We start from the raw sequence: 144,179 nt of genomic DNA, 5'->3' as shown, positions 1-144,179 counted from the left end.
CCAGGATATTGGCATGTGTAAGGCGAACCTGATCTGCATGGTCTCTTGCTGCCCCCAAGACTCTCTCCCTTTCATCTCACGTTAGGGTTGAAGAATCAATGACATGAATGTCATGCCAGGTGAGGTCATAGGACTGAGAGAGGTATCAGAATTCCTTGATGAACAAGGTGGGGTTGGTGGAAAAGGACCCCCGCCGCTTCTCAATCTGGGAGAGATCCAACAGAGAGAAGGGAACCTGGACTTGGACTACTCGCTCAGATGCCGCAACCTCCCAGAGGGGACAGAGGAGAGAAGGGGCCTGTGAATGCGTGTGTTTGCTGATGGGGAAGCAGGCGGGGGTAGCAGAGGGGGAGTCGCCTGGTGACTTGAGCTCCCGGCTCCTGCAGCAGCGGCCACAGCAGTGTCCTGGGAGTGGGGTGGAGGAGGAAAGGTCAGCAGGTAGGGGAGAAGGCATTGCTGGAGGGAGGTTGGGTAGGGAAGGGGAGGAGAGGGTGCGGATGGTGAGGGGGAAGGAGCTTTGGGGAAAGGGCCTGGGTAGGGAGGCGGATGAGTCGGAGGGGAGGAAAGATTTTCGGAGGGGCGGGGTTCAGATAAGGCAGAAAGTGGAGGAGTATCAGTAGGCAGAGTAGGTTTCTCACGAGCCAGGAGAGCCTGGGCCATGGAGCAGGAAGAGCAGAGGGAGGGACGGAAACGCAGATAAAGGTTTGGGCATGTGGGACCTTGAGCCACTTCCCGGTTTGTCAGCAGAAATTACTGAGGTCAGTAAGGATGTTAAAATCAAAGGTCCCATTTTCAGGCCATCTTGACCCGTTGTCCAAGTCATACTGAGGCCATGCTATGTTACAGAAATAAATGAGGCATTTAGGGCGCAGATCCTGAGACAGACCCAGTTTAGCCAGGTTGGCAAGCAGGCACCCTAGAAGTGTGCTTATATCAGGTTTAGAATTTTGATTATCCATGCTCGATACCTCTGGTCAGTAGCCCGGGCCAAAGGGCCAGCGTCCCAGTCGTTTAGCTGAGGCTACGGATGGACAGAGGAACCGGGGGGAAGATAGGGACGTCTCCACTACCTCCTGAGGTCTGGAGGAGCCCTTCCTGGAAAGGTCCGGAAGGAAATCTCTGACGCGGCCACGTTTTCCGGACAGAGATGCCGGCAGGCGACCACCAGGAACCGGCACAGGGCAGGACTTTCAGCTGATGCTGACAAAGCAGGAAAGCTGCTGAGCCGGGAAAAAGCCAGGGGATCCTGAGCCACGAGAGGGGAAAGGAGGGTACCCCGGACAGCTGGATGGAGTGCTCGCTCCTCCCGGGTTTCACGGCACCAAATGTAAGGTTCGCGGCATAGGAAACAAAGTCAGAGAGTCAAGCAAGTCAGAAAGGAGGAAAAGAGAAGCTTTCATCCCCGGGCTTCTCCGGGCGAGTATCACGAGTCCCAAAGGCAGGGCTAGTGAAGGTGCGCCAACAGGTAGCGGAGGCACTATATTTATACAGCTGTTCAGTGAGGGGCGGGGGGCATGAGCTGTGGGAGTTCCCTCTGCGAGCAGGTCTGTCCTGGCTTCTAGGAAGGAGTCTGTGTCGCCACCTGTCTGGTATGCTGACCTGCTAGGAATTCCAGGAAGGGCCCAGTATCTGAGTCACCATCTGCCTTGCAGTGGCCTGCATTGGCTCCTGGGCTTCTCTCCGACCTAACAATACCAACAGTTAGTGATTCATGCCATTCTCCACGACTCTCACACAGAAAGTTCTGGTCTTATTCGGACTAATTTGGTACCTGGGTCCATATTCCCAAGCAAAATCACCACAGGCCTTGGACCTTTAAAAAGATTCCTTGCATGCTGGGTTTCCAAGTCTCTGTCAGTGTTTAAAACGGCCCTGCAATGGCTCTGGGAGACCTATGTATGTGGCTTCGCATGGGATACAGGCAGGATTTTCAGTGTTGCTTACTGCATTTTAAAGCACGGGTAGCAGAAATTCAGCATTCTTTTGGGGTGACCAACCTGCACCAATCCTGCACCCAGCCCCCCTCTTTGTCCTGAGCACGCTTACCAACCCTACCATGCTAATAACAAAATGGCACATATTGCTCCTATAAAGTGACATCCCTCAGATGCTTGGTGGTTTTGGATATGCATGCCCTTGATGACCTGTGTAGTTTCACGAGTGTCCTTAAAGTGAACACAAAAATTTAAATCTCTTGACTTTCATGATTTTGTGGGGTTTTCTGACACAAGTGAATAATGAGCCATTTTCAGAGGTCGCCTCGGGCCACTTAGAGGAAGAGGAAGTTCCTCTCCTTATAAAATTCTACTTAAAATTCACCAGACCCATATTTCCCTTGAGCTGCCTCTTTTATGTACCTTCCTCTGACAAATCTATTTTGGAAGAAAACATGATTATTCATCACAATGACCACTCTCTCTAAAGCTTTATTCCTTCTCTTTTAAGTGAGATGGTAACTTTTTTGAGGACAGAAACTCTGCCTAGTCCTTTGACTCTTCCATAGTCCTAACTTAGGACCTTGCATGCAGCTGGCAATGCATTTTATTGGCTGTTTCAGATAACATTCAGCAGATAATTCCTGATAAAAACTCTAAGAAGTAGAAAAGAAATCCAAGTGCCTACCAGAATCCTAAACAGCAGGTTTGTTTTAGGTCAAGAACAAAAGTAGGATGCCCATTATTACTGTTACTATTTATCATTGTAAAGGAGGTCCTAATCAATGTAATAGGAAAAATGAAGTACTGGGAAGAAAGAGACAAAACGTATTTGCACATGAGATGATGCACAACCTAAAAAGCCCAAGAACATAAATTAAAATTTTATTGGCAGTACTATGACAATTCAGTAAGATGGCTAAATCAAGACATGCAAATCTCAATACCACAAATAACTAATTAAAAAATGAAAAAAGAGTCCATTTACAATATCAATAAAATGTATAAAAGGAATAAGCTTGACAAAAAATGTGTAAGACCCATTAAAACTCTTCTGAAGGACTTTAGAAAGAGTACACATAGTGAGATACCATGTTCCTAGAAGGTCGTAAAGATGCCAATTCTCCCTAAATTAATCTACAAATGCAAAGTAATCCTATTCAAAGTCCAAGATAATTTTTAAACAAAAACTGTCCAACTGACATTTGGTAGAGAAAATATGCAATGAAATGTATGAAAAAGATCAAAAAGGAGGAGTTTAACTGCCAAAAAGGAGTTTAAAAAGGAACTGGAATTATATAGCGACACAGGCCCTAGCCAGATTGTCTCAGTGGATAGAGTGTTGGCCTGCAAACTGAAGGTTCCTGGGTTCCATTCTGGTCAAGGGCACATACCCGGGTTGCAGGCTCCATCCCTAGCAGGGAGCATGTAAGAGGCAGCTGATCAATGATTCTCTCATCATTCATGTTTCTATCATTCTCTCCTGTTCCCCTTTTCTCTATAATATATATATATATATATATATATATAGTGATACTGCCACTGGTACAAAAAAAGATAACTGGGTCACAGAAAGGTAGATCTCAGATCAGTGAAGAAAGAATGAGATATTCAATAAAACATTTTAAGACAATTGGATTTTCATGTAGGACCAGCGGTTCTCAACCTGTGGTCACAACCCCCTTGGGGGTCAAATGACCCTTTCACAGGGGTCGCCTGAGACCATCGAAAAACACATATATAATTACATATTGTTTTTGTGATTAATCACCATGCTTTAATTATGTTCAATTTGTAACAATGAAAATACATCCTGCATATCAGATATTTACATTAAGATTCATAACAGTAGCAAAATTACAGTTATGAAGTAGCAACGAAAATAATTTTATTGTTGGGGGTCACCACAACATGAGGAACTGCATTAAAGGGTTCCGGCATTAGGAAAGTTGAGAACCACTGGTGTAAAGGATTGTAAAACTGAAAATGTATAGGAGATATTAAATGCTAGGGATGAGCTATGCAGACTTAGGGAATTGTAGAATTTTATTGCTGGGAGAAATTGTAGAGAATATTTCATTTGAACACCTTATTTATTTTATAGATATTATAACTAAAAAAGTCATAAGCAAATACAATTAACTTACAAATACTGGAGGGAAAGCAGCCCCTCAAATGAATTTTTATGTAATTCTCTCAAATTATTTCCACTGAGATTTCTGAAAAATGAAAAGGTTATTTCTGGATCAAAATGCAAAATAAGTACAACTATTTACTGTACAGAAATATATATGGGGAAACCTGAGTAATGGTGCCATCGAAATACCCTAATTTTTATTTAATTGAAGGAAAATAATCTAATTTTTTTATTTAAACCTTTCTTCTCACGTCCTCTTTGTGCAAAAAAATGGACCATTCTAGAATTGATTCACTTTCCCTTCCTCCTTTCTTTCTCTCCAAAGAACTTACCAATACTTGAAATTACATAATACATATATATGTGTGTTTATATATACATATATTTTTTACAAATTATTTTGGCACTAGCTGGTTTGTCTCAGTGGATAGAGTGTCCGCCTATAGACCAAAGGGCCCCGGGGTCAATCCGGTCAAGGGCACGTACTGGTTGCAGGCTCTTCTGCCCAAGCCCTGGTCGGGACTCATGCAGGAAGCAACCAATCGATGTGTCTCTCTCACATCGATATTTCTGTCTTTACCTCTCTCTTACACTCTCACTAAAGATCAGTGGGAAAATATCCTCGGGTGAGGATTAAAAAGGAATAATAATAGAAAAATAAAATATTTTGAAATCTTCATTTTATAATAGATTTCTTTTATTTTCATATATATTTTAACATATAAATCTTTTAAAAACATAGTACTCAAGAAAATAAGCTTCTGCCCTGGCTGGTTTGACTCAGTGGATAGAGCGTCGGCCTGTGGACTGAAGGGTTCATGTTCGATTCCGGCCAAGGGTACTTGCCCAGGTTGTGGGCTCGATCCTCAGTAGGGGTGTGCAAGAGGCAGCCGGTCAGTGATTCTCTCTCATCATTGATGTTTCTCTCTCGCCCACTCCTTTCCTCTCCATGTCCAGGTTGCAGGTTCAATCCCCAGTGTGGAGTGTGCAGGAGGCAGCCGATTCTCTCTCAGCATTCTATTTCTCTCTCTCCTTCTTCCTTTCTGAAGTCAATTAAAAAATATTTTAGATAAATAAATGTTCTATAAATATATAAAGGTATCTGAATTCACAAGTAATGAGATAAACTCAAACTTAGGTGGGACCACCTTTATTCACCCATTAGATCAGCCAAAAAAATGGAGACTATCTAGTGGTGGAAGGATAGAAGAAAACAAATACTGCAGTTGCCCACTGATTGGAGTGTAATTTGGCATAATTTCTTAAAGGTCAATTAAATGTTGTATCAATATAGTTTCACCCCAACAATTCCATTACTAAGTATCTATTCTACATAAATACCTGCCCATGATCCCAAAGATGCATGTACAAGAATATATGTTGTGCCCTAGCTGGTTTGGCTCAGTGGATAGAGCATCAGCCTGCAGACTGAAAGGTCCCAGGTTTGATTCCAGTTGGGGCACATGCCCGGGTTGCTGGCTCGCTCCCCAGTAGGGGGTGTGCAGGAGGCAGCCAATCAATGATTCTCTCTCATCATTAATGTTTCTCTCTCTCTCTCCTCTCCCTTCCTCTCTGAAATGAATATATAATATGGAAAAATAAATTTTAAAAAAAGAATTTATGTTGCATCAAGTACATGTAACAAGAAAACTGGACATAATCTAAACAGCTATTAATAGGGGGATTATTAAACTATGGAATATTATGGAATAATTTAAATGAATTGGGTAACCCTCTCTGTATCAAGAAGGAAACACATGTAAGATATGTTATGAGGTGAAAGAATCAAGTAGTAGCATGTTACCATTTATGTAAAAAGGAAAGATATGAAAATCACATAACATACCTATTTTGCTATCTGTAAATATGTATGTCGGCAAATGTGTGGAAAAGGTCTGTAAAGATATATAGTAAACAGAGTAGCAGTAACGTTAGGGTGGGGATGAGGGCACAAGCAGGGTTTTCAATATACATGCTATTTCATTTTTATATATTGAAAAATAATCATGTATTACTTGTTATAATGGAAAATAAATTTAAATTGACTCTGATTATAAAGAGGGCCTACCAAACTTAATTTTTCAAAGAAACAAAACTGCAATCAATAGACATTGATTTGGGATACAAAGAGGGAAATACCTTTTCTCACAGCTATTGACCTCAAAATTCTGGACCAAGAAGGATCTTACAATGCAGTTAGTTTTCAAATTCATTTTTGGAGAGAATATACTCACAGTTTCTCAACCAAATGGTATGACTTCCATGTATCTTTACCAATGTAAGAAATAGCGTTTCTGCCTAACCGGTTTGGCTCAGTGGATAGAGCATCGGCCTGTGGACTCAAAGGTCCCAGGTTCGATTCCGGTCAACGTCATGTACCTTGGTTGTGGGCACATCCCCAGTAGGGAGTGTGCTGGAGGCAGCTGATCGATGTTTCTCTCTCATCGATGTTTCTAACTCTCTATCCCTCTTCCTTCCTCTCTGTAAAAAATCAATAAAATATATGAAAAGAAAAAAGACAAGCATAACCAATTGATTTTAAAAAAGAAAGAAAAAGAAAAAGAAATAGTGTTTCCTTACAAGTTTCTGTGAAGAAACACAGTTAATATCATTGAATAGGTAAGAAATGAACAGAATAGGTAAAACAATCATGGTAACCTTGATATTCAAATGCAGAAAACACAAGCTTTCTAATTTCCACAACTATCTGCTTCCCAGTTTGCACAATTAATAAAGATATTACGTGAGCTCCAGTTGGTTTGGCTCATTGGATAGAGCTTCCACCTGCAGACTGAAGGGTCCCAGGTTCAATTCTGGTCAAAGGCACATGCCTGGGTTGTGGCTCCATCCCCAGTAAGGGGGAGTGCAGTAAGCAGCAGATCAATGATTCTTGTCATTGATCTCATCATTCTCTCTCTCCCTCTCCCTTCCTCTCTGAAATCAATAAAAATGTATTTTTTTTAAAAATCCACAAATAGTGAGAATGTGTCCATGAATTACAAGTGTTTAAAAGAAGCTGTTAAATTCCTGAGGTTCAGTTTCAAACACGAATTCTGTGATGACTCTGAATCTTTAGCTTTGTCCTCTTCCCTCATCAACAACATACCTATTCAGTTTACATACTTTTCAGGAAGGTCAGAAAAAGTTATGTCTGCCCCTCTGCCTAGTGGACATCTCCACTCAAGCAGAAGCCTTCTTGTTGCTTTATGCTCACCAATGAAAGATGCCAAAACTGAGCTCACCTCCTCAAACTGCCTCTCTTTCCCAATTGCTGTATGTCCACCTATCATACCACCATCATTCTCATCATCATCCAGGACAAAATTTTCCTGTGTCATACTTGATCTTTCTTTTTCCTGTACATCCCATCCCTCACTCCAGTCAGTTACTAAAGCTCATCAGTTCTTCATTTATAGTGTTCTGAGGATTTTCTTTCTACTCCTATCACAACCACTCTGATTGAGCGCCTTCTCACTGGACTCATAGAGTATTCTACTTGGTCTCCCTAAGTCCAAATTTCTTCTCTAGATTGCTCTACTTATGGAATCTAAAATAATCCTCTTATTTTACTCATGTGTCTCTTTCATTTGAAAACTTCCAGTGGGTCTCCTTATCTCAGTATAACTTCCAAACCTCTAGGGCTCATAGTCAAGGTTTCTCATAATCATATTTTTCACTGCTTCCTAAACCAATTCTTTATAACCAGACTGGTCTATTAAATCCTGATCATTCCTGTAGCCATGCCTTTGCCCTAGGTCAGTGGTCGGCAAACTGCTGCTCGCAAGCCACATGCAGCTCTTTGGCCCCTTGAGTGTGGCTCTTCTGAAGCCTTTATTAAGTTAATAACAATGTACCTACCCTAATTAAGTTAATAACAATATACCTACCTATATAGTTTAAGTTTAAAAAATTTGGCTCTCAAAAGAGCTTCCTGCTGCTGTGTTGGTGAGGTGGGGGAGCCGAGCTAGCTCGAATAAAGACTCTTATGCTTTTGCATCGGAACTGGCTGGCTCCTTGGTGTGGTTTCTTGGGGATCCTGAAATCTGGGCATAACAAGATAAGTTCTAGATATGACTGAGGAAGCAAATAATAATAGCCAACACAGACATATGTTAGGAACTTGTATAAGTACTATATATATACTAGTAGACCAGTGCATGAAATTCGTGCACATTAAAAGGGAATTAATTGCCCTAACCGGTTTGGCTCAGTGGATAGAGCATCTGCCTGCGGACTCAAGGGTCCCGGGTTGGATTCCGGTCAAGGGCTGGTACCTTGGTTGCAGGTACATCCCCAGTGAGGAGTGTGCAGGAGGCAGCTGATTGATGTTTCTCTCTCATCGATGTTTCTACCTATCTAACCCTCTCCCTTCCTCTCTGTAAAAAATGAATACAATATGTTTTTTTAAAAAGGGAATTAATTAGCAGAGATACTTTGACATTGCTATTTGCCCTTTCTCTATAATAGAAGTGTGAGAGATGAAAGGAAATTAGTTACATGTATACGAATATAATATAGAAATTTATTAATAAATAAACAGTAACAAAAGGATATAACAACGGAGGCATGATATAAAAATGACAAAAACATGATATGAAAACAACAGTGATATAAACAATGACTGATAGTGATTAAACTTATTCTAATATCTCCCTGTACACCACATTAAGAGAGAAAACACTTTCAGAGTGCATGACTAATTTCCCTTGTGATGAAGTACTTAGAACTTTAACTGTAACATCACATGCTCTACAAACTCGAGAGAAAGCTACCTATAACTGACCATGTGCAAAAGAAGGTTCAGGTAGGAACATGCCAACTCTGTATAGAGTTTGTCGTTGTGATTTATTAATAGTCATCAAAAATGCTGGCATCACGGGAAAAAGTCGTCAAATCAATTTAAATGGGAGGCCAGTGTCAGATGGGGACAAATTTATTCTTGGAATCAGAACAGCCTCTCCCTCTGCAGATCCTGTTAATACTTCAGCTTTGATAATGTTAGGTTGTAATCTTTTGATAATAAATCTGGTACCGTTACAAAGACCCCAGTTACTATTGAGATTAGTCAATAGTATGATGATTGCATCCACTTTCAATTTTAATTTATGACACGGCATTCCCGAAGGAGTAATACTATTCAGAAATTCGATGGGGAAATTTTCCTTTGTTTGTTATGGGGTAGGGCCCCAACATTAGTAACAAAGAAACAGAATTAAAACTTTATTCTGGGGAGCCGCCACAGTGTTTTGGACAGGTTCAAGCTTAGGACTGATGAGAGGGCACAGTCCTCTTACTGCCACATGCAAGTCCCACCTTGAAGGGCAGGGCCCTCCCAGCACAATTATAGCCAACAGCTGTAGTTGTAAGCTTGAACTTATGGTCCGAACATATGGCCCCATGTGCCTGAGTGATGTGGGCTTGATAGAGTTCAGGTGCATGAAGTTGAGTAGGATTGAAACCCAGAAGAATGTTTGTAAACATTCTGGTCACAACCTTACTTTGCCTCCTAGCATCTGCTATAAAATAAAGGAATGGCTGTGGGAGTGGTCGCTGTCTCTCAGAGAAGCAGTGTCCCACCGAGACCCGGCTTTCATTCTCTTGTCTGTCTTTTCTAAGCCTTTCAGTCGCACCACTCAGGTTCACCCCATGCTGATGCTGCACACTTCAGAAACATCTGCCTCCATGCTCCCAGGGTGGGTTCCTGCCTCAAACTCCATCCTTAGGAAACAGATCCAGGAAACAGCTTGGGGGAGGGCACAGCCTTTGCCAAGACAACCCCTGTAGGACTGACTTCGTTCTGCTCCGTCGATGTTTGTCTGTATGTGACGGACACCACCCATCATTTTATATAAATACTAGAGGCCCGGTGCACAAAAATTTGTGCTCTCGGGGTGGAGGGGGGTCCGTCAGCTCGTTCTGTGCTCTCCCGCAGTCTGGGACCCCTCGGGAGATAATGACCTGCTGGCTTAGGCCTGCTCCTGGGTGGCAGAGGGCAGGTCCAATCCCTAGGTGCAGCCCCTGGTTGGGCTCAGAGCAGGGCCGATTGGGGAGTTGGGGCGCCGCCCCTTGTCATGCACAGAGCAGGGCCCATCAGGGGGGTTGGAGCTCCATACCCTGTCACACACAGAGCAGGGCCGATCAGGGGGTTGAGGAGCTCCCTTCTGTCACGCACAGAGTTGGGCCAATAGGGGAGTTGGGGCACTGCCCCCTGTCACACACAGAGCAGTGCCGATCAGGGGGTTGGGGCACCACCACTGTCACACTCAGGGCAGGGCCGATGGGGAGGTTATGACTCTACCTCATCACACACAGAGCAGAGCCCGTGGGGGGGGGGGGGGGGGGTTGGGGCGCTGCACCCTGTCACACGCAGAGCAGGGCCGATCAGGGGGTTGGGGCGCTGCCCCGTCATGAACAGAGCAGGGCCCATCAGGGGGGTTGGGGCTCCATACCTCTCACACACAGAGCAGGGCCGATCAGGGGATTGAGGAGCTCCCCCCTGTCACTCACAGAGTAGGGCCAATAGGGGAGTTGGGGCACCACCCCCTGTCACACACAGAGCAGGGCAAATCAGGGGGTTGGGGCGCTGCCCTCTATCACCCACTGAGCAGGGCCGATCAGGGGGTTGGGGCGCCGCCACTGTCACACTCAGGGCAGGGCCGATGGGGAGGTTATGGCTCTACCCTGTCACACACACAGCAGGGCCCGTGGAGTGGGGAGGGGTTGGGGTGCCGCACCGATCATACACAGAGCAGGGCCGATCAGGGGGTTGGGGCGCCGCACCCTGTCACACACAGAGCCGCAGGGCGATCAGGGGGATGGGGAGCTCCCCCCTATCAGGTACAGAGCAGGGCTGATCAGGGGGTTGGTGCACCTTCCCCTGTCACGAACAGAGCAGGGTGGATAGGTAGGTTGTGGCCCCGCCTCCTGTCACACATAGAGCCACAGGATGATCAGGAGGTTTGGTTGCTGTCCCCTGTCACGCTGATCCCGGTGCCCGGAGGTCTCATGGCTCCGCTGATCCCGGTGCTGGGAGGCATATTACCCTTTTACTATATAGGATAGAGGCGTGGTGTTCAGGTGGGGGGTGGCTGGTTTGCCCTGAAGGGGTCCTGGATCTGGGTGGGGGTCCCCGCTGGGGTGCCTATCCAACCTGGGTGAGGGGATGATGGCTGTTTGCATCTGGTCACACCCCCTTCTGGGTGGGGGTCCCCACTGGGGTGCCTGGCCACTCTGGGTGAGGGGCTGAGGGCTGTTTTCAGGCTGGCGGGTGACTGAAGCTCCCAACCACTCCTTTTTTTCTTTTTTTTTAAATTCTGGGCCAGCTTTAGCTCTGAGGCTCAGCTCCAGGCCTGAGGCCTCAGCTGCTGAAAGCAGGTTTCTGGCCTTTGTTTACCTTCTGTATTTGAAACAATGTTGCAGTCCTGATGGCTGAAGCCTGGCTGACTAAAGCAGGTTTCTGGGGTTTGGTTTAGCTTCTATATTTGTTACAATGTTTCTTAGAGTTGCAGCTCAGAGGCCGGCAAGGCAGGCGGGGAAACTTGGCTTCCTCCGTCACTGAAGCAAGCAAGCCTCCCTGTTCGCATCAGCTCCCTGGCTGCTGGCCTCCACCTTGGTCGGCAGTTAATTTGCATATCTCACTGATTAGCCAATGGGAAGGATAGCAGAGGTACGGCTAATTACCATGTTTCTCTTTTATTAGGATATATATATACATATATACATATACATATATATATGTATATATACATATACATATACATATATATAATCTTCTAAAACAACAAATCTATGTAATGGTAACTAATCTTCATTTTACAGGTATGGAAATTGAGTCTCAACACTAATAAATAGCATACTAGGTTCAAACCCAGTAACTCTGGCAGTAGAATCTCTACTCCTAACCACTCTGTTGTATCACCACCAATAAGACTGGGAGAGGGCCATGTTGCTGTAAAGAGCAAAAGTGGGAGGACAGTAGAGGTTAAGGAATGAAATGCTAGGGCTAAAAATTTGGAAAAATAACATGGGCAATTTGCAGGCAAAAGACGGTTAAGGGGGAACAATAGTATTAAGGAGAATACAGATGAGGAATAGTTGTCAAACAAAGATAAAAACAAAGTCATTCAACATGGTTTGGGGGAGATGAGGAAGGCCCAGGAAGACCTCAAGGAAAGGGCTGCCATGTCAGCCTGGATGCAGAGAGCAAATGAGGAAAGGCAATTCTTACAAGATGGTGAAGGTGCCATTATAGGTGCTGGGCTCTGGTACTGGCACTCTCTTGAGCCTTTGCTTTGAGCGAAAACCAATACATGACAGTGTCAAATTATCGCAGGAACAGATCTCACAGATGTTCATGGTGGCACTCTGTTCAGTCATTGGAGGAACTGTCTCTGATGACTCTTGTGGCTGAGTTATTGTAACTTCTAGGTCAAATAATAGACCTGAGGCTGTGACTTCAGAAAAAGAAGGGCTGAACCTGAACAAGTTCTGGATGTTGAAGTGTCACCTCAGGGTGCTTTGCAGGAGCTGCAGTCTGTTGCAGGGGTGTAGTACCAGTCACCAGGGTAGACTCTGGAGTGATGGTGAGCTCCAGGTCCACAGTTGGAAAGATTGGCTGAACCTGAACAGTCTCCGGCGGTGGAAGTGTCACCTCAGGGTGCGTTTCAGGAGCTGCAGTCTGTTGCAGGGGTGTAGTACCAGTCACCAGGGTAGACTCTGGAGTGATGGTGAGCTCCAGGTCCACAGTTGGAAAGGTTGGCTGAACCTGAACAGTCTCCGGCGGTGGAAGTGTCACCTCAGTGTGCTTTGCAGGAGCTGCAGTCTGTTGCAGGGGTGTAGTACCAGTCACCAGGGTAGACTCTGGAGTGATGGTGAGCTCCAGGTCCACAGGTGGAAAGGTTGGCTGAAGCGCCTGAACAGTCTCCGGTGGTGGAACTGTCATAACAGGTTTTAGTGGAGGAGCTGCAGTCTGCTGCAGGGCTGTAGCAGAAGCCCCCAAAGTGAGTTCAGGAGTGATCGTTAGTCCCAGGTCCACAGGTGGAATGGTTGGCCCCTCAGCCTGAATAGGCTCTTGCTGTGGAAACGTCACCTCAGAGTGCTTTGGAGGAGATGCAGTCTGCCACAAGGCTGTAGCAGCAGCCTCTGAAGCAGACAGAGTTGGGGACTCCTGCTGGGATGTAGGTTTTTCTTCGTTGGTAGCCTTTGCATGATGAGCTGAGACCTTGCTTGTAGCAGATGTTGCAACCTTCTTAGGGGGTTCTGAAGTTATTGTTTTGCATAGATTTCAAGATCCCCAAAGACCACCAGGGAGCCGAGTCTGATGCAAATGCAAAGAGCTTTCATTCAAGCTCAAGCTCGGTCTCTCCGCCTCTACCTACGCAGCAGCAGGATGCAAAAGAGCCCCCAGTCCCAGAAGTACAGCAAGTTTATAGGGCTTATGGTCGGGTGGTGGGGTGATGCTCTTACCACTGAGTTGACTGATTCTGCTTGGTTGGGTGAGGGCTAGGGTCCAGTTACACAAAGACAGGATGTGGTTAGCATACCTTTGGCTTTAGGTTATTCCCCTTGCATTCCCATTGGCTGATTTAAGGGTGGGCTGGGTAACTGACACATTCTGTGGGTTTTTTCAGAAAGAGGTCATGTCGGGGACATAGTTTCACAAGATGGAGGATGCAGTACAAAATGGGGTCAGTCCTGCTCTGCCTTTTCATTCCCCCCTTGTCTGAAACTAACAGGTCCAATCATGGGACGGATCGCATTTCTACCTCGCTGCCCGCTACTGGAGGCCTGTACTGGGCGTGCAGAACCATCAACTGAACCGCCCCTATGTGCTCTTTGACAAATTGGACTAGTCTGTTGATAATGCAAGGGCCGAAGGTCAACAGCATTAGTAGGATTACAAGGGGTCCAGCGAAGGCGGAAATAAGAGTGGTTAAACACGGGGACCAGTTAAATAAAGATTCATTCCAAGACTGAGACTGCTCCTTCTCTAACTTTCGTTTCTGCAGTCCCTCTCTCATGAGGGCCATGGATTCTTTAACAACTCCCAAATGGTCAACATAAAAGCAACACTCCTCCCCTAGGGCTGCACATAGGCCTCCTTGCTGCATGAACAGTAAGTCCAATCCTCTTCTGTTCTGGAGTACTACTTCAGATAAGGAAGTAAGGGATTCTTGTAGATTGGTAATGGATTTCTCAATTTTTTCTATGTCTAGGTCAATGGCTGCTCTTAGGGCTCTATATTTCTTGTCTTGTACGACTAGCGAGGATATCCCGGTTCCTGCCCCTGCTAGTCCCAGCCCTAAGAGCGTGGCCAGAGTTAGGGCTGTAACAGGTTCTCTTCTACTTGGGGGGTTAGCAGAACCTATCCTGTTAAGCATTTCCTCCCCCGAATGGTATACTAGCTTGGGGATTAGCTGGACGAGTATGCAAAAGTCTTCTCTTGACGAGTTGAGGATTTGGGAGTGGACACGGGGAGCGAGGCCGCTGGAACAGGCCCACCATGCATTTTTTGGGGGGGGGAGCAGGTAAGCTGTCCCACTAGGGACTGATAGAGTCTTATTACAAAGATGTGATTGTTCAGGGGGCACTCGGCCTATGCAAGTACCTTGCCCTATTACTGCCTGGAGGGTTAGTCTCTCAGTGGCCTGCTGCCACCTGCAGGAGCAGGAATTGGAGGCCGTTGTATAATTGCCCCTAATAGCGATACCTTCGTAATATGGTGGCCGGACATCTAGACAGAGTCAATAGGACTAGGTCAGGTTGGGTCGCGAAGTGTTCAAAACATGATATGCTCTTAAGATCATGCTCCATAGGGGGTCTGTGTCAGATGTTGAGGTGCGGATGGGGGCGGGGAAGGCAGAGGGCTGTGAGGTCGGGGCCCGGGTGCTCTTGGGCAGGGATGCCCGGGTGGGGGTACTTCGAGGTGCTAATACCCGTTTAGGCCCCACCCCTGCTGGGACCTGCTGGGCTACCTGCACCCAGAGGGTGAATAGTGTTCCCCGGTCTTGGGCTGCAAGCCTTACTTTGTCATATAGTCTAATTCCCCAGGTTTTTCCAGCTTCCCATCCCGTTGCTTTCTTTCCCTGTTCTGTGAAGGATATACTTACGGGGTTACAGAGACTCTCTCGGCTGCAAGTTGGGGCAACCGGCCGCCTTATGGTGATTAGATCACCGGTTTTCGGGGGAGTCCGCCAGATGTGTCCAGTCGAGACACACGACCAGGAGGCGCAAAAGTAGTCTGCCGCGTCCCCACATGGGTTGCGAGCGCGACCCCGTTTTTGGGTCCACAAGTGGCAGGGGTAAACATAAAAATAAAGGTTTTGCTTGCAGATGAATGGTTCGTATTCCCTGGGCAGTCTACCAGGAAAGAGGCTCCGAAGGTCTACCCGGAGCTCCAGGAACCATGTGTCCTTGGGATGGATCTGGGAAGTCTGATTAAGTATAGTTCCTGAGCTGGTGTCTATGATCTGCCAGGTAAGATTGAAAAGGGCGTGGGGACTCCTGGCAGTGTAGGTGATAGCGAAGAGAGTCAACAGAGTTACCAACAACAGGCGGGTCGAATACGCTGTAGCTTGAGCTTGAGTGGGTTGTGCTGATTGTGATTGAGGCTCCATTGTGTGATGAGGTCCTTCCGGACTGCAGAGGGATCAGCTGGGTGGACGTGTGTGTGATGGATCCAGGTCGCGACGCCGTCTACCTTGAGAGCAGTGGGTGTAATCAGCACTACGACGTATGGACCCTTCCAACGCGGCTCCAGGGTCTCCCGGCGGTGTCTCTTAATGTACACCCAGTCTCCCGGTCTGTACTGATGAAGCGTCGGGGTCCGGCCTGCCTCGTGGATGGCACCAAGGCACGGCCAAATGTCCTCGTGTGCCCTCTGGAGTTCTCTTAAGAGAAAAGGTAGTTTGGGAAACAGCTACTTGACACTACGATCTTGGCCTCAGCACCACCCAGTCTGATCTCAGATGCATACCAGGACCCTGCAGCCACTGGGGACAGAGACCTGTGACCACAGCATCAGACCTGCGGACACCAAAAGTTCAGAAATCCCCGCAGCAGATCCGTGAGTAACAGAGCCTATCCCCGCTTCCCGCAGGCTCGCAGGCAGCAGCATAGTAACTGATAGACCCACCCTTTGCTGGGGTCTCAGTGCTGCCACAGGAACTTTAGCCTGGAAGTGCGCGAGCACCTTGGAACTGGTCCCGCTTAGGGCTGGGTTCAGGAGTCTTTGGCTGGGAGCAAACGCACGAACACCAGGAACTGATACTAAGCGCACTGCTGGCTGTGGAGCCCTGGGCTGGGAGCAATCCTATGAACACCGGGAATTTATCCTGCGAGGCACAGGCTCAGAGACCCCAATTCTCTGGGCAGGAGGCAGCACCAAGCACCAGTGACTTGACTGTGTTTGATATCACCTGCGCCTGAGATCCCTGATTCCCTGTGCATTCATACTAAGAGCCAGTGGCTCCAATTCCTGGTGCAAGGACACACAGGGACCCTGATTATCGAGGCAAGGTCGCGCGAAGCAACACAGACCTGATACTGCATTCGTGGGGAACTCTGACTCCTGGCGCACGCTAGGGGGCGCTGATATTCAACACACTCCAGGGTGGTCTCTGTTTCAGCATGGTGCAGGCAGGGTCCCTGATTCTAAGGGCACGCACGAGGCCACACTGAAAGCTGGCAACACTGACTCTGAGCGAGCCTGGTTCCCACCAACCCACAACAACAACACATCTTAGTGTCAGAGCTCTTCAGTGACACTAGGGTGGTGGGAGGCTCCCACTGCACATGGCCCAGGCCCACGCAACTCAACGTTTGAACCATTGGAAGATAATCAGAATGAAGAGACGACACAACACCCAGAGGAAAGACAATGAGGAGTCGCCAAGAAAGGAAATAAATGAAGTTCAAGCATGTAACATGACCGAAAAAGAATTCAGAATAATGGTTATACAATTCATTCACCGGATGGATGAGAAAATCAACAACCTATGCAAGAATCAGGAAGAAATGAAAAGTGATATAGCTACAATCAAAAACACCATGGAATGTTTCAACAGCAGGCTAGAAGAAGCAGAAGACCGAATTAGTGAGTTAGAAGACAAGGCAGAGAAACAAGCTCAATCTGAACAGCAACTGGAGAAAAAAATTAAAAGCAGGAGGAGAGCCTAAGGGAGCTTTGGGACAACATGAAACGAAGTAACATACGCATAATAGGGCTGCAAGAAGGACAAGAAGAGCAGCAAGGATTAGAAAATCTATTTGAAGAAATAATGACAGAAAACTTCCTAGATATGGGGAAGAAAAAAGTTACACAAGTACAGAGAGTCCCAAGCAAGATGAAGGTCAAAAGATCCACACCAAGACACGTCATAATAACGATGGTAAATGTACAAGACAAAGAGAGAATCTTAAAGGCTGCAAGAGAGAAACAGAGAATTACCTACAAAGGATCCCCCATCAGATTATCAAATGATTTCTCAACAGAAACACATCAGGCCAGAAAAGAATGGACAGAAATTTACAAAGTAATGCAAAGCAAAGGACTGAATCCAAGAATACTCTATCCAGCGAGACTATCATTCAAAATTGAAGGGGAAATAAGAAGCTTCACAGACAAAAAAAAGGCTAAGGGAGTTTATCACCACCAAGCCAGCAATGCAAGAAATGCTAAAGGGACTGTTGTAAAAAGAAGGAATAAAAAGCTCAGTAAGAAAACAGCCACAAAAAAATAGAAATGGCTACAAACAAGTACCTTTAAATAATAACTTTAAACGTAAATGGACTAAATGCTCCAATCAAAAGACATCGAGTGGCTGGATGGATAAAAATCCATGACCCATATATTTGCTGTCTACAAGAGACCCGCCTCAGAAGAAGGGACTCAAACAGACTGAAAGTGAAGGGATGGAAAAATATATTTCAGGCAAATGGTAATAAAAAAAAAGCTGGGGTAGCGATACTTATATTGGACAAAATAGACCTCAAAGTGAAGGCCATAACAAGAGATAAGGAAGGCCACTTCATAAAACTAAAGGGATCAATACAACAAGAGGATATAAACCTGATAAACATATATGCACCCAATGAAGGAGCACCCAAATACATAAAAAAAAAACGCCTGGAAGATATCAAGGGAGAGATCGACAACAATAGAATCATAGTAGGGGACTTTAATACACCACTGACACCACTGGGGAAATCCTCTAGACAAACAATCAGCAAAGAAACAGCAATCCTAAATGACTCACTAGATCAGATGGACTTAATAGACATCTTCAGAACACTTTACCCCAAGCCGTGGAATATACATTCTACTCAAGTGCTCATGGGACAGATTCAAAAATAGACCACATATTGGGTCATAAGTAAAGTCTCCCCAAATTCAAGAAGATTGAAATCATAAAAAGCATCTTCTCAGATGACGATGGCATAATATTAGAAATAAACTACAATAAAAACAACTCAAAATACTCACACTTGGAAGCTGAATAGCATGTTATTAAATATTGACTGGGTTACCAATGAGATCAAAGAAGAAATTAAAAACATCCTGGAAACTAATGACAATGAAAACACAACAATCCAAAACCTTTTGGGACACAATGAAAGCAGTCCTGAGAGGGAAGTTTATAGCTCTACAGGCCTATCTTTTTTTAAAAAATATTTTATTGATTTTTTACATAGAGGAAGGGAGAGAGATAGAAAGTTAGAAACATCGATCAGAGACAAACATCGATCAGCTGCTTCCTGCACACTCCCTACCAGGGATGTGCCCACAACCAAGGTACATGCCCTTGACCAGAATCGAACCTGGGACCCTTCAGTCCGCAGGCTGACGCTCTATCCACTGAGCCAAACCGGTTTTGGCTACAGGCCTATCTTAACAAACAAGACAAAATGGTAGTAAATCATCTAAATCTACATCTCAAAGAATTAGAAAGAGAGCAACAAGAAAACCCCAGAATGAGCAGAAGGAAGGAGATAATAAAGATTAGAGCAGAAATAAATGACATAGAGACCAAAAAAAACAATACAGAAAATCAATGAAACCAAGAGCTGGTTCTTTGAAAGGATAAACAAGATTGATGAACCTCTAGCTAGGCTCACCAAGAAGCAAAGAGAGAGGACCCAAATAAACAAAATCAGAAATGATAAAAACGAAATAACAACAGACCCCACAGAAATACAAATGATAGTTAAAAAATACTATGGACAACTCTACTCCAACAAACTACACAACCTGGAGGAAATGGACATATTCCTAGAAAAATACAACATTCCAAAACTCAATCAGGAAGAATCTAAAAACCTCAATAGGCCAATAACTATGGAAGAAACTGAAGCAGTCATCAGAAAGCTTCCAGCAAACAAAAGCCCAGGACCAGATGGCTTCACAGGGGAGTATTACCAAACATTCAAGGAAGAACTAAAACCTATCCTTCTCAGACTACTACAAAAAAATACAAGAGGATGTAACGCTCCCAAGCTCATTTTATGAAGTCAGCATCGCCCTAATACCAACACCAGGTAAAGACAACACAATGAAAGAGAATTACAGGCCAATATCCCTCATGAAAATAGATGCCAAAATCCTCAACAATATCTTAGCAAATCGGACCCAGCAGTACATGAGACAGATCATACACCATGACCAAGTAGGATTTATCCCAGGGATGCAAGGATGGTACAATATCCGAAAATCAACAAACGTGATACATCACATAAACAAATTGAAAGAAAAAACCACATAGTCATATCAATGGATTCAGAAAAAGCATTTGACAAAATTCAACACCCATTTTTGATAAAAACTCTCAGCAAGGTGGGAATAGAAGGATCATACCTCAACATAATAAAAGCCATATATGACAAACCCACAGCCAACATCATACTCAATGGACATAAACTAACACCATTTCCCCTAAGAACAGGAACAAGACAGGGATGCCCACTCTCACCACTCCCGTTCGACATAGTACTGGAAGTATTAGCCATTGCAATTAGACAAGAAGAAGAAATAAAAGGCATCCAAATTGGAAAAGAAGAAGTAAAACTGTCCTTTTTTGCAGATGACATGATATTATACATAGAAAACCCTAAAGACTCCATCAAAAAACTTTTAGACTTAATAAAAGAATTCAGCAATGTAGCAGGATACAAAATTAATGCCAAGAAATCTATGGCATTTCTATACACCAATAGTGAACTTGCAGAAAGAGAGACTTAATAAACAATTCCATTTACCGTCGCACCAAAAAAATTAAGCTACATAGGAATAAACTTAACTAAAGAGGTAAAAGACCTCTACTCAGAAAACTAAAGGACATTGAAAAAAGAGATAGAGGAAGACATAAACAGATGGGAGAACATACCATGTTCTTGGATTGGTAGAATCAACATCATTAAAATGTCCATACTACCCAAAGCAATCTATAAATTCAACGCACTTCCCATTAAAATACCAACGGCATATTTCACAGACCTAGAATGAACTCTCCAAAAATTCATCTGGAATAAAAAAAGACCCCGAATAGCTGCAGTGATCCTGAGAAAGAACAAAGTAGGTGGGATCTCAATACCAGATATCAAGCTGTGTTACAAAGCCACTGTTCTCAAAACTGCCTGGTACTGGCACAAGAACAGAAATATAGATCAATGGAATAGAATAGAGAGCCCAGAAATCGGCCCGAACCAATACGCTCAATTAATATTTGACAAAGGAGGCAAGAACATACAATGGAGTCAAGATAGTCTCTTCAATAAATGGTGTTGGGAAAATTGGACAGATACATGCAAGAAAATGAAACTAGACCACCAACTTACACCATACACAAAAATAAACTCAAAATGGATAAAGGACTTAAATATACGACAGGAAACCATAAAAATACTAGAAGAATCCAAAGGCAACAAAATCTCAGACATATGTCGAAGCAAGTTCTTCACCGATACAGATCCTAGGGCATTGGAAACTAAAGAGAAAATAAACAAATGGGACTACATCAAAATAAAAAGCTTCTGCACAGCAAAAGAAACCATCAACAAAACAACAAGAAAGCCCACTACATGGGAGAACATATTTGCCAATGTTATCACTAATAAGGGTTTAATCTCCAACATTTATAGGGAACTCATACAACTCAACGAAAGGAAGATAATCCAATCTAAAAATGGGCAAAGGACCTAAATAGACACCTTTCAAAAGAGGACATTCAGAAAGCCAAGAGACATATGAAAACATGCTCAAAGTCACTAATCATCCGAGAGATGCAAATCAAAACAACAATGAGTTACCATCTCACACCTGTCAGACTGGCTATCATCAACAAATCAACAAACGACAAGTGCTGGAGGGGATGTGGAGAAAAAGGAACACTCATGCACTGCTGGTGGGAATGCAGACTGGTGCAGCCACTATGGAAGACACTATGGAGTTTCCTCAAAAAACTAAGAATGGAACTCCCATTTGACCCAGTGATCCCACTTCTAGGAATATATCCCAAGAAACCAGAAAAACCAATCAGAAAGGTTCTATGCACCCCTATGTTCATAGCAGCACAATTCACCATAGCTAAGATCTGGAAACAGCCTAAGTGCCCATCAGTAGATGAATGGATTAGAAAACTGTGGTACATCTACACGATGGAATACTATGCTGCTGTAAAAAAGAAGGAACTCTTACCATTTGCAACAGCATGGATGGAACTGGAGAGCATTATGCTAAGTGAAATATGCCAGTCAATGAAGGAAAAATACCACATGATCTCACTCATTTCTGGATAATAAAGACTATTATAAACTTATGAACAAAAATAGATACAGGGGCAGAGCTGCCTCAAATAGACTGTCAAACTACAGCAAAAAGGCCAGGGAGGGTTGAGGGGCAGGACGCGAGGGCGGCGGGGGACGGGGGTGTGGGGGGAGAGATCAACCGAATTACTTGTAGGCATGCATATAAGCATAACCAATGGACATAAGACACTGGGGGGTAGGGGAGGCCAGGGGATTGTCAAGGGCGGGGGGGAAAAAAAAGGAGACATATGTAATACTGTTTGTAATACTTTAAGCAATAAAAAAAAAAGAAAAAAAAGAGAAAAGATATTTCTTGATTTTCAAATTCAGGGAGAAGCTCAGCTTTAAGGTTAGGAATGATAGGGCGTGGCCTGCCAAACAAGATTTCATAGGGAGTAAAGCCCAGGGTGTAAGGGGAGTTCCTCACTTGGTAAAGGGCATATGGTAGGAGAGCCACCCAGTCCCCGCCAGTCTCCATGGTTAATTTAGTAAGGGCCTCTTTTAGGATTCTATTCATCCTTTCTACCTGCCCTGAACTTTGGGGTCTATAGGCACAATGCAATTTCCAATCTGCCCTTATAGCCTTGGCTACTGCCTGTGTTACCTGTGAAATAAAAGCTGGCCCGTTGTCTGATCCTATCATAGCAGGAAATCCATACCTGGGTAGGATGTCTTCTAGCAGTTTCTTGGCTATCGTCTGAGCTGTTTCATGCTTGGTTGGGTATGCCTCTACCCATCCAGAAAAGGTGTCTGTAAATACTAAAAGATATTTATAACCATACTTCCCTGGCTTGACTTTGGTGAAGTTGATCTCCCATTGAGCTCCCGGCTTGGTTCCTCTGAGCCTGGTTCCTTTTTGACTCGACCTGGCCCTCACGTTTGTGAGTTGGCAGGTCTTACAGGTGGATACAACTTGATTTATTTTGGAGTTTTGCTGGTGAATCTTGATTGCGGCATGCTGGATTAAGTTCTTTAATTTCCGGGCCCCCAGGTGGGTGGACTGGTGCATGCTTTCTAACACTGGGACTCCGAGCTGATCTGGCAGTATGAGCTCCTTGTCCAGTGTATACCACCATCCCTTTATCTCCTGGGCTAGGGGAAGTTTCCTGATCCACTGCAACTCCTCCTGGGAGTATCTGGGTTGGTCTGGTATAACTGGGTCCCCTGGGTCCGGTAGTTGTAGAGCCATGGTGGGGACCAAAGTAAGGGCCACTGCCTTGGCTGCCTGGTCAGCCTTTTGGTTACTTCTTGCTACCGGGTCATCAGTCTTCTGGTGCCCTTGGCAGTGGATTATGGCTAACTTGGCAGGAAGCCATAAGGCTGTAAGCAGGTTGAGAATCTCCTGCTTATTTTTTATAGTCCGTCCCTCTGCCGTCAGTAACCCCCTCTCCTGATAGATTGCCCCATGAAAATGAGCTGTGGCAAACGCATAACGGCTATCCGTGTAGATGTTGAGCCGTTTTCCAACTCCCAGTGTCAGCGCCTTAGTGAGGGCGGTGAGCTCTGCTCGCTGGGCTGACGTTCTGGAGGGTAGAGCTTCTGCCCATACAGTGTCCGTTTCAGTGACCACCGCTGCCCCCGCACACCTGTGCCTGTCCTGTATAAAGCTGCTCCCATCCGTGAACCAAGTGGCCTCAGCATCTGGGAGAGGCCGGTCGATCAAGTCCTTCAGAAATCCATGTACTTGCTCTAGGATTCCCCCACAGTCATGCAGTGGGGCATCTAGGTCAGGGTCGGGCAGCAAAGTGGCAGGGTTAAGGGCCGCACTGGGGTGGAACCGCACTCTAGGGGGGTTGAGCAGAAGGCTCTGATAATGGGTCATAAGTGCGTTGCTCATCCATCTATCAGAAAGCTGTTTCAGGAATCCCTCAATGGCATGCGGGGTTGTGATCCAGATTTCCTGCCCCAGGGTCAGTTTGTCGGTGTCCTTGACTAAAAGCGCTGTTGCCGCAATAATTCTTAGGCACGGCAGCCAGCCGGCAGCTACTGGATCTAGCTTCTTAGACAGGTAAGCTACTGGGCGGGTCCTGGGGCCCAAGGCTTGAGTTAAAACCCCCTTCGCTATTCCTCTGTGTTCATCTACAAAGAGGTGAAAGGGCTTTGTAATGTCTGGCAGGCCCAGGGCTGGAGCAGCTAGGAGGGCTTTCTTTAACTGGTTAAAGGCAGCCTCTTCTTTCTCAGTCCATTCAAATGCCCTCCCCTCTTTGGTAGCTTCATATAGGGGCCTGGCGATCTCAGCAAAACTCAGTATCCAGAGGCGGCAGTAGCCGGCCGATCCTAGGAATTCCCTTACTTCCCTTCGGGAGGTGGGAGTAGGGATTTTCAGGACAGTTTCTTTTCTGGCATCTGATAACCACCACTGTCCGCCCTCTAGGATGTATCCCAGGTAACTTACCCTCTCTCTGCATATCTGAGCCTACTTCGCAGATGCCCGGTACCCTAACGCCCCCAAGGTGGCCAGCAGATCCTGGGTACCCCGCTCACAGTCCTCGGCCATGTCGGCATTAATCAGGATGTCATCTATGAACTGAAGGAGGGAGAGGCTGGGGTGCTCCCTCCTGTACTCACCCAGGTCCTCGTGTAGTGCGCCTCGTTAAAGATGGTGGGCGAATTCTTGAACCCCTGAGGCAACCGTGTCCAGGTTAATTGTCCACTGTAGCCCTCCTCCGGGTCGTGCCATTCGAGGGCAAATAAGGGTTGGCTTCGGGGTGCCAGCAGCAGGCTGAAGAAGGCATCCTTTAAATCTAATACGGTATACCAGACTCTAGAGCAGCCGTGGGCAAACTATGGCCTGCGGGCGGGATCCGGCCCATTTGAAATGAATAAACCTAAAAAAAAAAAAAAAAAAAGACCGTACCCTTTTATGTAATGATGTTTACTTTAATTTATATTAGTTCACACATACACTCCATCCATGCTTCTGGTCCGGCCCTCCGGTCCTGTTTAAGAACCCATTGTGGCCCTCGAGTCAAAAAGTTTGCCCACCCCTGCTCTAGAGGGTGCCAAGGAGCTCAAGAGAGTATATGGGTTGGGAACTGTTCGGTGTATATCCATGACTCTTTTACTTACTTCCCGGAGGTCCTGTTCTGGTCGGTAGTCATTCATGCGAGGCTTCCTGACTGGCAGGAGGGGGGTATTCCTGGCAGACTGGCAGGGAACTAGTACCCCTAGGCTTTGCAGTCTCCGGATGTGAGGCTGGATTCCCTTCCAGGCCTCCTGAGACATAGGATACTGCTTGATTCTTACTGGGCCTTCTCCTGGTTTTAGCTCTACTAGGATTGGGGTCCTGTGAGCGGCTAGTCCTACCCCGCCCCTTCTCTGCCCAAGCTGTGGGGAATTCTTGTAGCCATCTGTCCATGTTGTTCTCTATTGGGGACACTTTCTGGTGGAGGCGGTACTCATCCTCCAGTCTCAGAGTCACGACCTGGATGGGGTGGCCTTTGCCATCGGTGACCTGAGGCCCCCCTTGACTGAAAATTATCTGAGCTCCAATCTTGGTCAGTAAGTCCCATCCTAATAGTGGGTAGGGGCATTCTGGTATCACCATAAAAGAGTGGGATACCCGGCCGGTTCCTAGATCTACCGTTCTTCGGGTAGTCCATGAATATTGGCTCATACCTGTTGCCCCTTGTACCCAGGACTTCTAGCTTGCTAGCTTCCCCTGAGGTGTGCGGAGGACCAGATATTGCGCTCCTGTGTCGACGAGGAAGTCAATAGGGGTCCCCTCCACGATAAGAGTTACCCTGGGCTCGGGGAGGGGGTCCAAACCCCGACTCCCCTAATTGCTCAGTTCATGCAGCTCTAAGATTTTCACTCGATCAGTCTTGCTTCACTTCCCGCCGGCCTTCTTTGGACATTCTCAGGCCCAATGCCCTATCTCCTTGCAGTAAGCACACTGATCCTTCTGCAGCCTCCGCCTCCCTTCCCTGGCAGTCTCCTTACCTCTTTTCCGGTCACTTGCAAGCTGTCGGAGGTGACGGTCCTGTTCCTCAGGAAAGTCTGCGGTTGTAGCCAGCAGTATCCTGGCCAGGTCTCGGGTTTGCTTACTGCTGGCAGCCACCACAGCGCGAACCTGTTTATCTTCAGGAGCCTCCTTGTTGTTGTACACCTTTTCGGCTATTACCAGCAAGTCCTGAAGACTTTTCTCCCCTAGTCTATCTTCTGCAGTTTTCTCCTAATGTCTGCAGCAGATTGGTTTACAAAGGCCATGATAACAGCCGCCTTATTTTCAGGAGCCTCTGGGTCCATGGGGTTATAGGTACGGAACGCCTCCATGACCTGCTCTAGGAAGGCCGCTGGAGATTCATCCTTTTCCTGCTGAATATTTCCTACCTTAGCCAAATTAGTCAGCTTCCTAGCAGCCATCCGAAGACCAACCCCCCCCCCCCCCCCCATTAGAGTCTGCAGTAGACCCGGAGCCTCTCCTTACCTTCTGCCGCTTTGAAATTCCATTCAGTCCTAGTTAGAGGAAAGGAGGTATCTATCTGAGCCTGGTTGGTGGTAGGATTCCCGTCCACACCCAGGACTAGCTTTCGGGTCACTGAGGATCCTCTCCCTCTCCTCGGTGGTGAATAGGACCTGCAAAAGCTGCTGACAGTCGTCCCAGGTAGGCTGATTGGTGAAAAGAACAGAGTCTAGTAAATCAATGAGCCCTGCCAGCTTTTCAGAGAACTTAGGATTCTGAGCTTTCCAATTATAGAGGTCACTAGTGTCAAAAGGCGAGTAATGATGGGGCTGATGGCCCCCCTCATCGGGGGACTGGTGGCTCGCAGGGGTAGGGTCTTAATAGTGGAGTCGGTGATGGAGGAAGACTGCTCTCTCTGAGCCCTTTGTCTGGTATAGGGTGGGCTTCCCACTGGAACTCTTCAGCGCTCTGCTTTCGGAGCAGCGTCTGCTTCCCCAGATGGGGGCTGGCTGGATCCCTCCAGCACTGTAGGGGACTGATATGGGGGAGGAAAAATTAGTTCTTCTTCAGTTCCCCCTGCAAGACAGGGTAAAGGGGAGCTGATGGCTGAGTGACCTTCTTCTCCTCCTCCATCTCTGTCCCCTGCAAAGCAAGAATAGGTCTCGGCTCTGGAGGATGTGGAGCCCGGAAGGGCTTAAGCAAAGAGGGTGGGTCCTCCACAAGGTCCTGCCAAGTAATAATGTAAGGGAGTTGATCAGGATGACCCTTCTTGGGCTGGGAGACGACGTCTCTGACCCGACGGATGGTAGGGAGGTCGAAAGTTCCCTCTGCGGCCATCTGACATTGAAAGTGGGCCACTGACCCTTCCGTACCTCCACACTGAGGTCGTTGGCTCTTCCCCTAATCTCTTTGAGATGATCAATCATAATACTTAAAGGAGTAGTCTGAGTCTGTCCCATAATGTTCGTCCAGTAAGTCCACAGAATAAAATAGAGAGACACAAACACAGACAAACAAAGGGTACCAAAAAACAGTCTTCCAACTCTGTGGAAGCAAAACCGAAAGCTAGACGATGGCCTCACGCCGACCGGCGGATCCATGTCCCTCCAGAAAGGAGGATCGGAACGTCTTCTGAGTCCTCCTGCCTGTGGTCCTCCAGTGCGTCCACTTAGAACACGTCGGGCACAACCAGAATACCAGAGATGAGCTCACACCAGAGGGACAGAAACACACAAAGAGATGAGCTCACACCAGAGGGACAGAAACACACAAACACACAGACACCTATCACAGTCAGTCAGGCTCTCCAGGTCGGGGTCCCTCGTGGGTCTTGGGGATCCCGGACGAGCCTCCAAATATTATGCCCAGATTTCAAGATCCCCAAAGACCACCAGGGAGCCGGGTCCGATGCAAAACCAAAGAGCCTTTATTCAAGCTCGAGCTCGGTCTCTCCGCCTCTACCAACGCAGTGGCAGGATGCAAAAGAGCCCCCAGTCCCAGAAGTACAGCAAGTTTATAGGGCTTGGGGTCAGGTGGTGGGGTGATGCTCGGACCACTGAATTGGCTGATTCCGATTGGTTGGGTGAGGGCTAGGGTCCAGTTACACAAAGACAGGATGTGGTTAGCATACCTTTGGCTTTAGGTTATTCCCCTTGCATTCCCATTGGCTGATTTAAGGGTGGGCTGAGTAACTGACACATTCTGTGGATTTTTTCAGAAAGAGGTCATGTCGGGGACATAGTTTCACAAGATGGAGGATGCAGTACAAAATGGAGTCAGTCCTGCTCTGCCCTTTCATTATCAAATTACCCAGGTCCACACCTTTAACACCAATAGGCAAGAGTTGATGCTGAACTTCACAACAATCTGGAATTGAGTTTGCTGCCTCATGATGTATTAAAGGTTGAGCTTTAACATCCATAGAGGATTTTGGAGGTTGACATAGACTCTTCAGAATGATTTGAGAAGTTTGTATATCATCAAGAGCAAAGGTCCTCAAACTTTTAAAACCGGGGGCCAGTTCACTGTCCCTCAGACTGTTGGAGGGCCGGACTATAGTTTAAAAAAAACTATGAACAAATTCCTATGCACACTGCACATATCTTATTTTGAAGTAAAATAACAAAACGGGAATAAATACAATATTTGTATTTGCATGTGGCCCGTGGGCCATAGTTTGAGGACCCCTGGACTACAGGATCTTCTGTCCCACTGATACTTATCTCTCCTCTCCCCTCTCACATGCAGGAACACCAACTTCTGTTCCTCGAAAATCCTGACATGTCCCTGACCCAGTCCCCAGCTCTAAAGCCAGCCACTCTCCTTCCTGCTGCCTCCACCCTAACTGCGGCAATGCATTCTTGCCCCAAGGTCATCGAGGCTCTCACTCAGCCTTGGGCAGGACTCTCAGATTCTCCTCTCTCCAATCCTGACTTAACTCTGTTTGTGGATGGAAGCTCCTCCCTGGACCAACAGGGAGGTCGGAAAGCCTTCTATGCGGTAGTGATACCCGAGTGGACCCTGGAGGCGGCCCGACTCCCAGAGGGTACCACCTCTCAAAAGGCCGAGCTCATCGCACTGACCCGCTCCCACACCTGGCCAAAGGGAAGAGAGTAAACATATATACAGACTCCAAGTATTCCTTTCTGATAGCCCATTGCCATGTGGTTATCTGAAAGGAAAGGGGCTTCCTCTCTAATAAAGGCTCACCTATTATCAATGCTAGACTCACAACACGCTTACTTGATGCCTTACAGCTTCCCTCCCAGGTAGCCATCATGCACTGCTGAGGCCATCAGACAGACTCCTTGCTGGTTACTCCTCGCAGGGAAATGCTCAAGCAGACGCGGTAGCCACAGGCTTAACTCAGGGTGAAGGGTCCGCAGCCCTGGTCCTGTTCCTTTCCCTTCCATCCATTACGCCTCAATACACAGAAGAAAAAAACAAATTCCTGCAGGTGGAGGCTCTCTGGTCCTGAGGGACGGATCTTTATAAACAACAAAATCGCCCTTCCTCAGGCCCAGACAGGGGCCATTGCCCAACAAATCAACTGGTCTTTGCATATTGGACCACTGGCACTTTGGAGGTTCCTCGAACCCCTCTTCACCTTGCCCAAACAGCGGGAGGTGATCACAAGTACCTGCTCCTCCTGCCCCACGTGTGCGGCTGTCTCACCCCAGGGAGGGTTGCGCCCCAACTTTCCCACCCATCAAATGAGGGGACACCTTCCAGGGCAGGACTGGCAGGTAGACTTCACCCATATGCCTCCCCACAAAAAGACCAGGTATCTGCTTACCATGGTAGACACCATGACAGAGTGGGTGGAGGCCGTTCCCACCAGCAAGGAATCTGCTGAAGTGGTGGTGAGACCCTAATAACACACATAATCCCAAGGTTTGGCCTCCCCACCTGCATCCAATCAGACAACGGCCCAGCTTTGATATCAAGGGTGGTCCAGCAGCTTAGCAATTCTCTTGGCATCTTCTGGAAACTACACATACCCTATCGACCACAATCATCAGGTAAGATTGAGAGAATTAATGGACTCCTTAAAGACCATCTAACTAAACTCTCTCTAGAAATTTGCAGCTCCTGGCCAGACCTCCTGCCCATGGCTCTGACCAGAATCCGGGCTACACCAAGGAGCCCCACCTTCTTAAGTCCTTTTGAGCTTCTATATGGGAGATCCTTCTTGCTCAACAACTGTCTCCCTATTGATCCTCCTCCCTTGGGTCCTTATCTTCCATATTTCTCCCTACTCAGGCAGCTGCTCTGAGAACACACAGAGAGGTTTCTGCCCAAGCCAGAACCAACCGACCAAGGATCTCTAGGACTAGCCCTTCACCCTGGTGACTTGGCCCTCTTTAAGAATCTACATCCAAAAGCCTTGGAGCCTAGGTGGACAGGACCTCACACTGTAATCCTAACAACCCTCACCATGGCCAAACTGCTTGGTGATCCATCGTGGCACCACCTCTCCAGGCTCAAGAGGACCCCGGAGCAGCATGACTTTTAGAATGTGAGGTGCTGGGCTCCACAAAGGTCCGCCTTAGTCGCCCTCCCCCTCCTCCTTCTCCTCCCGGCCCTGAGCAGCCTACACCCACCCCACCCGCTTATGTATGGAGGTTCAAGGTCTGTGAAACCTACTATCAGGATGACAAACAAGTCACCCGGCAGGTAGGATCTCAGGACTGCCCTCTGGTCAGATGCCAGATGGAGATCCTGATGGCTGTCGACCTCCAGTCAGTGTCCAACCGGGGGCAATCCTATGTCTGTTTTGCTTATGACCAGCAGGACCCAGAGACTTGAAATCAAGATGTCGACACCTATGGGCGTTGCCACTGGAGAGGCTGGGTCACTCATGATGCCTAAGACGAGGTCTGGACTAGGCCCTTTTTCTGGAAGGATGGGACCTTCAACATCAGGGTCAGGGATCTCTGTGACCAGAGATGGGTTACGGGTGTTATGGGAATGCTATACTGGAATGATTGGAGCTCTACCCCTTCAGGGACCATTTATATCTCCTGGGAATATGTCTTGGACCAGGAGGCTCAAATCCAGGTTTCCAACAGCATCCTTAAAGGGAAGCTGCCTGACTCCCCCGGGTAGAAGTCCTATCCTCTTGACTCTGACTTATTCAACATACTCTACTATTCCTCAATGAGACCCACACCCTGCCCAATGTCTCCCGCTGCTTTCTATGCGACTCTCTCCAAAGGCTTTTGCTGGCTGCCGTCCCACTCATAACTCCTCCAGGAGCCCAGGGGCAAGGTGAATGTCAGCCTCCCTTGGCTGTCATTCCCTTTTGGAACCCAAAACTTCAGAACCCATGCTTCCCCCACAGATATGGTACCAAACCAGTAATCCGGTAACTGGGGGACGAGAAACTTGGAACTGTACCCAAAACTACACCGCAGCCAGTCTCACCAAGGCCAGCCCGGGTACCTTCTTTTGGTGCAATGGCACCTTAAGCAACTGCATAAACTCCTCTGACCCCGGTCCTTGCTTCGTGGTCACAGTAGTTCCCCAACTAACGTTGTATGGAGAGTTGGAGCTCACCTGGCTGCTCCCTTCATCCTGCTCCTGGGCCTGCTGGGCCGCCTTCCTCCCTGTCATGTTAGGGGTAGGTATCGCTGCCTCGGTAGCCCTTGTGGGGGAGGGAGGGAGCTCAGGAACAGTCCGGTCACTGCTCAGGAATTCACTGACATGCTCCAGTTAGCCCTGGAGTCTACAACCACCTTTTTAGCCTCCCTACAATAACAAGTAACATCAATACCCCAGGTAGCCCTACAGAACTGGCGTACCTTAGATCTCTTGACAGCAGAAACAGGAGGGACCTGCATATTCCTTCAGGAAGAATGCTGCTACTACATCAACGAGTCTGGAGTAGTGGAACAAAAAGTGCAGATCCTGACTAAGCTGAGTGAAGAACTATGTGCAAGACACTCCCAGAACAACTCTCCTTTCGGCTGGTTCCAAAGCCCCTTAGCTATCTGAATCCTACCCATGATAGGACCCCTAATTCTCATCTGTGTCTTTTTTCTCCTAGCCCCCTGCCTCCTTAAGTGCATCCGCTCCTGCACTGCGGAGATATCACGGGTGACTGGTAATCAGCTTCTGCTCCATCCCTACACTCGGCTACCCTCCGACCTGCTTCTGCCTGACCCTGGCCTTTAACCTCCCCCCCGCCCTTCGTCCCTGGTCAGCTGGGAGTAGTCAGAACGAACCTGCGCCCCCTATCACCAAAACACCGGGATGTTAGGTCGAAAGGGGGTCCAGGAGCTGATGCATGCCTCCACCAGGCAGATGGTACCATAAATACTGAGCCCTTCCTAGAATCTGTAACAGGACAGTTCACCAGGTCAATAGTGACGCAGATACTGGTCCCGCCCTGGAATTCCTAACAGATCAGCTACCAGACAGATGATGACACCTGGAAACCATGTCAACCCCCGAGGCGGGAACACTCACAACTCATGCTCCCCCACCCTCACTGAACAGCTGTATAAAAAAAGCGCCCCACTCCCTATTGGTGCGGATCCACATGCCCTGTCTTTGGGGTTCATGGGTCGCCCAGGGACGCAGAATAAAACCTCTCATTCCTTCCTTTTCTGATCAACTCTCTTTATTTCCTATGCCGCCTCCTGAGCCACCTAACCTAACAACTACCTGGTGCACATGAATTTTGATTATTGAAAAAATATCTACTTACTATTTTTATGTCTCCAAAATCATCTTTAAAAGAGCGAGTTAGCCCAACTGGCACCCAGACAAAATTAAGTATTAAGAATCTCAACAGAATTTTTTTCAAATTATTAAAAGTACTACCACATATACTATGATAGAAAATAAACAAGAATTACAAAAATGTGGTAACATTAAATTTAAAACAAGTTCCCAGTATTATCATGTGTAATAGTACAATGAATTGTGAGTCAAAGCTTAAAAGATTTTAAAAAAAACCACACACACTCACACATACAAACAAACACCCAGGACTAGTGGCTGCCTAAATTTCAGAAATATTTATCAGATCCACCTGGTTTCTTGCCCTCTTTGTTTTAGCAGTCTCCTCTCATCAGTGAACCAAGCAGAACACTGTAGTCATTCACTAAGTAGGTAGGTGGCTTTCTGACCTACTCCAGGAATCTCCCTGGGGAAATTCCCAAATCTCTTCAGACAAATCCAAATTACTGATTTCTTATCTGACCAGGAATGATACTTACGATAAACCTGTAAATGCATCCAGGTTTATTCTGAGTCTGGTTTACTAGTCTGATGATGGCATCTGCTTTGTAAAGGAGTGCTTCAGAGACAGTGTTTTGGTGTGAGAGAAACAGCTATCCCTCTAGGAGAGAGAGTGCTTTTGTGGGCATCCCACTTTCTGAGTTACACTCGAGCCCCACTCTGGAGCCAGAAAGCCTACAGTGACCATCCCACTTAGTACTTGTATTATCTTGGGTGGTTTACATAACTTTTCCGTACTTCAGTGTCCTCATCTGTAAAATGAAAATAATAATTTTAACACTTACCTCAATAAGTTCCAGTGAAGATTTTGTGAATTAATGACTATAAAGTGATTAGGGAAGTGCTACGTGTTAGATAGTAATGACTTAGAGCATGGACTACAGTGCTGTTTCCTGCCTTTGAATTCCAGCCCCATTAGGTAGGTGATCTTGGGTAGGTGACTGTACCTTTCTGTGTCTCCATTTCCTCTTCTGTAAAATTGAGACAGTATTGAGCTCAAGGGGTTGTGTATTGAATGACTTAATATAGGTTAAGCGCCTAGGACAGTGACTGTAATGTGGGACGTACTATAAAATGAAATTACTATCATTATTATTTATTTTTTATTTTTTAAATATATTTTATTGATTTTTTACAGAGAGGAAGGGAGAGAGATAGAGAGTCAGAAACATCGATGAGAGAGAAACATCCATCAGCTGCCTCCTGCACATCTCCTCCCGGGGATGTGCCCGCAACCCAGGTACATGCCCTTGACCGGAATCGAACCCGGGACCCCTCAGTCCGCAGGCCGACGCTCTATCCACTGAGCCAAACCGGTTTCGGCTACTATCATTATTATTGCTATTATCATCATCCTAGGTTACAATTCAGTGCAAGATTTTTGAGACGTTGATGTCTTCCAGGTCTCCTGCTTCTTTAATCACTATTTCTCAGGCTCCTTTGTTGCTTCCTTTCCTTTGCTGGATTTCTAAAAGAATAGTCATTCCCTAAGGATATGTTCCCAGCCTTCTGATCTCATCCTATTCCTTCTCCCCTTGGCAATATCATTGCTTTAAGATGTCCATTATTACGTCTTAGGAAGATATTTTCTAAAGCTGAACTAATAGCCCAGGTCCCTCTGGGAGCTCCACATCTTATCTGAACATGGATGTTCCTCAGCATTTCAGACTGTCTCTGTGCAGAACAAAGCTTATCTCTGTTTCTTCAAAATGTTTTCTTGTGTTCTTGTCACATTAGCTTTCACTCCTCCCACCTTATCCTTCATATACAGTCACCAAATTCTACTGATGCTAATTCATGAGAAATTTTGAATGCGTGCTCTCCTCTCCATTTTTCCTGCCATTTCTCCAATTCAGAATGACATTAGCCTTTTAATGAGTCCTGGCATCTCCTGAAATTACCCTCTAAAATTAATACTACACATTATTTAGCATAAAGAGTCATGGAATGAATATATATATATAATTACAATGTAGATTTTGAAAACATGGAGTGTATATATATATATATTACAATGTAGATTTTGACATTATACTACAATGTAGACATATATGATATACTGGGGTTGACCAGTATCCCCACAAAACATTTGTTCACTCAGAACCTGTGAATGTAACCTTGTTTGGAAACAGGGGTTTTGCAGATGTAATCAAATTTAGATGAAGTCATACTGAATTAGGGTGAGCCCTAAAAAGAGAGGCAGAGATTAAAATGATGTATATATGAGGTAAGAAATGCCAAGGGTTGTCAGATACCACCAAAAGGAAAGAAAGTATCCTCCTGTAGAATTTTCAGAGGGTACATGGTGCTGTTTACTAGGACATTGTGATTTCAGACTCCAGAATGGTGAGAGAATATATTTCTATGGTTGAAAGCCATCCGGCTTGTAGTAATTTCTTATGGTAGTCCTAGGAAACTAATATAAATGGTATGGATATGCCACCTTTTGTTTATCCATTCATCAGCTGATGGACTTTTGGGTTGTTTCTACTTTTTGGCTAATAGAAATAATGCTGCTGGGAACATTGTGTACACCTATGATACATTTTGAGTTAATTTTTGAAAAGAATGGAAGGTTAGATAGATTCTTTTTTAAATCTATGAATATTGAGTTGGTCTAGCATCATTTGTTGACGATTATCCTTCCTTCAATGAATTGCTCTTTCATCTTTGTCAAAATCATTTGGTCTTACTTCTAGGCTCTCTATTCTGTTCCATTAATCTATGTATCTATCCCTTCTCTAACACAATCCAGTCTGATTACTACAGTTACACAGTAGGTTTTTAGATCAAGTAGAGGAATTTCTCCTAATTGATTCTTCTTTCTCAAAATTCTTTTAGCTATCTAGGTTCTTTGCCTTTCCACATATATTTTAGAATAATCTTATCTATTACCATAGTCTGCTTGGGCTGCTATAAGAGAATAAAAACACTGGGTGTTTTATAAGTAACAAAATTTTTTAAAATGTATTTTATTGATTTTTTATAGAGAGAAAGGGAGAGAGATAGAGAGTAAGAAACATCGATGAGAGAGAAACACCAATCAGCTGCCTCCTGCACATCCCCTACTGGGGATGTGCCCGCAACAAAGGTTCATGCCCTTGACCTGGGACCTTTCAGTCTACAGGGCGACGCTCTATCCACTGAGCCAAACCAGTTTCAGCGAGTAACAAAAATTTATTTCTCACAGTTCTGGAGGCTGGGAAGCCCAAGATCAAGGTGCTGGCAAATTTGGTGTCCGGTGAGAGTTTGCTTCCTGATTCATACAGCATCTTCTTGTTGTGTCCTTACATGGTGGGAGGAGAAGGGAGCTCTCTGGAGTTTCTGTCATGAGGGCACTAATCCCATTCATGAGGGTTATGCCCTTCCCCATGACCTACCCAGCTTCCAAAGTTTCCTCCTCCACAAACCATCATTTTGGGGATTAGGTTTCAGCATATAAAATTTTTTTTGGCGGGGGGGGCGGGGGGGAGATTAGAAACATTTAGTCTAGAGCATCTGTACTTACAAATATTTTTTTCTGGGAGGAGAAAATGGCGGAGGCTTAGACGGACGTGTTGGTGCTTTGTCCCGGACCAGATAGGGGCGAGCAGCTGAAACGGGTAACAATCAGCCCGATCAAGCTGGGGAGGTTCAGCTGAGAGACAGTCTGCAGCCAGGAAAGACAGAAAACTCCTAAAAAATGCGGATGGTTAGAGATTGAGGCTGAAACCTCCCTCTGGGCGCCAGCGCAGTGGCGAGACCGCGCCATCTCAGGCAGCGGTTACCGGCATCCAGAGATCGGCTACTAACCCGGCGGCTACTAACCTGGAGGCAACATTTCGCAAACAGCGCGACTGCAAGAGCCAAGGGGAGACCTGCACCCCTCCACGGAAAGATTCAAGCAACAGCGGCCTCCTGATCACCACACGCTCTGCCTGGGGAACAGTTGCTGCGTCTGAAGCCTCCCTCCACCAGCCAGAAGAGCCATCACAACTGTGAACAGCACCCATCAGAGGCTCTGCTATCAACAGAGGAGCCGCTGCTACCACAACCGCCCAAGGAGCAACCACAGACCGAGGAGCCACTGCCACCCAGGGAGCAGCCACTGCCTCCCAGGGTCCAGCCACTGAACGATTCAACAACTAGTAATGTCAGTGAGATCAAACATGGGTAGACAAAGAAACCCCCAAAGGAAAGAAAAGGAGGACTCGCCAGAAAAGCAGCTAAGTGAGACAGAGATATGCAACATGACGGAAAAAGAATTCAGAATAAGGTTCCTAGAGTACATGCACCGGATGTTCAAGAAGCAAGAAGAAACAGATGAAAAACTCAACTACGTATGCAGGAGCAAGAAGAAACAGATGAAAAAATCAACAACTTAAGTAAGTCCCAAGAAGAAATGAAGAGCGACATAGCTGCAATAAAAAACACCATTGAAAGTATCAACAGTAGACTGGGAGAAGCGGAGGACCGAATCAGTGAATTAGAAGACAAGGAAGCAAAACACACTCAAACTGTACTGCAAATGGAGAAAAAAATTAAAAGACAGGAGGAGAGCCTAAGGGAACTTTGGGACAACATGAAACGAAGCAACATACGAATAATAGGGGTGCCAGAACAACAGAAAGATGAACATGGATTAGAAAACCTATTCGAAGAAATAATATCAGAAAACTTCCCTGAGGTGGGGAAGAAAAAAGTCACACAAGCCCAGAGAGTCCCAAACAAGGTGAACCCAAAAAGACCCACACCAAGACACATCATAATTACCATGGCAAATGTTCAGGATAAAGAGAGAATCTTACAGGCTGCAAGAGAGAGGCGGAAAGTAACATACAAGGGATCTCCCATTAGATTATCAAATGATTTCTCAACAGAAACACATCAGGCCAGAAAAGAATGGACGGAAATCTACAAAGTGATGCAAAGCAAAGGACTGAATCCAAGAATACTCTATCCAGTAAGGCTATCATTCAAAATTGAAGGGGAAATAAGAAGCTTCACAGACAAAAAAGGGCTAAGGGAGTTTATCACCACCAAGCCAGCCATGCAAGAAATGCTAAAGGGACTGGTGTAAAAGAAGAAATATCAAGCTCAGAAAGAAAACAGCCACACACACACAAAAAAAAGAAATGGCTACAAACAAGTACCTTTCAATAATAACTTTAAATGTAAATGGACTAAATGCTCCAACTAAAAGACATCGAGTGGCTGAATGGATAAAAAAACATGACCCATACATCTGCTGTCTACAAGAGACCCACCTCATTGGAAAGGACTCACACAGACTGAAAGTGAAGGGATGGAAAAATATCTTTCACGCAAATGGAAAGGAAAAGAAAGCTGGGGTAGCAATACTTATATCTGACAAAATACATCTCAAAGTGAAGGCCATAACCAGAGATAAGGAAGGCCACTTCATAATACTAAAGGGATCAATACAACAAGAAGATATAACCCTGGTAAACATATATGCACCCAATGCAGGAGCACCCACATACATAAGAAAACTTCTGGAAGATATCAGGGGAGATATCAACAATAACACAATCATAGTAGGGGACTTTAATACACCACTGACATCACTGGATAAATCGGCTAGACAAACAATCAGCAAAGAAACAGCAATCCTAAATGACTCACTAGATCAGATGGACTTAATTGACATCTTCAGAACACTACACCCCACAGCTGCGGAATATACATTCCTCTCAGGTGCTCATGGGACATATTCAAAAATAGACCACATATTGGGTCACAAGCAAAGTCTCCACAAATTCAAGAAGATTGAGATCATAAAAAGCATCTTCTCAGACCACGATGGCATAATGTTAGAAATAAACTACAATAAAAACAACCCAAAATACTCAAACACTTGGAAGCTGAATAGCATGTTATTAAATATTGATTGGGTTACCGATGACATCAAAGAAGAAATTAAAAACATCCTGGACACTAATGACAATGAAAACACAACAATCCAAAACCTCTGGGACACAATGAAAGCAGTCCTGAGAGGGAAGTTTATAGCTCTACAGGCCTATCTCAAAAAACAAGAAAAAATGGTAGTTAATCATCTAACTCTACAACTCAAAGAATTAGAAAGAGAGCAACAAGAAAACCCCAGAGTGAGCAGAAGGAAGGAGATAATAAAGATTAGAGCAGAAATCAATGACATAGAGACCAAAAAAACAATACAGAAAATCAATGAAACCAAGAGCTGGTTCTTTGAAAGGATAAACAAAATTGACAAACCCCTCGCCAGGCTCACCAAGAAGCAAAGAGAAAGGTCCCAAATAAACCAAATCAGAAATGATAGAGGCGAAATAACAACAGAACCCACAGAAATACAAATGATTGTTAAACAATACTACGGGCAACTCTACTCCAACAAACTTGACAACCTGGAGGAAATGGACAAATTCCTAGAAAAATACAACATTCCAAAACTCAATCAGGAAGAATCTAAAAACCTCAATAGGCCAATAACTATGGAAGAAACTGAAGCAGTCATCAGAAAGCTTCCAGCAAACAAAAGCCCAGGGCCAGACGGCTTCACAGGGGAGTTCTACCAAACATTCAAGGAAGAACTAAAGCCTACCCTCCTCAGACTACTACAAAAAATTCAAGAGGAAGGAACACTTCCAAGCTCATTCTATGAAGCCAGCATCACCCTAATACCAAAACCAGGTAAAGACATCACAATGAAAGAGAATTACAGGCCAATATCCCTCATGAACATAGATGCCAAAATCCTCAACAAAATCTTAGCAAATCGGATCCAGCAGTACATCAGAAGGATCATACACCATGACCAAGTAGGATTTATCCCAGAGATGCAAGGATGGTACAACATCCGTAAATCAATAAATGTGATACATCACATAAACAAATTGAAAGAAAAAAACCACATGGTCATATCAATTGATGCAGAAAAAGCATTCGACAAAATCCAACACCCATTTTTGATAAAAACTCTCAGAAAGGTGGGAATAGAAGGATCATACCTCAACATAATAAAAGCCATATATGACAAGCCCACAGCCAACATCATACTCAATGGTCAAAAACTAACACCATTTCCCCTAAGAACAGGAACAAGACAGGGATGCCCACTCTCACCACTCCTGTTCAACATAGTACTGGAAGTATTAGCCATTGCAATTAGGCAAGAAGAAGAAAGAAAAGGCATCCAAATTGGAAAAGAGGAAGTAAAACTGTCCTTATTTGCAGATGACATGATATTATACATACAAAACCCTAGAGACTCCATCAAAAAGCTACTAGACTTAATACATGAATTTGGCAATGTAGCAGGATACAAAATTAACCCCAAGAAATCTGAGGCATTTCTATACACCAATAGTGAACTTTCAGAAAGAGAGATTAGAAAAACAATCCCATTTACCATCGCACCAAAAAAATTAAGATACCTAGGAATAAACTTAACTAAAGAGGTTAAAGACCTCTACTCAGAAAAGTACAGGACGTTGAAAAAAGAGATAGAGGAAGACATAAACAGATGGAAGAACATACCATGTTCTTGAATTGGTAGAATCAACATCATTAAAATGTCCATACTACCCAAAGCAATCTATAAATTCAACGCACTTCCCATTAAAATACCAATGGCCTTCTTCAAAGATCTAGAACGAACTCTCCAAAAATTCATCTGGAATAAAAAAAGACCCCGAATAGCTGCAGCGATCCTGAGAAAGAACAAAGTAGGTGGGATCTCAATGCCAGATATCAAACTGTATTACAAAGCCACTGTTCTCAAAACTGCCTGGTACTGGCACAAGAACAGACATATAGACCAGTGGAATAGAATAGAGAGCCCAGAAATCGGCCCGAACCAATATGCTCAATTAATTTTTGACAAAGGAGGCATGAACATACAATGGAGCCAAGATAGTCTCTTCAATAAATGGTGTTGGGAAAATTGGACAGATATATGCAAGAAAATGAAACTAGACCACCAACTTACACCATACACAAGAATAAACTCAAAATGGATAAAGGACTTAAATGTACGACAGGAAACCATAAAAATTCTAGAAGAATACAAAGGCAACAAAATCTCAGACTTATGCCAAAACAATTTCTTCACTGATACAGCTCCTAGGGCAGTTGAAACTAAAGAGAAACTGAACAAATGGGACTACATCAAAATAAAAAGCTTCTGCACAGCAAAAGAAACCATCAACAAAACAACAAGAAAACCCACCTCTTGGGAAAACATATTTGCCAACGTCATATCTGATAAGGGCTTAATCTCCAAAATTTATAGGGAACTCATACAACTTAACAAAAAGAAGATAAACAATCCAATCAAAAAATGGGCAAAGGATCTAAATAGACACCTTTCAAAAGAGGACATTCAGAAAGCCAAGAGACATATGAAAACATGCTCAAAGTCACTAATCATCCGAGAGATGCAAATCAAAACAACAATGAGGTACCATCTCACACCTGTCAGAATGGCCATCATCAACAAATCAACAAACGACAAGTGCTGGAGAGGATGTGGAGAAAAAGGAACACTTGTGCACTGCTGGTGGGAATGCAGACTGGTGCAGCCACTATGGAAGGCAGTATGGAGGTTCCTCAAAAAATTGGAAATGGAACTCCCATTTGACCCTGTGATCCCACTACTAGGAATATATCCCAAGAAACCAGAAACACCAATCAGAAAGGATATATGCACCCCTATGTTCATAGCAGCACAATTCACCATAGCTAAGATCTGGAAACAGCCTAAGTGCCCATCAGTAGATGAATGGATTAGAAAACTGTGGTACATCTACACGATGGAATACTATGCTGCTGTTAAAAAGAAGGAACTCCTACCATTTGCAACATCATGGATGGAACTGGAGAGCATTATGCTAAGTGAAACAAGCCAGTCAATGAAGGAAAAATACCACATGATCTCACTCATTCATGGATAATAAAGACCATTATAAACTTTTGAACAATAATAGATACAGAGGCAGAGCTGCCTCAAACTGATTGTCAAACTGCAGTGGGAAGGCCAGAGAGAGTTGGGGGGAAGGAGGGAGGGGAGTAAGAGATCAACCGAAGGACTTGTATGCATGCATATAAGCATAACTAATGGACATAAGACACTGGGGGGTAAGGGAGGGTAGGGGTTTGTCAAGGGTGGGGGGGAAAAAAGGACACTTATGTAATACCCTTTGTAATACTTTAAGCGAAAAAAAAAAATATTTTTTTCTGAGTAAATCCCAAGTTTGAAAAATCAATTACATATTCAATTAAATGAATAAGTCACATATTTCTATCTCTTAACTCCAGCCTTTCTCCTGAGATGCATATTTGAATATCCAACTAACCACTTGACAGCTACACTTCAGTATTTTGTTTTGAATATGTTAATTTTGAGATGCTCCTTTTATCTTCAAGTTTATCCTCTAGTCTTCTCCCTTTTAGAAAATGGCACCACTACTTAGCCAGATGCTCAAAACAAAACAAAATACAACCTTCTTGTACTGGCTGGATGGCTCATTTGGTTAAAGTATCGTCCTCCTCTACACCAGAAGCTTGTTTGTTCAATTGCAAGTGAGAGTACCTACCTAGGTTGAGGGTGTGATCCATGCTCAGGGTGTCTGCATGTGTGTGTGTGTGTGTGTGTGTGTGTGTGTGTGTATGTGTGGCAAATGATCAATGTTTCTATCTCCCTTCCTTTCTCTCTAAGATCAATAAAAAACAGCATATTCTTGGGCAAGGATAATAAAACAATAACAAAAAACAAACAGAAGAGTTTTAGTGTCTTTAAATACACACACACACACACAAGCACAGCAGAACATGTCTTTGTTAGTTTCAAAACATTTCAGGTTCTGGTGAAGTTGGCAGAATAGGTAAATGCAGTGCTCACAGTCTCCTACAACCACATCAGAAGCACCTGAAATATAGACGAACAGAAGTCCTAAAACTAAGGATACGCAGAAGAAGGCACATAAAGACTAGCAGGAGGGGCACAGAAGCAAAAGTTGCTGGTCCCACATCCATGTGTGGCAGGAAACAATTGGGAGGGATATTTCATCATTGGAGATTCCTCCTGAGGAGCTGAGGAGCAAGGAGTCCCAGTCCCACACCAGGCCCCCCAGGCCAGGGTTCCGGTGCCATGAAGAGAAGTGACCATAATTTCTGGTTTTGAAAACCAGCAAGAATTGTGACTGATTGAAATGGAGGGCTTCAGGAGTCCCAGGTTTTCCTCTTAAATGGCCCATGCCCAGTGTTACTTGAACTCACTTGTTCTGAGCTCCAGTGTGTGTGGAGTAATAGCTCTAAAGGCTTTAGGGGAAGGGTTGGCGGGGCAGCTTTCTGCAAGACAGAAGTGCTGGCAGAGACCATTGTTCCTTTGCTGAGCCTTCACCCCACAGAGAAGGTGCCTTGTCTGAGACTCCATTCATCTAGCTAACACTGTTTGCCCCACTCTGGAGATTCCCTCAGACCCTGCCCCAACCAACTTTTGGACCCACCGAACTTTCCAGTGGCTCCTCCATACAAATGGCCTGTCTTGGCTCATGCAGCAAACTTTCCTAGAATTTCTCAAAGGTTCACAAACCCCCAACAAGTAACATCTGTCCTCAGCATGCTCCATACCTCTTGCTAAGTGGCCCCAGGCCCAGCACCAATAGCAGCTGGTCATGGTTTGCAGCTTGGCGTTTCCCAGGCATCTCCAAACCCAGCACAGGTAACAGCCATCTGTAGATCTCTCTGTAGCTCCTGCGGAACAGGGCACTCGTGGCAAATGATCCCGGTCTGCACCTACTGAAAGGTCCCAGAGCCAGCGCATCCCGTAGACAGCTTCAGATCACACCAGAGCACCACCCAAGCACCCCCACAAATGACACACTTAAGGGGTGAACTCAGTGGGCAGTGGAACCCCTCTGAAGTGGAGTTGGCCCCTGCACAGCAGCTCCTCTGCTGCCATCTTGGGCAGTCCTCAAGCCAACTGACCTGAGGGTAAGTCCCTCCCAGTGATGTGCCAACAGAAATCAAGGCTCAGCTACAGCCGGAGGGTGCGCAAAGTCTCACAGGGTGAACCCCTGAAGCACCTCGTTTAGGTGACTGAGAAGTCTGAGTGGGCCACTGGGCCCTACAGGACACTTACTACATTAGGCCACTCAACCAGCAACTCTACCCAATACATAGAAACATCCACAGGCAGCCAAAATTAGGAGATAAAGGAACAGTATGTCTCAAATGAGAAACAAAACAAACACACACACACACACACACACACACACACACACGCAAGCCCCAGGACAAGATTGCAGAAAAAGAATTAAATAAAATCGAAGCAAGCAACAGATCAATGTTTCTCTTACATCAATGTGTGTTTCTCTCTCTCAAATCAATAAAAACATATCCTCAGATGAGGATTAACAAACAAAAACACTTGTGAGCTCCAAGAGACAGCTTGTTTTGTCTGTGATGTTGTCTCCCCAAAGCTAGCCGTGTTCAGTTATCCATAACGCTTATTGAATGGGTGCATTAGAAAGAGAGGCATGACCCTCAAAGTACCAAACTACCTAAAAACAGTTATCTCTGAAAATCTCTAAAGTAAATAACTCCAAACTCTTACATCAAAGATTCCTTAAGGAAAAAAAAAATTATTGCAAAACTTTCAAAGAATAGCACATGGTTACCTTCCTTTTCAATCAGCCTCGGGTGATAGTACGTGCTATTCCTCGGTGGATCTACATTTCTGTGGCATTTCTCGTGGAGGTCAGCTGCGGAAACGTGGGTCTGGGCTGCCTTCACCTAGAGCTGTTTGCATTATTGACTTGCTCTCTGAACATTTAAATAATTTCTTCTTCCCAGCTCTTGGTCCACTCTCTCCCCTTCCTTCCTTGACTGAATTTTTCCTTTAGTGGGTTTACACTCTCTAGGTGGGAAAGCGTGGGGGGTTTTTTTGTTTTAACTATATTTTTATTGATTTCAGAGAGGAATGGAAAGGGAGAGAGAGAGAGATAGAAACATCAATGATGAGAATCATTGATAGGCTGCCTCCTGCATGCCCCCTGCTGGGGATTGAGCCCGCAAGCTGGGCATGTGTCCTTGGCTGGAATCGAACTTTGACCCTTCAGTCCGCAGGCTGACACTCCATCCACTGAGCCAAACCAGGTAGGGCTGGGAAGCGTTTTGATGCTCTTATATTTCTGAATCTACAACGACATCTGATCCCATGAAGTTTATTTTTTTAAATATATTTTATTGATTTTTTACAGAGAGAAAGGGAGAGGGATAAAGAGTTAGAAACATCGACGAGAGAGAAACATCGATCAGCTGCCTCTTGCACATCCCACACTGGAGATGTACCTGCAACCCAGGTACATGCCCCTGACCGGAACTGAACCCGGGACCCTTCAGTCCCAGGCCGACGCTCTATTCACTGAGTTAACCGGTTAGGGCAAACCCCATGACATTTAAAGGGAAGGATTCTCCTGGCTCATTCCCAGCGCCCATGTGTCTCGCGGCTTCTTGCCTGCATGGATGGTGCTCCTTAGGGATAATATGCTCCCCTCTCCAAGGGTAGCATGTCCGGCGGTGGGTTTGGAGGCCGGTGGGAGACGGGGGCGGCTGAAGGGGAGAAAGCATAGGCATACCTTGGCGTACAAATCCGTTCCGCTCCAATGACAAGTGGGGCAATCCTGAAAGCCCAAGGACTTCTTCAAACGCTGCCAGCCCCACCTGCTCCATGAGACATGCAGGTCCCATCTCATAGCCACGGGCCGCCCAGAGGGATGAGGGCGGCTGCGCGAGGACACGCGCCTGCGCACCTGTGCCCAGGAGCCCCAGGCCCTGGCTGGAGCACGCAGGTCCCGCCTTCCCGGGTAAACCAGCACTGCGCAGGCTCAGGCGCAGGCGCGAGCCAGTGGAGGGGGAGGGTCGCACGCGGGCCGGGCGGAAGGGAGGGGCCGGCGGTCATGGCGGCGGACAAGGCCTCCAGAGTGTTCCGTGGCCTGGCGGTGGCTGGTGGAGGCGAGAGTAGCGAGAGCGAGGATGACGGCTGGGAGATTGGGTATCTCGACCGGGCCTCTCAGGTAGCAGGGGAGGGTGTTTCTTCTCCGCCGAGGTCTGCCTCCCCGGCCCTGGAAGCCCGGGCCTCCTCGGGAACCCTCTTCCTTCCTCCCCTGTTTGCCCTTCCTCCTTCGTTTCTCCAGTGGGAGTACAGGCGCTGGGGTTGGAGAGAAACCCGCAGCGTGTTGGTCTGGTTTCCTTACTGTGCTTTCCATCGCGGGCGCCTCGCTAGGTTGTCCACGTGGTAGCTCGTCCCGAGGGCTCGGACCCGCCATTACCCGGGCCCCTTTCGAGGTCATTTGAGACAGGAATTCTTTGCAAACTTCGGGTGTCGCCCACCACCACCGTCCCGTCCTCCCTCCTCCCTCTTCCAAAACGATTTACCGGTTACGGTGGAAATGAAAACATGTATAATTGTTTTTTTTAAACTGTCTGCTTTTTTAGAAATTAAAAGAACCGTTACCCACTGAAGACAAGAATGAAACGTTTAAGAAAGCGTTGACCACAGGCGATATTTCCTTGGTCCAGGAGCTCCTCAGTTCTGGTGAGAAATACGGGGTAGTTTCAGCCCAACACCATTGTCTAAGTTCACAGCTGTTTCTGATTTTAAAAGGTGTGAGTTGCTTTTCTCAGGGGGTCACAGCGAATGTTAGTGGATCGAGTGTCCTGCAAATCTTTCTGACTCTGAGTTCTCTCTGCCTTTTCTTCCTCTAGTTTGAATGCCACCCTGTTACCTTCCATTAGTTCTTCCACCTCAAGACGCTTATTCTGACCAGTCCTACCCAACTAATACTGTTTTTTGGTTTTTTTGTTTGTTTTTTACTTTTTTCAGCATTTTCTTAATCTATTAATATGTTTCCTAAGAGTTGATTCTAGTTAGGTACATCTCAGTTACGGTTTTCTCCTGTGCCTGGTGTGTGTGCGTGTGCGTGTGTGTATGTGTGTGTATGAGAGTGTGTGTGTGTGTAACATGAGGCCTGGGGTAGGAATCAGAATATCTGGGTATCTGTCCCAGCTGTATTGACTGGTCAGTGTGGTTCCCTGGAAACGTCATTTAAACTTCCAGAGCATCAATTTCTTTGTGTCAGGCATCATAATGCTGGCCCTGGGTCCCATGATATTTTATTTCCCGTGGATCAAATACTATTTTTAGGAATTGCCTTGACGTAGAAATGTGAGTCGTTGATCATAATGATTGAAATTATCCAAACGAACACCAGGCATTTACCATTGGAGTGGAGGTGTGGGGGTGGGTGGAGGATTGAGCAAAAAAGAAAGAGAGAGAGAACTCATGGACATAGACAGCAGTGTGGTGATGGAGGGGGCAGGGATAGAGAAGGTGGAAAATGCATGGAGGGGATAAATGGTGATGGAAAATAGAAAATAAAAACATTCATACACAAAATAGTTAAATAATATTGTATATAGAAAAACGTTTGTCTTCTACACTAGAGATGCCTCATTGTATAGTGGAAAGGAAGTCATTTTGTTAACAGTACAGCTCTGGGTTTGAGTACTAGCCCTGCCATGGGTGGCTCTGTAATTTTGACCAAGTTACCAAACCTTCCTAAGCTTCAATTCCCCCCCCCCCCTTTTCAATGGGATACATTGTATCAAAGGTATTTTTGAGGGAGGGAGGTTAAAATGAGATAATATATTAATAAAGTTATTAGAACAATAGGCATTAGGTAAATATTAGCTGTTATAACAAAAAAAAGAGTTTTATGTGAATTTTTGGACAATGGAACTTGAGAAGTAAGTGAAGAATGAAATTGGATGAAATTCAAATAATGAAACAGGGCCTGATACCTAATATAAGCACATGCAAAGAATGCACATAGTGTTGGATGCGATGTAATAGGCAGAAATTTGTTTTAGAAAAGAGACTTTGCCTTAGGAGTAGTGGGACTAGGTACAATGAAGTGACAGAGTCTCCTGAAGGATAAGGACTTGAAAACAGCCTGCTGCTAAAGTAGGAATTTAGTCAACCTTATAAAATTGTTTAATTACAGGAAATTTTAAAGTTAATTTAAAACAGCAATTAATAATATATATAGTTATAAGTAGAAAGGTACCTTTCACCCATTGCCTCTGAAGTCTCACTTTCACTGGTAATTCCCGTTTTAGCAATTTCCTTGTTTCCTTCTAGATCTTATTACTTAACACTTCTTTAATACTTTTATTTTTTGCCTTTCAAAGTCATTCTTGACTTTGATACATGTTTCTGCTCCAGTTGAAAAGTTTAATAAAATTAAAGCTTTTTTTGAATCAGCCACTTTTAACAGTTCTAAGACATCCCAATTTTTGTTATTCTGCCATGTACTACTTTCAGTTCTCTTTAAATTATTAAATATTTCAGGCATTCAGAAACGTATGAAGATGTCTCTCCTTCTGCCTGGAGATTCCCATTCTCCTGTAGTTGGTATTTATCTTTCCTATGCAAATCTTTAGACTTTTACTCTGTATGCATATATCCCAAATCAATACAGTGTTATTTTGAATTTTTTTGAGTTACATAAATATATTGTATCAACCTTCTTAAACTTACTGATTTTACACTATTCCTAGAGCATAATAGATGCTTTTTTGAATATTAGAGGTAATTATTAAGTATTAGAGGTGGTGATTATTAAGAATTTTTATACTAACACTAGTGGCCTGGTGCACGAAATTTGTGCATATTAAAAGGGGATTAATTACCGGAAATATTTTAATATTGCTATTTGCCCTTTCTCTATAATACAAATGTCAGAAATGAAAGAAAATTAGTAAAATGTATATGAAAATCTTCCTCCTGTCAAGAGTCTGGGGCGCACCGTGGGACCCAGAATCAAGTTCTTGCCCACCCATGGTGCCTCAAATTTATGTGAGACCCAGACCCAGCTGGCCCCACCCCTATTGGGCGAGATCCAGACCCAGCTGGCCATACCCTGTCAAGCCCTGCTGGGTGGGGGGTGCAGCTTCAGGTCCCCAGGCCGGGCACCGGGGTGGAGGGTGCGCCTTGAGGTCTCCCATCAAGCCCTGCTGGGCTAGGGATGTGGCCTGAGGTCCCCCATCAAGCCCCGCTGGGTGGGGTCATGGCCTGAAGTCCCCTGTCAAGCCCCACCAGGCAGAGGACACGGCCTGAGGTTCCCTGCCCCGGCGCAGTGCCACGCAGCCTCAGGTCCCTGCTGATTGCTCCTTAAGGCTCATTAAGGGAACTTGGCCTCTCCTGTGGGTGCAGCCATCTTGTGTTATGGAAACCCTGCCTTTGCTGTGGGCGCCACCATCTTTGTGACAGTGTGAAGGTCAATTTGCATATTTTCTCTTTATTACATAGGATGCTACATTTGCTTAGCTTTTTATTTACACTCTTTTTTATATGTGCAGTCAAGTTTGAGCAGTAATGTCAATAAAGAAACAATAATGAGAAAAAAAATTTTTCTTTGATCTTATTCATAGGCTTTCAATTGTAGCAATTTAAAAAAGAAAGTTTGTTAGGTTGAGCCAACAGTATATGCTTGTACTAAGAGAGTTTTATGTTGTTTTCTCTCATTAATTACTGTGTACCTTATATCAATTGAAGTTAGACAGTCAGGAGTAATCTTTCAGTAACTTAGTGTGGATATGATCTTCCTCTTTTTGGATGGAACCCTTTATAGCCACAGACTATAAAACTATAAATAAAAGGTGTGTTAAAGGCACCTTTTATTTTATTTTCTGTCTTTTGTTAATATTAACAAATATTTCTTGGGTTGAAGTGAGAGAGAAATTGCCAGTTAAATCTTGATTTTTTTATTCAAAAGGCGTTACATACATTGAATAGGCTTTGTTCACTGCCTCATTGTATCCTTGCTCTTGTTTCACATCTTCTATGCTCTTCCCCAGTCCTGGAGAGAAACCTTTTTATATGATCACATCAGTCAATGCTGTTGGATAAAATTGAATGACTCCAAGGATTTTTACCATTAATGTTTTGAGAATTTTAAGGTCAGCTGACTCAGCTGGCTCTTGTTTTTGCTGAACAAGTTATTATCTATCTTTTCCTGTCCCATTCTGGTTAGTAGCTTTAAAACTTCATCCTAATCCTCAGGCCTTAGGTCTCATCTATGCCTCTTCTTATTCTAGCACATGGCTTGTCATTCATTTGTCCAAGGCAGACCCTGTTGGCCATTTTGACTTGTTCTTTTCTATCACTTCTCCTCTTCAAAGTAATTTTAAATTCTGATGATCCTGCCTTAAAATGTTCTTCAGTATTCCATCCTCTTCCTCCCCACTACCTTTGCTATGACTTTTACATAGGCTTCTAGTCTCATAACTGATCTCCCTGACTCCTGTTCCACTCTCAACATTGGTACCTTTGTTGTCTTTAGAATGTATGTATATATATATATATAACAGCCCAATATGCAAATTGTCCCCTCAGGAGTTCGAACAGGAGACCAGGAGTTTGATCGCTTGCTATGACATGCGATGACCACCAGGGGGTGGTGCGGAATGAAGGAAGGCCCCAGCTGGCAGCCAGGGAAGGGAGGCCCTGGCCGGCAGCTGAAAGGTCCTGATCGGCCCTGATTGCCAGCCAGGCCTAGGGACCCTACCAATTCACGAATTTTGTGCACCGGGACTCTAGTACAGATGTATTGGTGTCCATTCTTGGATCAGAAAGTGCAGTCAACATTTCTTAGTTGAGCTTTCATATTCTAACCCTAATCTATCTTTTTAGCTTCATGTTTAGCCATTCACCCATAGATAAAGTTTGTGTTAGGAAGGAAATTATGGGAATCTTAAGAATATACATGGTGTTTGCTACCAAAGAAATGTATAATATTCTAATTTTTAAAAAATTTGCCTCTGTGAAACCTTTTCCAACTCTGATAGAGATAAAATGGTAGCATTTAAAACCTGTTATAACATAGCAGTTTTATATAATACATGACAAAAAAATTTGTCAGATCAGGTCTCTTGGGACATATCGCCTACAGTGAAAATGAAATTAGCTAATTTTATTAAAGTCTAGATATAGCCATTTTTAATTTTTCCGAAGACATTATTACCAAGAAATTCCTTTTATAAAGTATACATGGCAATGTCCTGTGCCCAGTATTTTAAACATATTAAGGTGACAGCGATTTTGGTTTTGTGTATGTGTGGTGGTAGAGTTTTTTAAAAGCTTATTTTTATTTTGACAGGCATTAGTGTAGATTCTAGCTTTCAGTATGGATGGACTCCCCTTATGTATGCGGCTAGCGTTTCCAATGTAGAGCTGGTTCGGGTCCTTTTGGACAGAGGTGCTAATGCAAGCTTTGATAAGGGTAAGATGTTTCGGATATTTAACATGAAAATGTACTTTGTTTATTCTCTGTTTAGACACCTTATTATATTGTGTTTAGGCATGGGAATACACAGTTTCCAGGTTCTGGTTTTTTTGTTTGTTTGTTTTTTTAAAATACATTTTTAAAAATATTTTTTTATTGCTTAAAGTATTACAAAGAGTATTACATATGTCTCCTTTTTTTCCCCCTCCCTTGACAATCCCCTGGTCCCCCCTACCCCCCAGTGTCTTATGTCCATTGGTTATGCTTATATGCATGCATACAAGTCCTTTGGTTGATCTCTTACCCCCCTCCCTCCTGCCCCCCAACCCTCCCTGGCCTTCCCGCTGCAGTTTGACAATCAGCTTGAGGCAGCTCTGCCTCTGTATCTATTATTGTTCATAAGTTTATAATGGACTTTATTATCCATGAATGAGTGAGATCCTGTGGTATTTTTCCTTCATTGACTGGCTTATTTCACTTAGCATAATGCTCTCCAGTTCCATCCATGGTTGCAAATGGTAAGAGTTCCTTCTTTTTTACAGCAGCATAGTATTCCATCATGTAGATGTACACATTTTTCTAATCCATTCATCTACTGATGGGCACTTAGGCTGTTTTTTACAGAGAGGAAGGGAGAGGGATAGAGAGTTAGAAACATTGATCAGCTGCCTCCTGCACACTCCCCACTAGGGATGTGCCTGCAACCCAGGTTACATGCCCTTTACTGGAATCAAACCTGGGACCCTTCAGTCCACAGGCTGACGCTCTATCCACTGAGCGAAACAGGTTTGGGCTCCATGTTCTGTTTTTCATATATTCACTTTAAAATAAACCTTTTTTCTTGAAAAAAATAAGGGTGAGGTGTTTGAGATCATGTAACTGATTATGTTTACTGTGATTTTTTTTATGCAAAGTGAAAAAAATTAAAGCAGTTAAAAAAATTCTTTTTATAGTTTTATTGGGTGAATAACATATAAAAATTAGAAACCATAGACATTTTAAAACACTATCCAAAAAGGTAGATTCCACTTATTTTATTTTTTATAACTGGTTGTGTTATATGTATACATAATGGTTGTGTTATTATGTATCATTAGCTCTTATGCAAAATACTTTGGGTTATTTTTATAAAGGAAAAATGCATTGAAAGAAAACATCAAAGAGTTCATAATTTTGTGGGAAATTATTTGAAAATCAGTCCTTGGAATTTAAAACTTAACTCTGAATTATATTAAAGTTGTTTCAAAGATAATTCATTAAATTTGTATTTTTCTATTAAATAATTTCTACTCAGCACTTCTTTGAGTGCTCTTGAAAAATAAGAGTATATATGCAAGTCCAGTTTAATTGTTATATTGAATTACTGATTACTTGTTTTTAACATGCTTCACATGGGCAACTAAATTCATTTCATAATTCAGGTATAGGTTTTATTTTAGAATTAACTTTCACATTAGGTTTGTACCTACATTAGGTATTTGTAAAACCATATTTTGTTTTCTCATTTATATATTTTATATAAATTCCCTTCTTAACAGTTTTATGTTTAGTCAGCTGCTCTGATGAGTTTTTCTGTTTATTGTGTCATTTTAAAATATCACCCAATGAAAACTGAATTTAGGAATGAGATTTTTGAAGTGTATAAAATATTCTGCTCAAAAAAATAATAGTCTTCTTTCTCTGCTTCTTGTAATCAGAGGAATACCTTACAGTTAGAAAGCATTTTATATTTTTTCATAGAATCCTATATAATAAAAGGCTAATATGCAAATTGTCCCCTCCACCAGGAGTTAGACCAGGAGTTCAACTGGGATTTGGACCAGGGTGTGGAGCCAGACGGCCAACTGACTGTGGCCCCTCCTGGCCGGCCCCACCTCTGATCGGCTCCCCCTACCCTAATTGGGGTGGGCCAGCCAGACTCCACCTGTGCACGAATTCATGCACTGGGCCTCTAGTATACACATAAATCTTTTATGTAGTCAATAGTCAACAACTACAACATCAGGTAAAGAGGGCAGATATGAGCTTCTTATCTACAAAGTAGGTCTACTGAGATAGTAAGATAACACTCTAGTCACAGTCTATTATTAGTGGTGGAACTGGGACTACAATATATATCTTTATACTCAAGTCAGTATGGAACCACTAATGTAAACTGTGGCTGCCATGACCTATTTTGAATTTTTCAATTTTACTGAAGAAGTATTTTTGTTTTTTCAATCTACCCTGATCTCTGCTGATGCCATAGAACCCAGGGGAAGAAGAGTTTTAGTAAATAGGGTAAGTGCAGAGAGATCAAGTAGAAAAGGGCTGAGAAGATCATTTTCAGTAGGATGGTTAAGGTATCAACCAGGTCAGTGAGTTGTCAGATGAGTGAGAAGTAAAGAAGTGAAATCAGAGAATAGCAATCATTGTTTTTCAGCCATCATTACAGCAAGGCAAATTTTAACCAACCAAAAAGTGTTTAACTCTGGGCAGTATCTCTACATCTACTTCCCTACTTTCCTATTCTCTTGAAGAAATAATAATAGGGGAAGGAAGTTAAGAAATGAATTATAGATATAATTTAGAGGTAATCCATCCCTAATCTCATTTTTTGATGAAGGAAGAAATAAAGTTGTCTACCGAGAGAAAGGGATTTGGAAATAGGATGTAGAATTGTAAGAGTGCAATACTTTTTATTATCTTTTGAATAGTAAAATAAGTCAATTAGATATACCTGCTGATGTGTTTTTCGTTTTTCTGTTCACTATAGATAAGCAAACTATTTTGATAACCGCATGTTCTGCTCGTGGCTCAGAGGAACAGATCTTGAAGTGTGTAGAACTGCTACTTTCAAGAAATGCTGATCCAAATGTTGCTTGTAGGTAAGAGCCTTACTATCTGTTCAAAAGTGATGGATACTTTATCAGACTTAAACTTGATATTTTCAATCCTTACCCAAGGATATGTTTATTAATTTTCAAGAGAGGGTGAGAGAGAGGGAGAAGGAGAGAGAGAAAGATCAATGTGAGAGAGAAATATTGATTGGTTGCCTCCCATTCAAGCCTCCGCTGGAGATCAAACCCACAACCTGGGTATGCGCTCTGACCTGAATTGAACCCGCACCCTTTAGGTGTATGGGATGATGCTCCAACCTACTAGCTATGTCTGATAGCATTATTTTTTAAAAATAATAAAGAGTGTGTATTTACTTGGCCATATAGTTGATGAATGAAAATATAAGAAGATTTATATAAGATGATCAAAGGAAGGGGGCATATCATGAAATAAATCTTTTAGCTTTTAATTTTTAGAGCAATGTCCTAAAAATTTGAAATGAAAAGGAAAGGAGGACAGTAACCTATTATTTCCTGTGATTCATATAGTCAAAAGAATATGATTGCGCCATAGTAGTAAGCCTCTTAACTTAGTGTTCTCTCTAACATTTAAATCCACTGAATAATTTTATACAAATGCTAAGATATATATCCAAAATAATATATCCAAATGTTTTCATTTCCCTAAGAGTTTTCAATGAATTATGTTGTATATGTGATTGCCTAAATGTGTACAGAACAAATAGTAAGATGTTCTTGCATCTTTTGAAATGTCAGTACTTCTTAAAAATGTACCAGGTTGCTTAAAATTTCTGTCATTGACTTCTTTCTTCTCTGACTCCATTTCCCTGTTAAATCTCTTTTATTTAATCTTCAAAATGAAGATAGTAGGAATTAATCTGCTCAATAAAAGTATGTCTAGCTAGAATAAAATAACTATTCATCATTCATTAATTCAAATAATAATGATCTATGCCTAATGTATAGAAATAACTATGTTGACTTTAGGAGTTTTTTCCTAATTTAGTTCAGGTTCTACAGTACCTGGACAGCAGCTTTGGAAGGTATTATACAACTTTAGATAATCCCTAGATCCTTTTTGAGATGCAAAGATTTTGATTTAGTAAAGTGGTCTGAAGCAAGGCCTGTTTTGTCTCCCAGTGGACATTTGGCAATATCTGGAGGTACTTTTGATTCTTACATCTGGGAAAAGCTAATGCCATCTAATGGATAGAGGCTGGGAATGTTGCCAAATATCCTACAGTACATAAAACAGCCCCTCAAAACAAAGAATAACTCATCCCAAAATGTTGGTAGTGCCAAAGTTGAGAAATTGAGTGTGAGAAAAGTCAAGGCTTATAGAGTGGATAATCAATATTTAACAAAGATTTATTGTAGGAAAGGAACTTCCTGTAAATTTTTAGCAAACCAATTCACAGAACTTTTTTCTGCCACATATGGTATAATCCCTAGTTAATATTTGATTGTGCCTTAGAATTGGAAGCTCCAGGACTAGTTGGAGTAAACTTTGGTGGGTGCTCTAATTTTCATTTGTACCTTTAGAAGTGGCTTATGATAAAATTTGCCTCTCTGGATTCAATGGAAATTTGTTCTTTTTTGCTGTGGCTCTTAAAAAATTTTTCTTATTACTTCTACAAAGTTGTATAGATAACAAGTCTTTATCCTCCCAATCACTTACTATCTTGTGAATACACTGGAGGAGAAGTCAAGCAAGCCAGTGTCATATATTCTAGATTATTATGTTTACTTAAGACCTAGAAATCATCTTTTAGATGCATATGGTATAGCTGGAAAAAACATTCCATTTGAATTAAAATAATACATGTTAATATCTCAAGCTAAAACTATTAGACAATCACACAGTTTCAAAACTGAAAACCCAGAAAACCTGTCAAATATTAAAGAGCTTAATGTTTAGATTAGTATGTACTCAACCAAAATAAATATGGACCACTCTTCTTTATCCATTTGTGTGTTGATGGGCACTTGGGTTGCTTTAATAGTTTAGCTGTTGTAAATAATGCTGCAATGAGCATAGGGAAACATATATTCTTTTGAATTAGTGTTTTGGGTTATTTTGGATATTTACCCAGAAGTGGATTCACTGGATCATAAGGCAGTTCCTTCTTTAACTTGTTGAGGTAACTCCAGACCACTTTCCATAGTGCCTATACCAGTCTGCATTTGCACCAACAGTGCATGAGAGTTCCCTTTTCTCCAGATACTTGCCAACACTTCTTGGTTTAATTATTGATGATAGATACTCTGATCTTGTGGTTTTAATTTGTATTTCTCTGATGATTGAGGATGTTGAGCTTCTTTTCATATATCTATTGGTCATCTGTATGTCCTCTTTGGCGAAGTTTCTGAACAGGTCCTTTGCCCATTTTTTAACTGGATTGTTTGTTTCTTTGTTTTGCATTTTTCTTTTAATCCTCACTTGAGGGTATGTTTTTCATTGATTCTAGAGAGATAGAATGAGAGAGAGAGAGAGAGAGAGAGAGAGAGAGAGAGAGAGAGAGAAAGAGAATCAACATGAGAGAGAAACATTGATCCATTGCCTCCCTTACGTACCCTGACTAATCTGATACCCTTTGATGCACAGACGACACTCTAACCAACTGAGCCATACTGGCCAGGGTAATTGTTTGCTTTTTTTGGTGTTGAGTTGTATGAGTGCTTCATAAATTTTGGATGTTAACCCCCTATCAGATGTATGATTGACAGATAATCTTCTTCCATTAAGTAGGTTGTCTTTTCGTTTTGTCAAAAACTGTGCTGTGCAAAAACTTTTGATTTAATGTAGTCCTGTTTGTTTACTTTTTCTTTTGTTTCCCTTATCCAGGGAGATACATCAGAAAAAATATTGCTGAAAAAATGTTAGAGATTTTATAGCCTATGTTTTCTTGTATGATTTTATGGTTTTGAATCTTACATGTTAGTCTTAAATCCATTTTGAGTTTATTCTTGTATATAATGTAAGCAGTTGGTGTCGTTTCATTTTTTGGCATGTATCTGTCCAATTTTCACAATACCATTTATTGAAGAGACTGTCTTTACTCCATTTTATGTTCTTGCCTCCTTTGTCAAATATTAATTGACCATATAGTTATGGGTTTATTTTTGAGTTCTGTTCTGTTCAGTTGATCTCTCTGACTGTTTTTATGCCAGTTTCATGCTGTTTTGAATAACCTTGTAATATAGTTTGATATCAGGTAGTGTGATACCTCCAACTTTTCTTTTTCAAGAATAGTATGGCTATTCCGGGTCATTTGGGGCTCCATATAAATTTTAGGATTATTTGTTCTAGTTCTGTGACAAATGCTGTTGGTATTTTGATAGGAATTTCCTTGAATCTATATTTTGCTTTGAGTAGTGTGGACATTTTAATGATGTTAATTATTCCAGTACATGAACACAATATATTCTTTCATTTATTTGTATCTTCTTCAGTTTCTGTCTTCAGACTCTTAAAACTTTTTCAGTACAGATCTTCTACCTCCTTGGTGACTTTTATTTATAGGTATATTTTTTTGATGCAGTTGTAAGTAGGATTGTTTTTTTAGTTTCCCTTTCTGATTATTCATTATTGGTGTATAAAAATGCAACTGATTTCTGAATATTTAGTTTGTATCCTACTACTTTACTAAGTTCATTTATCAATTCTAGTAGTTTTTTGGTGGAATCTTTAGGGTTCTCTATATACAATATTATATCATATGCAAATAATGACTGTCTTAATTCTTTCTTTCCAATTTGGGTGTCTTTTATTTATTTTTCTTGTCTGAATGCTGTGGCTAGGACTTCCAGTATGTGTTTAATAACAGTAGTGAAAGTGAACATCCCTGTCTTGTTACTAACCTTAAGGGAAGTGTTTTTAGTGTTTCCTCATTGAGTATGATGTTGGCTATGAGTTTGTCATATATGACCTTTATTATTTTGAAGTATTATCCCTCTATACCCACTTTGCTGAGAGTTTTTATCATAAATGGGTGCTGGATTTTGTTAAATGGTTTTTCTACATCTATTGATATAATCATTAGATTTTTATCCTTCATTTTGTTTCTGTCATGTATCTTGGTAATTGATTTGCAGATATTGTACCAACTTCACATCCCAGGAATAAATCCCACTTTATCATGGTGTATGATTTTTTTAATATGCTGCTGAATACAATTTGCTGATAATTTATTGAGGACTTTTACAGCTATACTCATCAGGGATATTCAATTTTTTTTTCAGAATTTACATATGGGTGAAATCCTGTAGTATTGTCTTTCTCTGACTTATTTCACTTAGCATAATGCCCCGAGATACATCATTCCTGTTGTTGCTGAAGGGAAAATTTTGTTATTTTTTATGGCTAAGTAATATTCTATGTAGTTCTTCTTTTTTAAAAACATTTTTTTCTTTCTTTTCTTTTTTTAATATATTTTATTGTTTTTTTTACAGAGAGGAAGGGAGAGGGATAGAGAGTTACAAACATCGATGAGAGAGAAACATAGATCAGCTGCCTCCTGCACAGTCCCTATTGGGTATGTGCCCACAACCAAGGTACATGCCCTTGACTGGAATTGAACCTGGGACCATTGAGTCTGCAGGCTGACACTCTATCTATTGAGCCAAACCGGTTAGGCGGGTTATATAATTCTTCTTTATTCATGCATCTGTTGATGGACATTCATGTAGCTTCCTTATCTTGCCTATTGTAAATAATGTAGCAGTGAAAATATGCGTGCATATGTGTTTTCAAATTCATTTTGGGATTAATTCAGATAAAATACCCAGAAGTGGAATTGCTGTGTCCTTTCTTGTCTCTTGTTACAGTCTTTGTTTTAAAGTTTGTTTTGTCTGGTATAAGTATTGCTACTTCAGCTTTGTTTGTTTTCATTTCATGAAATACCTTTTTCCATTCCTTTACTTTTCTTTCTTTTTTTTTCTAACATTTTTTAAATTGATTTCAGAGAGAGGAAGGAAAAAGGAGAGAGAGATAGAAACATTAATGATGAGAGAGAATCTCCTATTGACTGCCCCCTGCATGCACCCTACTGGGGATCGAGCCTTCAACCCAGTAATGTGCCCTTACTAAGAATCAAACCATGAACATTTGGTTCATGGGTCCATGCTCAACTACTGAGCCACACCAGTTAGACCCTCCTTTTACGTTTCAATCTGTGTGTGTCTTTTGATCTGAAGTGATTTACTTGTAGGCAACATATGCAATGGTCTTGTTTGGTCAGCCAGTCAGCCACCCCATGCTTTTTGATTGGAACATTTAATCCATTTACATTTAAAGTAATTGTTGATAGATATATATAGTTATTGCCATTTATTATAAATATTTATTTTTTTCCTTCTTAATGAAGTCCTTTAACATTTTTTATAATACTGGCTTGTTGTTGAAGTCCTTCAACTTCTACTTGTCTGGGAAGCTCTTTGTCTTTGATTTTAAATGATAGCCTTGTGGTTTGAGTAATCTTGATTGTAGGTCCTTTCTTTGCATCACTTTGAATATTTCTTACCAGTCCTTTCTGGCCTGCAAAATTTCTGTTGAAAACTTAGCTGAAAGTCTTATGGGATCTCCCTTGTAAGTAACTACCTGCCTTTGTCTTGCTGGTTTTAAGATTCTCTTTGTCTTTAATAATTGGCGTTTAAAGTATGTGTCTTAGTGTTGGCCTCTTTGGGCTCATCTTCTTAAGGACTCTTTGTACTTCTTGGACTTGTATGTCTATTTTCTTCACCAGTTTAGGGAAGTTTTCTGTCATCATTTCTTCGAATATTTATCAACCTCTTGCTCTCTGATACCTCTGTGATAAGAATGTTGTTATGCTTGACATTGTCCAAGTTTCCTCAGACCATCCTAATTCTTTTATTCTTCTTGTGTGTGTTTCTTTTCTTTTTGCTATTGCAAGTGGCTGTTTTTCGCTACCTTGTATTCCAAATTACTAATTTGATCCTCTGCTTCATCTAATCTATTGATTCCATCTAATGTATTCATTTCCATTTTTGTAATCTTCATTTAGGAGGGTTCCTTTTTATGTTTTCTATCTTCACTTTTATGTTTTCTATCGTCTTTTTTATGTTTTTTATCTGTTTGTTGAAGTTCTAAGTTCCTCTCTTCTTTCCCTAAATTCACTGAACATTCTTATAACCAGTGTTTTGAACTTGACGTCTGGAAGATTGCTTGCTTCAGTTTTATTTAGTTCTTTTTCTAAAGTTTTATTAGGTTTTTTCATTTGGGACACGTTTCTTTGTCTCCTTGTTCTGATTGCCTTCCTGTGATTGTTTCTATGTATTAGGCAGAGCAGCTACATCTCTCAGTCTTGGTAAAGTGGCCTTATGTGTTAGGTGTCCAATGAGGCCCAGCAGCACAGCCTTCATGGTCACCTGATTAGGATCCTCCATGTGTTTATTCCATATGAGTTATGTGTGCCCGCTTTGATTGAGGTTGGCATGTTAATGGGAGAGATTGAACCTCAGGCTGATTGGTTGTGATTATTGGCAGTTAAGGAGCTATTTTGCAGAGACTGACCTTACTAAGATTCATCTTAATGGGGCTCTGGTGCTGGCTGAGACTACCCTTTTAGTGTGTGTTTGGTAGAAATGTTTGTTCGGTGTACTTGTGTGGTCTTAAGCTGGTCATTAGGTATGTTGGTTCTGGGACCTTTTGGAAAAGATTCTGGGGCAGGCCAAAGTCAGCTGCTGCCTGTGCCTGCCCAGGGCCACTTGCTATGAGCTAAAGAGTGATATGAGGATATTTCCCACTTATGATTGGCATGGAGGTCCCTGGAGGATGCTAAGCTATGAACTGAGGTTGACTGCCCCTAATGCTGGGCTTGGAGCTGTTTATTAAGAGGACTAGAAGCCCAGTGCATGAAATTCATGCACTATGGAGGGGGGTGTCCCTCAGCCCAGCCTGCACCCTCTCCAATCTGGGACCCCTCGTCGGATGTCTGACTACCTGCAGTCGGACATCCCTCTCACAATCCGGTACTGCTGGCTCCCAACCGCTTGTCTGCCTGCCTGCCAGCCTGATCACCACCTAACCACTCCCCTGCTGGCCCGATCGACCCATAACTGCTTCCCTGCCGGCCCAATCGCCCCCAACTGCCCTCCCCTGCAGGCCTGGTCCCCCCCACCAGCCCTCCCCTTCTGGCCTGATCACCCACAACTGCCCTCCAGTGCTGGTCATCTTGTGGCTGTGGGTGCTGCCATCTTTGAGGGTGGGGCATTGAATTACCATATTTCCTCCTTGACTGTGGGCGCCGCCATCTTTGTGACAGTGTGAGGGTCAATTAGCATATTCCCTCATTATTAGATAGGATAAGAGGCTGCTGTTTGGGGTTGTATACCTTTGAGAGATTTTAGGAAAGACGAGCACGAGCCAAGATAGGCCATTTGTATAGAAAAGCCATTGGAATTTACTTGAGTGGGCCCCAAATTTGGGAATGTTGGGGTCTCAGGGACTCATCAGGATGAGGCAAATGTTGTCAGCCAGGTTGATGGCGACTCAAACAGATAGGGCACCCATCAGTGTGTGCAGGCTAAGTTGGGCAAGGGCTCAACAAAGGAACAATGGCTCTCCCCAGTACTCTGTCTGGGAGAAAGCTACCCCTACAGCTCTTGTCCTGAAGCCAGACAATTCACTTCCTGCACATCTCTCCCTGGTGCCTTGAACTGCTGCCCCAGTGCTGGAGTTCAGAGCGAGTGAGTCTCTCAGTGAATATGTGTGTGGGCCCTTTAAGAGGAACATTTGGGACTACAGCAGCCTATTTTCTCACTCAATCACAATCTTTGCTGGTTTTCACAGCCAGAAGTTACGGTGACTTCTTTTCCTAATACTAGAACCCTGGGCTGGGTGGCCTGGTGAGGGGTTGCTCTGAAAGGGGGACCTCTGCATGTGAAATAGCTCTCTGGATTTTTAACCACCACACATGGATGTGGGACTAGCCCCCTCCTACCTGTCTGGCTGTGGCTTCTTACGTATACCCTTAGCATTGTCTACATTTTTAAATTGCTTTATACTTATATTTTGTCTATTAGCTCTTTAATTTTTTCTGTTCCATGTAGACTTTTTTAATCTTGTGGAAAATGGCATTGACTTAATATTTAATGATTAGCTTTCTATATAAGTACATAAAGATCTACTTTGTTCTTTTATTTTTTCTTATGTTTAAAAATTCTTTTTTATTTTCCCTCCAGTGGGACTAATAGTCAAAACATGATAACTTGAGCCTGGCCGGAGTTGCTCAGTGGTTGAGCATTGACCTATGAACCAGGAGGTCACAGTTCGATTCCTTGTCAGGGCTCATGCCCGGGTTGTGGTCTTGATCCTCAGTTTGGCGGGTGGGGAGACAGGGGGGAATGCAAGAGGCACTGGATAAATGATTCTCTCTCGTCATTGATGTTTGAATCGCTCTCTCCCTTCATCTCTGAAATTAATTAAAGCATATTTTTTAAAAAAATGGCAGCTTTAAAACCATTTTTAAATTAACACAAATCACATCTTATGTTCCTCTTGGATCTTGCTAATGGCAATACTTAGCGCATTGTTTTTTGTCTAGCAAATATGGGAATTTAATACTGTCTTATTTATTGGGGTCTTAGAATTTGTTTCTGGGGTGATGTTTTTTAGTTTTTAAAGGAAACATGTATTGAATGTTTCCTGTGTACTGGTTATTGTGTTAATTGCTCTTAAATGTGTTATTTAATATATTCCTTACAACTAGAGATAGATGCTATGTTATTTGTACATAAAAGAAAATTGGCACAAGAGCATTTAAGTCTTTGAGTGTAGCAGAGGTTTAATCTGAACAGGATCTACCATTGGAATGAAATTATATTTTCCATTTTGTCTGTATTTGGGATTATATTATATATTTTCTAATTGTTGCAAAACACGTTTGTGTTAAATTGCCATATGTCTTTGGGTTTTTCCCTCCCTTTCCCTAAATTATTGTAGGTAATTGAATATTTTGGTTTAAAAAGTCTACAGATTGCAGTGGGAAGTACTATATGAACAGAAAAATATTGTTACTTTAATTTGACATAATATTTATCCCTGAAAACAAGTTAGCGTGTGATCAACTTAATTGGTACTTGGCAATTGTGCCAAAGTATGGACTTAACATTCCTTTTTTATTTGCATTGGTAATGTGGTGATAAAAGATAGTATAAATTATGAAAGTCTAAAAGGTTTATATTAGATTATTAACCGTTTGAGTCCCAAGAAGCGCGATTGCGCTGCTGAGATTTTATGTCGAGAAAACATACAATTCGTTTGAGTCCCAGGGGGTATTGAAAAAACACTGTCGAAGAATCCCAAACAGCGCAACCGTGCTTTCTGTAAATGAGTACGGAAAGACCCAAACAGCGTGATAGCGCTTGTTTTATTTTATGTCGAGAAATACTCAAACGGTTAAAAACATGATAAAATATGAAACCTTCTTCAATCTTGCCTTAAATTTAGAATTGACATTTGTATTGTTGGAGACTTTAAAAAAGTATATATAATAAATATTTCTGGATTTAGGAATTACGTGGGTTTTCTTCCCAGTTTGCTGAAACATTTTTTTAAATAAATAAAAAAATTCATTACACTTAGATGGCAATTTTCCTGGCAGTAGAGGGTCCTCTATTGAGATTTCTCAGTCATGAGGTAAAGGTTTTGTAAAATGATATGACACTTTAATTTCAATAGGTGTTTTATTAGTGTTGATAAGACAACACACATTAACTAATATCCGAGGTTTTTATGTAATCATTATGTGATCATTAACTTGTCAAATGTTAATGCCCATTTTAACAAATAGAAAATACCCTGGGAAAAATATTGCTTTCTTTCTCAGAATAGAAATTTAGTTGTAAATGTCACTGAAGCAGTTTGGTAGATTGTGGTCTAATTTTGTATTATAATGTTAACTTGTTTTTCAGTTATGAGGAAATAAGTGATATATCTTTGTTGAAGTCACAAAAAAATTTTTCAGAAAGAGTTTGTTAACAGCTTATTTAGAAAACATTACTAGAAATGGTTATTGTTCTGATTTTTTTCCTGTATTTTTTTTCAAATAAATTGCTTGTCCATATCCTATGCTCATTGTTTTATTTACCTGTTTTCCTTATGTACCTTTAGGAGCTGATCTTAACTTTGTTAGCAGTTTTACATGTTTGTAGACAATTAGGAATATCTTAGTGTAACTTTACATGAAGAGGGCATAGCATTCATATTGCTGTTTATGTACCTGGAAATCTACTTGTTCCTTTTGAAAGCACAGAATGGAGATGAAGGAAATCCTTGACAAAGGCACAGAAGTGAAGTCTTAACATTTAAAAAAAGAATGAAAACTACCTTCCAGATTCTGACTTGACTTTTTGACTTACTGGTGTCTAGAACCAGTGGTAAGTTGTGTGCTGGCATTTATTCTGTTTCATTGCGGTCACATGGGCATATATAACTTCAAGGGAGTGAGAAAGTATAATTTTACTGTTTTCACAGAAGTGGAATCAGTAATAATGGTGGACAGTCCTGACTATTTACCACATAAATATATTTTCTTCATGCCCACAATAATTGTATTTCCTTTTTACTATGTGCTTAAAGCAATAACTAATTTGAAAATAAATTTGCACCAAGAAAAATTATTTATCTCAAACTATTTCATTTGCTCTTATATATAACTAGTAGCCCGGTGCACAAAATTTGTGCACTTGGGGTGGGGGTCCCTCAGTTATTAAACATTTTATAGCACAACACTGACCACATTGGTGGTGGTGGTGGTCTTGTCAGAATGTGTTATATTATGCAGATGAAAATCTATTTAAACAGATTTGATGTAGATATTTTCAAAGATGGAAGAATTGTCCCTGTCAACTATTTTAGTTGATTCATATCTTCACTAATTGTCATCATTGCAAAGTTTTCAGTCCTCATATGGATTGCTGGATATAATAGGTAATACGCTGTCCCTGTCCTTTGTAGCCTTTGTTACCTTAAGGACTCTAGTTTTCCATTTATATGTTTAAGTACCAACCTTACCGGCTTAAAAATGTAAGCTTTTAACACTGCTCTTTCTGTTCCGTATCCTTCTGATGAAAAGTGGAGTTTGGTTGTAGCACAGGAGAGAAATTCAGAAGGGGAATATTGAAATAATGACTGCAGTAGGAGAAGAGGGAACCTATTTCCCTGGCCACAGGTCCTTCTCCGGGTGGCTGAAGCCTGGGACCTCCGGCAGGTGGCTTGTCTGTCACCTGGGCTGCAGCCAGCTGTGAGCGCTGGCGTGTGGACCAGAGGTGGGCGGCGGCTTCTTCTGGGGGCTTCTTCTTCTGTGCTTCCAGGGAGGGCAGTCAGTTATGTGTCATGCAAAAATAGGCATCACTGATTGCAGAAGCTGGGTGCAGGGCAGCCGCTTCCCTGACCCACACCCGGCTTCTGTAATCTCCCCTGCACCTGGCTTCTGTGGTCACCGATTGCAGAAGCCGGGTGCGGGCCAGGGAAGTCACAGCTAGGGGAGGCTGCTTCCCTGACCCCCTGCACTCGGCTTCTGCGGTCACAGTTGCTGTCTGTGTCCGCTTCCCTGCCCCACCGCCCAGGCTTCTCCGTTCACCCGCTGGTGGCAGGGAAAGGGTGGCCTCCAGGGGCGACCTTTGCCCTGCTCCCTGGCTCTTGCCTGCACCTGAGTTTCTGATCACTGTCTTCCATCCTTCTCCTTTCGCCTCCCATCATTGTGAGTATGCAAATTAACCGCCATCTTTGTTGGCGGTTAACCACCATCTTAGTTGGCAGTTAATTTGCATATTGCCCTGTTTAGCCAATGGGAAGTGTGTCGGAGTCACGGTTAATTACCATGTTTGTCTATTATTAGATAGGATTTGTCCCAAATTGGCTTTTTCTTTGTAATGTCTATTAGATTCATTACAGTTTTGATATTGTAATCCTTTAGGGCAGGGGTGTGGTACATCCAGCCTGTGGGCTGTAATAAGGCCCTGGAAATCATTTAGTCAGACCCTGCCAGTGCATTAGGGGTGAGTTAATGTTTTACAAAATATAGCAGGCTAATTTTTAAGTTGATAATTTTGTATGGCCTGCAAATGATAATATAAATGGCCCTTGGCAGAAAAAAAGGTTCTACACCCTGCTTTAGGGGCTACTTTTATAGCCTCCCAATTAATATTTTTGACTGCACTATTATATTTTAGTCAGTTCTGTATGCTGCTACCTGTTGAACACACTTCTTTTTGTTTATTAGATGAAATCTAAAATTCTCCATAATTTGATTCCATTTTATTTACTTGTTCTATATGCCCTAATTTCTTTTTTTCCTTTGACATATTTTTAAGTTAAATTTATTGGCGTGGCACTGGTTAATAGGGTCATATAGGTTCCAAGTGTACATTATTATAATGCATATTACTGTATATTGCATTGCAAAGCCACCACCCAAAGTTAAATCATCTTTTGTCACCATATATTTGGCTCCCTTTACCCTTTACCACACCCACTGGTAACTGCCCTACTGTTGTCTGTCTTAATCTCTGATTTTCAGTTTGTTTTTTTTTTTAACATATTTTATTGATTTTTTACAGAGAGGAAGGGAGAGAGATAGAGAGTTAGAAACATCGATGAGAGAGAAACATCGATCAGCTGCCTCCTGCACATCTCCTACTGGGAATGTGCCCGCAACCAAGGTACATGCCCTTGACCTGAATCGAACCCGGGACCCTTCAGTCTGCAGGCCGACGCTCTATCCACTGAGCCAAACCGGTTTCGGCGGATTTTCAGTTTTATATCAAACATATGATTGAAATCATATTCTTTTAGCTTTATGGTTTTTTACTTACTTTGCTTGGCACTATATTCTCAAGTTCCATCCATGTTGTCACAAATGGCAGTATTTCATCTTTTCTTATGGCAGAGTAGTATGCCATAGTATACATATACCGTATCTTCTTTATCCAGTCCTCTATCAAAGAGAATTTGGTTGTTTCCATATCATGGTCACCATGAATAATGCTTCAATGTACATAGGGGTGCATGTATATTAGTGAATAGATGTTTTAGAGTTTTTCAGGTAGATCCCCAGAAGAGGGGTTGCTGGATCATATGGTAAATCTAATTTTAGCTTTTTGAGGAACTGCTATACTGTTTTCCATGGTGGTTGTACCAGCTTACATTCCTACCAGCAGTGAAGGAGAGTCTCCTTTTCTCCATGGCCTCTCCAACACTTGTTATACTTGTCTTGTTGATAATAGCTATTCCAGCAGCTGTGAGCTGGGATCTCCTTATAGTTTTGATTTGCATTTCCCTAATTGCAAGTGAAGTTGAGCATCTTTTCATATATGTGATGGCCATTTGTATGTCTTCTTGGGATAGGTATCTGTTCAGATCCTCTGCCATTTTTTAAAAAATGTGTTTTATTGATTTTTTACAGAGAGGAAGGGAGAGGGACAGAGAATTAGAAACATGGATGAAAGAGAAACATCGATAAGCTGCCTCCTGCACACCTCCTATCGGGGATGTGCCCGCAACCAAGGTACATGCCCTTGACCGGAATGGAACCTGGGAGCCTTCAGTCCACAGGCCGACGCTCTATCCACTGAGCCAAACCGGTTAGGGCCTCTGCCATTTTTTAATTGGATTGTTTGTGTGGTGTTGAGTTGTTTGAGTTCTTGTATACTTTGGGTATTAACCCCTTCTCAGAGCTGTTGTTTACAAATAATATCTTCCATTTGGTTGGTTGACTTGATGTTTTGTTGTTGGTTTATTTTGCTGTGCATAAGCTTTTTAGTTTGATACAGTCCCATTCATTTATTTTTGCTTTTACTTCCCTTGCATTTCAGGTCAAAGTCACAAAATGTTCTTTATTACCAAATTGCATTAATTTAGTACTCATGTTTTCTTCTATGTTCTTTATTGTTTCAGATCTTATATTTAGGTCTTTGATCCATTTTGAATTAATTTTTGTACATGGAGACAAATTGTAATCTAGTTTCATTCTTTTGCATGTGGCTTTCCAATTCTCCTAGCACCATTTATTGAAAAGGGTTTCTTTTCTTTACAGTGTGTTTTTTGCTTCTTGTAAAAAATTACTTGTCTATATATAATACCTGTGGTTATATATCTAGGCTCTCAATTCTGTTTCATTGTTCTTTGTGCCTGTTCTGCCAATACCATGGTGTTTTGATTCTGATACCTTTGTAATATCATTTGAAGTCAGGTAGTGTGATATCTCCAACCTCATTTTTTCTCAGGATTGCTTTGGCATTTTGCGGTCATTTCTTGTTCCATACAAATCTGGCAATTTTTTTTTTTATCTATTTCTTTTAAAAATGACTGGGATTTTGATGGGAATTGCGTTAAATCTGTATATGGCCATTTTAACAATGTTGATTCTTCCAATCCATGAACAAAGTATTTTCTATTTTATTGTATCTTTTTCCATCTCTTATAATACTGCTTTTTAGTTTTCAGTATATAGGTCCTCCACATCCTTTGTTAATTCCTAGGTATTTCATTCTTTTGCTTTAAATTGCAAAAGGATCTTTTTCATATCTTTTTCTGAAGTTTCAATGATATTATATAGTAAAGCAATGGAATTTTTTTTAACCAGTTAACTGCCATGCATCCAAACCATCCTCACATGCTACGATATTTTGAATTTGCATCTATAGACGCTTGTGGCATACAAAGTGTTAATATATATTTTATATATATATATATATATATATATATATACACACACACACACACACACACACAAACTAGAGGCCCGTTGCATGAAGATTCACGCAACAGGCCTTCCTTCCCCTGCCTGCTGGCATCGGTTTTCCTCTGGCACCCGGGACCCAGGTCTTTGCTCTGGCCGCAGGGTTTCTCCTCTCAGCTGCAGTGGAGAAACCAAGCCTCTTCAGTCTTCAGTCTTCACTCTGCGCCTGCATATGCAAATTAACTGCCATCTTTGTTTGGTTAATTTGCACAGTCATTCTGATTGGCTGGTGGGCATAGCGGAGTGACACCAATTTGCATGTTTCTCTTTTATTAGATAGGAGACTATATATATATGTGTGTGTGTGTGTGTATATACACACACACACACACACATATATATATGGTTAGTAGAGGTCCAGTGCACAAAATTTATGCATCGGGGAGGGTGTCCCTCAGCCTGGCCTGCACCCTCTCACAATCTGGGACTGCTGGCTCCTAACCGCTCACCTGCCTGCCTGCCTGATTGCCTCCAACTGCCCTCCCCTGCCACAACCTGCCTCATCTGTACGAGGCAGCAGAGACTCCAGAACCAGCCTCCTCGGCATCGCACAGAGCTGCGGGACCCCCAGGACACCCTGCGCAGAGCGGCTGACGGGACCAGCCTCCACTGTGTATGCAGCCATCTTGTAGTGGCCTTTTTGTGACGTCACATGCGAGGGTCGAGGACCACCTCGGCATATATATATATATATATATATATATATATGTTTTTAATCTTCATTTTTCAGATTATGACAGATGTTCCTCTTTACCCCGCCCCCCCATAGATCCCCTCCACCTGTTTCCCACCCCACTCCTGGCCCTCGATCCCCCCACTGTGCTCGTCCATAGGTGTAAGATCCTTGTCCAGTCTCTTCCTGTACCCACCACACCCCTTCCCCCTGAGAATTGTCAGTCCACTCCCTTTCCATGCCCCTGATTCTATTCCATTCACCAGTTTATTCTGTTCATCAGATTTTTTATTCATTTGATTTTTAGATTCACTTGTTATGTATTTGTTGTCACTTTGCTGTTCATAATTTTTTATCTTTACCTATTTCTTCTTCTTCCTCTTCTTAAAGAATATCCTTCAGCATTTCATATAATACTAGTTTGATGGTGATGAATTCCTTTAGCTTTTTCTTGTCTGTGAAGCTCTTTATCTGACCTTCAATTCTAAATGATAGCTCTTCTGTGTAGAGTAATCTTGGTTGTAGGTTCTTGCTATTCATCACTTTGAATCTTTCTTGCCACACCCTTCTGGCCTGCATAGTTTCTGTAGATAACTAACTGTTTTACTCTTGTTGCTTTTAAGATTCTTTCTTTGTCTTTTGCCTTTGGCATTTTAATTATGATGTGTCTTGGGATGGTCCTCTTTGGATTCCTCTTGTTTGAGGTTCTCTGTGCTTCCTGAACTTGGAAGTCTATTTCTTTCACCAGGAAGGGAAAGTTTTCTGTCATTATTTCTTCAAATAGGTTTTCAATATCTTGCTCTCTCTCTTCTTCTGGCACCCCCACAATTCGGCTGTTGGTACACTTGAAGTTATCCCAGAGGCTCCTTACACAATCTTCATATTTTTGGATTTTTTTTTTGCTCTTCTGGTTGGGTGTTTTTTGCTTCCTTGTATTTCAAATCTTTAACTTGATTCTTGGGATCCTCTAGTCTACTGTTGGATCTCTGTATATTATTCTTTATTTCGGTCAGTGTATGCTTAATTTCTGTTGGTCCTTTTTCATATCCTTGAGGGTCTCACTAAATTTCTTGGAGGTTTCTAGAAGATTCTTGAATAACCTTATAACCGTGGTTTTGAACTCTATATCCAGTAGTTTGCTTTCCTCCATTTCTTTCATTTATGACATGTTTCTTTGTCTCCGCAATTTGATAGAGTGGCCTTGTGTACTAGGTGTCCTATAGGGCCCAGTGGTTCAGCCTCCCCAATTACCTAGATGGACACTCTTGCTGCACCCCTTTGTGGGCTGTGTGCACAGTCTTGTTGTAGTCAAGCCTTGATTGCTGTTGGTATCACTGGGATGACTTGACCTCTGGGCCAATTGGCTGTGAGGACCAGCTGTGTCTGCTGTGCAGGAGTCACCGTTATGGGGCAGGTCTTGCTTCAGTGGGGCTTTGGTGCTCACTGAGTCTGCCCCTTGAGTATGTCACTTATGGATGTGAAGAGTTGTAATCTGGTATGGTCTCACTCTGACCACTGGGTATACTGGCTCTTGGATCTCAAGGAGGTGCAAAGTCAGCCACTGCCTATGACCACCCAGCAGGAGCTACAGAGAGATCTGCAAATTCCTCCTCTTTGTTTTGGATTTGGAAATGCCCAGACAAGGCCCAGCTGTGAAGCAAGGCAGGCTGCTGCTGCTGCTGTTGGCTTTGGGCCTTCTTTTAATAGCTTGGGGCTCCCTGCCTTGGCTGTTGCCTGTTTGACAGGTTTTAGGTTGAGAAAGGACACGCCATTCATATGCAAAAGCCGCTGCGCACAGCTTGGGTGGGGTTATAAATTGAATGGGATGGGGTCTCAGGGAATCACCAGGGCAGAGCAAACAGCAATGGCTGCCAGTCAGCCCTGCACAGGAGAGGTCCCAGTGCAGGACCAATGCCCACTGCAAGGACCTCCGTCTGAAAGAAAGCTGCCCTTACATTCTTGCCCCAATGCTGGATAGTTCAGTTTCTCCCTGTATGTGTCTGGGTCCTCCAGAATCTCACCCAGAACTTGAATTCAGAGCAATTGGGAGCTTGTATCTCCCTCCCGATTAAAAAAGCAGCACACTTGGGTGCCAGCCTTTTCCGCACTTCCACACCTCCTACTAGTCTCAATGCGCTTTCTTCACCTCTCTGGTTGTAGTACTTCCACTCAGCCAGCTTTCCTGTGGTTGTGGATGATAGTTGTTCTGTCTTTTAGTTGTAATTTTGATGTGGTTGTGAGAGGCAGCAAGTACAGGTGTTTATCTATGTCACCGTCTTGGTTCTAATATATTTTTATTGATTTCAAAGAGGAAGAGAGAGAAAGAAACATCAATGATGAGAAAGAATCACTGACTGGCAGCTTATTGCATGCCCCTACTGGAGTTCGAGTTTGCAACCCGGGCATGTGTCCTTAACTGGAATCAAACCCGGGACCCTTCAGTCTGCAGGCTGACGCTCTATCCACTGAGCCAAACTGGCTAGAGCAGCAGTGGATTTTTATACATTGATTTTGTATCCTGCAATGTTACTGTATTGCTTTATTGTTTCTAAGAGTGTTTTGGTGGTGTCTTTAGGGTTTCTATATACAGAATCATGTCCTTTGCAAACAGTGACACTTCAACTTTTTTCTTTCCAATTTGGATGCCTTTTATTCCCTTCTCTTGCTTGACTGCTCTGGCTAGGAGTTCCAGACCTATTTTGTTATGGTTAGAGTGGATATACTTGTCTTGTTTCTGATTTTAGAGGAAAACATGTCAGTTTTTCTTGTGCCAGTACTAGACTCTTTGGATTATAGTGTCTTTGTAGTATAACTTGATGTCTGGTGTTGTCATCCCTCCAACTTTGTTCCTCTTTCTCAAGATTGCTGCGCTATATAGGATCTTTTTTGTTTCCATTGTATATATGTATAATGTACATGTGTTTATTCTAGATCCATAAAATATGCCTTAGGTATTTTAATTGGGATTGCATTGAATCTATAGATTGCTTTGTGTAGTATGGACATTTTAATGACTTTAATTCTTCCAGTCCATGAACATGGTATATTTTTTTCACTTGTTTATATCTTCCACTACCTTTTTTTTTTTTTTTCAACATCATATAGTGTTCCAAGTACAGGTCTTTTATCTCCTTGGTTAAGTTTTTTCCTAAGTATCTGAGTTATTTTTTTTTTTTTTTTTTGCAATGGTAAGTGAGATTGATTTTTTTAGTTTCTCTTTCTGAGAATTCATTATTGGTGTATAAAAATGCCATCGATTTCTGGGTATTAATTTTGTATCCTGCTACATTGCTGAATTCATTTATTCTGGTAGTTTTTTGGTGGAGTCTTTAGGGTTTTCTGTGTACAATATCGTGTCATCTGCGAATAATGACAGTTTTACTTCCTCCTTTCCAATTTGGATAACTTTTATTTTTTCTTGTCTGATTGCTATGGCTAGGACTTGCAGTACTATGTTGAATAAGAGTGGTCTTGTTCTGTGCTTAGGGGAAATGCTTTTAGTTTTTGCTCATTGAGAATGATGCTGGCTCTAGGTTTGTCATATATGGCCTTTATTATGTTGAAATATGTATAATCCTCTACTCCCACTTTGCTGAGAGTTTTTATCAAAAAAGGTGCAGGATTTTGTCAAATGCTTTTTATAGGTCAATTGATATGATCATGTGATTTTTGTCTCTCAATTTGTTTCTGTGATGTATCACCGTTATTGATTTATGAATATGGTACCAGCCTTGCATCCCTAGAGTAAATCCCACTTCGTCATGGTGTATGATCTTTTTAATGTATTGCTGGGTCTGATTTGCTAAAATTTTGTTAAGAATTTTAGCATCTATGTTCATCCGGTATATTGGCCTGTAATTCTCATTCTTTGTAGTTTCTTTATCTGGTTTCCCAGTTAGGCTAAAACAGGCATATAGATCAGTGGAACAGAACAGAGAACCCTGAAATCTACCCAAGCTTTTATACTCAATTAATATTTGACAAAGGAGGAGAGGAACAAAGATGACAGCTTAGGTAAACACCTGTACTCACTGCCTCCGACAACCACATCAAAATTACAACTAAAATACCGAGCAACCATCATTCAGAACCATCTGAAAATTAGCTGAATGGAATTCCTACAACTAGAGTAGTAAAGAAGAAATACTGGGAGGAGGGATGAAAGCACAGAATGGACTGGTCTGGCACCCACAAGGGCCATTTTTTAAAATCAGAGGGAGATTGTCCCTGCAGAAGCCACTGTGGGGCGCAAATGGTCCCAGCTCCATACCAGATCCCCCACCCAGGGTCCCAGAGCTGGGAAAAGGCGTCCCTGTAATTTTGAGCTGTAAAAACCAGCAGGGCTTGTGGCTGTGGGACATGGAAGCTGCCAGAGAACCAGCTGTCCCTCTTAAAGGGCCAGGTGTGAAATTATTTGGACTTACTTCCTCTGCGCTCCAGCACCATGAGGCATTGGGGGACCCAGATATATACGGATAGTCACTGGGTTGTCTGGCATGGGCACAGGAACTCAGGGGCAGCTTTCTGTCAGACAGAGGTGCTCGCAAGAGTTATTGTTCCCATGCTAAGACCTCCCCTGTTGCAGAGCTGACTGGCAATCATATCTGAGTCCCCATCAACCTGGAGCACACTGATTGTTTCACCCTGGTGATTCCCTGAGACCCCAGCCCATTCAATTTGCATCCTCATCCATGCTGTTTGCAGTACCTTTTTCATATGAATGGCCTGTCCTGGCTCAGAATTCAAACTTTGCTAAAATCTCTCAAACAAGCTCCTGCTGGTGTCAGCATGCCCCAAACATATCAATAAAAGCCCCAAGACCTGGCACCAGCACCAGCTGCCTTACTTCACAGCTGAGGCTTGCTTGAGCACTCCCAAACATGATACAAAGAAGAGGGAGCTGAGATCTCTCTGTAGCTCTTCCTGAGTGGCCTCAGGCAGTGGCTGACTGTGCCTTCCTGGAGACCCAGGAGCCAGTGTACTCAGTGAACAGCTTCAGACCATACCAGATTACAACTCTACACATCCACTAGTGACACACTCAAGGGGAAGACTCAGTGAGCACCATACCCTTCTTGAAGCAAGTCCAGCTTCATAGTGTTTCCTGCACAGCAGCTCTCCCACTGTAGTCACAGCTGGTCCTCAAAGCCCATTGGCCTGGAGGTCAATTCCTCCCAGTGACACCAACAGCAATCAAGTCTCAACTACAGCAAGGTTTTGCACACAGCCCACAAAGCGGTGCGCCTAGAGTGCCCAGCTTAGGTGACTGGGAAGGATAAGCCACTGAGTCCTCTAGGACACAGTACACAAGGACAGTCTACCAACTCCAGGAGACATAGCAGCTCTACCAAATACATAGAAACAAACACAGAATAGCAGCCAGAATGTAGAGACAGAGAAACATGTCACAAATGAAAGAAATGGAAGAAAGCAAACTACTAGATACAGAGTGCTAAACCATGGTTATAAGGTTACTCAGGAATCTTCATGAGACCTTCAAGGGACTTAGTGACACTTTGAAGGATCTTAGTGAGAATGCCAAAGACATGGTAAAGGACCAATCTGAAATTAAGCATACACTGACTGAAATAAAGAACAATATATAGTAGAGTAGATGATTCTGAGAATCAAATCGATTTGAAATATGAAGAAGCAAAACATACCCAATCATAACAGCAAAAAGATTCCAAAAATATGAAAATAGTGTAAGGAGCCTCTGGGATAACTTCAGGCACACCAACATTCACATTATGGGGATGCCAGAAGAAGATGAGAGAGAGAAAGATATTGAAAACCTATCTGAAGAAATAATGACAGAAAACTTTCCCTACCTGGTGAAAGAAATAGACTTCCAAGTCCAGGCAGCACAGAGAATCTCAAACAAGAGGAACCCAAAGAGGACCACACTAAGACACATCATAATTAAAATGCCAAGGGCTAAAGACAAAGAAAGAATCTTAAAAGCAGCAAGAGAAAAGCAGTTAGTAACCTACAAGGGAGTACCCATAAAACTGTCAGCTGATTTCTCAACAGAAACCATTCAAGCCAGAAGGGAGTGGCAAGAAAGATTCAAAGTGATGAATAGCAAGAAACTACAACCAAGATTACTCTACCCAGAAGAGGTATCATTTAGAATTGAAGGTCAGATAAAGAGCTTTACAGACAAGAAAAAAGCTAAAGGAGTTCATCATCACCAAACTAGTATTACATGAAATGTTGAAGGGTATTCTTTAAGAAGAGGAAGAAGAAAAAGAACAAAAATATGAACAATAAAAAGGCAATAAAAACATATCTATCACTCAATCAGAGAACAAAAAATAATGTGAAGGAAAAGCAGGTGGAGAAAATAAAGAAAAATAAGAACAGAAGATGAGACATTTATGTATATATGAAATTATAATATTAAAAGGTAATGATGAATAAAATAATATGGAATAGGAAAAGAAACAATGGAGAAATTTAAAATTTTAAAAATGCATAGAAACAAGAAGAGAAGGGATATGAGAGGTAAAAGGGGAAGCAGAAATGAAGTCTGAAAAAATAAGCAGAATATTATTTACAAAACTAGAGGCCTGGTGCACGAAATTTGTGCGTGGGGTGTGTGTCCCTCAGCCCAGCCTGCACCCTTTCCAATCTGGGACTTATCGGGGGATGTCTGACTGCCGGTTTAGTCAGACATCCCTCTCACAGTCCAGGACTGCTGGCTCCTAACCGCTTGCCTGCCTGCCAGCCTGATTGCCCCCAACTGCCCTCACCTGCCGGCCATCTTGTGACAGCCATCTTGTGACGTCGTGGGGCCGCCATCTTTTGATGATGTGAGGGCGTCGTGCGAGGGCCACCTAGGGTTTTATTAGTATAGACAATATTTAAGAAAGAAAAAGAGAAAGAAAAACAAGTGGAGTTCAGCTCTGCAGATTTCATTGTCTATTGCACATTCACTCTTTGGATCTGCTATTTGTGGCACTCACTGGATGTTGCTCAGATGTTTTCCAAGACTGATCCCTTGGTGTGCCAGTCATCAGGCATACCCATAGGTTCTCTGGTGCAATCAGTGTCCGTCGCTATCCTGCCTGGCTTTTGGCCACTAGTCTTACACTTGGCAGGTATGAATCCCAGGCACTGGAGTTGGCAGGCCCTCTGCATCACGGAGATTGGGTCTGCCTCGGGACTTGCCCCTTGAATGTACCCACTCTGAGTTGTTCCCTCTTCCCTTATGGATCTTCTCTCTGTGGAGATATCCAGGAACTGGCTGGGGTGGTTTAAGCAGACTCTTTTTTTAAAAAATTTTTTTATTGCTTAAAGTATTACAAAGGGTATTACATATGTGTCCTTTCTTTTTCTCTGCCCTTGACAATCCCCTGGCCTCCCCTACCACCCAGTGTCTTATGTCCATTGGTTATGCTTATATGCATGCATACAAGTCCTTCGGTTGATCACTTACCACACTCCCTCCTGACCCAAACCCTCCCCAGCCTTCCCGCTGCAGTTTGACAATCTGTTTGAGGCAGCTCTGCCTCTGTATCTATTATTGTTCAAAAGTTTATAATGGTCTCTATTATCCATGAATGAGTGAGATCATGTGGTATTTTTCCTTCATTGACTGGCTTGTTTCACTTAGCATAATGCTCTCCAGTTCCATCCATGCTGTTGCAAATGGTAAGAGTTCCTTCTTTTCACAGCAGCATAGTATTCCATCATGTAGATGTACCACAGTTCTCTAATCCATTCATCTACTGATGGGCACTTAGGCTGTTTCCAGATCTTAGCTATGGTGAATTGTGCTGCTATGAACATATGGGTGCATATATCCTTTCTGATTGGTGTTTCTGGTTTCTTGGAATATATTTCTAGAAGCGGAATCACAGGGTCAAATGGAAGCTCCATTTTTATTTTTTTGAGGAAACTCCATAGTGTCTTCCATAGTGGCTGCACCAGTCTGCATTCCCTCCAGCAGTGCACGAGTGTTCCTTTTTCTCCACGTCCTCTCCAGCATTTGTCATTCGTTGATTTGTTGATGATAGCCAGTCTGACAGGTGTGCGATGGTACCTCATTGTTGTTTTGATTTGCATCTCTCAGATGATTGGTGACTTTGAGCATGTTTTCATATGTCTCTGGGCTTTCTCAATGTCCTCTTTTGAAAGGTGTCTATTTAGGTCCTTTGCCCATTTTTTGATTGGATTGTTTATCTTCCTTTTGTTAAGTTGTATGAGTTCCCTATAAATTTTGGAGATTAGGCCCTTATCAGATATGATATTGGCAAATACGTTTTCCCACGCAGTGGGTCTTCTCATTGTTTTATTGATGGTTTCTTTTGCTGTGCAGAAGCTTTTTATTTTGATGTAGTCCCATTTGTTCATTTTCTCGTTAGTTTCAAGTGCCCTAGGAGCTGTATCAGTGAAGAAATTGCTTCCGCATATGTCTGAGATTTTGTTGCCTTTGGATTCTTCTAGAATTTTTATGATTTCCTGTTATGCATTTAAGTCCTTTATCCATTTTGATTTTATTTTTGTGTATGGTGTAAGTTGCTGGTCTAGTTTCATTCTTTATCTCATTTATTGAAGAGACTGTCTTGGCTCCATTGTATGTTCTTGCCTCCTTTGTCAAATATTAATTGAGCATATTGGTTTGGGCTAATTTCTGGGCTCTCTATTCTATTCCATTGATCTATATGTCTGTTCTAGTGCCAGTACCAGGCAGTTTTGAGGACAGTGGCTTTGTAATACAGCTTGATATCTGGTATTGAGATCCCACCTACTTTGTTCTTTCTCAGGATTGCTGCAGCTATTCGGGGTCTTTATTTATTCCAGATGAATTTTTGGAGAGTTTGTTCTAGATCAGTGAAATATGCCGTTGGTATTTTAATGGGAAGTGCATTGAATTTATAGATTGCTTTGGGTAGTATGGACATTTTAGTGATTTTGGTTCTATCAATCCATGAACACGGTATGTTCTTCCATCTGTTTATGTCTTCCTCTATCTCTTTTTTCAACATCCTGTAGTTTTCTGAGTAGAGGTCTTTTACCTCTTTAGTTAAGTTATTCCTAGGTATCTTAATTATTTTGGTGCGATGGTAAATGGGATTGTTTTTATAATCTCTCTTTCTGCAAGTTCACTATTGGTGTACAGAAATACCATAGATTTCTTGGGGTTAATTTTGTATCCTGCTACGTTGCCAAATTCATGTATTAAGTCTAGTAGTTCTTTGATGGAGTTTCTAGGGTTTTGTATGTATAATATCATGTCGTCTGCAAATAAGGACAGTTTTACTTCCTCTTTTCCAATTTGGATGCCTTTTATTTCTTCTTCTTGTCTAATTGCAGTGGCTAATACTTCCAGGACTATGTTGAACAGGAGTGGTGAGAGTGGGCATCCCTGTCTTGTTCCTGTTCTTAGGGGAAATGGTGTTAGTTTTTGTCCATTGAGTATGATGTTGGCTGTAGGCCTGTCATATATAGCTTTTATTATGTTGAGGTATGATCCTTCTACTACCACCTTCCTGAGAGTTTTTATCAAAAATGAGTGTTGGATTTTGTCAAATGCTTTTTCAGCATCAATTGATAGGACCATGTGTGTTTTTTTCTTTCAATTTGTTTATGTGATGTTTCAGGTTTATTGATTTTCAGATATTGTACCATCCTTGCATTCCTGAGATAAATCCTACTTGGTCATGGTGTATGATCTGTCTCATGTACTGCAGGATCCAATTTGCTAGGATTTTGTTGAGGATTTTGGCATCTATGTTCATGAGGGATATTGGCCTGTAATTCTCTTTCATTGTGATGTCTTTACCTGGTTTTGGTATTGGGATGATGCTGGCTTCATAGAATGAGCTTGGAAGTGTTCCTTCTTCTCGAATTTTTTGTAGTAGTCTGAGAAGGATAGGTTTTAGTTCTTCCTTGAATGTTTGGTAAAACTCCCCTGTGAAGCCATCTGGTCCTGGTTTGCTGGAAGCTCTTTGATGACTGCTTCAATTTCTCCCATAGTTATTGGCCTATTGAGATTTTTAGATTCTTCCTGATTGAGTTTTGGAATGTTGTATTTTTCTAGGAATTGTCTATTTCCTCCAGGTTGTCTAGTTTGTTGGAGTAGAGCTGTCCATAGTATTTTTTAACAATCATTTGTATTTCTGTGGGGTCTGTTGTTATTTCGTTTCTATCATTTCTGATTTTGTTTATTTGGGTCCTCTCTCTTTGCTTCTTGGTGAGCCTGGCTAGAGGTTTGTCAATCTTGTTTATCCTTTCAAAGAACCAGCTCTTGGTTTCACTGATTTTCTGTATCGTTTTTTTGGTCTCTATGTCATTTATTTCTGCTCTAATCTTTATTATCCCCTTCCTTCTGCTCACTCTGGGTTTTCTTGTTGCTGTCTTTCTAATTCTTTGATTTGTAGAGTTAGATGATTTACTACCATTTTTTCTTGTTTTTTGAGATAGGCCTGTAGAGCTATAAACTTCCCTCTCAGAACTGCTTTCTTGCGGAAACCGGTTTGGCTCAGTGGATAGAGCGCCGGCCTGCAGACTGAGGGGTCCCGGGTTCGATTCCGGTCAAGGGCATGTACCTGGGTTGCGGGCACATCCCCAGTGGGAGATGTGCAGGAGGCAGCTGATCGATTTTTCTCTCTCATCGATGTTTCTGACTCTCTATCTCTCTTCCTTCCTTTCTGTAAAAAGTCAACAAAATATATTTAAAAAAAAAAAAATATATATATATATATATATATATATATATATATATATATTAAAAAAAAAAAGAACTGCTTCATTGTGTCCCATAGGTTTTGGATTGTTGTGTTTTCATTGTCATTATTTTCCAGGATGCTTTTAATTTCTTCTTTGATGTCATTGGTAACCCAATCAATATTTAATAACATGCTATTCAGCTTCCAAGTGTTTGAGTATTTTGGGTTGTTTTTATTGTAGTTCATTTCTAATATTATGCCATCGTGGTCTGAGAAGATGCTTGGTATGATTTCAGTCTTCTTGAATTCGGGGAGACTTTGTGACCCAATATGTGGTCTGTTTTTGAATCTGACCCATGATCACTTGAGTGGAATGTATATTCCGTGGCTTTGGGGTGAAGTGTTCTGAAGATGTCAATTAAGTTCATCTGATCTAGTGAGTCATTTAGGGTTGCTGTTTCTTTGCTGATTGTTTGTCTAGAGCAGCCTTGGGCAAACTACGGCCCAAGGGCCGGATCCGGCCCGTTTAAAATGAATAAAACTAAAAAAAAAAAAAAGACCGTACCCTTTTATGTAATTATGTTTACTTTGAATTTATATTAGTTCACACAAACACTCCATCTATGCTTTTGTTCCGGCCCTCCGGTCCAGTTTAAGAACCCATTGTGGCCCTCGAGTCAAAAAGTTTGCCCACCCCTGGTCTAGAGGATTTATCCAGTGATGTGAGTGGTGTATTAAAGTCCCCTACTATGATTGTATTGTTGTCTATCTCTCCTTGGATATATTCCAGATTTTTTTTATGTATTTGGGTGCTCCTGCATTGGGTGCATGTATGTTTACCAGGGTTATATCTTCTTGTTGTATCGGTCCCTTTAGTATTATGAAGTGGTCTTCCTTATCTCTTGTTATGGCCTTCACTTTGAGGTCTATTTTGTCCAATATAAGTATTGCTACCCCAGCTTTCTTTTCCTTTCCATTTGCCTGAAAGATATTTTTCCATCCCTTCACTTTCAGTCTGTGTGAGTCCCTTCTTCTGAGGTGGGTCTCTTGTAGACAGCAGATGCATGGGTTATGTTTTTTTATCCATTCAGCCACTCGATGTCTTTTGGTTGGAGCATTTAGTCCATTTACGTTTACAGTTATTATTGAGAGGTACTTGTTTGTAGCCATTTCTTTTTTTGTGTGTGGCTGTTTTCTTTCTAAGCTTTTTATTTCTTTTTACACCAGTCCCTTTAGCATTTCTTGCATTGCTGGCTTGGTGGTGATAAACTCCCTTAGCCTTTTTTTGTCTATGAAGCTTCTTATTTCCCCTTCAATTTTGAATGATAGCCTTGCTGTATAGAGTATTCTTGGATTCAGTCCTTTGCTTTGCATCACTTTGTAAATTTCTGTCCATTCTTTTCTGGCCTAATGTGTTTCTGTTGAGAAATCTTTTGATAATCTAATGGGAAATCCCTTGTATGTAACTTTCCGTCTCTCTCTTGCAGCCTGTAAGATTCTCTCTTTGTCCTGAACATTTGCCATGGTAATTATGATGTGTCTTGGTGTGGGTCTTTTCCGGTTCACCTTGTTTGGGACTCTCTGTTCTTGTGTGACTATTTTCTCCCCCACCTCAGGGAAGTTTTCTGATATTATTTCTCCGAGTAGGTTTTCTAATCCTTGTTCCTCTTTCTGTTGTTCTGGCACCCCTATTATTTGTATGTTGTTTTGTTTCATGTTGTCCCAAAGCTCCTTTAGGCTTTCCTCCTGTCTTTTAATTTTTTTCTCCAATTGCAGTACAGTTTGGGTGTGTTTTGCTTCCTTGTCTTCTAATTCACTAATTCGGTCCTCCGCTTCTCCTAGTCTACTGTTGATGCTTTCAATGATGTTTTTTATTGCAGCTATATCACTCTTCTTTTCTTCTTGGGTCTTGCATAAGTTGTTGATTTTTTCATCTGTTTCTTCTTGCGTCTTGCATATGTTGTTGATTTTTTCCTCCATCTGGTTTATGCACGCTAGCACACTTATTCTGAATTCTTTTTCTGTCATGTTGCATGCCTCTGTGTCACTTAGTTGCTTTTCTGGCGAGTTCTTCTTTTCTTTCCTTTGGGGGTTTCTTTGCCTACCCATGTTTGATCTCACTGACATATCTAGATGTTGAGTCGTTCAGTGGCTGCTCCGTGGGTGGTAGTGGCTCCTTGGGCTGTGGTTGCTCCTTGGGTGTTTGCGGTAGCAGCTGCTCCTCAGTTGGCAGCAGCTCCTCTGGTGGGTGCTGTTCACAGCTGTGGTGGCTCTTCTGGCTGGTGGGGGTAGGCTTCACGTACAGCTGCTGTTCCTCAGACAGAGAGTGTGGTGATCAGGATGCTGCTGTTGCTTGGATCTGCTGCATTGATTTCAAGGCACAAAATACAACACAACAAGGCACAACGTACCAGGCACGGCACTGCATGATCTTAAGCAGACTCTTGTTGGGGGTAGTGCTTGTAATCTGTAGGAGTCGGGGTTGGCACTTCCTCTTTTTCCCTTTGGTGTGCTGGCTGCCTGTACTCACTGGGGAGCTTGGATTTGCTTTCCTGTAATGCCGCCGAAGGGCCCAGTACACAGCCCTTTGTTTCCCAAACAGAAATCCACCCAGACAGAAAACCACCTGGGAGACACTGTTGAAACACCTCAGCTCTGTCTCCCTGGCAGTCCCTTGATGCCACTCGGATGAAAAAACAAATATAAAAAAGCAAATACAAAAATCAGCTCCTCTTGGCACTTCAATCATTCTGTGTAGCCTGCCACTCTTGGCCAGGGCTTCTGCCCAGGCTCCAACTGGCTAACTGTTGGTGATCCTCACACCATGACAGAATCGAGCCTTATGGGCACAGATTTCTACCCCTATGCTGTTTTCCTTTGGCTCAGATCACACCACAATGTGTAGACCTAGCAGAGTCCTAGGTTAGGGGCAGAGCGCCTTCAGTGTGCTTGAGGTGGAAGTGAAGTAGGGAAGTGTCATTTCTCCCCACCCCCCACTCACCCCCTCACCCCTCAGGCACATAAACCAGCCCCTTTCCAGTTCTTCTCAGTGTTCTCCCAGGGACTGTAGGATCTCTCAGAATCACTGCTGGGTGTACCAGTCTGCTCCCTCTGCAGCTTAGCTCTGTGGTGTGGAGTTTTGCTGTGTGTCTCCTCCTACAGTCCCAGATCAGAACAATTGTCCCTAGTGCTAAAACAAAGAGATTGTCTGTGCCTGGCCTGTTGGGGTTTGTTCTTCCAAGGTGGATTGAATTTCCACTGCTTCCTACCACCCAGTACTACACAGGCTTCCCTTCCCTTCTCTGTTTTTCTGAGTTGGGGAATCCCTGTATGGGGCTTAGACCCTTTGCTTACAGGGTGGGAAGGGGCTCCACTGCCATAATATCTTTCCAGCTTCCCAGCTGTGCAAGTTGACTCACCTTCTCCACATCTCCTCATGTCTTTTCTCTTTGTTTCCTGTTCATAATATTTCATATCAGCTTCATTTCATCTCGTTTTTTATGCTGGTTGCCCTGCAGTTCAGCCACAAATCTATTTGGTGTTGGGAGCAAGTGGTAGGAGGTTCCACCTACTCTGCAGCCATGATGGATCTTGTCTCTATATATCTTCTAATGTCATCTTTTTTCTTCTTTGACACAGTCATTTTTAGTAGTATGCTGTTTAATCTCCACATAGTTGTGTGTTTCTTCTTTTTTGCAATTGATTTCTAATTTCAAAGCATTGTGGTCAGAGAATACGCTTTGTATAAATTTCAGTCTTCTTGAGTTTGTTGAGGCTAGTTTTGTGACCCAACATATGGTCTGTCCTTGTGAATATTCCATGTGCACTGGAGAAGAGATATAATTTGATGTTCTGGGATTGAAGGCTCTGTAGATGTCAATTATTTTCACTTGGTCTAATGTATCATTTAAGGCTTTGTTGATTTTCTGTTTGATCTGTCTAGAGCTGTCAATGAAGTATTAAGATCCGCAACTATCATTATGTTTTGGTCTGTTTCTCTCTTTAGTTCTGTTAGTAGTTGCTTTATATATTTCAGTACTCCTTGATTGGGTACATATATATTCAGAAGTGTTATGTCTTCTTGATGTAGTGTTCCCTTTGTCATTATAAAATGTTCATCTTTGTCTCTTGTTAACTTTATTATCTTGATACCTTTGTCAGGTACAAGTATGGCTACACCTGCTTTTTTGTGGATGTTATTTGTATGAAGAATCATTTTCTACTCTTTTACTTTGAGTCTAACTTTGTCTTTGCAGCTTAGGTGTATCTCCTGAAAGAAGGCTATGGTTGGATTTTAGTTTTTATCCACTCTGCTACTCTGTGCCTCTTTACTGGTGAATTCAGTCCATTTATGTTTAGGGTAATTATTGATGTGTAAGGATTTTCTATAGGAATTTTATTTTTTCTGGTAGCTCTGTGCATCCATTGGTTCTTTTCCTTTGTATTTGTGTATATTGTTTTGTTTGATGGTATTCCATACTTATTTCCTCTGTGTCCTCTTTTCCTACACTGTTTCTCAGTTTTGGCTTTTGTGTGTGTGTGGTCATTATATTTATGAAAAAGAAAGTTTCATATATACAGTAGTCCTTTTTCTTTTGAATGCATCTGGTCTCCATCCTCTTTACCAAATTCAGGCCTTTACTCCATCCCCTTTTATATTTTTGTTGTCACAAATTATCCCTGTTTATGCTGTAGGTTTGTTAGTGATCTTACTCATAGATTTGTGACCTTTTGTTCTTTGTTTCAGGTAGAATAACCTCCTTGAGTATTTCCTGTCATGGAGTTCTTCTGATGATAAAATCTGTCAACTTCTGTATCTCTGGGAACGTCTTTCTCTTTCATAGTTAAAGGATGACTTCACTGGATATATTTTTCTTGCCTGGTAATTTCTCTCTTTTAGTAGTTTGAAAATTTAGTTCCACTCTCTTCTGGCTTGTAGAGTTTCTGCTGAGAAATCCAGTGAAAACCTAATGGGCTTTCCTTTATAGGTTATTTTCTGTTTCTTCTGGCTGCTTTGACAATCCTTTCTTTGTCATTAATTTTTGACAGTTTTAATACAGTATGCCTTGGAGAAGGCCTCTTTGGATTGAGGTAACTAGATGTTCTATTTGCTTCTTGGATTTGAAGATCTAGTTAGTTCTTTCCATGGGCTTGGGAAGTTCTCCTCTACTATTTGTTTGAATTGGCTCTCTGTTCCCTTTTCTTTCTCTTCTTTGGTATGCCTATAATTCTTTTTTTAAAAATATATTTTATTGATTTTTTACAGAGAGGAAGGGAGAGAGATAGTTAGAAACATCAATGAGAGAGAAACATCGACCAGCTGCTTCCTGCACATCTCCTACTGGGGATGTGCCCGCAACCCAGGTACATGCCCTTGACCGGAATCGAACCTGGGACCTTTCAGTCCACAGGCCGACGCTCTATCCACTGAACCAAACCGGTTTCGGCTGCCTATAATTCTTATATTACTCATTCTGATGGAATTCAGATTGTTCTCATAGAGTTTTTATTTTTTACCTTTTTAAGCTCAAGTCTCTCTCTTCTTCCCTCTGCATCATTTCTAAATTTCTGTCTTCAATATCACTGGTCCTTTCCTCCATTTGGTTTGCTCTATTTCCTGTGCTCGCTAGGTCATTCTTTATCTCTTTTATTGAATTCTTCATCTCTAGGATTTCTGTTTTGTTCTCTTTTAAAGTTTCAGTCTCTTGGTGAAATACTAGTTTTGTTTGTTGTTTTCTAAACTCGCTAAATTGCCTGTCGTATTATCTTGCCTCTGAATGTTTTCAGAACTGCAATCTTGAATTCTCTGTCATTTATGTCATATATTTCCATGATTTTAAGTTTGTTTTCTGGAGTTTTATTTTCTTTCTGAGCTGTCTCTCTACCTTGGTTATTCATGGTATTTGATGGATTCCTTCTCTTTCTAGGCATCAAAGGTTGAGTGGGACTTCTCCAACAGATTAACTCGAAAAGGTCTTTCCATTCTTTTTCAGTAGGAGGTGCTAAATCATAAGTTTCTTTTTAACTCTGAAATCCCACTGCTGTCCCCTACAACCTCTGATGTCAGTGTAACCCTGATGTGTGAGGAAGATGTGGGCTGTGGGAATCCCCTAGCTTCTTTGTTGTCTTGCCTTCTCAATAATGGCAATGTGGGTCCTCTGCTGGCATCCCCCCTGTGTCCCGATTCTGTGTCACAGAGTGCACCTTTTGCTTAGGGAGAAATGTAATTCTGTAGTATTAGTTTCTGTTAGTATCAGTGATTCTGTAGTATTAGGTCCCAGTTAATGTGGTCCACGTTCCGACACCAAGGGCAAAAGGGCAATCTCAGGAAGGTTAAGGGGGCATGGGGAGGAGGCCAAGTTTTGTGGCTTTGTTTCTCTGTCTGAATTGCTGACTGCCTAACACCACAGCTGCTCTTCTGTGCTATGTTCTTGCCCAGGTTTCCTAGCTCAGCCATACCTCGTGCTGCTTACTCTTGCAGGAATGCCCGCTGAGTTTCTCTCTGTTTCTCCCACCTGAGAGGAGTGGCAGCCACGACTGGATTCCTCCCCTCTCCAGCAGAGCTCCCAGCTGCCAGGCCATATCCCTGGTTCCTATCATACCCACTTCCCTTCGCCTCCCCCTTTGCTCTACTTGCCCATCTTTAGATGTTTCAATGTATGGCCCTCTCAGGGGTATTTGTGTGTTGAGCAGGGAATCCTTTGTTGAGTTATAGCTGTTTAAATTGTTGAAACTTGAAGAGAGAAGACCAAGGAATCTCTCATGCCACCATTCCTCTGTCACCTCCTTTAACTTATTACTCCCTAATCTCTAACTTTTATCTCATTTATACAATCTCAACATCATTACCCAGATATATGGTCATTTCTGCCTCTATGTTTTTGTTTTTCCCTAACTTTGCATTTAAATTATTCCTTCCAGGGCCACATTAATAGTCCATTAAGCTTTCCATAAGAGTCCTACTTGTTTGTAAGTATTTGGGATGGGTGATTAGCTTGTTTAGCACATACTTATACATCTCATGTGTTGTTTTCTCATTGTTTTTAGGTATGAAAAAGTCTTGATTTTACTGTGAGCCACTTGACTACCATGGTACCATACATATTTTTTATTCCTTCACAATTCTTTCATGGGAAATTTATCATTTTCATTGAATTTAATAGATTTGAAGTAGAATTACATTTGCCTATTTTATTTGCATAACAACTGAAACATATAATTTTCGAAGTAATTCATTAATCCATATACCACGAAATGTATGAAGCGTGACTTAGAGCCTGAAGATCTCGGTCCAAATACTATCGCAACAACTTGTCCAAGCTAATACACTATCAAGACTTTTCATAGTCTTTGAAGCTTAGTTTTTTAAGTGATTAATAGATGCGATACATAGCTAACAAACAGGGTGGCTATGAGAATTAACGCAAGATAATGAATGTGAAGATACTGAGCATGCTGTCATTTCATGGTAGCTATTCACCAAATTTTACATTTACTTAAATTAATAATGTATTTTCTGTTATGAGAGTCACAATTTCTAAAATGCACATTTCTGATTGATTTATGAAACTTAGTTAATAAGTATATATTTTATTTTTCTTTAGACATTTATTACAATTTTAATGGTACCATTAGCCATATATATACATCCGTCTGCATATTCATAGATATAGTCATTCATCCATCTGTAAATCATTTGGCATATTTTCTATTCTACATTTTTATTGAGATCTGATTTACGAAGTGAAATGTATAGTTTTTAAATATACAGTTTGAAGTATGACAAATAAATACACCCATGTAGCTCACATTCATTTTTCCATTTCCCTAGCAAGTTTCCTTAGGTCCCTCTCAAGACAATCCCCTAGAGGCAACAACTCTTGTTTTTATTTTTTACTCTCTTTTATTTAGTACATTATATGTTAGATACTCTTAGTGTGTGAGTTATTTCACTCAGCCTAGTATTTTTATTTACATTCATGTTTTTATAGCAGTAGTTTAATTGTTTTTATTGCTGAGGTATCTTTCAGTGTTTGAATATGTCACAGTTCTTTTTTCTTCTAGTTTTCTTTTTGTTATTGATTTCTAGCTTAATTCTACTGTGGCATGAGAACATGTTCTATATATTTCACATCTTTGAAATTTATCAAGATTTTCTTGATGGCCCAGCCTATGGTCAGTTTTTGCAAGTATTCCACGTACATAAAAAATAATGTAATTTGGTAGTAGTTGTGTGTAATGGTCTATGTGTATTAATTAAGCCACATTTATTAGTTATGTTGTTCAAATCTTCTAGCTGACTACTAATTTTTTTGGCTTTTTCTGTTAGCTACTGTAATATGTATTTTGGTCCACTTTTGCTTATTTGTTTAAGGCCACCATATTCCTGATACAATGACTTTTTATTCTTATGCAGTGTGATTTTCAGTAAATGTAGTAATACTTCTCTTTTTTTTTATTGCTTAAAGTATTACAAGGGGTATTACATATGTGTCCTTTTTTTCCCCCCCGCCCTTGACAATCCCCTGGCCTCCCCTACCCCCCAGTGTCTTATGTCCATTGGTTATGCTTATATGCATGCATACAAGTCCTTTGGTTGATCTCTTACCCCCATCCCTCCTGCCCCCCAAGCTTCCCCGGCCTTCCCACTGCAGTTTGACAATCTGTTTGAGAGTAATACTTCTTTATTGCAATACACTTTCTCTCCTATTAGAATAGCTATATCAGCTGTCTTTTAGCTTAGTGTTTTTGTTTTGATGGTATATATTTTTTCAACCTTTCTATATACTTTTATTTAAAGTTAACAATGTATAGATCACTTTTTAAAATCGAGATTTATTAATAATAGTTTATTTTAATTGAAATATTTAGTCCATTTGTATTTAGGGTGCATGCTGATATATCTGTTCTATTTAGTTAGTACTCTTTTGTCCAGGGTTGTTTTTGGATTCAATTTTTTTATTCAGTTTCTATCTTGCTAATTTCTCTATCCTATTATTCTTTGAGTGGCTATTCTGGAGATTATAACATGTATTCTTATTAGAATCTATTATAGGACTCAACAAATGCTAGTTTTCTGCCAGGATCTTGGCTTCTCATGTTCTTGCTGCCTTAGTTTTTCTACAATGCCTCAAACATAGTTTGTATTTTACAGCTTTTATAACCTTTGAGTAGAAGGGTTGATCTAATAAAACTACTCTGATAGTTGGGAAATGGATGTCCTATTTGTAGCATTTTATCATTGTCAAATTTATAGTTTTCCAAAAATTTTCCTGCTAAAGCTGATTAAATAGAATAAAAACAGCAGATAATACTGGACTACACAGTCAAAATCTGGCATGAAGACAAACCAACCATTTTACACTTGGTACAGAGAAATGAAACATATATCATTATGAAGGTACATTTTTTTCCCCTGCCAGACTGAGAATTTTGTTTCTACTTTATCATGTATGCCATCTAGTGGAGGTTTTGTAGAAATGAAATAACAAGAAAGTAAGATGAATGAAAGGCTCTGTATTATCCAAAAATAATTTTTTCAATTATGGTAACATATATAAATCTTATTCTTTTTAACCCATTGTTAGCCATTAACAATTTTGAGGAAACTTGGTAGATGGATAAAAATACAACTTAGTATTACTAGTAAATTCAGCTGGGATTTGTTAGACAATATATGCTAAGCACTAGAAGATACAAGATTAAAACCTGAAGAATTTGACAGTATAGATAACAAAACTTAAAGGTATTTATAACAGAGTAATATTAGAGGTAGAATAAGATGTTTCTAGGAATCAAAATTAGGAGAATTTAACTGAGATGAAGATGATAAATGGAAGAAGCTTCCTAGAAGTATATCATTTGAACTGAGGTTTACAGAATGAATAGAGGTTAGCCAACTACCAGTAACTATGGTAGAAAAAGATATTCATGCCCAGGCTGGAATGGTTCAGTTGCTTAAGTGTCGTCCCTTGCATCAAGAGGTTGTTGGTTCAATTCCTGGTCAGGGAATTGCCCAGGTTGCTGGCTCAATTCCAGTAGGGGGCATGCAGGAGGCAGCCAATTGATGTTTCTCTAAAATAAAATAAAAACATATTAAAAAGGGAAAAGAGAAAATTCAATGTGGGTGCATGTTTAGGCAGAGAAAGAGCCCATTTGATTCAGGTAATTTGTAACTTATGAAACCAGATCATATGAAATTGGTGTAGAGAATGAGCAAAACTCATATTCATCATTGGCTAGGTAATAACCTGTATAATCTATGCTTAAAAATGATTTTTTTCTTTTTTTTTATTGCTTAAAGTATTACAAAGGGTATTACATATGTTCTTTTTTTTCCCCGCCCTTGACAATCCCCTAGTCTCCCCTACCCACCAGTGTCTTATGTCCATTGGTTATGCTTATTTGCACACATACAAGTCCTTCGGTTGATCTCTTACCCACCTCCCTCCTGCCCCCCAACCCTCCCTGGCCTTCCCGCTGCAGTTTGACAATCAGTTTGAGACAGCTCTGCCTCTGTATCTATTATTGTTCAAAGGTTTAAAAAATGAATTTAATCCTGAAAACTATTGAACAATTATAATAAGAATGAACATACTATTTTATAAAGGTTATTCTGACACCGAGTTGAGGATGAATTGGAGCCAAGAGGTTCAATTAAAAGGCCATGGACTACATATTCAAAATTGAAAATAACAAGTAAATTTGCCTGAATTTGAAGAATATTAGTTCTATTGTATCAAGATAGTTTTCAAAATTGATTTTTATTTAAAATTTTGACAATGCAAGGTTTTTGTTAAAAAATTTTTAAAAGTATGTAACTTAGAAAGTGAAGTCTTTTTTTCCTACTCTTCAGTTTTTATAGACGGTTGTTGTTTGTTTTTGCAGAACTTCTTCCATGTGTTAGAATTTTTGTTTTGTTTTTAAATGGTATTATACAGTACATAGGGTGGGGCAAAAGTAGGTTTACAGTTGTGAGTTTGAGAAACAGTTTATTCTTGTATTGTTATTTACTAGAGGCCCGATGCACAAAATTCGTGCAAGAGTAGGCCTTCCTACCCCCGGCTGCTGGCACCGGCTTCCCTCTGGCACCTGGACCTGGCCTTCCATTTGGCCACCAGCAGGTACCCGGGACCCTGGCTTCCCTTGTAGCCTGGCTTCGTCTGGAAGGTCGTCTGATCTAATTAGCATATTATGCTTTTATTAATATAGATTATTATTTTCCATATGAACAACTGCAAACCTACTTTGCCCCACCCTGTATACTGTATTGCAATTGGCTTTTTCTTTTCTTTTCTTTTCTTTTTTTTTTTAAACATATTTTATTGATTTTTTACAGAGAGGAAGGGAGAGAGATAGAGAGCCAGAAACATCAATGAGAGAGAAACATTGATCAGCTGCCTCCTGCACGCCCCCCACTGGGGATGTGCCCGCAACCAAGGTACATGCCCTTGACCGGAATCGAACCCGGGACCCTCGAGTCTGCAGGCCGACGCTCTATCCACTGAGCCAAACCGGTTCTGGCAGCAATTGGCTTTTTCAACTGGTCAGTGTTTCATGGGCACTGTACTTGTCAGTATGTATAGATATAGTTCTCTTTTTATATTGGCTGCATAATATTCCATTGTATTGATATGAAATAATTGCTTAACTTCATATTTTACTGAAGAACATTGGGGTAGTTTTCAGATTTTTAGTATTACAAAACAATGTTATATTGAGCATCTCTGGCAACTTGTGTAGGTTTTCTATAGAACACATTCCTAAAGTACAGTTGCTGACTCACAGATACATTGATTTAGAATTTTGATATGTGTTGCCAAATTGTCTTTGAAAAAGTTGAATCACTTTATACTACTTCCAACAGTATTTGAAAGGACCCACACAGTGATATCACTGGATATTTTTGATATTTAAAATTTTCCAATATGATTTATTAATAATGATACTTCATTTAATTTGCATCTTTTCAGTAATACTTAATTGATGTCTTCCATGTTTTTGTGAGTGATTTATATTTCCTTGTATATTAAGTGCCTGTGACCTTTGCCATTTTTCTATTTGGTGGTTCCACATATTTCTTAGAGATTTATAAGACTTTTTGTATACATGGACCTTTTAGCTTATGTTTTATGTGTTGACCTGTTATTTCTAGTTTGTTTGTGTTCATACTGATATTATTGTTGCTTTTTAGTTTTTATGTTAAATTTCCATCTATCTTTTGAGAAAAATTGTCAGGAATTAACTTCCCCAAAAGTCCTGGACTCAGAGAGTTTAACAGTTTACTTCTTTAAACTTCCAAGAATAGATTACACTAATATAACTTAGGTAGTTGCAGAGCATAATGAATGATCAGAGCATAATGAATAAATCAGCAAAATGAATGTTATCAGCAAATTAAATGAATACTAACTAGTGATTCAAATGGGATGCATGTTAACTTTAAAAAGTGGTTCACCCCCCGCCTGGTGGTTCAGTTGGTTGGAGCATGTTCTTGTATACCTGAAAGGTTGCAGGTTCCATCCCTGGTTGGGACACATAGGGAGGCAACTAAATCAATAAACATATCCTTGGGTGAGGATTAAGAAAGAAATCGTTTAATATTAAGGAAATGAATTTTATAAAAATAGGTCAGGAGATACTGGGAAGAGGTGAGGATTCAAGAGTAAATACTAAAAGAAAATAAGGATGTTATAAACTTTCAGATCAAGAGATCAGAGGTAAGGGTAGGATTTGATAGAACAAATAGAACTTCATCACTCTGACAAGGCTAAAAATGAGACATGGAAGCATGTAATTACCATGGGAGCATGGTAAATAAAAAGCACAAAAATAATGTCAGAAATAAGTTTAACCATGTTAACAAAAAAGGAAAGTAATATAATTGGTAAAGCTCACTGATTAAAACATAGTAATATATTAGCTAAAACCAAATTCAGTGAAGTCATAATTAAAAATAGACATAATGGCTGAAAATCAAACAATCAAAATTATGTTATTCATTTAGCAAATACTTATACCAGGTAGGTACCAAAACCCCAAAAAATAAGTACCTCTGGGGTAGTCAGGGAACAAAGATGGTGACTTCAGATTTGATTTTGAGTTTTCTTGGGGTACCCAGGTGATAGTGACAGGTAAGATCTGTAGCTCAGGAGCAAAGCCTGGGCTAGAGATAATGGATTCAGCAGTCAACTGTATGTTGAGAATAAAGTCATGAGAGTAGGTGAGAGCCTTCAGGCGTGTTGTTTATGTAGTGAACAAAGGTAATGGTATTGAGGACAGAAGCCTCTGAAATACATAGTTTTAAGTTCTAGAAAAATAAAAAGAGTCCGCATAACCTTTGTCAAAGCAATCATGTATTAGAAGTAGCAGGCAAAAAAAAAGTGCATGGAAGAAGAGAATTTTTTACATTAAATATCAGGAAATAAGTAAGATGAAAACTGATATTGAAAGTAAAATTATCAGTACCACAAATTACCATGTTCCTTGAGTAGATCAGTTATAAAGTTTTATAACTTACCTGGAGAGTTTATAACATTGTCATAAATAAAGAAGCATTTTTAAAAATGAAGAGTTTACTTAGATTTCATTAATCAATAGCAAGCAGACAATTACAGAGGTTACAAGTCTCTATAGATGCAAAAGCACTGGGAGAATTATTCTCTCCTCTTTCAAAACTGTCATGCATCATAGTGGCAGAGTAGGTGGAATGCTACACTCACCTCTTCCTAGGACCAACTAAATTATAGAACAAAAATCCTGAGTAACTTAACTGAAGACTAGCTGAAGAGAAAGAAGTCTTATAACCAAGGATTTAGAGAAGCAACATCAAGACTGATAGGAAGGGTGGAGACATGAAAAGGGCTGGCCTTACACCTCCTGGGTCAGCTGAGATTCACTCTGAGAAGTGTGGGGTCTAAACCCCGAGCCAGGTTCCTCAGCCCAGAACATCCGAGCCTAGAAAAGGCACCCACATAACATCTGGCTGTGAACAGCAGCAGAGTTCTGTCCACCAGAGAGAGATGGTAGTCCACTAGAGACACAGGGCTAACACACAAAATTTCATTCACAGCCAGTCACCCAGAGCTCCAGTAGAGGGAGGGCAGAGTTGACTAGAGTCATGTGAGGTGAGATTGGGCATTATCCCTCTGGGGAGGGAGCTGAAGGAGACAGCTGCCAGTATCTCTGTACTGAGTCATTCTCCCATACTGCAGGAACCATATTTCTTGAGCGGAACTCTCCCCTTGTATTGCATGAGCCTGGGAGAAAGCAATAGTCTTACAATCTGGACTCCCTCTCACCCGACCCTGTTAAGCTTACACCCTGCTGAGGAGTACAACCAGGAGACTGAGCTTAACAGGAAGCTGACAGGCAGAGGTGAACTCTGGCTGCCTTGGGACTTTTGATGAAAGGCCTCTGGGCTTGGTGCGAGTAAAAGCTGGCCTTGGTGCACAGCTTGGTCCTTCCCATGTGTACCCAAGCCCAGCAAAGGCAGCCACACTTGTTGCTCCAAAACAGGTTGCCAAGGGCCAGTCACAGATAACATCTTAACATTGGTACGTACCCTCCCAAGAGACTCAGAGCCAACACACCCAATGGCCAGCTTCAAACAACGTCAAAGAAGGATGTAATATGCTTCAAAGAAGTGTATCCAAAAGGAAATCTCGGCAAGGGCCATACCCTGCTGAGGTGAATTTCACTTCTTGTGGTTAACACCTGCACAGCAGCTTGCATACATGGTCACGGTTGAGCCTCAGCATCAGCCAGCCTGAGACTCCATCCCACACACAATGGGCCAATAGCAATCAAAACTCAATTACAAGAGGAGGGCCCACATAACCCACACAAGGGCCATTCCTGGAGCATCCAGCTCAGGTGATCAAGGAAACTGCACTGCTGGATCCCACAGAACACCTACTACATAAGGCCACCAAGTGAAGACAAGTAGTCATAGATGATCTGATACATAGAAACAAACATAAAGAGGCAGCCAAAATGGACAAAGAAAAAGGCCTCAAATGAAAGAACAGGATAAATCTCCAGAAAAAGAGCTAAAAGAAATGGAGGCAACAATAGGTTGCATAAAGCAGAGGATCCAATTTGGAAAACAAGTTAGAAAACAAACAAACAAACAATCAGAGCAGCACAAACTAAAAAGAATTTTTAGAAAATGAGGCTATGCCCTGGCCGGTGTGGCTCAGTAGTTGGGCATCAAATCATGCACCAAAAAGTTGCTGGTTCGGGTGAGGATTTAAAAAAATACACCAGTGGCATATTTCACAGAACTAAAACATCCCCAAAATTTATATGGAACCACAAAAGACCTTGAATAGTAACAACAATATTGAGAAAAGAATATTAAATTTGGAGGAGTCATGTTATATGATATCAAAGTATACTACAAAACCATATTAATCAGAATAGCATGGCACTGGCATAAAAACAGACATATAGATCAATGGAACAGAAGAGAGAGCCTAGAAATAAACCCAAGCTTGTGTAGTCAAATAATATTTGACAACGAAGGCAAAAACATACAATGGAGTAAAAATAGTCCATTCAATAAATGGTGCTGGGAAAATTGAGCAGATATGTAAAAAAATTAAATTAGATCACCTTCTTGCACCATACATAAGAATAAACTAAAAATGGATTTAAAGACTTAAACATTAGACTCAAAACTATGAAAATCTTAAAAGAAAACATAGACTGTAAAATCTTGGATATTACTAATAGTAACATATTTTCTGATATATCTCCCTTGGCAAGGAAACAAAAGAAAAATAAACAAATGGGACTATATCAAACTGAAAACTTTGCAAAGCAAAGGAAACCATCACATAGACATAGACCACAATGTGGTGAATGCAGGGTAGGAGGGCAGGAGTGGGGGGTTGAGGAGGATATTGGGGTGATAAGTGGTAATGGACAGAGACTTGACTTGGGGTGGTGAATAATAATACAGTGTATAGATGATGTGTCGTAGAATTGTGCACCTGAAACCTATATAATTTTGTTAACCAGTGTCACCCCAATGAATTCAATAAAAAAGGAAAAAAACAGTTTAGAAGCTGAGTAATATATCTTTTATGTAATCTAGATCCTATTACTGATAGTTTTGCTATTCCATTCAGTAAATTCAACTTTTCTTAGAAGTTAGAAACTAATATAAGCGTTGTAACATTTTAGTAATGTTCTGAAGCTTTTTAGTAAGCAAACTATACGTCTAGTAGTTTTCTTATCTAAGAAGCCATTTATACCCATGTGAATTTACAAACAGAAAACTATATCCCTGCTGCTTTCTGAGATTAAGAGAAATTTGGAAGAACCTCAGTTTTCAGTACAATTTCAGAACAAATTTCAGTTCAAATTCAGAAAATTTTGGTTATAATTTTCAGTAATAAGGTTCAATCAAATGGGACACTTACACTTTTATGTCACCTTATTTGGATACTCTGCCAGAGTATCACCTCTTTGAGATTATACTTTAGCCAGCTTACTTTAGTTAGGTTACCAATTTTGCTATATTATGGAGTGAGTTTATGAAATTTATCCTGTGTGTCATGATCAAATATACAAAAAGGGGACATATGTAATATTTTCAACAATGAAGATTTAAAAAAATAAAAGAATATGGTGACCTTGGTCCCACAACCACAAGGAACTAAATTTTGCTAACATCCTAAATGAGCATGTAAATGAAATTCTTTCCTAGGGGTTGGCCAATATGATAACTGTTTTGAGATGCCCTGAGCACAAACCCAGTCTTGTGCCATACTTGAAAATTTGACCTACACAATTCTGATTAGTAAATGGGTGTTTTAAATCACCTAGTTTTTGATCATTTATTATGTAGCAATAGAATACAAATATACGAACAATTCCATTAAAAATCAATCAATTAACCAATTAATTAAATTTTAAATTTATTGGCATAAATATTCCCTTATACTTCAAACTCTGGAGACTCTGTACTGATATCACTTCTCTTATTCCTGACATTGGTGATTTGTGTCACCTTTTTTTATCATGATCAGTTTGGCTATATTTTATCAATTTTATTGATCTTTTCTTAAGAATCTAAAGAGAAAGAAATGTACAATATGAAGATTTAGAGAAAGGTAGAGGGAACAGCACTTTCACAGTCCCTGAAAGGGGGATAATTTGGCATTTTCATAAAGAATAAACTGGAAGTGGCCAAAGGAGGAATCATGGAGAACAATTCTGAGACTTACACAATAATATAGATCAGAGAAAGATAATGATAGCTTGGACTGCTTATAATGGCTAACAAGATGTGAGAAGTGGTTAGCTTCATAATATATTATGAGGTAAATCCAATAGGACCTGCTGATGTCTTATATATGGAGTGATGGAGAATAGTCACAAATAATGCTTAGTCTTAGGCCTGTGGTTAATGGTAGCTTTGTGAAATAGGAAAGATTGGAAGGAGCAGATTTGAGCTATTGTGGGGAAAGGGGGATGGAGGAAAGGCCTCAAGAGATCTGATTTATACTTATTGAACATTTTGAATGATTAGTTGACTCAAATAAATTTTTTCTTTTGTGTATATTTTCTGTTTGCTTAAGTTATCCAGGAATTTCACTCTTCATCATGTAAAAATTGTCTAATGAAAGCACTGTATAGGAGATATTCAAGGTAAAAGAGGCAATGTTTGGCAACTACATATAGTTTCCAGTAAAACATTAAAGTTGTAATATACTGGGAAATAGAAGAAACAGATAAATGTGTAAATCTTTTTGTGCTAAAGTCATTGGAGTGCAGTGATTAGAGTTAGGTTGTACCTTATGTTAATAAACCTAATAACGAAATATTCTGTTTCAAGGTAGTGTATATAATGTGAGTAACCATGAATTTCTTTAATGATATCAAAATAGTGAATTCTGAAATTCATTGTTCTTTTGTGAAGTTCTTTGTATATAAATTAGATATTTGAGGTGACTCCGGAAGATTAGGCCTAGAATCCCAGACCTCCTTTAAAACAGACCACCATCTAAGTTCAGCCCAAATAGAACTGATAGGACCTATTTGGTGTCCTTTGTAATAGGTCCAGAGGATGACTAATTTCTAGAGGTAGAGGGATTCAATCTGTAATTTTGGAAAATGATACACTAGAGCAGGGGTGGGCAAACTTTTTGACTTGAGGGCCACAATGGGTTCTTAAACTGGACCGGAGGGCCGGAACAAAAGCATGGATGGAGTGTTTGTGTGAACTAATATAAATTCAAAGTAAACATAATTACATAAAAGGGTACGGTCTTTTTTTTTTTTTTAGTTTTATTCATTTCAAACAGGCCGGATCCGGCCGGCGGGCCGTAGTTTTGCCCACAGCTGCACTAGAGGGAAACCACTATGCTCTCCCCGAAAATAGTCTCAGAGAATTTGGCTGAACTATTATATTGATCTCTTTCTTGATTAGAGTAAGCCTCCAAGTCAGGGTAAAATTATTTCAGTCGTAAACGGAAGTAGAATTCTTTCAGTGGTAAACTGAAGTAGAATTGTAATAGAATACTGTACGAAATAGAGGAAGTTTTAAATTTACATTTTTATTTCAGCAAACTGCTATATAAAATACAATAAGCATTCAGTTTGAACATTTCTCTGAGGATAGGGACCTCTTTTGTGTTACTCATTACTATATTCTCAGCATAAGCACAGTGCGGCCACTCTGATATGTTTCTATATGAATATGTAAATGAATGAAACTTCAAATTAGAAAGTGTGGTTTATTTTGTGATTTTTTTCTTAAACATGTTTCTTCACTAGAGGGTGCTGTGTACACATGCTATACTTTTAAGTGTTTTGTGTGTTTTTTTATTATTTGCCATGAGATTGGATTTTAAATAATCTGATTTATTAAAAGCTTTCATTTCTCTTTTTGCTTTCAAAGCAATACTGATGGTATTGTGTATTCATGAACTTGAGTAACTATTAATGGAAGCATTAACACAAATGTTTCTTTTCTTCCTCCTCTTTAGAAGACTTATGACTCCAATCATGTATGCTGCACGAGATGGTCACCCTCAGGTGGTTGCTCTCCTTGTTGCTCATGGAGCAGAAGTTAATACCCAGGATGAAAATGGTTATACTGTGAGAATCCATTACACAATGTTCCTTTTTATTTCTAAGACATTGATATAATTATTAGTATTAGGCCACAAATATGTTTGAAATAAAAGTTACAGAAGGGCTAGGATATAATTGCGTTTTGATGAAGAAAAGCAACAGCTGAAATATAAAAAAGGAATTATCTGTCTCTCTTGGTCCTCACCATTGACAAAGAAGCTGTAACACACAACAAAACCTGGGCTCCAGAATACACTTAGAATTCTTTTTTTATAGAACACAATTCAGTAGTTGGCAGATAGACCATTTTATTATATAACATCACTTGAGTGTGTAAAACATTTCTTTTATACTGAGTACTGGAAGTTTGCTTTGCAATTACAACTTTGGAAATACGTTTACATTAAATTGTGAAAGGAAGAGATTGCATAATTTCATTAATTAACCATGTTTACTTTTTTATTTTATTAATTGTTCTCTCCCTCTCATATATAGTTCCTCTTTTTAAACAATATTTTCCTCCCCGCCTCCCACTTGTCCAGGCTTTAACATGGGCAGCACGTCAGGGTCATAAAAATGTAGTTTTGAAGTTGCTTGAACTTGGAGCTAATAAAATGCTACAAACCAAACATGGAAATACACCAAGCGAGATTGCAAAAAGAAATAAACATCTAGAGGTATTCTTTTATATATTAAACTAAATTTTCTATGGCATGTTATGTTGTTATTTGTATTCTAGAGTAAATGCTGATAACTAAAGCTCTGTGAAACTTGAAAAAGAAATTTGTAGTTTTTTTTCTTCTAAGCTTTGAAGATTTGAGGACTTTTAATTAGTTTATTGCATTATTAAATCTAGGGTATGTGACACTGAAATAGAACATTAAAGAACATCAAAGAACAATATGAATATGAATGATTATTTTGAGTTTTAAGTTGTTTCTTAAAATGAGATTTAATTTTGTATTTTGGCTAATTATGTAGCATAACCTTGAATTACTAAAAAGTTAGATATTAAAACTAAGGAATTTCCCCATATCTTTTTGAGGTATGGAGTTGGGATTTGTATACATTTAGCCATGCTTACTACTTCCTACCTACTTAACCATGTATTTAAAGTACTAACTTAGTACTCAATCTGAGTTACTTACCAAAATGGAATTTTTCGTTTTGTTTTATATTGTATGGAAAATATTAATTAGTATATTATTTTGTTTTTTCTATTTTTAATTAGATGTACTTCTTTTCTGGTTATTATTCTATTTTATTTTATTTTTTAAAATATATTTTTATTGATCTCAGAGAGGAAGGGAGAGGAAGAGAGAGGTGGAAACATCAATGATGAGAGGGAACCATTGACTGGCTGCCTCCTGCACATTGGACTGAGCCCGCAACCCAGGCAGGTGCCTTTGACCGGAATCGAACCTGGGACCCTTTCATCCACAGGCCAATGTTCTATCTATTGAGCCAAACTGGCCAGGGCTCTGGTTATTATTTTAATCAAGGAAATATTTGCTTAATTTATAAAAAGTTATTCTCAGGATAGTAAATTGTGAAAGTTCAGTCCCTCTCACCTTGGAAAAAAATTCTTTCTAGATCAGCGGTTCTCAACCTGTGGGTCGCGACCCCTTTGGGGGTCAGACGAACCTTTCACAGGGGTCGCCTAAGACCATCGGAAAACACATATATAATTACATATTGTTTTGTGATTAATCACTATGCTTTAATTATGTTCAATTTGTAACAATGAAAATACATCCTGCATATCAGATATTTACATTATGATTCATAACAGTAGCAAAATTACAGTTATGAAGTAGCAACAAAAATAATTTTATAGTTGGGGGCACCACAACATGAGGAACTGTATTGAGAACCACTGTTCTAGATATAAAATAATCACATTTAGTTTCTTCTAAGTAATAGTATATAATATTGTTAACTGTATTTGAATGGTTCAACTTTTTTCAGATTTTCAGCTTTCTTTCTTTGACTTTAAATCCATTGAAAGGAAAGCTTCAACAGCTAACTAAAGAAGAGACTATTTGTAAACTATTGACAACGGATTCTGGTAAAGAAAAAGATAGCATATTTAGGTAAAAAACCTTTTTACTGTTCAACAGAATACCTATAATTCAGTAAAAATTGTGCATGATTTTATTACTTCTAGTAAATGTGATATATGATATCTTAAACTTATAAGAATTTTTAAATATCACTTAGAAATGTTTGTTTTCTAAGTGCTTTATTCTCCAGAATTTTAGAAAAATTTTATATGTGTGTATTGACAGTAATGAGGATAATTTTTGACTTTATACAAAATATCCACAATAAAATTTATTTCTAAAAGGTTCTAAGATTATGTTTTTGTTAGTGCTCAATTTTTTTGAACACTAAGTTTTTAGCAGATTTCTGATTTTTATAAGCTAAAATTAAAAATACACATTTTTTTCTGAACACCATTGTTCAGTATAGGCCACAAAATTGTTATCTATTTACCCACATTTAAAATTATTATTAAATTCTTATTTTTTGCAATTAGTTTTTCTTGTACAAAATCTCACAAGGAATACACACACACACACACACACACACACATATATCAGCAGTTATTTTCATTCTTAGGAAAGATTATATTTTTCTATCACATGTTTACTTATATCTTTACTCAAGAAACCTTTCTTATTCCTGATATAACATAGAGCTGTTGTGTAAATATGCAAATATATTTTACATATATTCATTTTTACTCATTCTTTCTCTGCATTATAAATACTTATTTATTGTTTGGGCATTTATAGTCTTTTTCTGAAATTGACATTGCTATAAATATATATAGTTCATATACAGCATTTGGAGACCTGGAAGTATTTTTACATGGTCTTGGACTTGAACATATGACAGATTTATTAAAGGTAAGACATTGTATAAGCTACAGTAAATTACTTATGTATATTTGTTGGTTAACATGACATTAAATACCCATAAACATGCATATGAAGAGTCCCAAATGCACTATTCTCTGTAATTTGTACTTAAAGCATTTTGAAAATCTGTACTTAAAAGAGTGTCAAAAATTTGTACTTATAAGCTTTTTAAAAATTTATTATTCTAGAAGTTTATGTAAATTTTATGGCTGGGATAAACAGCTTTTACTTACTGCCTAAAGCTTCACGAGATCCTGCTTGTACATCTAAGCCCTTTGTTTTTGCAATTGCTAATCTTCCTGTATAGAATATTAGAAGAAGCATGATTTTAAACCAGATAAACCTGGGATCAGATTCTTGCTTTAATAATTATTAACTGAAATATGTTACTTAAATATCTCCTTTTTTCATGCTGATGATAATAATACCTAATGTAGGGTTATCATAACGATTAAATTCATATGCCATCCACTGTTATAGGTACTTTAGGTATGAATTATGGGGTTTGAATAGATGACAATTATAAGATAATTAGAGGCCTGGTGCACGGATTCGTTCACTGGTGGGGTCCCTCAACCTTGCCTGCACCCTCTCGCAATCTGGGACCCCTTAGGGGTGTCAGAGAGCCAGTTTTGGCCCAATCCTCGCAGGCCAGGCTGAGGGACCCCACCAGTGCACCCTAACTTGATGTTTTTCTATGCTTTTCTGTGTGTATATTTAATTCCTCTTTTATTTTCAAACTAGAGGCCCAGTGCACAGATTCGTGCATTGGTGGGGTCCCTCAGCCTGGCCTGAGGGGATCAGGCTGAAACTGGCTTTCCAACATCCCCCAAGGGGTCCCAGATTGCGAGAGGGTGCTGGCCAGGCCAAGGGACCCCACCAGGCCTCTAGGATGCATATAAGATCTCTGGTTAATCTCTTTCTGCCCTCCCCCTCTGAGATTCATCAGTCTGTTCCATGTTTCCATCTCTGTGGTTTTTGCTCCTGCATTGAGCATCTGCCCCCTGGTAGTCAATGCACGTTATAGCTACCGGCCAGTCGGCCAGTCAACAGGTCACTTAGGCATATATATATATTAACTGATACTGAAGGATTAAAGCACTATTTATGATAGGCTGTCGTTCGAAATACACACATTCTGTTTGGGTAGTTCAAAATTAGACTTCCTTGTACAATCTTGAAACTTATTTGAGATACATTGAGTAAAACTAAATGTTATTGGTGGTTTAATGTAATATAAATAGAAATTTTAAATATTCATAAAGCATAATTTCTATCCAATCATATAGAGTAAATATAAATTGTAATCATTGTCTTTGAATCTGGAAAACTAGCTATATTTATACTTTTTAAGGTAATTATACATATTTTGACATTTATTACTATTTACCTAGTGGTGTAATTTTGTACCTGCATAATCCTATCCCCGCTAGAAAGTTGAAAGTTGTTTAGGAAGGTAGCTTATAACTAACTTATATACATGTTGCTACTTCCTCACCTACTGTTTTATTTATATTAAAAGGTGGCATTCTTTTTTCTTTCTACAGGAAAGGGATATAACTTTAAGACATCTTTTGACCATGAGGAAAGATGAGTTTACAAAGGTAGTATCAATTTCAAAAACTGCAGACATAATCTTTCATATTTCTAAAATTTTAGATGGAACCTTTTATTTTCTATTTTAAAGATCCTAGGCTATAGAGCAGTGATGGCAAACCTTTTGAGCTTGGTGTGTCAGCATTTTGAAAAACCCTAACTTAACTCTGGTGCTGTGTCACATATAGAAATTTTTTGATATTTGCAACCATAGTATAAAAAAGATTTATATTTTTGATATTTATTTTATATATTTAAATGCCATTTAACAAAGAAAAATCAACCAAAAATAATGAGTTCATAGGTTCACCATCACTGCTATAGACCATGAGAGATAATTTGCTAGGTTTTTTATTATATATGATTATAGATAACCAAAATCTTCTGTTATGGTGTTGTTATTTTAAGAACATTTAAAATCTTAAGACTGGATTTTTCTTTTGATTAGTCATGACATTTCAATTAAAACTCCTCCTTTATTTCTAAATATAAATTAAAATTTTAAAACAGGTTACTTAGAAATAAGAGGTGTTTTTTGTGTGAGTATGAATGTGTCATCCAAATATTGCCTTTTGCTGGATTTTCACAATGGTCAAGACCTGTTATTTCATCATCTGATATTACTAAGCAACAATTTGAAAACACTGTGGGGAATATGAGAGTTACTTTAATAAATAGGACACTTAAAAAGTAATGATCTTTCTGAACATATTGGAACACATTGGCATAAACACTGAAACTTGAAATCTTTAGTATCACTGAAAATCGAAATAAACATACTAATTAGCTAAATCCAGGAAAGAAAATTTAGTTAATACTAAGGGTAGAATACAAACATAAAGAAGACAGTTCTCATGTAATCACGGATATTTCAAATAATATTTTGAAGGAAAAATTGTATTACTGTGGTTTTTTAGGGTACATATTAAAATCTAGTCATTTATTTTTAGAATCCATCACAACTGTTATGTATTGTAAAAAATTTACTGAAGTTACTGCATATCTAAGTATTTTAATAATGTAAGCTTCTTAGTCACAGCTACAAGCAAATCATATTTTTTCAGCGTTATTTTTTCTATATGTATCTTTTTTCAAGATGTGAATCAAGTAGAAAACTTCTATAGTAATTTTGAATATTATTCATGTATGACTATCTTATCGCACCTTGAAATTATATCTATTTAGAATGGAATTACCAGTAGAGATCAACAGAAAATTCTGGCTGCTCTTAAAGAACTAGAGGTAGAAGAAGTAAAATTTGGAGAATTACCTGAAATAGCAAAGTTGGAAATCAGGTAAAATTAACTTACTGGTTTACATTAATACTGTTTAGAACCAACTGTTCTTTTTTTTTTTCAGTTTAATTTTGACAATGTTTCAGTCATTTTACTTGATGGCATCATTTCCCCAGATAGCTCATTTTGCAACACTTTGTTATAAAATGGGAGATATTTTATAAAGTCGACTTTGAAGTTATTTTACCAAGATTTAAGTGTCAATTTGAAAATATAGTGCAGTGATATTTTCATTTAGGGCAACAAGAAAGTGTTTCTCCTATAGCTCAGCTCTATTTTTAGCTATAAAGTTCATTTTCAATATTATAAATTTGTCACACACTGATAGTTAATAACATTAGTAATCTAAAATCTGTTTTGAAAAGAATATTTGAGTTTATTAATGTATTATTGAGTATAAAAAGTTTTAACTTTATTTTGAAACAATTATAGGAGCCCCCATGTACCCTCATCCAGTCTCACCCAATGTTAATATCTTGCTTAATATCTTGCAAAATATCAGAACCAGAAAACTGATATTGGTACAGTCCACATAGCTCATTCATATTTCACCAGTTACACATGTACTCATTTGTATATATGTATATAGCTCTATGCAATCTTACCATATAACTAGAGGCCCGATGCAGGAAATTTGTGCAAGAGTAGGCCTTCCTTCCCCCAGCTGCAGGCACCGGCTTCCCTCGCAGCCCAGGCTTCGTCCGGAAGGTCATCCGGAAGGATGTCTGGTCTAATTAGCATATTAACACTTTTATCATTATAGAAGTTAGAATATAGCTTCATGTACCTACTGTCATAATCAATACACCTAACATACCATTACCACAAGGCTCCCTCATAGTACCCCTTTATAACCACACCTCTCCCTCCCTTCTTCCCTAACCCCTAGCAACCAATAATTTGTTACCGATTTTTATAATAATGTTATTTCATGAATATTATATAAATGGAACCATACAGGGTATATCCTTTTTTGATTGGCTTTTTTCAGTCAGCCTAATTTCCTTGAGGTTCACTCAAGTTATATCCTATAAAATATAATACTTACAAATTCAGTAGTATTATCACTAGTCTGCCTAAAACTAATGTTGCAACTATGATAAACATTAAACACATAAATAATAGATTTCCACATTATTTTAAAATTTAGAGGTTTTTCAGGAAAAATATAGATGATCCAGGTTTTTTTTTAAAAAACTTTATTACAATGTTAAATTATTTTCCTTTCTCTTAATATACCTCTTTGTAACAAGAAGATATGTTTTCAAAATAATTCCTCATAATTGCTTCAAAATAACACTTAAGCACATTGTGAAGGATTTCAGTTGTGAGGAATTAAAACCAGCAAACTTTGAATTACTTGGTTCATTTTCTTTACTTAATTTATTTTATGAAGGAATAGTCTAAGCTTTGCATGCTGACTTGCAAATTAGATGTTTTAATATAACTTATTTGTATGATGGCAGAATTGCCTACACAAATTTATTTTGTGGATTTTATACACTTAAAGAATGTGCAGAATACTGAATGGTTTACTTATTAAAACTGCTGAATTTTTTTTAACAAAATAAAACTGGAAGACATATATTTTAGGAATTTGACCTTGTTATTAAATCACAGACTTTGTTTATATGCTGTTAAGGAAAAGGTTTTACTTCCCATTTTATTCAAAGTCATTCTTTAAAGAAGAAATTAGTCATTAAGTCATAAGAAAACTAACAGCAAGAAAAGTTGAACTGATTGATTATAATCTTCTGATAATGTGATTTTAACAATTTAGCTACTGATTTATTTTAAGATACTTTCTTCTGTGTTGTAAATTTTCTAAAATAGTCTCTCCTACAGTAACACATGCACAGTACACTTATTTTTTCTACACTTAGCCTTAGTATGTTTGCAGATTTATAGAATGTATTATACAAATATTAATAACTATTATATTACTACTTTGAGATATTTTGAACAGCAATAGTTGTTTTCATGCATGTCTTGACATTTTCAACAATTTCTGCTAGACCTTTTCTCTAAGCCTATCTGACGTCTACTTAAATTTATCAAAGGCATCTCAAAAATATTTCCATTAAGAAAACTGTTTCTCCGCCAAAAGGAAAAATCTGTATAGATACAAAATTTTATGTAAAAATAGATTGTTTACATATGTTACTTATAAGCTTTCTAAAATCAGAAACCTACATATTTAATAGGGGAATTGTTGAATTACATTGCATCAATATAATTATGTATTGTGCCATTAATATTATGAGACTTAATGTCATGGGAAAATACAATAAGTATAAAAAGCACAATATAAAATGGAGTGTGAAGTATAGTGCTAATTATATACATGCATAAGAAAAATACTGGAAGAAAATGTGTACTATAAGAAAATATTCTGAAAGAAAATAGTTATCAGTCATTTTCTTTGGATGATAAGAGTACTGGTTATTTTAACTTTTTTAGATATTCTACAATGAGCACAGAGTACATTTATTTGGAGTACCTTTATTTAAAGTATAAATTTTAATACTTGACTTTACATTTTAAAAATATGGTCTGTTGTTTTACTCTGGTGAACACTATGTTATGCTGCAGTATGAAATCTATGATATCAAAGTTTATATCTTTATCACTTATATAATGCAAGTAGCTCTCCTCCTTGTTATTATTCTGAGAACAGGCTGGAGAAACAGCCCCAACCAGGACATGCTGCTCTTGTGGCAAAGGGAAAAGAGAGCTGAAAGAACCAGTCAGTCACTCTTAAAGCTTCTGTTCAAAACAGTCACTTTCAGTCATATTTTATTTGCCAAAGCAAGTCACACTGCCAGCCATATGTCACTGGGACACGGAGTATAATTCTATGGCAGAGAGAGGCCTGGTAATATTTAGCACAGTAGAAAATACATAACTTCATCAAGTAATACAATATACTATACCTATGCCATGTCTGCTTATTTTTAATTCTTTAAATATGTACAGAATTATCAGGGTTTCCATGTAAAGATATATAGGGGGAATCCTGTACTGCTCTGGGTTGGGGGTGGGCAGCCATTCACATAGTTGTATTTTTTACAGCTTACCTATCCATACTCAGTAGCTCTGAACATTATATAAGAACTAGAGGTCCGGTGCACAAAATTTGTGCATGGGAGAGGGAGTGTCCCCTCAGCCCAGCCTGTAACCTCTCCAATCTGGGACATCTCTCTCACAATCAGGACCGCTGGCTCCTAACTGCTTACCTGCCTGCCAGCCTGATCACCACTAACCACCTCTGCCTACCAGCTAGGTTGCCCCCAAATGCCCTACCCCCACCAGCCTGGTGGCCCCTTACTGCCCCCTGTGCTGGTGTGGTTGCCCCCAACTGCCCCCCTCTGCCGACCTGGTCGCCCCTAACTGCCCCCCTGCCAGCCTGGTCACCCCCACCTGATGACCTGGTTGCCTCTCACTGTCTCCCTTGCTGGCCTGGTTGACCCCAGCTGTCCCCCCTCTGCCAACCTGGTCGCCCCTAACTGCCCCACCACCACCAGCCTGGTTGCCCCTTATGCCCCCCACCGGTCTGGTTGCCCCTTACTGACCCCCTGCCAGCCTGGTCACCCCCAACTGCCCCCCACCTGATGGCCTGGTTGCCCCTCACTGCCCCCCCTGCTGGTCTGGTTGCCCCCAACAGCCCACTTGCCAGCCTGCTTGCCACACACAGCCTGTTGTTGTCAATAAGTAGCTCTGTTGTCAATAAGGTCGTCCCTCACTAACCCCCCTGCTGTCCTGGTCACCCACACAGCCTGCTGTTTGGTCGTTACTGTGACGGCATCCTGGACAATTTGCATATTCCTCTATTAGTATAGATGGTATATATTTTCCTTTTATTCATTAAAACTCTAATTTTGTTCATTATTTTACTTATTTGGACTGAGTTCTTATCATCCTTTCATCTGAATAAGAGTTTATAAGTTTATATTATACATATATATATGTGTGTGTGAAGTGCTTATGTAGAATTTTATACCTGCTCTCAGTTGATATTTTGAATGAGAGTTCTCAATGCATCTTAATTTCCTTGAACTCATTAAATAAAAAAGACACTGGTCATTAATGAAATACCCTTGCAGTAATTACTCATTCTTTTCATTGATAATAAATAAAATTTGAGTAAAGAGTACTAAGTGTGCCTTACATAAATATTACGTAGAAACAAAACTGATACAAGTAATGACTCCTGTTATTTTAAGTAAAGATCGGAAAGAAAAGGGAATAAAGAGTTACATATTTTTTTATCTGTCTTAATTATTTTATTTTTTTAATTAAATCTTTATTGTTCAGATTATTACATTTGTTCCTCTTTCCCCCCCCCCCCATAACTCCCCTCCTTCCAGCTCCCACCCCACCCTTCGCCCTCACTCCCCACCCACTGTCCTCATCCATAGTTGCACGATTATTGTCCAAACTCTTCCCGCACCCTCCACACCCCTTTCCCCCCCAAGAATGTCAGTCCATTCCCTTTCTATGTCCCTGATTCTATTATAATCAACAGTTCATTCTGTTCCTCAGATTATTTATTCACTTGATTCTTAGATTCATTTGTTGATAGATGCATATTTGTTGTTCATAATTTGTATCTTTACCTTTTTCTTCTTCTTCCTCTTCTTAAAGGATACCTTTCAGCATTTCATATAATACTGGTTTGGTGGTGATGAACTCCTTTAGCTTTTCCTTATCTGTGAAGCTCTTTATCTGACCTTCACTTCTGAATGATAGCTTTGCTGTATAAAGTAATCTTGGTTGTAGGTTCTTGGCATTCATCACTTTGAATATTTCTTGCCACTCCCTTCTGGCCTGCAAAGTTTCTGTTGAGAAATCAGCTGACAGTCGTATGGGTACTCCCTTATAGGTAACTGATTTTCTTTCTCTTGCTGCTTTTAAGATTCTCTCTTTGTCTTTTGCTCTTGGCATTTTAATGATGATGTGTCTTGGTGTGGTCCTCTTTGGATTCCTTTTGTTTGGGGTTCTCTGCGCTTCCTGGACCTGTAAGTCTATTTCTTTCACCAGGTGGGGGAAGTTTTCTGTCATTATTTCTTCAAATAGGTTTTCAATATCTTCCTGTCTCTCATCTTCTGGCACCCCTATAATTCTGATGTTGGTACGTTTGAAGCTGTCCCAGAGGCTCCTTAGACTATCTTCGTATTTTTGGGTTCTTTTTTCATTTTGCTTTTCCAGTTGGGTGTTTTTTGCTTCTTCGCATTTCAGATCTTTGACTTGATTCTTGCGCTCCTCTGGTCTGCTGTTGGGAGTCTGTATAATATTCTTTATTTCAGTCCGTGTATGCTTAATTTCTAGTTGGTTCTTTATCACAGCATCGAGGGTCTCATTAGATTTCTTGTAGATCTCAATAAGTTTATCGGCGGCTTCTAGATAGTTCTTGAGAGACCTTAAAAGTGTGGTTCTGAACTCAATATCCTCCCTTGATAGTTTTGTCCTGTTTCTTTGTCTCCGCATTTTTTATGCTTTCTTGGTGCACCCCCTAGTGGTCTTTGTGCGCAGTCTTGTGATTAAGCCTTGATTGTTGTAGTTAATACTAGAGGGATTTGACCTCCAGGCCGACTGGCTGTGAGAATCCACTGTGTCTGCAGTGGGAAAACTTCTGTCCTCTGGAGAGGTGCTAATCTAGCCTTTGCCTGAGGCTATCTGGCAAATGGCTCTGCGCAGGGCTTGGGCAGGTCGGGTCACAGGGGATCAACAGGCGGGTGGAGGGAGCAGTTATGGCTGCTCTCAGTCCCGTTCCCAGAAGCTCTGCTTCTCAGAATCTCAGCAACCGCTGCAAACCTCGGAGAGAAAACTGCCCTTGCGTTCCAACCAATGCCAGACAGTCCTGCTTCTCCCGTTTGAGTCTGGGTCCCTAGAGACTCGCCCGGATCTGGAGCTCAGAGTCTGAGACTCCCTCCCAATTGAAAACGACAACCACGCCCTCAGCCACCAGCCCGCTCCACGTGCACCTCTGTACCTTTGTATTTTCCACACTGCGCCTCCTTTGAGCCTCGGTATGCTGTTCTCTTTCCTTCTAGTTGAAGAATCTCTCCTCAGCCAGCCTTCCTGTGGTTCTGGGTGATGTCCGTTCCGTCTTTTAGTTGTATTTTTGAAGTGGTTGTTCAAGGCAGCAAACTCTGGTGTTTACCTATGCCACCATCTTGGTTTCCCTCTATATTTGTTTTTAAAATGCCTTTATAAATACCACTTTTCCTATCCTACCACTGCCACCAAAAAATAAAAAAATAAAATACCACTTTTCCTAAACAGAACAAGAGCATATCTAAGTTATTTTTCATTTTTAATCTTTATTGTTGAAAGTATTACATACATCCCCTTCCTTCCCCTCTAACCCCTTCTAGCCCACCCTCACCCTAGTGGCTTTCAAACAAGTCACTTCTCTAATAGCCTTCCAGAACGAATTAAGTTCAAGAACCAAGGTTCCACTGCATTTATTTGATGCACTTGTCAATTGGATTGTTTTCTTAGTTTCCCTTTCTGATAGTTCATTATTAATGTATTACAGCAACTGATTTATAGATATTTGTTTTGTGTCCTGCCGTTTTACTGAATTTACCAGTTATAGTAGTTTTTGTGTGTGGAATCTTAGGGGTACTCTAAATACAGTATCATGTCATCTGCAAATAATGACAGTTTACTTTCTTCTTTCCAACTTGGATGTCTTTTATTTCTAGGACTTTCAGTACTGTGTTGAATAAGAGTAGTGAAAGTGGACCTCCCTGTCATGTTCCTGATCTTAAAGGAAATGCTTTTAGTGTTTCTCCATTGAGTATGATGTTGGCTGTGTGTGTGTGTGTGTGTGTGTGTGTGTGTGTGTGTCATATATAGCCTTTAATGTGTTGAGGTATGTTGCCTGTATTCCACCTTTACTGAGAGTTTTTATCAGAAATGGGTGCTAAATTTTGTCAAATGCTTTTTCTGCATCTATTAATATGATCATATGGTTTTTACCCTTAATTGTGTTTATGTGGTGTATCACAGAAATTTGCAGATTTTGTACCAACCTTGCATCCTAGAATAAATCCCACTTGATCATAGTGTGTGATTTTTTTAATGTGTTGCTGGATCTTGGTTGCTAATATTTTGTTGAGGATTTTTCATCTTTGTTGAACAGGGATATTGGCCTGTAATTTTTTTCCCTTTGTAGTATTTTTATCTGATTTTGGAGTTAGGATAATGCTGGCCTCATAAAATGATCTTGGGAGTCTTCTCTCTTCTTGAATTTTTTGGTAATAGTTTGAGAAGGGTAGGTTAATTCTTAAAATGTTTGGTAAAAGTCATCTGTGAAACCATTTGGTCAGGGACTTTTGTTTGTTGGAAGTTTCTTGGTTACTGCTCCAGTTTCTTTAGTTGTAATCAGCCTGCTCAGATATGCTGTTTCTTCCTGATTCAGTTTTGGGAGATTTTATGTTACTAGGAATTTTTATATATCTTTCAGATTGTTTAATTTGTTGGCATATCCTTGTTGGTAATATTTTCTTACAAGCCTTTGTATTTTTGTGGTGTCTCCTTTTTCACTTCTAATTTTATTTACTTAGGTCCTCTCTTTTTATTTCTTGATAGGTTTTCTTAAAGGTTTATCAATCTTGTTTATCTTCCAAAAAACAGTTTTTGGTTTCATTGATCTTTTATATTGTTTTTGAATACTCTATTTTGTATATTTCTGCTTTGATTTTTATTATTTCCTTTCTTCTACTCACTTTGAGCATTGTTGATTTTTTCTAGTTCCTTTAAGTGTAAGGTTAGATTGTTTGATATTTTTCGTTTGTTTCTTAAGGTAGGCCTTTGATAGTATGAATTTCTCTTTTAGGACTACTTTGGCTGTGTTCTATATATTTTGGATTGTTGTGTTTTTATTTTTCTTTGTCTGGAGGTAATTTTTTACTTCTTCCTTTAGCTCACTGTTAACCAATATTTTTGTTTAGTAACATGTTATTTAGCTTTCATGTTTTTAATTTGTTTATAATTGACTTCTAGTTTCATATGATTATGGTCAGATAAGATTGATATGATTTCAATCTCCTTAAATTTATTGAGACTTCGTTTTGTGTGCTATCCTAGAAAATGCTCGGTGTGCTCTTGGAAATAATGTATATTCTGCAGCTTTGGGGTGAAATGCCAAAGTTTAAAGTATTTTCTATAAACTGCCGTTTTTTTCAACTTATAAGACAAAAAGACTCATTTTAAATTAAAATACTATATAAGTTCTAGCAATGTGTCTTAGGGAAAATTTTGCTGTTAAGTTTCATTGGAGGCAGAACTTGCTTGCTATTTATAACCTTTTCTCCTAGAAACAACATGAAAGAAACTTTGTATAGTGTATAGTTAAAACTTCTGCCTTATAAGAATTTTGTTTGCATTCAGAAGTACCTTTTGGTCCCATAGTAGTAGTTTTGTCTGCATTTTTATTATAATGCATACTGCTAAATGATGCAGAAAGGTTATTTCACACTCTTGTCAACTCTTGATATTAATGTCCTATTTTTTGTCATTCCACTAGAATGTAATATTTTATTTTCTTGTAATCCTTTATTTATTAAAATTTTATTTTTTCTTTTTCTTTTAATTACCTATTGGTTCACTTTTGTATTGAGTTGTGTAGCTTTTACTGTAAATTGGCTTCTGTTACTGAAACTAATCTAGTCACCAGTGTCTCTTCATTGCTTGACCTTTTCCTCATTCTTGAATCCATTCCCTTCTTTGTCTTTCATAAAAGACCTTAACTCCTGATTTTCTTCTTCTCAGGCTACTTTTCCTTCTATATGTTTTTTTTTTTTTTTACCTGTATCAACTCATCCCTCTTCACAATATGTATTTTTATGTCTTCTTCATGATGACAGTTATGATTTCTGTTTAGTGACCAAATTACAGATGCCTCTAATACTACTGTAGTTTATGTCTCCATTCACAATTGAAGACTGAATTTCTGTTAGAGATTAGTGAAAATAAAGATGTAATTTTTTCCCATCTAAGTTCACCAGCTCCCTGAATTCTTCTGGCCTCATGAGTGTGTGGACCTCAGAATAGGTACACCTACAAGACTGCCACTTTCTGTTGCTTACTGGTCATTTCCAACTACATATCTCATATCATTGACATCATTATTATAATTAAACTAGAGGCCCGATGCACATAAATTTGTGCACTCGGGGGTCCCTCAGCCCCGCCTGTACCCTCTCACAGTCTGGGACCCCTCAGGGGATGACCACCTGCTCCCTGGGGGATCGGGCCTAAGCTGGCAGTCAGACATCACTCTGGCAGCCCGAGAGCCCTCGGGGGATGTTCACTTGCCAGCAGGGAGCAGACCTAAGCTGCAGTCGGACATCCTTAGTGCTGCTGAGGAGGCGGGAGAGGCTCCCACCACCACCGCTGTACTGACAGCCATCAGCCTGGCTTGTGGCTGAGCAGAGCTCCCCCTGTGGGAGCGCACTGACCACCAGGGGACAGCTCCTGCATTGAGCTGTGACTAGTCATTTCCAGTTGTTCTGCTATTAGGGTCAATTTGCATATTGCCCTTTTATTATATAGGAGTGCCTGGCCAGCCTGGGTGAGTGGTGATGGCTGTTTGTAGGCTGGTCAAGCCCCCAGCAGGGACCCTCACCCCATGAGGTTGTGGCCAGCCTGGGTGAGTGGCTGATGGCTGTTTGCAGGCTGGCCACAGCCCCTTCAGGGTGGGGATCCCGGCTGGGGTGCCTGGCCAGCCTGGGTGAGGGGTTGATGGCTGTTTGCAGGCTGGCCACAGCCCCTTCAGGGTGGGGGGTCCTGCTGCGGTGCCTGGCCAGTCTGGGTGAGGGGCTGAGGGCCGTTCTCAGGCTGGCTAAGCCCCCCAGCAGGGACCCTCACTCCATGAGGGTGTGGCCAGCCTGGGTGAGGGGCTGATGGCTGTTTGCAGCTGGCCACAACCCCCAGCCACCCAAGCTCCCAGTAGAGGCTGGCTGGAAGCAGGTATTTGGGATTTGTTTAACTTCTATAATTGAAACATTGTTGCCTTTAGTGGAGGCCACAACTGACTCAGGGCTGGCAGGAAGCTTGGCTTCCACCATCACCTGGGCAACCAAGCCTCCTGCTTGCTCCAGCTCTGTGGCTGCTGGCCACCATCTTGGTTGGGTTAATTTGCATATAGTCACTCTGATTGACTGGTGGGCGTGGCTTAGGCATAGCGAAGGTATGGTCAATTAGCATCTTTGTCTTTTATTAGTGTAGGTTTATTTGAATGCCATGTATATGCTAGACAAAATGCTAAGTGCTTTTCATACATTACCTCCTTCAGTCTTCTTTAGAGTTTTATTATCTCAATTCTAGAGATATGGAAACATTCGGCTGAAGATTAGGCTTTCCCAAGATCATAAACGTGGAAGCTGAATTCAGATTCATGTCTTTCTAACTCTAGAGCCTATGTCCTTAATTGTTATGCCATAATTATATCTTTATCCCACTTCCCTACCACCTACCCCTAGATTCAGTTCCCTGCTGGTGCCACCACCTTCCATTGAAACCAAATAACAGAATCATCCTAGACTTTCCCTTTTCTTTTACATGCAACCTATCACCAAGTTGTTCAGTTTATTCTCCAAAATGTTTCTTTAAACCATTGTCTACCCCTCCCCTCAATTAGACTGCCACTGCTAGATCCTTAGATTAAGCTTTTTTAAAAAATATATTTTATTGATTTTTTACAGCGAGGAAGAGAGAGGGATAGTTAGAAACATCAGTGAGAGAGAAACATCGATCAGCTGCCTCCTGCACACCCTCTCCTGGGGATGTGCCTGCAACCAAGGTACATGCCCTCGACCGGAATCCACCGCAGGACACTTCAGTCCACAGGCCGACACTCTATCCACTGAGCCAAACCAGTTAGGGCAGATTAAGCTTTTCTTCATCTTATCTTAGATCAGCAATTTTCAGCTCTTTCATCTCATGGGACATATAAACTAATTATTAAAATTCTGGCCGAAACCGGTTTGGCTCAGTGGATGGAGCGTCGGCCTGCAGACTGAGGGGTCCCGGGTTTGATTCCGGTCAAGGGCACGTACCTGGGTTATGGGCACATCCCCAGTGGGAGATGTGCAGGAGGCGGCTGATCGATGTTTCTCTCTCATCGATGTTTCTAACTCTCTATCTCTCTCCCTTCCTCTCTGTAAAAAATCAATAAAATATATTTAAAAAAAAAAGAGAGAGAAAATTCTCATCTGACAAAAAAAAGGTATAATTTTGACCCATTCTTGATGGCTATTGTGCTGGCTGTTGTCATTTTTTTTACTTAACATTGTAGGGGAAAAGAGGTCAGTGCCCCTGACTGAACAGTCAGGTATTACATGTTTTAAGTTTTCTTGTGGCACACCAATTGAAAATCGCTGTCTTATATGGATGTTTCCATTAGTCTCCTACTTATTCTCTCTACTTTCACTTTCATGTTCCTTTAAACTACACCACTTCTCAAATAAGCTTTCTTATACAAAAATCTGATTTGCTGCTTTTCTATTTAAATTCCTTCAATAACTCTATCTTATAAAAAAGATAAAATTCAGTTCCTTAGCATGTCACAAACATCTTACCTAATAATAGACAAACATGTAAATTGACCATCCCTCTGCTATGCTCACCAGCCAATCAGGAGAGTATGCAAATTAATCCAACAAAGATGGAGGTTAATTTGCATACATAGGCATGAAGACTGAAGGCCTGGGTCCCAGGTGCCGGAGGAAAACCGGTGCCGGCAGCCAGGGGAAGGGAAGGCCTATTGCATGAATCTCTTCGTGCAATGGGCCTACAGTTCCTTAAATAAATGGTTATGTCTATTCTCTTTCCTTAGTACTTTCCTATAATTGTGCTTTAGTTATATCTTGGAGACCTCCTACTCTCATACTTTTGCACCTGCTATTCTCTCCATCCATAATTCCTTCTCTTCCTTACCTTTGTTACTTTCTCTTCCTTCCTTACAAACCTATTCTACAGCTCCAGACTCAATTCAAGTAACCTTCCCTATGAAGCACTATTAATTCCCTATTCCCATTATACTAAGTTCATGATTTCTGTGTTTTAGATGCCTCCACTATAAACTTAGGTTAACAACAACTACCTTAAAGGAGTTGTTATGAGGAATTAAAGGAATAATAAATGTAAAATAACTAGTGCAGTGCCTTTAGATAGTACTCAAAATCGGTCCTTTAATACTCCTTCTTCATATAGCTCTGTGAATAGTGATGTTATAATTGAATACTTGCCTCTCATTCTGAACTTGGAGATTTTGGAGATTTTCAAGATTAGAGATTTGGTTTACTTTGTATATTCAATGTCTATTTCAGTTTCGGATACATATTAGTTAGTCTATGAATACATTTTAGAGAATATAATAAATATTATGAGTAGACACTGAGTAGCCCAGTAGAATGAAGCAAATGGCTTACATGTGTGATTCCTGTCTGTTTTCTCTTTTTAGTGGTGATGAGTTCCTCAACTTCCTTCTGAAATTGAACAAACAATGTGGCCATTTAATAACAGCTGTACAGAATATCATTACTGAGTTGCCTGTAAATTCTCATAAGGTATTCTACAAAAGTTAAGTGAAGAAAAGTATGAATGCTGAAGAACATTTCAGATAAGTCTATGATAATTAGTAATAGCAGTGATACGTTAAAATTGTATTTTTATTCTAAAAAATATATCAATAATTAAATGTTTATTATTACTCCTTTACAACTTATTAATTGAAAAACTTTTGTCTGCTAGCCCTCAAGAAAAGAAAAATGAGTCAGACTAAAAATTAAACTGATCTGTTTATTGTACTTACTATTTGTTCTAAAGGGAATTTAATTTAAAATATAAAGTGACAGGAGACCTAAGTGGAAGTTGAAACAAAACATTGTTGAGTGTTATTAAAAACCATATCAATATATAAGGTGTTTTAGCCCGACCAGCTTGGCTTAGTGGTTGAGCATTGGCCTATGACCCAGGAGGTCACAGTTCAATTCCCTACCAGGGCATATGCCCAGGTTGTGGGTTCAATCCCCAATAGGGGGCGTGCAGGAGGCAGCTGATCAATGATTCTCTCGCCTCATTTGTTTCTATCTCTCTCTCCCTCTCCCTTCCTCTCTGAATTCAATAAAAAATTTTAAAAATAGTGGGTCTTGGATTTTATCAAATGTTGTTTCTGCATCTGTTGATACAATCATGACATTTTTGTCTTTCAGTTTGTTTATGTGATGTTTCACATTTATTGATTTGTGAATATTGTACTAGCCTTGCCCTGGAATAAATTTCACTAGATCATGGTGTATGATCTTTTTAATATATTGCTGGATCTAATTTGCTAATATTTTGTTGATGATTTTAGCATCTATGTTATCAGAAATATTGGCCTGTAGTTCTCTTACTTTGTAGGGTCCTTATCAGGTTTTGTAATTGAGATAGTTCTGGCCTCATAAAAAGAGCTTGGAGTGTTCCTCCTTCTGGATTTTTGGAATAGTTTGAGGAAGATAGGTGTTAGTTCTTTGAATATTTGGTAAAACTCCCTTGTGATGCTGTCCAGGCGAGAGATTTTATTTGCTGTGAGTTTTTTTTGTTTGTTTGTTTGTGGGTTATTTTTACTGCTTCAGTTACATCAGTTGTTATTGGCCTATTTAGGTTTTCTGATTCTTCCTGATTGAGTTTTGCATGCTTGTGTATTTCCAGGAACTTGTCCATTTCATCCATGTTGCCCAGCTTATTAGCATATAGTTGAGTTGTTCATAGTATTTTCTTACAATCCTTTGTATTTCTGTGGTTTCAGTCGTTACTTCATCTCTTTTGTTACTGATTTTATTTATTTGGGTCCTCTGTCTTTGTTTCTTGATGAGTCTGGCTAGCAATTCATCCATCTTATTTTATTTTTCAAAGAACCAACTCTTGACTTTATAGATTTTTTGTATTGTTTTATTGGTTTCTATGTCAGTTATTTCTCCTCTGATCTTTATTATTTCCTTCCTTCTATTTCCTCTGGGATTTTCTTTTGTTCTCTTTTTATTTCTTTTAGTTGTAGGGTTAGTTCCTTTAGTTGAGATTTTTCTTGTTTCTTCAGGTAGGCCTGTAATGTTATGAACTTCTCTTTCAGGACTGCTTTCGCTGTTTCCCATAAATATTTGGGTTGTTGTGTGTTCATTTCCATTTGTTTCCAGGATGTTTTTTTTTTAATTTTTTTTATCTCATTTGTAACCCAAACATTGTTTAATAGCATACTATTTGGCCTCCATGTGTTTGAATGTTTTTGAGGGTTTTTTTTTTATTGTAGTTGATTTCTAGTTTCATGTGGTGTGATCCAAGAAGTTCCTTAATATAACTTCAGTCTTCTTGAACTTGTAAAGACATATTTTGTATCCTAACATGTGGTCTATCTTTGAGAATGCCCCAATGCACTTAAGAATAATATTTATTCTGCTGCTTTGGGATTAAATGTTCAGCAAATACCAGTTGAATCAATCTGATCAACTGTGTCATTTAGGTCACTTTTTCTTTGTTGTTTTTTTTATCTAGAACACCTGTGCAGTGATATCAGTGGGGAGTTCAGGTCCTCTACTATGATTGTATTGCTGTCTATCTCTCCCTTAAAATCCTTCATGAGTTATTTTATATATCTACTAGAGGCCAGATGCACTAAATTCATGCAAGAGTCTTGGCCCTTGCAGATCTGGCTGCCTTGGCCCTCGCAGCCCCGGCTTCATCTGGAAGATTGTACAGAAGGTCGTCTGGACAGTTGCTATGCTGTCTAGTCTAATTAGCATATTAGCTCTTTATTATGTAGGATATATATTTAGCTGCTTCTATATTGGGTGCATATATGTTTACTAGTGTTACATCATCTTTTTGGAGTGATCCCTTTTAGTATTATGTAGTGACCTTCCATCTTTGTCTCTTTTTATGGACTATTTTGAAGTCTATTTAGTCAGATATAAGCAATCCTACCCCAGCTTATTTTTCAGTTCCATTTGTATGGAATACTCTTCCATCCCTTCACTTTCATATTTCTTGCAATTCTGATTTTGTGGTAATAAACTCTTTCAGACTTTCTCTTGTCTGGGAAACTCTTCAGTCCACCTTCAATTTTGAATTTTAGCCTTGCTGGATAGAGTAGTCTTAGATTCAGATCCTTACTTTTTATCACTTTGAATACTCCATGCCATTCCCTTTGCCCTATGATGTTTCTGTTGAGAAATCAGTTGACAGCCTTATTGTAGCTCACTTGTAGGTTATTGACTGTCTCTCTCTTGATGCCCTTAAGATTTTCTCTGTCTTTAGCATTTGCCATTTTAATTATGGTGTGTCTTGGTATGGGTTTCTTTGTGTTCATCTTTATTGGGACTCTCTGTGCTTCCTGAACTTGTATAATTTTTCCCTTCACAAAGTTAGGGAAGTTTTCTGTCATTATTTCTTCAAACAGGTTTTCTATTCCTTGCTCAGATTCTTCTGCTTCTGGTACCCCTATAATGCAGGTGTTGTTCTGTTTCATGGTGTCCCAAACTGCCCTTAAACTCTCATTTTGCTTTTTAAGTGTGTTGTTTTTTTTTTTTTGCTTTTATAATTGATTTTTTTTACCTTGTCTCCCAAATTGCTGATTAAATCTTTTGTTTCATCAAGCCCGCTTTTAATTTCTTTCATGTATTCTTGATATCAGGTATAGTATTATTCATTTTTTATTGGTTCTTATTCATGGTTTCTATGTTACTGTTTTTGCTGCTGTAGTTCCCACTAAGTTGCTTGTAGTTCTCACTAAGTTTCTTCAGCATCCTTATAACCATTACTCTGAACTCTGTCTTACTTCCATCTCATTTTGTATGTGTTTTTTCTGGAGAGTCCTCCTTTTCATTCATTTGGTGGTTATTTCTTTGTCTCCCTATTTTAGTTGTCGGTTTGTGTTTGTTTTTATGTATTAGACATACCTACAATGACTCTCATTATTGTGGAGTGGCCTTGTGTAGTATATGTCCTGTAGGACACAGGTGCTTTCTCCTTGAACTCCTGAAGTGGGTGCTCTAGGAATGACTCTTTTGTGGGTTATTTGAGCTCTCCTGTTGTAATTGGGTCTTGATTGTCATTGTTCTTTACATTGGTAGGATCTCCTCTCAGGCTGGCTGTGACGCTCATTTCAGACAACATTTTTAGAGCTGTTGTACACATGTTGATAGGACAAAATAAAACAAAACTGGAAACAATAAAAAACATACAGAAGTACCCAACAACAGCAGCAAAAACAACTACAAGGAGCCCTTCCCAGTATGGCTCAATTGGTTGTCCCATGCACCACAAAGTCACTGGTTCAATTCTTATTCAGGGCACAAACCCGGTTGTGGGCTCCATCCCCCATAGAGGGCCTGCAAGGAGACAGCTGATCTGTGTTTCTATCTTTTATCGAAGTTTCTCTCCCTCTCCCTTCCTCTCTCTAAAATCAGTAACAACATATTTAAAAAGAAAAACAACTACAAAAGAGAATTATTAAAGAGAAAAGAGAATGAGTATAAATGAAAAAGAATGAAATAAAGTAGTAATAAAAATGAAAAGAATGGTAGAGAAGAGAGGAAGAGGAAAGATTCTGAAAGGAAAGAAGGGAGAGAAAAAATAAGAATAGAGTGGGGGAAAGGAAAACAGTAAAAAAGAATGAAAAAAGAAAAAAGTATAGAAAGGTAAAAAGAAGAGGAATATTCAGCAAAAGAAAAAACATAGAGTAAGAAAAGAGGCAGCTAAGAGATATGAAAGAGAGGAGAGAAAAGGGAAAAGAGAAAAATGATAATAATAATACCAAAGCAATAAAAAAGAAAAATTAAAGATAATAGTGGAAAAACAAACACCAAAAAAAATCAGTATGTGAAGTTTGTTTCAGCAGATTTTAGTGCCTGCTAGGATTTCCCTTTGGATCCTGTTCTCACGTTGTCTGAGGCTAACTTTTTTTTTGTATGCTTATTTTAAGCCTCCCTAGAGGTTCTTTTGTGCTAACAGTCAGAAGCTGGCCCTCCATGCCCTTTTCAAAGCTTTGAAGCAATCTACAGCTTATGGCTGCCTCCCCTGGGCTTGGCTGCCCATGGGAGGTGCCAAATTGAGCTCCAGTGCTTGTTTCTTAGTAGCACAGGGACCTATGGTGTGTCAGCAAATGTTTAGACTTCAGAGAAGAAGGTGGTTGTGTACCATTATTATTCCCTTGCCCTCGGTTGGGTGAAGTCCCTCTTAGGCTGTGGGTGTCTGCTGGAATCCAGGAGTTTCTGTTAGCTCTCCTGTAACACGGAAGCACCAGCCAGGTTCCCTGGAAAGTGGGAGGAGTGTCCCTATCCCAAAGCCAGCTACTGATGCTTCCTGAGACTACTGCCCCCTGAGACTGCTGCAGGGTTGCTGGATTCCAGAGGGTGCAGTGAGTGGGATTCCTTAAGGTGGGGTGAGCTATATACCAGGAGGTTGGGTGTTTGCCTTTCCCCAGGCTTCTGCTGTTGAGAGGGGCTTATGCCTCTAAGGAAAAATGGTTGCTGTGATATGGGGGTTGGGGCATGGCGGGGAACTCAGCACAGGTATCCCCACAGCCACCTTCCCTGTGACTCTCCCCAAATGCACTGTCTCTCCTCAGGTAACTCTAGTCTGCACTGTCTTCCCTCTGCTGAAACGTAGGGGGAATGTCTAAGAATGAGAGTTCTGTGCACCAACCCTTTAAAGAAAGTGGCTTTGTCTCTGAGCTGCTCAGGCTGCTGCATGGGCAACTGTTCCCAGCTCTGGCTGTCTGGGCTGGTGAGCTCTGCCTCATGTCCATCCCCTCTCCTGCTGGGGCAAGGGTTCCTCACTTTTGGCCCAGCGCTCCTGAGAGCTGGGCCAGCACCTCTCACTTTCCCGCCCTTCCTACCAGTCTCAAGTGGCTTCTGCCCTTCCTGTTTAAATGTCTTCTCTTCAGGCAGTCTTCAACTGGTATTTCATGGTGAATATTCCCCAATTTAGTTTTAATTACAGTTGATTCTGGCGGGGGGGGGGGTGGGGAGAAAGGTCTACCTATTCTGCTGACATCTTCTAATCCTCTCTCAGTACCTATTGTTCATATTTTTCATCTTTTTCTTCTTCTTAAAAAATATTAACATTTCATATAATACTGATTTGGTGATGACTAATTCCTTTAGCCTTCTTTGTATGGGAAGCTCTTTATCAGTCCTTCAAATCTAAATGATAACTACTGGTTAGAATAATCTTGGTTGTAGGTTCTTTGCTTTTTTTCACTTTGAATATTTCTTGCCAATCCTTTCTGGACTGAAAGGTTTCTGATGAGAAATCAACTGCCAGCCTTATGGAATCTCCTTTGTTGATTACTAACAGCTTCTCTTTTGCTACTTTTAAGATTCTCTCATTGTCTTTAGTCTTTTGCATTTTAATTATGATGTGTCTTGGTATGTATCTCTTTGGGTTCATCTGTGTAGGCCTCTCTGTGCTTTCTGGACTTGTATGTTTATATCCTTTACCCGGTATGGTAAGTTTTCTGTCATTATTTTTTCAAAGAAGTTTTCAATTTCTTGCTCTCTTTTCCTTTTGGCAGCCTCATGATGCAAATGTTAATACAGTAAACCCTTGATTTTGTGGACCTCAATTTAATGGACTTTTAATTTAATGAATAAAATTTCTAGTCCATATGTTATATGTGAAAATTAATACCCTGTTAATTTTAAAATGCTTTTTACCAAGATTTGCTCATAATTAAAATAATAGGTAAATTTTTTGTTATTAATTCACTGTTATTTTAAACAAATTTTACAAATAGACCATATTTTGGAAAAACATGTAGTAATTTCACTGACATAAATAAATATTATATATCTACAATTATAGTCTATATATTTACATATTTTTAAAAATATACTTTTATTTATTTTAGAGAGGAAGGGGTAGAGAGAGAGAGAGAAACATCAATGATGAGAGAGAATCATTGATTGGCTGCCTCCCACACGACCCTTACAGGGAATTGAGTCCACAACCTGGGCAAGTGCCCTGACTAGGAATCGAACTGTGACCTCCTGGTTCCTAGGTGGATACTCAACCACTGAGCCATGCCTGTCAGGCTATAATCTATATATTTAATAATGAGGCACCACTTGTAAACAATGTTTGTAGAATGATTGGCACATGATCACACCACTTTGTCTGTGGTGATTGGTTCTGTTGTCCCATGGCATTACTTTCTGCAGCAGTTTTAATGTGCACTAGGCCACGCTCCAGCTGTGTGTATTTGTTTACTTGCTGTGACTGGTGAATGCATGGAGTTAGTTGACCTATTCAGTATACATTAAAAATTTTTGTAATGCATATAGGAAACTTGTCTGTGGAATTAAACTTTTCATACATTTTAATGTACTTGTTTACACTTTCTGTGTAATTTTAATTACACAGACATGTCTACATAAGTAAAAACCAGTAGGCTAATTTGTCAATTTTTTAACATATGCATTTGGAAAACCTATTTTATTACATAATGAACTAACTCTTATAATGGACACCTCCTTGTTCAAATTAATCCATTATATTGAGGTTTTACTGTACACTTAAAGTGGTCTCATACGCTCCTTATTATACTCTCTTCATATTTTTGGAGTCTTTTTTCCTTTTCTGTTCTGATTGGGTGTTTTTTGTTTCCTTGTATTCCAAATCATTGATTTGATTCATTATCAACTTCATCTATTACTCTATTGTTGATTCCCTGAAAATTATTCTTCAGTTATTGCATCCTTCATTTCTGACTGTCCTTTTTAATGCTGTTGAAACTCTCACTAAGTTCATCGAACATCCTTATAACCAATGTTTTGAATTCTGCATCTGATAGGTCGCTTGTCTTCACTTTTTTTTTTTTTTAGTTCTTTTTCCATAGTTTTGTTTTGTTCTTTCATTTGGGACATGTTTCTATTTTGCAAGCCTCCCTGTGTTTGTTTTTATTTATTAGGTAGAGCTGTTACATTTCTCAGGCATAATAGAGTGGCCTAATGTAGTAGGTATTCTGTAGGATCCAGTGGCACAGCCTCTTTGATCACCCAAACTGGGCACTCAAGATGTACCCCCCCATGTGGGCTGTATACATACACCCTCCTCTTGTAGTTGATCCTTTATTGCTATCCACACATTAATAGGAGGGATTTACCCCTAGGTCAGTGGTCAGCAAACTGCGGCTCTCGAGCCACATGCGGCTCTTTGGCCCCTTGAGTGTGGCTCTTCCACAAAATACCGACTTCTGTGCATGGCCACAAAGTTTCAGTCGCACTGTACATGCACGCTCGCACGTGGTATTTTGTGGAAGAGCCACACTCAAGGGGCCAAAGAGCCGCATGTGGCTTGCGAGCTGCAGTTTGCCGACCACTGACCTAGGTCAATCAGCTGCAAGGGCTGCCATGACGACTGACCTCTGACCACTGTGCAGGATCAGCTGTGCTGGGGCTCACCCCATTGAGCAGAACTTATTCGTTGGGTCTCTGGTGCCCGCTGAGTCCACCCATTCAGTGTGTTGCTTGTGGAGGTGATAGGGTGGTGGTGTGTTGATGCTGTCTAAAGTTGTACTGGCTCTGAGGCCTCCCTAGAGGTGCAAGCCACAATCAGCTGCTGCCTATGTTCTGCCTAGGTCAGGGATGGCTAACCTATGACACGCAAACTCATTTTTTTGGTTGATTTTTCTTCGTTAAATGGCATTTAAATATATAAAATAAATATCAAAAATATAAATCTTTTTTATACTATGGTTGCAAATATCAAAAAATTTCTATATGTGACACGGCACCAGAGTTAAGTTAGGGTTTTTCAAAATGCTGACATGCCAAGCTCAAAAGGTTCGCCATCACCGGCCTAGGTCCACCCAGCATGAGCTATAAAGCAGTCTGCAGATGGCTGGTGTCTGTTCTGTGCTTAGAGGTGCCCAGGAGAGGCCAAGCTGTGAACTAAGGCCAGCTGTGGCTAGTTCTGGGCCTAGGGCCACTTTGCAAGAGGTACAGGCTCCCTGATGCCAGGTGCTGCTTATTTGTGAGATTTTAGAAAAATCTGAGGCATGAGCCAAAATAGGTCATTCGTTTGGAAAAACCCCAGGAAACAGCTTGGGTGGGCCCCAAAGTTGCATCGGGCAGAGTCTCGGTGAATTACCAGGGTGGAGCAAACAGGTGAGGCAGTTTGTTGGAGTCTTAGATATGGTGCCTGCCTACTGGCTCTCTGGGGGGTGGGCTCATCAAAGGAATGATAACCTCTGCCAGTACTTCTCTCTGGGATAGAGTTGCCCCTCTAGCTCTTGCCCTGATGGTGGACAATCCAGTTCTTCCTTCTATGTCTCTGGTGCCTTTTGAGCTGCTGCCCCAGTGCTGGAATTCAGAAAGAGTGAGTCTCAATAAGTCTGTATGCAGACCCTTTAAAAGGAACTGCCTGGGACTTCAGCAACTCTGTCCCCCTCATCCTCCATCCCAGCTTTTAATTTTTGATTTATTTTTTTATTGGTTTTAGAGAGGAAGGGAGAGAGAAACATCCATTTGTTGTTCCACTTATTTTATGCAATCATTGGTTGATTCTTCTATGTGCTCTAACCAGGGATTGAACCCACACCTTGGCATGTCAGGACAATGTTCTAACCAACTGAGCTACCCCACTAGGGCCCCTGCTGATTTTTGCAGGGTCTTCTTTTCCTGGATTGGGGGCCTGGTGTGGGGCTGGAATACCTTGCTCCTCAGCAGGGACCTCTGCAGCCAATATATCCCTGCCAATTTTTGTCTGCTACACATGGGTGTAAGACAGCGGTTCTCAACCTGTGGGTCATGACCTCTTTGGGGATCGAACAACCCTTTCACAGGGTTCGCCTAAATACATCCTGCATATCAGATATTTACATTATGATTCATAACAATAGCAAAATTACAGTTATGAAGTAGCAACGAAAATAATTTTATGGTTGGGGGTCACCACAACATGAGGAACTGTATTAAAGGGTCGCGGCATTAGGAAGGTTGAGAACCACTGGTAAGACCATCCCATTCCGAGTCTCTGCCCCTTTTACTAGTCTTCATGTGGCTTCTTCTTAAATTCCTAGTTGAAGAATTTCCATTCAGTCAGACTTCAGGCAGTTTCTAATGTTGGTGGTTCTGTAGTTTAGTAGTAATTTTGATATGGTTGTGGGAGGAGACTGGAAATTTTAAATAGAGAAAATGTAAGTGACCCATAAAAGCAAACCTGTTTTGTAGAGGTTTTTTTTTTTATGTGATTTGGCTTTAGCTTTATAGCTTTTTACTTTATAGGGTAAACATTTTAATGTACTTGTTTTCCTATAATTTTTATAACATTAATATGGGAATTATGTCATTCTTCAAACTTTCATGAATTTATTTTTCATCATAAATATCATTATTACTAATGTTAGTCTCCATAAAATTATATGTACTACATATATTTAGTAAATTCATTCAAGAAACTGGGTTTGACTATTTGTATAACGTTACTGACTTCTTTTCGGTGTTAGGATTTATCCTGAAAAAAAATGCTTTTCGGTTAAATAATTTAATGCTGTATAATTTTTGTGGATATGACGTTGTGGAAGTTGTTTTCTATTATTTAACATGCAACTTTTGAAAATATTGACAGATAGTACTTGAATGGGCTTCGCCTCAGAATTTCACTTCAGTTTGTGAAGAACTGGTTAGCAATGTTGAAGATTTGAGTGAAGAGGTCTGCAAACTAAAAGACTTAATTCAGAAGGTATATATTTAGCATAAAAATGGGGGAAATAATTTGTAGGATAGTATGTTGGACAATGGAGTAATTCTGACAAGAGCAACATAAGCTACCTCTAAACAGTTGGAAAGAGACAGTTTCCAAAGGAAGAAGTATATGTAGGAAACAAATATTCATCAAAGAAATGCATGCTAAAAAACAATGATAGATCATTTTCATCTTTTACATTAGCAGGGATAAGTGTATTTACCCATTTCTGGTTAGAGTTCACAAAACTTATAGTTTCATATGAAACAGGCATCACAATCCCTTTTAGAAACAGTTTGACAAGATGTGCTAAGAACCATAAAAATATTTGTATCTTTCAATAATAGTTTAATGAATCCAAAATTGTATGTACCATGAGTGTCCTATATTAGCAAAATGAATAAATTATTTTACACTTAATATAATGATATGCAGCCAGTTGAGAAAATAATGAAAATGAAATATCAGCTTGTTAAAGATATGAAGTTATATTTGTAAGTTTTACTTATATGTAAATATGCAGATAAAAAATTACCAAAATGAAAGTTCATTAGCTGTGTTAATGAGATAGGATTGTGGATAAAAATACTTTTTCTGGTTTTTAAAATATATTTTTATTTCAGAGACGGGAGAGGGAGAGAGAAACATCAATGATGAGAGATTGGCTGCCTCCTACACGCCCCACTCTGGGGATGCAACCCACAACCTGGGCATGTGCCCTGACAGAAAATAGAACCATGACCTCCTGGCTCATAGGTCAACACTCAACCACTGACCCACACTGGCTGGGCTATTCGTTCTACTTTTTAGACTTTCTATAATATCTTTTATAATTTAACTTTTAAAAAAAGTATGTGGCTTTTTTAATTGTTATTGTTTCTATACTCACATAGAAGTATATATCTGGATTCAAAGACAGGTGATTTTCCCCCTTTCAGAAAATAGGCTGTAACAAAATCTAAGCTGCTGAAATTGGGAACTCTTTTGAAGAGAGTTAACAAAGGAAAACACTTTTACCTGACTAAAGAACTCTATTCTGAGTTCTTCAAGTTAATAGGTATGAAATGTATTTGTTAAATAAAGTTTTTGAATATATGATGTGAACATTAAATTATGGATTAAATTTTATAGCATCAACTTATAAATTATTTCATATTTTCATAAAAAAAAGTTTTCCTCACCCTAGCTGGTTTGGCTCAGTGGATAGAGCGTCAGCCTGCAAACAAGGGTCCCGGGTTCTATTCCGGCCAGGGGCACATGCCTGGGTTGCGGGCTCCATCCCCACTGGGGGTCGTGCAGGAGGCAGCCAATCAATGGTTCTCTCTCATTGTTGATGTTTCTGTCTCTCTCTTCCTCTCCCTTCCTCTCTAAAATCAATAAAATGTATTTTAAAAAAAGTTTTCCTCTCAATAAATTTGATACATGTTCCAAGTAATTGTCATTCTAGCTATTAACAAAGATATGTTCAGTCAAAAGGAGTCTTTTTAAAAAGTGAGCAGAAAATTGAGAAGCAAATTCTACAAAAAATAGGAAAATAAAGATATTTTAAATGGAGCAAATAAGCAATCTATTTCAAAATTATTATAGAGGCTACCTCCATTCCAGAGAACGAGGCATCATAGAAGTTATATTATCTCTTACATTTATTTATTCAACAAAATTAAGAATGCATTCTGTATGTCAGGCTAATTGTGCTACACAGGCTATAGAGAGCCTGACTTGCTAAAAACATGAAAATTATAACATTGTTCATCTTCACTACTTGCATCATCTGGAAAATAATACTGATTTTACTTAGTATGGTGTTTTCCATGGGAATCCAAGGGAAATTGGGAAGGAGTTATGTAAAAATATCTCCTGCAAAGCATCAACCTTTAATGTTTAGTGTGGGAAATTCCCTAAGACATCTTTGCCTCAATTATTTGATTTCTTCAAGATGAAATGAAAACATTTTGGGCGCGGGGGTGGAAGATTGAGATGAAATTAGAGAGACACCAGATTTTTCTTAAAGGGTTGAAATTAAGAAATACTGCTCTAGGGGTGACTTTGACTCTAAAACATAAATAATCAAATCAAGTATTGTATTTATTTTAATGTGACTATAAACAAATTTCAGCTTTCTTTAGCTAAATAGACTTTTTTTCTGTGACCCTCTTTATCTTGAATCTGTACATTTCTATGTGAGGACTAGCCTTGGTTTATAATAATAGCTTATACAGTTCTTTGGGCAGGGAAGTTAATTTTGGATCAAGCTAGTGCATTGTTTTTTGTTTTTTGTTTTTTTCCTGAATTAGTCTTAATCACCATAGTGAAATTTTATTTAAAGAACTTAAGAGCTTCCAAATTTGGAAATATGTTATCATGCCTATTTAGCTTATGAAATTTGAAAGTTTACCAATAATAACTGAAGGGAATTTTTAAAAGAACCATATGAGTTACCATAAGTATATGGAGATAACAGAGAGAGGGTAGGAGAGGTCAAGACTGGACTTTAGCACCACATCACTCTCTTTCAAACCAACACACTGACAAGCTCCTGTCAGGAAGGGTCATTCTAAGTAATTGGTTAATAAAAGGAATTACTGTCTCAGGATTCAGTAAATGGAACATCAGTGTCAAAAAGGAATCTGTTGCTGAATGAAGCCATTTGGAAGTTAGACCAAGAATACAGTATTAATGAGATTGGCACTGATGTCTGTTTCTACTATAAATTGAAAATTAATTTTGCAGGCTTTTAAAATTAAATATTTATACTGTAGATTTTAGAAGTAGTTATTCTTGCTAATGATGAAAGTATTTGTCACCACTCCAGCACAGGATGCTTTTAGTAAATATTGCTCTATAAATGTGCCTGATTATTTTTATCTTTCAAGAATCTTTTGGTTTCTGTTCATTTTCTCTCTTCTACTCCTCCACCAACAACTGTCTCCTCTCTCTCTCCCTCTCCCTCCCTCTCCATGTCCCCTTCTTCCCTTCCTTTCTCCCCCCCCCCCCCCCACACACACACGATTTGGGGGACATTTTAGCAAGTAAGGTCTGTGTATAGAAGCTGAGAAACTGGGTCATGTACTTTCATTGCGGAAAAGTGCTAGAAAAACCACTTAGGTTTTTATTAATGTTTGTTCCTCAATTATATTTAAATAAAGGATTAAACTTCTAGCATTAGCATCATATCTTACAGCTTTTGTTAAGATTTATATATTGTAGATACGTTATAAGAACAATTAACTTTTTTATAAGAAACCAAGTGATATTTAATACAGAAGGAAAAATGCAATTATCATTTCTTAGGTAGAAATAGAAATGTTAATATTAAAGAAACTTTATCTTATGACAGAAACATATTAAAATATAATAACTATAAGAACATTTATTTTTAATGTGAAACTAATGGTTTACTATAATGAATCCTGGTGAAAGAAAGACTAAAGACATATGTGGTCACTTTAAATCTTACATAAGAATTTTGCACTGGCTACATCTAAATCATGCATTAACATGGATATATTATTATATTTTTAGATCAAATATATTTCTGTTTTCAGTGTACTACATGTACATTAACTCCTTTTTCCCCCATGCAAAATATTAGTTGCAAAACGAAAGAGAAAATGATCCAACTCATATACCATTAATAGAAGAAGTATCTACATGGAATAATAGAATTTTGAAGAGGACGGCTATTACAGTATGCGGATTTGGATTTCTTCTTTTCATTTGCAAGCTAACTTTCCAAAGAAAATAATCTTAATATTTATTTTACTATTGTATGTATATTTTATTTAAATAACCTTAAAATGTTACTTTTAACCATTTGTGGCTCAATAAAACTACATTCTTTGCCAGTATTCCACAGGAAAAATTATGATAGCATAGAGTATGGAATTTTTCTTTAGAAAGTGGTTTGTGACTTTGAGTTAAAATATAATTTGTTACATTTTATGGTAATTTTGATCAAGCAGTAAGTTATTCTTAAATTTGATCCTATGACTCTAAATCACATTCAAAATAAAAGTTTCATCTGATATTCATTGACATTTAAAAACTGTTTGTCACAGTGAATCCTATAAAATCCGTAGTGTTCATTAATCAATAGCTTTCTTTTAGTTTTTATGTTCCCTCTCATTATTATGTAATAAGGACTTTCTCATTTAATTTTGTAGTTATGTAACATTATTAGGAAATTATTTAGAAAGTATTCCAGAGAATTTAAAGGATAACGATAAAATGTAACATTTTTGAATTATAGTTTAAAATTCTAGGGAAAATGTTTTAAATGTAAAGTAAAAAAAGCAGAAAACTTATGTAATGTATTTAATGGGAACATGTGACATGTACTGTGTGTGACATTCTTGAGGATGTTATACATTTGGCATAAAATTTATCATTAGTGTAAATAATACACAATTTCTCTTTTTTTTCCCCCAAAACAAAATGTTCATTTTTTTTTAAATATATGTTTTTATTGATTTTTAGAGAGAGAGGAAAGGAGAGAGAAACATCTATCACTGCCTCCTGCATGCCCCCTACTGGGGATCTAGCCCACAACCCAGGCATATGCCCTGACCAGGAATATAGCCGGTGACCTCTTGATGCATGGGATGATGCTCGGCCAATTAAGCCACACCAGCCAGCGCATATTCAGATTTAATAGTGATGTTAATCAAAGGGCAGACCCAAATTAGCAGGGAATATAGTAGTTAAATCTTGTTTGACTTAGAAAAGATGCACTTGATCTATAAATATTGAAAGGTAAATATCAAGCAAAGGGGAAAATTATGGAAAGGAAGAACAGTATAAGGACCAATAATTAGCAGCAATTTCTGCTCTTAGTTATACCAAAGCAACAAGACTTGAATCCATCATTCTTTTTCTGAGAATATACTCAACCATATATCATTGTGAAGAACTAATGTCTGAAATTTTAACCTAAGTGCCATAGCATTTTTTTATTCTGATGTCCCTCATTCAAATGGGGTCAAGACTTAGAACTAAACTGGAATATGAATAGAATAGTTACTTATTTTAACACATGTATTTCACTACTAGCACAGCACTTAGGTTAAATTAAAGGTGTTTAATGTTAATTTTAGTTTCCTTAAAAGAACTGTAGGAATGATATGATTGATTTTAAAAAAAACTGTAGGAAAATGACAGACATGCTACTGATTGTATACTTATAATACTCTTACCTCAGTTCATCTTGAAGGTAATCATTTTTCTTCTATTGGCTGATGGGTCACTATTTTTTTTTCTCTAGCCAAACCAAATCTATGCATCTCTCAGATACTAAGATCAAACTTTTAAAATGCAAATTAACAAAATATTTGTTTTCTGAAAGAATTTACGATATAATTCCTTAAAATAATGATCTGCCCTAATGAAATTCAACTATAATTAGCTACTCAGGGGAAAGAAATACTGTAAAGTCCATTGTATCTGCATATTCTGAGTATATTTTTATTCCTTGACACACAGTCTGATTTTCAGACTACAGATTGAGAATAAGTAGGGCAGCATTTATTGTGATAAATTGTTTCTTCATGGGCAAAGTATCAATAGAATAAATAAAATTATCCAAATGGTTTGATATTGGTTGTTGTTTTTTATCTCTTCCTACTCTGATTATTTGACTTAATTATAATGCTGTATTATGAGGAGTGGTATCACTCCTGGAATATTCATTCTTTACAAGATAGCTCAATACAAATTATTTTTATTCTTGTCTTAAATTCCATAGAGACCTCCCTAAAACAACAGACAAAAGTATTGTAAACCAAGTTTTAATTCTATTCCCTTGAAAGTAGTAAAACGTTTTTTATTAACTGGTACTTAGTTTTTAACTAGTTGGGGTCAAACGTGTTCTTATAGCTTTGGAATCAATTTGGGAACTCAATCCATTATAAGCCCCTGTTGGGATGCAAGTATCTTTGAAGGAGAAGCATGCTTATTGTATAGAAAATTTTGAAAGAATTTTATTTATGACTTGACAGTATTCTCCTTAGAAGGAGATACCAGGAGAATTTCTGAGTTTAGATGATAGAATAATTGCTAACAGGAATTATAATCACAAGGCTAAAAGACAATCCCAAAGTAATTAAGATGTATAGCCCGGAGAGTGGACTGAATTTGTGAACACCCAACAAAGAGAACCAGAGAAAAAATTCTTACAGCCACTATGAATTAAGAGAGGGTGGCATCAAACTTTGATAGGTTCTCACATATGAGGAACTTCCTAATTGTTTAGGTAGGAACCAACCATTTGTGGGAATTCCAGAAATTGTAGGATAGCAGGTATTTAAATGCTATTGAATTTAAAGGGGACAATTGAAGGGGAAAGTCTTATAGTCTATTACAATGGCTGGGTTTCTATTCACTTCCTCAAGATTTCATAATATATTTGCATGTCAAAATCCAGAGAAGAGTTTCAAGATGGCTGCAGAGTAGCTGGGTGCCCTTGCTCCCACCCAGGGTTGGGATTTATAGTTAATATATTATGCAGTCAACTTGAATAACCAAGTAAAATATAGGTGATTGGAATTATATTTAAGGAGCACTGAAGAAATTACATAGATACTGGCAAGAGGAGTGTCGTGGACAGGGAGCCCTCCTCAAGAAAGTGTGGTGGCTGAGAGGCCCGAGGGATGTCAGCTGCAAAGCTTCCTCCCCATTGGAGTGTGGGGTCTTGATCCCAGGCAGGGATTCCAAAACTAGAGCAGCAGAGACAGGAAGAACAGCCCACTTAGCATCAGGCAGAGGGAACACGAGGGACTGTCAGCCTGGGAGACTTGGATGCACCTTCCAGTGAAGGAGTGCTGCTCCTATTGTTAGCCTAGTCTGAGATGCTTGCTCCTGGCTCGGACTGCTGGAGTCTATGATGCTGTGTTTGGGTCCAGTAAGGGGTTGTGGGCTGCACCCAACAGTAACTTTGAGGGACCCTCTATTTTCTTGAAAAACATGCAGAGCCCCCGTCAGTGACTAAACTATTTGGCTTGGGGAAATGAGGAAGGTCTCTCGCACCTTGATTGAACAGTCAGAACCATTCCCCCGACCTGCGCAGCCTCCTAGAGTGCCCCATCCTATTGGGTTGGCAGCACCAGGAGCAGTGCAGGTCTGGGATGCTTGGTCCACACTGCAGAGTTGGGAACCCAACTGGAGCTGGAAATTTGGTGCCCACTTTGCAGAAACCAGTGTGAGGAGGGATCAGAGTCCTGCACAGGACTGATTTTTTTTTTACTCCCTCATGCTTTGTCTGGTGGCACAACGGTGCCAGTGCCATGCAGGGCTGTGATTTTTGGACTGTATCCCCCCCCAGGGAGGCTTCTGTCAGGAAGGGAGACAGTTGAGTGCTGGGTTCTGTGACTGCATTGTGGGGAGGCTGATCCAAGCTCCCTGGGAAGGAGAACTAGAGCGCCTCCCCGTCTCCTGAAGGCATGAAAAACATCCACAACAGGAAACTGGTTCAGCCCTGTGAAATACTAAATATGCCCGCTGGGCGCAGTTCTGTAGCTCAGAGCAGGCCATTCTAAATGTGAGACCCACAGCAGCTGTAGTCTAGGACCAAGAAGAAATGCTTGCTTTAGATCAATCCTCCTGAGCCCAGGGTAGCTGAAACCACCCCTGAGGAGAAGACGCCAACCTGATCCTGTAGCAAGCCCCTTAGGGGAAACTGAGTTGGAGTCTCTGGTAGAGACTGAGGAGTTTGGCTTTGAAGCAGAGACTAATTTCTTCTCACTAAGTGCCTGATTGTGTAATGTCCAAGCAGGTGGCCCACTAGCCTGAGCTAGGCTAGCCTAGGTACATTCTACAGATTCTCCTTGGAAGACTCTGGAGGAAGATCAGGCAACTCATGGAGGGAGTGGAGTAGCTAAAAGGTGGAGGTGGACCTCAGGGAGCCTTGGGCTGACCACAGATCTGCCCCCTGCTCTTAAGTTGAATAAAGCTGACCCATGTACACAGATTTATCCCTCCCACACACATACAGGTCTTGCAGATGAGGACATAAACAGTGAACTGAGTGGTAACTATATACAGGTAGCCAAAGGCCATAGTCTACACACAATGTCTTACAGCAATCTACATCTGAAATGCATCCAAAAGTACACAACCAACACAACTAGTGGTGAGCTTCAGATCACACCAAAGCTTGACCCAACTAGACACACAAGGTGGACCCTGGCAGGGTCCAGGCCCTGCTTAGAACAACCCTGCCTCAGAGGGCAGCATCTCAAACATGGTGATAAAGATACTACTATAGGTACCCAGCCTGAAGGGCTAACAATTGTGCCTCTGAGCCTATCAAGACACCTTAAGACTGCACCTGCAGAGCAATTTGCATGCCAGGTTAAGGGTTCAAACTCATAGCCAGACTGAGGACCAATCCCACCCAGAAAAGGGTCAACATCAATCAAGACCCAATTACAACAGGGGGGCTTTACCCACACAAGAGGCATTCCTAGAGCACCCAGCTCAGGAGATCAAAGACACTGTGCCACTTGGTCCCACCTACTACCAGAAGACCACTCCACCAAGACTGGGAATCAGAATTATGTCTAACACATAGGAACAAACACAAAAGACAGCCAAAATGGAGAGCCAAAGACACAGGCCCCCAAATGAAAGAATAGGAGGAATCTTCAGAAAAAGAGCTAAATAAAATGAAGGCAAGCAATTTATTAGTTCAAAGTAATAGTCATAGGGATGCTTAAGGAACTTAGAATAACAGCAGCATGAAAAGGACTTGGAAATCAAAAAGAATAATCAGTTGGAAATGAAGAATGCCATATCTGAAATACAGAATACACTGGAAAGAATAGCTAGCAGACAGGACAAAGTAGATGATTGAGTCAGTGAATTAGAAGACAAAACAGGAAAAAAAAATCAATTAGAACAGTAAAAATAAAAAATAAGCAGCAGGAGAATAGTATAAGGGAATTCTGAGACATGAAATATAACAACATTCACATCACAGAGGTACCAGAAGGAGAAGAAAACAAGCAAGCAAGGGATACAGAACCTGTTTGAAGAAAGTATGACAGAAAATTTCCCTAGTCTGGTGAAGGAAAATGTTCAGGAAGTACAGAGAGTCCCAATCAAGATGAACCTAAAGAGACCCACACCAGGACATGTCATAATTAAAATGGCCAAGATTAAAGATAAAGAAAGAATCTTAAAGGCAATAAGAGAGAAACAGTCAGTTATCTACAAAGGACTTCCCATGAGGCTGTAAGCTGATTTCTCAACAGGCCAGGAAATAGCATGAGTACACAAAGTAATGAAAAGCAAGAACCTGCAACCAAGATTGCTCTATCCAGCAAGGTTATCATTAAAAATTAAAGGTGAAATAAAGAGCTTCCAAGAAAAAAGGAGACTAAAGGAGTTCATTACCACCAACGCAGCATTGAAAGAAATGCTAAAGGGATTGCTTTAAGAAGAAGAAGAAGCGCCGAAACCAGTTTGGCTCAGTGGATAGAGCGTCAGCCTGGGGACTGAAAGGTCCCAGGTTCAATTCCGGTCAAGGGCATGTACCTGGGTTGTGGGCACATCCCCAGTAGGAGATGTGCAGGAGGCAGCTGATCGATGTTTCTCTCTCATCGATGTTTCTAACTCTCTATCTCTCTCCCTTCCTCTCTGTAAAAAATCAATAAAATATATTTTTTAAAAAAAAAGAAGAAGAAGAAACAGAGAGGAACTTAGGTATAAAGAATAAAAATGGTAATAAGTACCTAAGTGTAGTAAGTAATAACCTTAACTGTAAGTGGATTAAATGCTGAATCAAAAGACATAGGGTGGTTGAATGGGTAATAAAACATGACCCATATATATCCTGTCTACAAGAGACCTAGCTCAGAACAAAAAGACTCACAAAGAAAGAAAGGAATTGAAAAAAAATTCCATGCAAATGGAAACAAAAAAAGAGATGGGGCAGCAATGTTTATATTTGACAAAATAGACTTCCAAACAAAGGCCATAAAAGACAAAGAAGATTACTGCATAATAAGCAATGGATCATTCCAACAAGAGGATATAACCCTTATACATATATTGGCTCCCAATATAGGAGTGCCTAAATATAAAAAAAAAAAAACCTCTTGGTGGACATTAAGGGAGCGATAGACAGCAATACACTCATAATAGGGGACCTTAACATCCCACTGATATCACTACATAGGTAGGTCTTCCAGACAAAAAACCAATAAGGAAACTGACCTAAAACAATATCCTTGATCCGATGGATTTAATTGATATTTACAGAACATTTCATCCCAAAGCATAATACACATTCTTCTCAAGTGCACATAGAACATTTTCACACATAGACATGTTAGGACACAAAATAAGTATTAACAAATTCAAGAAGTTTGAAATCATACCAAAGATCTTCTCTGATCATAATAGCATGGAACTAGAAATCAGCCATGATTTAAAAAAAAAAAAACTCAAAAATATTCAAACACATGGAGGCTAAATAGCATGTTTTTAAACAATGAATGGGTTACCAATGAGATCAGGAAGAAAAAAAATTGTGTGGAAACAAACAAAAATGAACAAACAACCCCAAATCTATGGAACACAGCAAAAGTAGTACTTAGAGGGAAGTTCATAGCACTACAGACCTATCTCAAGCAACAAGAAAAATCTCTAGCATATAAGTTAACCTACACCTAAGAGAACTGGAAAAAGAACAGCAGGAAAATCCCAGAGTACATAGAAAGAAGGAAATAATAAAAATCAGAGGGGAAAAATGGCATAGAAATGAAAAAGATCAATGAAACCAAGAATTGGTTCTTTGAAAGGATAAATAATATTGATGAAGCTTAAACCAGGCTCCTCAAGAAACAAAGATAGAGAACCCAAATAAATAAAATCAGAAATGAAAGAGGAGAGGTAACAACTGACATCACAAAAATACAAATGATTATAAGAAAATATTACAAAACTATATAGCAACAAATTGGGAAACCTGGTTCTAGTATTTTTTGGTGGAATTGTTAAGGTTCTTTATACACAATATCATGTTATCTGCAAATAATGACAGTTTTACTTTTTCCTTTCCAATTTGGATGTCTTTTATTTCTTATTGTCTAATTGCTGTGGCTAGGCCTTCTAGTACTACAGTGAATAAGAGTGGTGAATGTGGACATCCCTGTCTTTTTCCCCAACTTAAGGTGAATGCTTGTAGTTTTCCCCCGTTGAGTATGATATTGGCTTTAGGTTTGTCATATGTTTATTATATTGAGGTATATTTCCTCTATTCCCACTTTGCTAAGAGTTTTTATCATAAATGGATGATGTATTTTATTAGATGCTTTTTCTGCATCTATTGATATGGTCAATAGATGTGTGTTTTTAAATATATTTTTATTGATTTCAAAGAGGAAGGGAGAGAGAGAGAAACACAGAGAGAAACATCAATAATGAGAGAGAATCATTGATCGGCTGCCTCCTGCACATCCCACACAGGGGATCAGGCCCACAACCCAGGCATGTGCCCTTAACTGGAATCAAACCTGGGACCCTTCAGTCCACAGGCTGATGCTCTATCCACGGAGCAAACCTGGCTAAGGCATGATCATGTTGCGCATGAAAAATGTTCTTTCTCTCCCCATTTTGGCTGTATATTCTGTCTGATTCTATGTACTAGGTAGATCTGACTCCCATTTTTGGTAGTGTGGCCTTATGAAATAGGTGACCTATGGCACCCAGTGGTGCAGTCTCCTTTATCACCAGAACTGGGTGCTCTCACAATGTCTGTGTGAGCATTGTGTGGTCCCTCCTGTTGTAATTGAGTCTTGATTGCTATTGGCCCATTCACAAGAGTCTTGACCCTCAGGCTGGATGAGAGTGAGGCTTAACTCCCAACACAGTATGCAGGCCGCTTGTTGGTGCTGATCACATGAAGCAGAATTCACCTCAGCAGGGTCTGGTGCCTGCCAGTACACCCCTGTGGATATGCTGCTTGTGAAGCTTACTGGATCCTGCTCTATTGTTGTTTGAAGCTGGACACTGGGTGTATTGGTTCTATACCTCTTTGTAGAGGCTCTGATGCAGGCCATTGCCAGACACTGTGACTGGCCTGAGCAACCTGTTTGGAGCTATCAGCAATCCACAGTTCGTGGCTCTTTCTGCTGGGTCTGGGTGCATGTGGAAAGGACCAAGCTATGCACTGAGGTCTGATTTTACTAGCCCTGGGTCCAGGAGCAGGTCAGGAAAAGACCCAGAGATCCACCTCTGCTTGAAAGCTGTTAATCTCAGTCACTTGATGAGCCTCCAGCTGTAGTCCTCAGCAGGGCATAAGGTCCACAGAATGGGTGAGAGGAATTCCAATGGGTGAGGCTATTGCTTACCCTCAAGCTAATGCTGCATGGATGGGAAAACTATCTTTGAGAAAGATGGCTTCTGCAGTATGGGGGAATGGCTCAGCACAGGGATCCTGGAAGCTGTCCTTTCACCTCTCTCCCTAGAGCCACCAACCTTAGACTCCCCTCATGCAGCTCTAGTTCACTCTGCCCTCCTTCTCTGGAGCCCACATTGAATGGCTGCTAATGAAATTGTGTGCATTGGCCCTTTAAGAGGGTGTTTATAGCCATCTCTACCTGTAGGACAGAAACCCTGCTGATTTTCACAGCCAGATGTTATGTAGGCACCATTCCCAGCTCTGAGCTGAGGAGCCCAGTTTGGGATTTAGACCCTAGACTTCTAAGGGGGAACACCCCACAGCTAAGATATCCCTCCAGAACTTCATCTTCTACCTGTGGAAGCCTGGCCAGCCCTCTCACACCTCCACAATTCCTACCAGTCTCAATGTGGCTTTGTCTTTACATCCTTGGCTATAAAGCTTCTCTCCAGCTAGTCTTCAGTTGGTTATTCAGGAGGATTTTTCTGTATTTTAGTTGTAATTCCAGTTTGGTCTTGGGAGTAGGTCAGTGTAGCTTCCACCTAATCTTCTGCCACCTTAAAATCCCCCAATGTTACTTTAAAATACAATACATTTCTATCAGACATAAGTCCAACAATAAAATTATCCTATATAGTAAAAGCCTAATATGCTAAGTGTCTGACTGTTCATTCGACCAGTCACTATTATGTGCACTGACCACCAGGGGGAAGACACTCTGATTGGTAGGTTAGCTTGCTGCTGGTGTCCGGCCAATCATGACTGGGTGAGACGGGCCAGACACGCCCTGGAGCCCTCCCACAGTCCCTCCCCGTCCCTGACCGTGCACCAGTGGGGTCCCTCAGCCTGGCCTGCACCCTCTTGCAATCTGGGACCGCTTGGGGGATGTCAGAGAGCCAGTTTCAGCCTGATCCCCACAGGCCAGCCAAGGGACCCCACCATGCACTGGGCCTCTAGTATAGGATAAGAAAAGAAAGGAGATGATACATTTATATTGTCTTTCATAATTACGTTTACCACTGCTGTGTGTGTGTGTGTGTGTGTGTGTGTGTGTGTGTGTATTTAGATGTCCATCTAAGTATACTTCTTTTCTGTCTAAAGAACTTTATTTGTATTTCTTATAAGGTAAGTCTGATAGCAATTCTCTATGTTTTTGTTTATCTGAAAATTTCTTTTGCCTTCATATTTGAAAGTTTTGCTAAATATAAAATTATAAGTTAACAGATATTTTTTCGTATAGTACTTTGACTATGCCATCCTACTGCTTTCTAGTCTCCATGTACTTTTATGAAAATTTGGCTGTTGACCTCATTAGGGTTCCCTTCTACATGACAAGTCATTTTGCTGCTTTCAAGATCTCTTCTTTGTCCTTTGTCTTTCAGCATTCTTACTATCTTCTGTCTGGATGTGGATCTCTTTATTTATCCTACTTGGGTTTCATTGAACTTCTTGGATATGTAGATTAAGGTTTTTCATCAAATGTGGAAAGTTTTCAGCCATTATTTCTTTGAATGTTGTTTTCTATTCCTTTTATATTATTCTTCAAGTTCAGTGATTCTTTCTTCTGCCATTTCAAATCAATTATTGAGCCACTGTAACAGATTTTTTTCATTTTAGCTACTGAACTTTTCAACTCCAGAATTTCCATTTGTTCCTTTTTTAATGATTTCTATATGTAGATATTCTTTATGTTAAGACATTTTCTTCATACTTTTATATATGAATTACTTTAGGTCTTTGAACATATTTATAATGGCTTAATATGACATGGGATGCCTCTGACAGTTAGTTTTTGTTGCTGACTCATTTTCTTGTGTATGGATCACACTTTCCTATTTCTTTGCATTTCTCATAACTTTTTGTTAAAAACTAATATTTTAGATATTATAGCAATTCTGGAAAGTGATTTCTCTATCCCTCCTTTAAGGAATGTTTGTTGTTATTTGCACATTTATTTGTTAAGTGACTTGGCTGGACTATTTTAGTAAAGTGTGGTCCCCCTAAAGTATGGAGCCCCTGATGTCACTCCTCAGAGGGTGTGTTCTTGGGCAAGTAGTACACAGTCATTTGGGATGATAGTGATTTTAACAGGGCTATTTCTCACTATCTCTTTCCCTGATCACTCTGGAAGGCTGTTTGCCTCATTTGGTATTACATCCCAACCTCTGGTTCCACTAATTACTGATTAATTGATTTATTGTTTTTGATATTGTTTTGGCACGAATTGCTCAGCAAGCTGATAGAATTAAATTTGGGTAAGGGTTGCTTTTGAGGCTGCCTTTTTTTTAAAAAAAAAAATGTTTTTATTAGTTTTAGAGAGAGAGGAAGGGAGAGGGAGAGAGAGAGAGAAACATCAATGATAGAGAAACATCGTTTGGCTACCCTTTGCACACCCCCTGCCAAGCTGAAGTCAGGGCACATAACTTGGAATTGAATTGGTGACCTCTTGGTGCAAGGGTCAATGCTCAACCACTGAGCCACACTGGTCAGGTGAGGCTACCTTTTGGGGTTTATTCTGACCAGGGGAGGGCCCTTCTTAGTTGTCTTTTCTCCTGATTTTATCTGGTAAAATAGCTGACCTACCATTTAACTTGTTGCTCCCAATTAAGAGGTTTGTCTCCAAGTGTGCCTTTAGGCTTAATTTTCCCCATTTTTTTTTTCAAATGAAGTCAGTTCCTTTGGAGAAAACTCTTATGCTCTCCTTTCTTATGAACTCTTTCTCCCTATGGGCAAAATCTGTGAACTACTACTCTGGGTTATGGGAGGGGCAATAGCCTCTGACCTTCTGGGTTTGCTTCTCACTGCTGTGCCCTATGAGTAGCTGGGATGAGGGAGGTCGGGGCCCAGTATTCTGGCCTGCCATTCCTGGGTAGTGTGCTCATCCTATTCAGTGGAAGGAGCCCTCTACCTCTCAGACACAGTCACCAAAATTCAGCCATGTAAGCTTTGAGCTGGAGGGGATATGAAATGCTCTCCGCTTGCCCTTCAGATAAGTTATAACCCTTGTGTGGTACCTGGGGGGAGAGGGAGCTCCATATTCTTGGCCATATTATGCCCAGAATGGAGTTTCTGCCAAGCTGAACCGATCTGGGATTGGGGGTGGAGGGTTGATGGTAAGGGAGGAAATGGATCATGGCTCAGTATTAGTAAGTTTTCTTGAATAACTGTTGCTTCATTTTTTTTTTTTCCTGAGCCATTAGGACTCTTTCCAGGGACTTTAAATAAAGGTTGTATTTGTATAGCTGTCTCTAGCTTTGCTTGTTTCTCTAGGTAGTACATCCATAGAGCGCCTCACACTTTCATCCTGGCAGTGAAACTCCTTAACTAATATTTCTAGGGTATCTGCTATGTGCTTAATATAGTGCTTCACCCAGAACAGTGTGCAATATATATTTTTAAGCCAGGACATTAGGTGAATAATTTTCATGTAAGCATTACCTAGCTCCAACTTAATATCATAGGGTGCTGAAATTCTAAAATTACCTAAAATATATTGGAAACAAAAGCAAAGACCACCTAGGTTTGACCAGGATATACTAGGACTAAATAAATGATGGGTAAAGCAAGGCTATACTCTCAATTTTGAAAGCTTTCCTATGAAAGGTGATTCAGCTGACACCTAATTCTAATTGATTATATTTATTAAATATGGGAAATGGGATATTTAAAAGTATAAAAATATATCATTTAAAAATGAATCCAGCTACAATTTTAAGCACCAGATCAAAATTGAGGCTTTTTTTTATGGTATGACTTTAGAGTGCCAACCTTTTTTTTTAAATCTTAACACTGCAAAAGTTAATTATTTGAGAACACAGATAACCATGATGACTTCTGTTTTGCACTACAAGTTGCTCTGTCACTACTTAATAAATAATCATCTGTAGCTCTATGGGGGTGGAAAAAGGGTGGGGATTTTCCTTTTGGCACATCCACTAATGAGTAATACATTTATTTCAAGTGCCAATAAAAATGTTATACTGGACTTATATGACACATTTGTTAGTTATTAGAAACACTAATTCTAAATAATTGAACAATGCTCTATTATATTTCTCTACTTGTTAAGTTATATTATCATATGAAAATTCTAAACAAAATGAACAAGTTTTTAATACTGCATAGCATTTTTGGATAGAGTAAATAAAATAAGGCCATTTTCGGGAGTGACACCATCTCTGGACTTATCTCAATACAACAGTATTATTCACCATTTCTTCTCAACTGATCTTTCATAATTGTTTCCATGAACTCTCTTCCTTCCTGGAATCTGCCTAACACTTTAATTATCTTCATTATTTTCATTTTGAAGTTTTGTCTACTGTTACATGCCACCTCTTCCC

General features: G+C 40.3%; 1 protein-coding gene and 1 long non-coding RNA gene across 5 annotated transcripts; one reads left to right on the top strand and one right to left on the bottom strand.

Annotated features, from left to right (window-relative positions):
• Nucleotides 1–35,556: 35,556 nt before the first annotated feature.
• LOC139016747 (uncharacterized) lies at nucleotides 35,557–45,261 on the bottom strand. The gene is made up of 4 exons (XR_011472703.1): nucleotides 45,142–45,261; nucleotides 43,133–43,255; nucleotides 36,030–36,170; nucleotides 35,557–35,807 (listed from the first exon to the last, which is right to left on the bottom strand). It is a non-coding gene; the product is annotated as an uncharacterized lncRNA (long non-coding RNA).
• Nucleotides 45,262–45,458: 197 nt separating this feature from the next.
• ASZ1 (ankyrin repeat, SAM and basic leucine zipper domain containing 1) lies at nucleotides 45,459–131,508 on the top strand. 4 transcript variants are annotated; one of them, XM_070424971.1, is made up of 13 exons: nucleotides 45,459–45,579; nucleotides 46,001–46,100; nucleotides 50,725–50,847; nucleotides 53,606–53,717; nucleotides 98,800–98,911; nucleotides 99,430–99,564; nucleotides 100,856–100,980; nucleotides 101,724–101,799; nucleotides 103,359–103,415; nucleotides 104,593–104,702; nucleotides 117,178–117,283; nucleotides 127,323–127,436; nucleotides 131,032–131,508. In XM_070424971.1, exons 1-13 carry the CDS (start codon nucleotides 45,463–45,465, stop codon nucleotides 131,182–131,184), a joined length of 1,440 nt encoding a protein of 479 aa, XP_070281072.1. In that variant the 5' UTR covers nucleotides 45,459–45,462; the 3' UTR covers nucleotides 131,185–131,508. The 4 variants fall into 4 exon arrangements, with proteins under 4 accessions (XP_070281072.1, XP_070281074.1, XP_070281075.1 ...); XM_070424973.1 differs by lacking the exon at nucleotides 50,725–50,847; XM_070424974.1 differs by lacking the exons at nucleotides 45,459–45,579; nucleotides 46,001–46,100; nucleotides 50,725–50,847 and having other exon boundaries at nucleotides 53,639–53,713.
• The last annotated feature ends 12,671 nt before the right edge of the window (nucleotides 131,509–144,179 follow it).

The sequence above is a fragment of the Myotis yumanensis genome, unplaced genomic scaffold (genome assembly GCF_028538775.1).
Source record: "Myotis yumanensis isolate MYYU_CA2020_CCGP unplaced genomic scaffold, mMyoYum1.0.hap1 SCAF_9, whole genome shotgun sequence".
Classification (NCBI taxonomy): domain Eukaryota; kingdom Metazoa; phylum Chordata; class Mammalia; order Chiroptera; family Vespertilionidae; genus Myotis; species Myotis yumanensis.
This window is presented reverse-complemented; position numbering and strand designations above follow the sequence as displayed.

Excerpts from the sequence above, each read along its gene's own strand:
- ASZ1 (XM_070424971.1), top strand. The coding sequence starts at position 45,463 with ATGGCGGCGGACAAGGCCTCCAGAGTGTTCCGTGGCCTGGCGGTGGCT. Across the intron at positions 98,912-99,429 it reads AGGATGAAAATGGTTATACT|GCTTTAACATGGGCAGCACG; the intron begins GTGAGAATCCAT and ends CCACTTGTCCAG. Across the intron at positions 104,703-117,177 it reads ATAGCAAAGTTGGAAATCAG|TGGTGATGAGTTCCTCAACT; the intron begins GTAAAATTAACT and ends TTCTCTTTTTAG.